General features: G+C 42.2%; 13 protein-coding genes, 1 long non-coding RNA gene and 1 other non-coding gene across 21 annotated transcripts; 8 read left to right on the forward strand and 7 right to left on the reverse strand.

Annotated features, from left to right (window-relative positions):
• Window positions 1–662: 662 nt before the first annotated feature.
• LOC144706300 (protein trichome birefringence-like 28) lies at window positions 663–3251 on the reverse strand. Of its 2 annotated transcripts, none has more exons than XM_078579188.1 (5): window positions 2589–3230; window positions 2001–2172; window positions 1716–1915; window positions 1189–1347; window positions 663–1114 (listed from the first exon to the last, which is right to left on the reverse strand). In XM_078579188.1, the coding sequence occupies exons 1-5, from the start codon at window positions 2999–3001 to the stop codon at window positions 730–732; spliced, it is 1329 nt and encodes a 442-aa protein (XP_078435314.1). In that variant the 5' UTR covers window positions 3002–3230; the 3' UTR covers window positions 663–729. The 2 variants fall into 2 exon arrangements, with proteins under 2 accessions (XP_078435314.1, XP_078435322.1); XM_078579196.1 differs by having other exon boundaries at window positions 978–1114; window positions 1448–1915; window positions 2589–3251.
• A 14365-nt stretch (window positions 3252–17616) lies between these two features.
• LOC144706319 (putative protein phosphatase 2C 53) lies at window positions 17617–19283 on the forward strand. The gene is made up of 4 exons (XM_078579221.1): window positions 17617–18055; window positions 18119–18472; window positions 18568–18747; window positions 18861–19283. Exons 1-4 carry the CDS (start codon window positions 17651–17653, stop codon window positions 19020–19022), a joined length of 1101 nt encoding a protein of 366 aa, XP_078435347.1. The 5' UTR covers window positions 17617–17650; the 3' UTR covers window positions 19023–19283.
• Window positions 19034–22423, reverse strand: G4 (UbiA prenyltransferase family protein). Its single transcript, XM_078579208.1, has 15 exons — window positions 22188–22423; window positions 22061–22108; window positions 21873–21958; window positions 21517–21604; window positions 21021–21106; window positions 20851–20937; window positions 20615–20680; window positions 20457–20540; window positions 20223–20284; window positions 20055–20130; window positions 19888–19950; window positions 19593–19674; window positions 19432–19508; window positions 19285–19332; window positions 19034–19212 (listed from the first exon to the last, which is right to left on the reverse strand). Exons 1-15 carry the CDS (start codon window positions 22288–22290, stop codon window positions 19150–19152), a joined length of 1119 nt encoding a protein of 372 aa, XP_078435334.1. The 5' UTR covers window positions 22291–22423; the 3' UTR covers window positions 19034–19149.
• A 7446-nt stretch (window positions 22424–29869) lies between these two features.
• On the forward strand, window positions 29870–34997 carry MSFC1 (Mitochondrial substrate carrier family protein). The gene is made up of 2 exons (XM_078579233.1): window positions 29870–30376; window positions 34383–34997. Exons 1-2 carry the CDS (start codon window positions 29933–29935, stop codon window positions 34917–34919), a joined length of 981 nt encoding a protein of 326 aa, XP_078435359.1. The 5' UTR covers window positions 29870–29932; the 3' UTR covers window positions 34920–34997.
• LOC144706336 (uncharacterized) lies at window positions 31349–33569 on the reverse strand. Its single transcript, XR_013582233.1, has 2 exons — window positions 31594–33569; window positions 31349–31501 (listed from the first exon to the last, which is right to left on the reverse strand). It is a non-coding gene; the product is annotated as an uncharacterized LOC144706336 (long non-coding RNA).
• Window positions 34998–35217: 220 nt separating the features above from the next.
• Window positions 35218–36480, forward strand: LOC144700237 (mitogen-activated protein kinase kinase kinase 17-like). Its single transcript, XM_078571739.1, has one exon. The coding sequence runs from the start codon at window positions 35218–35220 to the stop codon at window positions 36478–36480; it is 1263 nt and encodes a 420-aa protein (XP_078427865.1).
• Window positions 36481–36754: 274 nt separating this feature from the next.
• Window positions 36755–47271, forward strand: LOC144706341 (clathrin heavy chain 2). Its single transcript, XM_078579251.1, has 30 exons — window positions 36755–37002; window positions 37536–37740; window positions 38496–38584; window positions 38678–38756; window positions 38831–38958; window positions 39506–39604; window positions 39727–39835; window positions 39972–40051; window positions 40132–40359; window positions 40441–40506; window positions 41141–41257; window positions 41446–41643; window positions 41762–41878; window positions 41968–42027; window positions 42131–42217; window positions 42318–42401; window positions 42489–42623; window positions 42708–42770; window positions 42859–42963; window positions 43097–43209; window positions 43295–43547; window positions 43630–43766; window positions 43955–44233; window positions 44314–45316; window positions 45409–45894; window positions 45978–46148; window positions 46238–46423; window positions 46495–46617; window positions 46692–46802; window positions 46910–47271. Exons 1-30 carry the CDS (start codon window positions 36958–36960, stop codon window positions 47051–47053), a joined length of 5100 nt encoding a protein of 1699 aa, XP_078435377.1. The 5' UTR covers window positions 36755–36957; the 3' UTR covers window positions 47054–47271.
• Window positions 47272–47500: 229 nt separating this feature from the next.
• Window positions 47501–51696, forward strand: KT1 (potassium transporter 1). Of its 5 annotated transcripts, none has more exons than XM_078579263.1 (9): window positions 47501–47720; window positions 48491–48743; window positions 48873–49069; window positions 49174–49224; window positions 49302–49562; window positions 49879–49931; window positions 50030–50144; window positions 50222–50476; window positions 50762–51696. In XM_078579263.1, exons 1-9 carry the CDS (start codon window positions 47516–47518, stop codon window positions 51592–51594), a joined length of 2223 nt encoding a protein of 740 aa, XP_078435389.1. In that variant the 5' UTR covers window positions 47501–47515; the 3' UTR covers window positions 51595–51696. The 5 variants fall into 5 exon arrangements, with proteins under 5 accessions (XP_078435389.1, XP_078435395.1, XP_078435401.1 ...); XM_078579269.1 differs by having other exon boundaries at window positions 49900–49931; XM_078579275.1 differs by having other exon boundaries at window positions 49174–49193; window positions 49355–49562.
• Window positions 51697–53132: 1436 nt separating this feature from the next.
• LOC144706374 (putative calcium-binding protein CML31) lies at window positions 53133–53730 on the reverse strand. Its single transcript, XM_078579293.1, has one exon. The coding sequence runs from the start codon at window positions 53681–53683 to the stop codon at window positions 53213–53215; it is 471 nt and encodes a 156-aa protein (XP_078435419.1). The 5' UTR covers window positions 53684–53730; the 3' UTR covers window positions 53133–53212.
• A 9457-nt stretch (window positions 53731–63187) lies between these two features.
• Window positions 63188–63348, reverse strand: LOC144714148 (U1 spliceosomal RNA). The gene has a single exon (XR_013584265.1). It is a non-coding gene; the product is annotated as a U1 spliceosomal RNA (small nuclear RNA).
• A 13523-nt stretch (window positions 63349–76871) lies between these two features.
• On the forward strand, window positions 76872–77972 carry LOC144706392 (RING-H2 finger protein ATL66-like). The gene has a single exon (XM_078579317.1). It carries the CDS (start codon window positions 77335–77337, stop codon window positions 77821–77823), a length of 489 nt encoding a protein of 162 aa, XP_078435443.1. The 5' UTR covers window positions 76872–77334; the 3' UTR covers window positions 77824–77972.
• A 165-nt stretch (window positions 77973–78137) lies between these two features.
• On the reverse strand, window positions 78138–81608 carry LOC144706383 (uncharacterized). Its single transcript, XM_078579304.1, has one exon. It carries the CDS (start codon window positions 81446–81448, stop codon window positions 78278–78280), a length of 3171 nt encoding a protein of 1056 aa, XP_078435430.1. The 5' UTR covers window positions 81449–81608; the 3' UTR covers window positions 78138–78277.
• A 1771-nt stretch (window positions 81609–83379) lies between these two features.
• Window positions 83380–85694, reverse strand: LOC144706400 (vacuolar ATPase subunit F family protein). 2 transcript variants are annotated; one of them, XM_078579338.1, is made up of 5 exons: window positions 85546–85694; window positions 85262–85340; window positions 84500–84581; window positions 83971–84053; window positions 83380–83754 (listed from the first exon to the last, which is right to left on the reverse strand). In XM_078579338.1, exons 2-5 carry the CDS (start codon window positions 85322–85324, stop codon window positions 83590–83592), a joined length of 393 nt encoding a protein of 130 aa, XP_078435464.1. In that variant the 5' UTR covers window positions 85325–85340; window positions 85546–85694; the 3' UTR covers window positions 83380–83589. The 2 variants fall into 2 exon arrangements, with proteins under 2 accessions (XP_078435464.1, XP_078435455.1); XM_078579329.1 differs by having other exon boundaries at window positions 85542–85692.
• Window positions 85695–96538: 10844 nt separating this feature from the next.
• Window positions 96539–99920, forward strand: LOC144716397 (pyruvate decarboxylase 1-like). The gene is made up of 6 exons (XM_078591507.1): window positions 96539–97141; window positions 97293–97456; window positions 98211–98861; window positions 98938–99055; window positions 99143–99331; window positions 99425–99920. Exons 1-6 carry the CDS (start codon window positions 96626–96628, stop codon window positions 99593–99595), a joined length of 1809 nt encoding a protein of 602 aa, XP_078447633.1. The 5' UTR covers window positions 96539–96625; the 3' UTR covers window positions 99596–99920.
• An 11308-nt stretch (window positions 99921–111228) lies between these two features.
• On the forward strand, window positions 111229–112474 carry SOUL-1 (SOUL heme-binding family protein). The gene has a single exon (XM_078579350.1). The coding sequence runs from the start codon at window positions 111253–111255 to the stop codon at window positions 111835–111837; it is 585 nt and encodes a 194-aa protein (XP_078435476.1). The 5' UTR covers window positions 111229–111252; the 3' UTR covers window positions 111838–112474.
• Window positions 112475–125408: the final 12934 nt, after the last annotated feature.

The following is a 125408-nucleotide window of genomic DNA, read 5'->3' on the forward strand; positions in this document are numbered from 1 at the left end:
CTTAACCATGTCAGCTCTTTAATATTTTGAGGGATAATTTTTACTATTTATTTTTTCATTAAAGAGGATAATGTAACGATTATAAGTATTATGTTTATTATTTTCTTATAGTTCAAAAAAAATTTATTTTCTTTTTGAAAGTAAAGAGCATTGACTTTGATGCACACAATGGGTCTATAAATAACTCAACGTGTACATGTCTTAAACCACTGAATAAGATCTTTTTCTCTCCTATCCTCTTGTCTCTCCATCCTTCTATCTATCTATTTTCTTGTTTCTTTAAAGCGTCACCCCACTCGCCACCAACCTTCCCTTCACCACCTCACAAGAGGCCCTGCAAGCCCACAGCTTCACCCCCAAGGAAGCCCCCCCACAGCCACCCTCTCTGCAGTCATTTTTCTATGTACATTTGTTTATATGCGCTTAAATTTTCTAGGCCCTACTGATCTTTTTTATTGGTCAGCCAGCTCTGATCCCCCCCCGTTCATTTATGCCGATTGATCCACTGAAGGCCCCATCCACTTGATAATCTATGACCCCAAGCCCGAGATAAAGTGAGAGATATATAATAAGTTATTTTTTCCATTGAAAAATCCATGTGGACGCGATTGGACTCGCCTCACCTCTCTTTCCTTCTCTCCTCTCATGTCTCCACATATCAATTTACAGAGAGAGATGGCAAGAAAGAGTAATACAGAGAGAGAGAGAGAGAGAGTAAGAGAGATTTTGTCAAGGATAGAAAGAGAGAAAGAGTTCAAGGGTTTGAGGAGGGGGGTGAAGTATGAGGTTGTAAAGGAGCTCATTCCAGACATCAGGGAGGCCTGGCAGGCACCAATGAATACAGTCAGCGTAGTTCATCGGGTCCGCCTTCTGCCCCGGCGTCAGCAACTTCCCTTGCCGAATCGTATACACCGACGTGTGCGCGTCCTTTCTGTACTCGGACATGGTCGTTATGTTCACCATCGATATCGGCACCTTCGCTCTTCCGATCGCCGCCGCAGCCGCCGCCAGCAACCGCCGGTCCGTCCCCACGTACGGCGGCGCCGTCGCGTTCAGCACCGGCGCTGTCTCATTAGCGCACCTTATCCCTCCCGGGTTATTCCAGTCGGAACTCCTGCGACCAGTTGGTTTGGTTAGCCGCGACTCCGAAACGATGGGGAGCTCGAGAGATGGAAAGAAACGATGAACCTGATGTGGAGAAGGGACATGCTCATGAAGAAGACCCTCGTCCGGCTAGGATCGACGTTCTGGTCTACCCATTCGGCCCACGTCCTCAGCACTCTCTCGTACGCTGCCAAACGCTCGACCTCCTCCACCTCCGTCGAGCCCGCTTCGAAAGATCCACGTCTGGCCAAAACCCCACATGAGTAGAAGGAAAGATGAATGGATGGATAGACAGAAAAAAATAGACTGCCAGAGAGGTAGAAAGATAGGTAGATAGACGCACTGACTGACTGATAAAGAAATTAGAAAGATAAACAGAAAACAGGTCCGATAGGCAGATAGCAGAGGAATAGAGAGAGATAGAGACAGATTGATATACAAATGAAAGGATAGAGATATATGCAGACTGATAGAATAGATCGAGAAACGGGATAAACGAGACACGGATACACACAGAGACGACTGGTATATATATTGATAAATATCTACGGAAAAGAGATAGATTGAGAATTAGGGAATGAGATAGAGAGAGATAGAGAGAGAGAGCGCACAGGACTTTCATGTTGGGCGTGTTCATCCACCAGATGTAAGTGTTGAAGACGAGGAAATCGGCGTTGGACCAGTGGCGGGCGTGCTTAGAGATGGTGTTGGGCATGATGACGCGCTCCGCAATACTGTGCAGTCCGGGGTCGTCGGAGTTGGATTCAACGAGGAATGGCGCCCAGTAAAACTCCATTGTCGCCGCGTAATCCTGCACCGATTAGGGTTTAAAAGTTACCTTTACTGGTTTCTTTGTCAGAAGAAGCTGAGACAGCGAGGTTTGTCCACCACTTCACCTGGAGTCGGAAGACGGAGAGGGAGCCGTTGTGGGTGAGGGAGGTTCGGTCGGAGGACGTCGCAGCCAGGACGAGACAGATCATCGATTCCCACTGGTTCCGGTTAAGCGAATCTCCTACGAAGAGGAGCCGTTTTCCTCGCAGTTTTTCCAGGAACACCTTCGCGTTGAACCTTTGTCATCAACCCCACAGCTCCAAGCAATTAAGAGAGAGAGATTGAAAGGAAAAGAGAGAGAGAGAGAGAGAGAGACAGAGAGAGAGCGAGGGATAAAGGGAGAAAGGCGTGGAAATATGGAAAAACTTGGAGGGATGGTGAGTGGAGAGAGAGAGACACACAGAGAGACAGAGAGAGAGGACAAGAGGTACAGAGATATAGAGGAAGAGTGAAAGTAGGAAACTGAAATTGAGAGAAATGAAGACGGCGAGACAGATGTTAAGAACAACATCCTCCTTAAGAGGGAAAGAAGCGTCATTGCTATCGGCTATAGCTTTTACCCGCAATCAGATACAGTGGCAGAGAGAAAGAATGGGTTGTAGAGGGTGAGAGAGAACGAGAGATAAGAGAGACGGATAGAGCGAGATCAAAACCTGGGCAAGGAGCAGTCGCGAGGCTCCCACCTCCACTTCTGGTACTCGTCATCACGGCGCCCATTGCGCATGCAGGTGACTTGTTCCGTCATGTAGCCGCACTCTTCCTCCTTATACATTGGCCGAGTCTCCTCGTCAAAAACCCACCTCCCAGTGAACAAGTCGCACGACTCTGTCCCCACACTTTGCTTCTCCACCGCCGGCGGCAAGCTCTTATTCTCAAACAACTCCCCAACAACGGACCTGTACTTTGTGAACGACGATTTAGTGATCGAATTGAAGCACCCATAGTAAACGAGCGCCGCAGCGACGAGAAGCGAGACGACGACGGCAGCGACGGAGGACTCGCCCACCTTCCTTCGAGAAGGGCTCTCAGGCGCGAGAAAATCGCCCTTCCGACGAGCAGAATCCATGGCGGGGATTTCTCTTGAGATGGTAATTACAAGACTCTCGCTCGTTTCATGGACATGGACGAGGCATCTCGGAAGGCTGGAGATAATGGGCCATGGACCAGCCTGGAATCTCGCGGCAACGGCAGATTTCCTTTCTTCTTCACTGAGATTTTTCGTCTTCTCCGTTGTATGTTTGAGACATTAAAGCTTTCCTGATTGCGGTTGTCTCTCTCGCAACTGGGCGTCTCCAATGCGGGGTTCCGATATATCATTTGATGACAACGTGCGTAAAGGATAAAACTATCTTAATTTTTGAGCGGCAGCCGCCTGGTCGTGGGATGTGAGTTGGGTTATCTTCGCAATCGGGAGGTGGGTTGATTCGGTGGGCGGGGCCCCGCCTCCTCGTGGGCAGAAAGCGAAAGTGGAACCGCCGCCGGCAGCAGGACTGCTCTTAAGCGATAATCGTATGATTGTGTATCTTTGACTGAAGCGGAGATGAAGAGAGTGACGTTAGAGAGAGAGAGAGAGAGAGATCGGTATGGATACAGAGAAAGGAAGAAGGCAGTGGAGATGAAGGAAAGGACGAGGGGAAATGAGTGACGGTAGAATGAGGACGAAGTAGAGATATGGAGAGGGCGGGGGATAGATGAGAGAGAAGGAGAGAGTGACAAGTAAAAGAGAGAAACCAGAGAAAACCAGAGAGAAAGAGTCGACCAATAGAGGAAAAGAATAGTGTTGGGTCACTTGGGCATGTGAGTCGTTGAGTAACTTGCGCAGAGAAAGAATAGTTTTTCTAATTGTTTTTTTCTTATTTCCTTAAGTGGGTCCCTGTTCTATGTGGACCTTCATTTTTGTTTTCGCCTCTCCCCTTATTCTCATCTCCCTTATTCTCATCACCTTTTTTTAATTGTCCAAAATGAAAGGCTCCCTTGGTTGGAGGTTCATCTTCACGTGGGGATATTCTTGAAGCGGTGAGAACCTTCTCAACCCAGCTGAAATCCCCTGAGATTAAAGAAATGGTATTTCTTTCCTTATACTTTGTGGATGCTATTTGAGGTTGAAGGTTTGGTGGCGAGTCACTTATTTCCTTATATTTAAGGTTCAAGATTCGGCGGCGTGAAGATTTGAAGATTTTGTTGGAGAGAAGTGACGTCGTCAGCTGTATCCGAGTATATTATTTCTAAGTGGGTCAGAGCTTGGAGGAGAGTGCACATCTTTCTTGGACCTACTATGTCTTTGATTATGCATTTTGATGTCTAGAAGCAAAGACCAAACAAACTAGACATATAGTAACTTTACGTGTATGTCATCTTAATCCAGTAGGTTTAACGTTGAAACTAGATGGGTAAAACCTGAGATTTGTGATTACTGCTGAAATTAATACAAAGGCTCCAAGTATTAGTTGACATTGTTTATTAGAAAGTGATAAGCATTCGCTTTTGTTTATTCTGATGGAAATATATGTGCCGAGCAAGACAATCACATATTTTATACATGCTCATGATGAAGTCTATAAATAGATTATCTGACTTAGTGAATTATGACAAGATCCTAATCCAGATTTCACTAGTCTTTAAGTGTGTGTTCCAAATATTTATACTCTAAGGACACTCAATAAGGACACTTCAATATCCAGTTAGAATAGCACTATCTAGTCTCATTTATATTATGAGTATGGCGGATGATGTAGCCGTTATGTAGAGATAGTAATGATAGATGGTGGGTCCTCTTTTGGGAAAGAGTTCATTAAATTGGTTTGCTTGAATTATTGAATGGTAGTTTACCAAACACCCTATCAGATTTATTCTCACCACAGTTCTCTAAGTGTTTCTTTGACCGGGGACAACGAAGACATCTTAGGGATGGACAGTTTTATTTTGACTATGAACAACAAGTTGCTAATCATTAAGTTCTAAAAAGTTTAAGCTTGGTTGAGCATAAAGTCCTCAAAGATGAATGAGTGGTCAAAATGATATTATATGTTATCAATATAAGATGAGATAACTCCAGGAAGATGATACATGAAGTCATCGGCTAAGGTAGTAGAATATTTGAGAAGAGTTATTAGATGATTTTCAAATGCATCAGTACAAAATCAAATGACAAATGACAAGTGGATGAGGGCCTTTATGTACATGAGAACCATTGACAAAAAGGCCCCATGAGTAAACCAAGACATCCATTTGTATTTTAGAGCGTGAGGCGAAGCTTTGCACCCCACAAGATGGAAACTCAACCTATTAATTGGGTTAAATTTATAAGTGATTAATTTATTTAAATGATTATATTAATAATTAAAATATCAATAAAGTTTATTAGGCCATTAGGTTCATTAACAAGACGGATGCATAGGCCTAGAGGGTCATGTACAAATTTTCTTTTGGATGTCGAGATATAAACTTAAAGTTAAGGGGTTTTATGATTTTTCATCAAGTGTAAATAAGAGAAATCCCTGAACTAAATTCACCTAAGCCAGAATTTTTTAGGTTTCTAACCTTCTTCTCCCTTCGTCGCCTAACACCCTTCTACTCCCGATGCAATCAAATGATAACAGGGATCATCAAGATGAATAAGGAAATTTGACGTGGTGGTGGTTGTGTGAAAATACCTTAAGGCTAGGCTCATGAAAATCTCAACATCTCTCACTCGAGGAACTAAAAAATTATGATTTGATTCACACCAATGCACCTTAGTCATTGAATTTTAAAGAGTATTTCTGATTTTATTTTCAAACTTCTATTACATGAATCGTTTAAGTTTCATCTCAGTCATAGTCCCAAAACTCAACACAATCCAGAGCTTTCTAGGGGAAGTAGGGTAAACATTATGTGTTGAACTCAATGATAAGTAAGGTAGTGTTGAATAGGAAATTATTTAGCTTATATATGTCAAATTGTATTGATTTTGATGTATATTAATTATTTTGGAACTTATTGGGATGATATACGCGAAAAAAGGTCAATTAATGTTTTCCTTTGATTCATATTTGTGTATTCATCCTTATTCTCATTGATTAAGTGCACCTCACTTCTCTATTTGGATCAGATATGTTATAGTTTGGTGTGGGAACCCTTGTTGTGCTTAGAATCCCATTGGTTAACATTTTAACATATATATTGGGTTGAGCAATGGGCAAAGAATTATTATGGAGATCATCAAATACCCATCTTGACAAGAAATTAATAATTTATGATTAATTGATACATATTTTAGATAAACTTAATCAATTAGGTGATACATTAAAAGTTTATTAAGCTATTTGATTTATTCATTAGATTACTACGTGGGCCTAAAGGATCATATAAGAAAGGTTTATTAGATGTCAGAGGTTATACATAAAGTATATGGGTTTTAGTAAAAATTATCATTAAGCATATGTCAAAGAAGATCTCACAAAAAATGGTTCTAAATTAAGAAAAGGTGATTTTTAAAAATTTAGAATCATTTAATTCTACATTAAACGCCATGAGCAAGTGATTGAATTATACGTTGGTATTTTTAAGTTTTAAAGATCTGTTACAATTAGGTGTTAATTTCTGCCACTTGAGTCTTATTCCAATCATTGATCGTGGCCACCATAATCAAATAACACCAAATGCAATGTAAGTTATGTGCGTGATTCTCTAGTCTCATATACCAGTTTATTTAAAGCATCCGCTAGTGTAGTAACTCATCATTATTTATCCCATTTTTTTGTCTAACATACAGTTTAGTTAAGCTTTGTTGTAACACAATGGGCGTTGGGATCGAACGGTTCGTGTTATACCATAGGAAGAGCGATGCAGTCACGTCATGTAGTGGAGACGAGTAATGATGATGGCATGTTAATGATAATGCAACGATAAAATCACTGAGAAGTATAAATTCGGCGTCAACGTACACCAACGACCATTGAGCTACGGTAAACGTGACTTGGAAATGCCACTAGGCTCTCGATGATCCGGACATCGGGATGAAGGCCGACGGTGCGAGCTCAGCTACTGCCACCTTTGCACACACCTTCAACGGTCTGAACCAAGGACGTGCCAATTGAAGTCCTAATCCTTAGAATGTGGATCCTATCTATCAATAATCTAACGCCAGCGGTGGAGAAAAACGTTTGGAGGCACTGAAGGAAATAATATAACGCTGAGAGTGGAATAGATAAGTGTACTAGTAGCATTAAGCGTGAGCGTTGTCTGATTCAGCAACAGTGGCAGGCGAGCAACTCGTAGACGCGAGGACGACGCAAGTAGATGCGACGGCACAAAGTAGGCGGGCAGCACAATTCGGCTTGGTGGTGCAAATAAGTGTGGCGCCGCAAGTATGTGCGACGACGCAAGGAGGTATGACAGCACGAGGAGGGGCGGCAGCGCAAGTACACATGGCGGCGCAAGTACGCGTAGCGCCACAAGTTGATGGCTAGGCACGGTGAGGGCTGCGATGGCGAGGGACTGCGACGATGGACATGGTGGCGAGGCGCGGCGATGGTTGTAGCCACGAGCACAGTGGCGAAGTGTGGCTTCGGGTGCAGTGATGGGCGTGACGACAGCTGGGTGCGACGGCAATGGCAGGCCCCAACAGCGGGTTGCAGCAGTCTTCGATCGGCCGAGGGGCGCGACGGCCTGAGATCGGCTTTGAGGGCAGTGGCCTCAGATCGGCCGCAAGGTCAACGGCTTCGAGTCGGCGGCCATGGGTGCTTGCGGCAACCTCTGGTCAGCGGACGTGGGCGCCTGCGGCGGACGTAGGTGGCCTGGGCTGCCGCAGGCTGCCCGGGCGGCAGCGCGCAGCCTGGATGGCCGCATGCAGCCCTGGGCAGCTGCCAACGGCTCGGGGCGGCCGCTCATGGCCCTGGACGGCCGCCTACGGCTTCAGGCAACCGCTCGTGGCCCTGGGCAGCTGCCTACGGCTTCGGGCAGCTGCTCGCAGCCGTGGGCGACCGCTGGCAGCCTTGGGTGGTCGCTCGTTGCCTTGGGCGGCCGGTGGCGGCCCAAAGTGGCCGCTGGCGGCCCTGGGCGGCCGTTGGCGGCCCTAGGCGATTGCTGGTGGCCCAAGGCGGTCGCTGGTGGCCCTCAAAGGCCGTTGGCGGCCCTCAACGGCTGTTGGCAGCCACTGGCTGCTCTGGGCGGCCATTGGCAGCCCTAGGCGGTGCTGGACTGCCTCAAGAACTGCGGCCGGAGCTCCGGCAAAAACTGCGGTGGCGGCGGTTTTCGGTGATGGCGACGGCAGTTACCGGCGATGGCGGCCGCAATTTCCAGCGAATTCTAGGGTTTCTTTCTCTCTCACTATTTTTGCAGTGGCATTTTTATAAATATGATGAATACATTAAAAAACACAAAAAATAGTAAAAATACTAAAAATCACATTTTTCCAAACTTTTCTCTTCTCTCTTCCTATGGGTGGGGCCCACCTTTTAAGGTACAAATATGGGCCTCCCCCTAAAAATTAAGGGGAGAAGGCCCAATTAAGAATTTTTGGGGCCCCCTAATAGGAGAGAGAAAAACACAAACATGCCCATACATGTGATAACACACGCGCAAACGTGTAGGTCCATACAGCGGTCCAGACACGTGCGAATAAACAAAAACAAACAGAAAGGTGGCCGATATACGTGGCCTAATAAACAAGGAAATGCAAGGAAAGATAATGTCAAACCTTTATGGGCCGTTGAAGAAACCAGGTACTCCGAAGGCTGGGTCTCGCCCGTGAGCCTTTGCGCGACGAACTGGATTGACACGGTCTTCGAAGTTGGATGCTCCCCCATCAATCTTGGATAAATTAACAGAGAGCACCTACTCTAAACGTCATAAGCATTTTAATAAACCCTTTCATAGAACCTAATTTATAGTATTTTACAGTGTATAGTCAATAATTTAGAGATTGCTCAACTATCACGGTCAGGACTGATGCATTAGAAAATTATCAAAACTCCTTTTGGGTATTTTAACTACTTTTGACAACGAATTCATTGCATTCTCTTTTTAGATTTTTTATCTGGTACCAAATATATACGATCTCATGTTGACCATGTTGGGTTCTAGGGGCCTTGACTTGGATGAATAAATCTAAAACGATGCGCAGCGGAAGTCTTTTGCGAATCGAACGGCATCAACCCAAACATTGAAACGGCGTACCTTTGCACGAATCTCATTCGTGATTTCTTCGATCCCGGAGTGAGATGAGTCGAGCTGCTCAAGAGTGCAGCCTCTAGACGTATCCACGCGGTCCTCGGCGCGTCGGATCTCCTCCTTCTCATTGACGAGCCCCGTTCTTTCTCCGTCGGCGTCGTTACGTCGTCCCAATCACATCAGGTGTGGAGAAGGGGTGTGGGGAGAGTGGAGAAGAAGGGGAAAGGCCCTTGAACAATTCTGGCCTGGGTGAATTTCGTTCAGGGCCTTCCCCTATTTATACTAAGTGGGTATTTTTCATAAAAACCCCCAAAACTTAAGTATATCTTCCAACATCCAAAAGACCATTTTGCGTGTGACCTTCTAGGCGCATGTATAAGTCTAGTTAATGACTCCAACGGCCCAATAACCTTTATTGGTCTTCCAACTTAATTAACTATATCATCATATAGATTAATTAACATCGGATCGATTTAACCCAATCGATAGGTCGAGACTCCGACACGTGGGGTGCCAAGCTACACCTCGTGTCCTAGAAGATACAAAGGAGTGTGTATCGACTCACTCATGGAACCTGTTCATCATCGGTTACCGTGTATGTATAATCCCTCATCCACTTGATGCTCCTTGGACGACTTAGGGTATGGTCAACTGTCAAACCCTAATCGGTCATCCGAGTTAGTACCGATGCATTCAGAAATCATCGGAGAACTCTTCTCCGATATTTCACTGCCTTGGCCAAGGACTTCGTTGCATCATCTTCCTTGAGCTGTCACCTCTTATACCGAGGGTGGACGATCCCATCTTGACCACTCAATCGCCTTCATGTACTTCTTGATGCATCCGAACTAAGACCGTTTAGAATCCCATGATTAGAGACTCGTTGGCCATAGCCAAAGTACAACCGTCCGTCCACAAGACCTCTTTGGTGTCTCAAGTCTAAGGACCACTTACACAACCGTGACGTGAATCTACCTGATTGACAGTTCGGTATAATACCATTCAGGGATTCGTACGGATCAATTCAGTGAACTCTTTCACTAAAGAGCACCCACTATCTATCCTTAGTGTCGCCACACTAATGGCTACGGGACCGGCCATACTCATCATATGAGTGAGGCTAGATAATGTTATTCTATCCTGATACTTCAATGTCCTTCTCGTGTATCCTTTGAATAGGAATGTTTAGAACACATGCTTAAAGACGAGTGATCTCCGTATTATGATCTCATCATAATTCACTAAGTCTGATCATGTATTCATGGACTTCATTATACGCATCACACGTGCACTATAATGAATATGTTCTATTAATGAATATGGAACGAGATGTGGAATGTGTGATTGGCTTGCCGGCCACATATATCTCCATCAAACCACACCTTTGTGTACTTCTTACCATGTCTAGGCTAAGAGTGTTTGTAATCCCATTCAAAGGGACTCATAGGTCATATGCACAAGATGTTTGCTGTATTAGATCTAAGGACCACTTACACAATAGTAACATGAATCCACCTGCTTAACATTTTGGTATAATATCATCTTGGGATTCATAATGATAAGTTTAATAAATTGTTCCCCTAAGTAAAACCCATTATCCCTTAATGCCTCTACACAAATGGTTATGGCATCAATCATCCACATCACATCATAAGGAGTAGATAGTGTTAGTGTCCCTGGAAATTTTGATTGTCTTCTTGACTAGTAGATGAATATGAATGTTTTTGATGTTTTTTGTGAAGCAGAAGTAGTAATCTAGGAACTGTCAAAGAAAAAATGGGGCAACTAAATGAACCTAAGGCTGGATAAATCAAGACACACATCCACATGATAAATTTGAACAATTAAATCTGGAGACAATAATGATGGTTCAGTCATGTTCCTCAGTCATTAGAGGGAGTGCCATGCTAAAACCACAACAATAAAGAAATCTTACAATTAAAAGCCACAAAAAATCAGCCACATGAAGTCATGATTCAATTCAAACTAAATCCAACATCAGTATAAAAAGAAATGAGAATAAAACTCAATGAAATAATATGAAATATAAATGGAGGACATGACTTTTGATAATAGAGTATTGCAATAGGATAGTGCTTCGAGTCTTGAGTTACGAGTGGCAGTGTAGGTTGGATTCCCCTTCAATCAATGTTCAACTTTGAATCATAATCTAAGTAGGGATTTTTTTAAGAGAGAAGGATGGCATGCGAGGGGTTAAGTATGTGTGCAAGTGGTGATGTGTGTGGGGGAGAACACGTACTGACTAGTAGTGCACAAAGAATGGCATTTTACATAAGTGACAGTTCACAAAGGGTGGAAGAAGTGGTGAGCAACAACATACGTGACATAGTAGACATAGGGATTGAAAGCACATGAGGATTTTCAGTCAGCAAGAATGGTGATATGCAAGGGAACACAAAAGCAAACAAGCCTCATGCCCGCAAAAAGTAAGACACACATGAATTTTTCCCTCAGAGGTACAGAAGATGTGATGAGGAAGATGGTGGAGAATAGTAGTGGTAGAGAGGAGACCATAGGACAAACTCTAAGAAAAAACTCGAATCAAAATTCACCAAATGATCCATTATAGAATTGGCATAGTAGGGGATCAGGGAGAGACGATAACTGAAATTTCAATGAATAAATGTAAAATAATGAATCATTGGTTCTCTATTGCAGCATGGAATGACATGGGTGCCAGTTGTCTCCTCAGACGGGGTGATGTCCCTTTAAATAGTGGGCCTTATGCATTTAGCCCACCAAGTTGTCCTATTGTTGTCCCATTATAATTTGTACATTATTGTGCACATCCTTGGACTTCATTATTAAACTCGCACATGAATAATAATGAATATGACTTGTAGTATTGAATTACAAATGAGATTTAACACAAGGGATTGGCTTAAAATTCATATACTTTCATCGACCCCAATGTTACGTAGAATAATTCCTTAGGAGTACAAACAAATCTGTACAATAATTTAACAAATGCTACTGAATTATACTATATACAAATCATAATGTAGAAAACATACAGCACATGTGAACAGTCTTCTCATTGACCACTCAAATTTTCTTCTCAGTTATTGAAATCCACCTTGACTTCCTCATGTAAACTTCAACATAAGTCCTTACTTAGAAGACACTTCCCAGTTCAGAACGAGTCACTTCTTAAATTGTGAAAGTTAAATCCATAAGAATTTTTGGATCAGAAAAAACTCCTGTTGGGTCAAATCCCCAAGTCCTTTTGAGTCAATAAAAAATTCAATGGAATGTGATATTAATAACTCCTCATGATTATTCAAACATAAGTCACTCTCTCTGCATGAATCATTTTTTATCTAAGATAAAAAATATACTAACTGATAATATTTTACTTAAATTTATACTACTATAAAAATGAAAAACACTCGACTGAATCCATTTTATTAATCAATATATTTATAACTTCATTATCAGTAAGATAGTTCAATGCACCTTACTATATTATCAATATCTTATATGATTCTTACTTAGTAAGTAGATCCCAAATATGATCAAATTCTATATATATAAAGAAAATTAATTTTATACAATAATAAACCACTTATCCACCTTAATAAACTGATATTTAAATCTAAGTCAATGGAAGTGATCAATCTCAATTGATGCATAAAATTTTAGTGTTCCTGACATGATCTCTACAAATTGACAACTTGAATAATATGTATGATGTAATGTTATGAACTAATTCAATAATTAATGAATATAATCAAAAAAATTCAGATATAAAACTATAAGTCACATAAGGGTTTTAAAACCACAATATTATTCTTAAGAAGTAAATTTTATAAGACAATCATCGGAACACTAAATAGGATCGATTATTAGTTTTAGAGCCTAAAATTTTCATTCCTGATGTACTTAAGATACAAATAATGATACAGTAAATCACATGCAATTTAGAACATAGCAATCTTATTGAATACTATTTTGCTAAATATTACAAATAAAGTTCACTAAAATTTTTTAATATATCATCCAAAACTAAATATTTATTACTTTAGTTATTACATAAATTCAATATATAAAGTTTCCAATCACCAAATGAATGAGAGAGAAATTTATTTTTGTCACAACAGTTCAGCAATTAAAAAGTACTAGAATATAATACTTTATGTAGTGTGTAGGAATAAATATTTTACCAAAAATCACTCATTTCATAAGATAAATAATTGAAATTTTAAACTTAATCTGCAGTTTGAAAAGTTTAGAAAATTTTACATAAAATATTTATTAAAAATTGCTGACTTTATTTTCAAGATGCAGAACTTACTGAGATTAGTTCAATTTTATAATTTATTTCAAATTTTATAATCCATGATCAATAACACAAATAACATCTTAATGTAAAATGAACTTCAAAAGGGCATAAAACATTTTCATCTTCATTTTGAAAATATTGTTTTCATTCAATTGAGATCATATTATTTTATTAAAATTTGTCCATGCTAAAATGAATATCGTTGCGAAACATCATCACAAGTACATGTATCACATTCAACTTAATTTACATCAAAATAACCCTCCTATGATTTATTCATTTATAATTTTTTACCAAAATGTGTATTAAAAATCACTATAATCTCAATTTTATCAAAAAAATCTGATAAACAAGTACAAAAATATTAAAATGATATACTTTTAGGGGTGTGGTACCATGTGGAGATTGGAGACAGTGGATAGAGAATTTAGAGATAGAAAGGAGACACTAGATAGTGCCTGCAGTATGAGAGAAATAAAACGTGATATGGGGGAGATGGCCTATGCAGATTGATGGAGAGGGAGAGATACAGAAATAGTAGGGGAGGAGGAACGACGTTGCTGACAAAACTTACATAACAATGACAGATTGGACATGATGATAAACTCAAAATTGTGTAATTTAGATGTTTTAGATTTTGAATTTAATTATAAATTTATAAAAACATTTTCTCAAAAAAATATATCTAGATAGTGATGAGTGAGGATTGTCTCCATGAGGAATGTCCATTAGGAATTTAATGCTTTTAAAATGAGAAGAGATGAGTAGAGAAAACAAGGTAAGATAAAATAAATGGATAGGTGAAAAAGTGATAGAAAGAATGTACTATTTATAGATTTATTTGAATGATAGAAGACAGTAGACAGTGATATGATAGAGATAACTGAGCAGAGAGATGGGAGATGAAGGGAAGAGATTGGATGATCGGGCAAAGTGACAATGAGAGGTTAGAAGGGGACGATAAAAGTGGAATGTGATGTGAGGAAAGAAAAAATTAAATCTAACCAAATTACCTTGGAAAATGTTGGGAAAGGTACTTTCCCAAGGTCATTTAACTTTTCTAGGACAAAGGCAACATACAAATGCAGGTAAGTTCTTCCTCTTCTCTGTTCCTCTCCTCAAACACCCAAAACACCAAGGAATAGAAATTTATGGATTTATAAGCTCCCTCTCTTTCAATCATCCTAAAACTGTTGGAAGCAAGTTCGAAGATATTCTTAGTCAATTTAGAGATCCAAGGGGACCTCAATTTATAGATATAAGTGCAAGCGTGGAAAGAGAGGAGAAAGATGAAACTGTCATCTGTATCATGAGATATCAAGTTTCGAAGTTGGCGAAGTCATGGTCATCAATTTTATTTAAAGTATTATCGTTCCTCACCACTGTCGTCACCAAATCACATCTGGGGTTTAACATCCTTAATTTTTTAGCAAATATTGGCTCATGTTTTATCACTTTATATGGATCAGCTGATCCATGCTGACCATTTGTAACTAAAAGAATAAGAAAAATTATAAAATGAAAAAATGCATGAGATGGTGATGTGTCATCATGAACCACGATAAGCGCCGCATTTCTAGTTCTTCCAATGGCGGATTTACATGTGTGTGCCACATATAAGGGCCACATTTTTTGAATTTTCAAATTTGAGGTAAAGCATAAATTTATTTTTTAATTGATGACACATAGGTTTTTTCTCGTTTAATACAATATTGCTTATTGTGATTTTAATTCCTCCTTTTTATAATGGTCCACATCATCCTGCCAAATAAAAAGTAAAAGTGCATTAGTTACTAGGTAGTCATTTTGTGTTGTAATTTGTGATGCCATAATGGCATAGTTTTAAATGAGTACCCATGCTAACCATTGTGGAATTCAATTACTGATTACCAGAAACCACTTTAATTATTAGAAAATAACATTAAATTTCTAAAATTTTAATTTTTGCCTTTAATGTCATAGAATTATATAAAAATATATTCCAACCAGGAAAATTATTTTCTTTAAGACTGTGATTTCAAAATTTCCATGAAATTCCATAAATACCATAAATATCGAAATGTCATTTGATAACTCTGTTTAATCATTTTGGGCTTGATAACATGCATAGATAATCACTTTAATGTGAATAAGCATGTAAATGTAGTGATATTAGCCTTATAGCTAGTATGGTCTCATATGATAGCTTTGGTTCAATTTTTGAGTTACTTTTTTAACCTTAGAGTCAGTTCATGTTGTTCATGCACTTTTGGTTCATCCATATCGACCATAAGTGCACATGGCTTGAGTGTCCTGCATTGTACGCATCACATGAGCACTATGTCATATACTCATTTTTGTCATGGATTTATTGAGCTGTAAGGGCTCGGCATTCCATTGTGATGATGAATTCCCGGTTAGGGAAACTATTTTGGTCTCCATATCCATTTTTTGCATAAACATGTGGCTACAATTTGGGCCAGCGTAGCTTACCTTGGACTTGTTCTATCATTTTAGTATAAATATCAGAGATCTTGTTGCTTGGATCCAAGGCTGCTAATATCAGACAAGCAAAGTTTTATTGAGCTTGTACTTTGATAACGTAAAATGTGATTAAATGAAAGATAGACACCACATCATTATTACTCTCAGTCTCCATAAACTAATGACTTTAATGAATTTTTTATATGTTGATTTGGTGATCCGACGGGTATAAGGATAAATATGGTGAGATGAGAAGGAGATAAAGAATAATATGATATATGTGAAAATATGGGGAGTATAGTGGATGGAAGAGGAATAGATTATAGAAATATGAAGGGATGAGAATGATGATAAGTAGGGCTAGATAAATGTAATAATGGATATTTATATAGCGGATAAGGGGGTGTGGTGGATGATCACACATTAATTGGATATAGATACATGTGGATGGATGGGTATTGAGAAGAAGACAACAACATTAAGTGTAAGGAACTCAGCAAAGATCTTTAAATCATACAAGGATAAAGGAAAAATAATGGTGCAAAGGAACCCCACAGTTATCTTTTGCTTATCAAATTTATTCAACAATTTGCAGCAAGAAACTTGATGGATTTCCTACTCACTTTCTTTCACTCTGCCAACAAATGTAGGAGAAATTTAAATTTTATTTTAACATGAATATTGGATTATCAATCCAAGGACATGGATGGATGGAGGAGAGCAAGACAGAGAGACAAATTACCCCTCAAATTTTCAGCTCGAAAAATTACTAGATTGTCTAATATTTTGATCTACAGTTCATGATGCAGAGGCGATTTCTGAAGGGGGAAAAATACAGTGAGTCGTGAACTGACTGCATCAATTTGTTGTTGAATTTACGAAAGTCTGGTAAAAATTGAATCCTATTCATGTTGATTTTAAAAGTCTCTTCATCATTAAGGCTGGGGGATGTACAACGGAGTAGGAGGGACTACACAGGACGGAAACGTCATTTCAAATACCCATCCCTCACAGATTCTGCAGTTTCGTTCCGTGAACATCCTTGGCAAAGGACAGGACGGATGACTGGACGGGGGGGGCCGGTTGTAAACCTACAGTAACAACGGGACGGGACGGGACGGATGACAGTAGTCAACGATGGAATGTGAAGTCAGTTATTGACCATTAGTTATCCACCTGGTCAACGTCACTGCCATATTCAACAAGGTAGGATGGCGACGTTGACGCAGCCATTTACCGTGGGCAGCATCCTACTGTCGAGATTTGTGGACTCGCCAGTCCACAGTATTAACGCCGACTCTGACTCTTCTAGAAACTTTCGTCGTGCTTGATCAATACTCCCACGGTCAACGCCATCAAAGATCCCGAAATCAGTCTTTACGAATCGCTATCCGCCACGTGTCAAGCAAACTCGGTCCTCATCATCACTTTTTTTATTTATTAATCAACCAATTAATGATCTCAGAGCCGGCCGAGCGACCATCTTTGGCACGTGGAATATTATTCAATTTCCACGGGGGGAAAAATCCGAATAAATTATCTAATTAAAATTCGGGTCGGCGGTTGACGAACGACTTTTTCCACAGACCACGTTTGACCCGGAGATCTGCTGGTCCCTCGCGTCCAGCCTCGTTTAACGGAGGCAGCGCGCTGGAGGGATAGCAACACGCCGGAGAGGATTGCTTTGACCGTTGGTTACGTTCTTAACGGGATCCGGCGGAACAAGTGCAACGCTGGTTGAGGTATAAATATTTCCTGAAGCTTCGGACTCGAAGATCGGAAAGTTTTGAAAGGAAGATGGCTTGCTCGGTGGCTATGGCAGGGTTGTCCCCGGCGTTCTCTCCTTCTCAGCGCAAGATCTCTCTCGCCTGCAAAGCTCCTTCGGAAACCCTAACATTGCAGAACGATCTCCGCGATCCAGCGGAATCGCCATCTCCATCATCATCAGCATCATCATCATCATCATCATCATCATCATCAATAACAACATCGTCGAGGACGGGGTTGAAGAGGAAGAGGCCTCTCAGCATACGCGTTCCACCGGCGCAGGCTTTCGATCAGACGGATAGATCTTGCCGCGGCGAGGCAGAGGTGGAGCTCGAGTCGCGGCGATTCGCCGTTTTCTGCAAGAGAGGGAGGAAGAGGATGGAGCTAGAAGATCGGTTCAATGTTCCTTCGGACAGCCACGGAGATTCGGAAACGGTAGGTTGATTGAATTATGATCGGTTTGAACGTTCTCGAGTCTAATTTCTCTCGCTTTCTCAGGCGTTCTTCGGGATCTTTGATGGTCACGGCGGCGCGGCCGCGGCTGAATTCGCGGCTACGAACATGGACAAGCACGTACTGCTTGAAATTTCCGCGGGCGGGCGGAGAAAGAGCGAAGGATGCGCTTACGCGGAAGCCGTTCGAGCTGGATATCTGAAGACAGACGCGGAGTTCTTGAACAAGCAGGTGCCCGGCGGCGCCTCCTGCGTCACCGCTCTTATCGTCAACGGCGATGTCGTCATCTCCAACGCCGGCGATTGCCGCGCGGTTCTGAGCTCCGCCGGCGCGGCCGAAGCTCTCACCTCCGACCACCGCCCCTCGCGGGAAGACGAACGCGATCGGATCGAGAGCCTCGTGAGTTTCAATCGAACCCTAGATCGAAGACCGCCAAGAATTGGGGGAAAATCAAAGAGTAGAATCTAACCCATCCTCTTCCTTCTTCTCTGCAGGGCGGCTACGTGGATTTCTGCCATGGATCGGTGAGGGTGAACGGTTCCTTAGCCGTGTCTCGAGGGATCGGAGACGGGCATTTGAAGCAGTGGGTGATCGCCGAACCAGAGACCAGAGTCTTCGCCATCGGGCCTGAATCCGAGTTCTTGATTCTCGCCTCCGACGGGCTTTGGGACAAGGTTAGTTCTGATCAACCCATCAATCGTTCTTCCCACGATGGATTGCGGATGAACGAAGAACATCACTTTCGATCTCTTTCTCCTTCTCCATCTAACTTGATCTTGTTGATCAGGTTTCGAACCAGGAGGCCGTGGATTTGGCGAGGCCTTTGTGCATGAAATCCAACAAACAGTCGCTGCTCTCCGCCTGCAAGAAGCTTGTTCATCTGTCGCTCGATCGCGGCTCGGCCGACGACGTGAGCGTGATGATCATCCGGCTGGGAGAGATGATCTGATCGAGACAAAATTCGAAGCAAACTCCCGGAGAAATTTGGGGGCAGTTCAAACTGTTCATCCAAGCTACAGAGAGGAGGGCGCTCTTCTTCCTTCTTCAATTTACAAGGCGCGGGGAAGAGGGTCGTATCAGTGGCTCGTGGCCAGTGCGGTGACGAGAAGGCCAAGAACCAAGAAGGGTTGAGCGCTCGCCTGTTCAAGCCAGAGGTTTTGAATTGGTCTTTGAACAATCGTTAATTCAATTAAAATTATTCAATTTTTTACCTGGTATTTGACGTCATACTTGATTGGGTCCTTCAGCAAGTACTGGAACTGCATTTGACCCATTCATGGTTTTGCATTTAGACAGAAAAAGAGAAATTACAGATATATATATATATATATAGAGAGAGAGAGAGAGAGAGGGATTACCTGAAAAATAATCTGGGGAATGACCAGCCCAACCAAGGCCAAAGCATAGTAGGTCTTCCCAGATGCAGCAAGATAACCTTGAATGATCATATGATAAAATTATAAAACTTTGTTAAGTAGAGAAAGATATTATTAAGGGTTTTGGTCCCATTCAACCTTACCTGCGACGGAAAGTTGGGTTATATCGATGCTACCAACACAGATCCACTTGGCCGCATCCACACCGAATGCCACAGGTAGAGACTAGACGAAAAACACGACGACGTTAATAAGATTAATCTCAGTTGTATGACGACGTTAATAAGATTAATCTCTGCATGGTTTAAAGGGCTGCGGCCAGGACGCGGGCCGGCCCTTCAGGGATTATGTGTATTTAACAATCATATCTATTTATCACATCAGGAGGGTCACCGATATTTATCATAAAACATAAATAAATTTAGGAGAGACCAACACCTGAAGACCCATGGCTCTGTCCCCTTCTATACTCTTGAAGTCGTTAACGATGGCGATCCCCAGCTGAAACATCGCAAATGTCGAAGTGATTGAGAGAGAATGAGATTATTAAGGAGGCTTTTTTTAGGGAAATTGATATTGAGGGTTGAAGAGGATGATGTGCATACACCGGCGATGCTGTACAGAAGGGTGAGAACAACAACGTCTAATGTGAGAGTACCAAACAGAGCCTGACCAGCCCACCTAGAGAGAGAGAGAGAAAAAAAAAAAGAGAATAAAGATGAGTAGTGAGCACCCAAAAGAGAGGAGAGGAGAGGAGAGAGAGAGGAGCATACCAAGGCAGACTGATGTAACTAGATCCAAGGGCAAAGTTTCCAATCCATCCATTTTGCTTGAGCTGCAGAATTAGAAATGTTAGAATTAATGATCAAGGGCACAACCCTCTCAGCTAGAACTCTAGTTCAAGGAGAATAAATATGAGGCGGTGTAAAAGGACAAGTATAATCTTCAATTGGAAATGTAAAAAGGGAAAAAAAGGAGAAAACCAACGATGAATTAAATAGTCAAACCTTCAGAGGAGGGGCAGAATATATGTACGAGAGCAAAGATCCTCCACAAGCCAGATAGAATATAATGGGGAAGTCATGCCCCGCCTGAAATAGGGAAAAATTTTTGTGTTACGTGTTTTTAGAAAGATTATTTTTCTATTTAATGGAGAAAAACATACCCACACATCCAACAGACCACCGATCCCAAGGCCGCCCAAGAGTAGCACCCAAATCTGGGTTATTACCTAGAAAGGAAGAATGAGGAGACGAGTAAATTGGATAATTTTTTTAGCATTAATTAATTTCATCTCTCCTCTTAGTAATTAATCCACCCCAATAATATCAGCAAAACCTAAGTAAATATCCAAGGAAAAAATCGAAAAATTAATTGGAAAAATAGAATATCACTGAATACCTCATTCTCTGATATCGCTCCCGATGGAATCGGACGATACGGCTCATTAATGGCATCTATTTCTCGGTCATACCAATCATTAATCGTCTGTAAACGATGGAAAACGGTGAAATAAACTTCAGAGTTCAAATCCGGAACTCAGCCTAGATAACATTAGTAACAGAAGCTACCTGCGTGTAACCAGTCAGGCATGGTCCTGACATAACCATGCAGAGAATTGATTTTGCAACATCCTCTACGCTCCAATTAAAGTTGCCTAAAAAAGTCAGAAAGGATGTGATTAAAGTCTTTCCAGCTTGATTCTTACCTCCCAATTGGGGATTTCATCTAACAATAATTGCGATGAGAAAAGAAATAGGAAGAAGAATATCCATAATTAAGGCATAGAGTCAAGATTAGCAAAAACATTAGCCGAAGTCAAGAGAACGGAGAAATCTAGGGGCACATAAAACTTCCAACTTAGATAAAAAAATTCGAAATAAAAGAGATGGATTGCTTCAGGTATTGCTCACGAAAGGAAAATAAAAAGCAGACAATTTACCGATTCATTTTCTGTCATTAAACGATATTTTTACTCACTGTGGCAACTTGTTTAGCATTTTCAGAGAAATCTCTCAATTGTGGTTCAGTAGTCATCGCGTTCTAGACAAAAATAAGAATTTGTACCAGAGGCTGCGGCTCCGCAGACCACTCCCCAGACTAATGGCGCCCAAGTGACAGGCTTTGTGAGTTGAAGACGAATCTTCCATTTATCCTGCATAGATGATCACCTTAAGCGCTTAGACCCTGACGTCAAGGAAGATTCCAAATGCGAATCTTCCATTAATTCTGCATTTTCAGCCTTAAGTTAAATGCGACTGTTCTTAAGACGTTTATAAAAAAAAAAAGCTGACTTTCTGAAGATTGTTCTTAAGACATTACGTCATGAGCAGACCGTTTTTTTACTGAAGCAGTCTGATTCGGTTGTTCAAACGAAGATGAACGGATCATGATCAAATACCCTAAAAAAATAAAATCTCTACCGTCTCCTTGGACGCGCCCTTAATACCCAATAGCTGGTTGAAGCTTGACCCTCCTGCCGGAGCCTTTTCCGGGGCGGTTGGTTTTACTGCACAGAAACACTGATCTTGTGAATAAAGATGAGACGATCGAAGGGTAAACCCATAATCAACCAGAAATCTCTAGATCAAATATTTCGAGATGCCGAGACCTTCGTTGGTGTCAGTTTCCGCCGCCCGTACATAAAATCCCCTTCTCCCTGCAATCAAATCAACCGTAAGCAAAGAACATAAACCAAAAATCGGACGCAAAAACCAAAGAAAAATGGAGTCACCCACTTGGGAAAGTAACAGAAGAAGAGTAGGAGAGTCTGGGGGAGTGGCACGAGGAGAAATTCCGGCTTGAAACGGGGACAGAAGCGAGATTGAGCAAAGATGCCATCTTTCCAAATCCGAGAACTCTCTACTGCTGTTGGCCGACCCTTGGCGATGTGGGATTTTGGCGAGGAGACAGCGAAAGCTCGAGCGCTTCATGGGATAACCTGTTCATCTAGCATCCTCGCACTTCTGTTCAGATGTCCTCTCGGAGTACCGTCGCTTAATCTGTTCCCCTTCTTTTCTTCTGCTCCAATGGGATTTAGACTATGGGTCTTTAATTCTTTTGGCTCCCACGTTCAATGAATCCTAAGGTGGTTGTTGTGGCTTTTTTTCATGAAATTGGCCAACAGGTCCAATGTAAAGTCTATACATCTTTGCTTCCTTAACTGTCTCTGATTCTCCCTCTCTTGCTCTTTTTTACGATTTCATATCTGTAAACTATCAGTTCCTCTCTCTCTCTTCTCATTGGAAATAATATTTTCAAATGTTGTGTAAGATGTCACTTCTCTCGAGAGGATCTTGAGGCACTTAGAGCAATAGACCAGCCAAAGAAGTCTCAATCGACGTGGATAATTCACTGCAGAAGCTTCAACCAAAAATAGCATTCATCGTGTATAAGGCGATGGAAATATATGTAGTCAGCATGTCAATCACACATTCCACTTCTCGCTCCATGTTCATAAATAGAACATGCTCATTATAGTGCACGTGTGATGCTTATAATGAAGTCCATGAATATGTGATCGGACTTCATGAATTATGATGATATCTACGAAGATCAATAGTCTTCAAGGACGTGTTCTAAATATTCTTATTCGAATGATACTAGAGAAGGACACTGAAATATCTAGATAGAATAACACTATCTAGCCTCACTCATATAATAAGTAAGGCCGGTCCCGTATCCATTAATGTGGAGATAAAAAGCATCATAAAAAACATTGAATCGAAGTACCTTTCCACATATCACATCTATGATTTCTTAGATCTTAGAACAAGACTAGCTGACGTTGCTTGAGTGTGCAACCTCTAAACGTATCCACGTGATCCTCAGCACGTTGGATCTCCTCCTTACCGTTGATGAGTCTTGTTCAATCTCCATCATTGTTGTTACGTCTTCCCGATCGCGTCGGAATGTGGGACGAAGGGGGAAGAAATGGAAGGCCTTGAAAAATTCTAGATTGAGTGAATTTCATTCAGACCCTTCCCCTATTAATACTTATTGGGTATTTTTTATCAAACATCACAAAACTTAAGTATATCTTCTAACGTCCAAAAGACTATTTGCGTGTGACCTTCTAAGCCCATGTATCAGTCTAATTAATGACTCTAAAGGTCCAATAACATTTATTGGCCTTTCAAATTAATTACCTATATCATCATATAGATTAATTAACAGCAGATCGATTTAACACAATCGATAGATTGAGTTTCCACCATGTGGGTGCCAAGCTATACCTCGTGCTCTAGAAGATACAAAAAAGTATACATATCGACTCACTCTTGGAACATGTTCGTCATCGATTACAGTGGACGTATAATCTCTCATCCACTTGACACTCTTTGGATGACTTAGGGTATGACCAACTTCAAATCCTAATCGGTCTTCCAAGTTAGTACTAATGCATTTCAAAATCATCAAAGAAATCTTCTCTCGATATTTCATTGTCTTGGCCAAGGACTTCATCACATCGTCTTCCTTGAACATACACCTCTTATATTGAGGGCAGACAATCCCATCTTGACCACTCAATCATCTTCATTAACTTATTGATGTACCGAATAAAGACTATTTATAATCCCATGATTAGGGACATGTGGGTCATAGTCAAAGTACAATTGTTCATCCACGAAGCGTCTTTGGTGTCTCAGGTCTAAGGACTACTTAGACAACCATGACAACAACCAACTTGATTAACAATTTGAGATAATATCATTCAGGTATTGGTACGGATCAATTTTGTTAACTCTTTCCACTAAAAAGCACCCTGATGGAAATGTTCCTTAATTAATTCTTAATTTTTGTATATGGTTTCTCTTCCTTATGGTGAAGACTCCAAAATAAAGTAATATTTTACCTTAGTGGCAGATGAGTTTTGTGTTAGAACCTAAAGTCGGCAGAATGATAGGGATAGGTAATACTAAATCAAAAGCTCTAGTGGACATAAAAAATATGAAGACATTGGGAAAGATATCCTTATTTGGTTTGTAATAAAATCGCAAACTTGAATATTTTCAAAAATGAAAAAATTTGAGCATCAGTGGAATGGCGTGACCATGGAATAGAGTGAGAGCAAGTTCACATTCTTCATCATTTGTGCAAATAATGAAGATACTGGCATCATACTATGCATAGCAACATGCGAGTCTTCCTTGAGCAAGTATAGTAGTGCATAACACATTCTTCAGAATGTTCAAAGATGGAAAAGCAAAAATCCATAGAAAGCTGCAGTCTATATGCAAAATTTTTGCTTACAATTATTACTGAAACATCTACAAATCAAATTTATTTGTTATGGATAACTTCCCATTGGATCGATGATCAATGGACTATAAGTGAAGATGTTTTGAACTCAGAAGACTGTTTTGGTCAACATTCAAAGGAGATGATGAACAACATATAATGGATATTATGTGGCTGTCAAGCCAATCACACCGCCATGTTTATTCAAGTTCAATGAATAAAATATTACGTTCATTATTATTCCAGTGTGACGATTATAATAAAATCCATGAATATGTGCAATGACATAGTGAATTATGATGAGATCATAATATAATGATCAGTAGTCTATAAAAATGTATTCTAAATATTCATATTTGATGGATAGTTGAGATGGGCATTGAATTATCTAGATAGAATAACACTAACTGATCCTATTTATATAATAAGTACAATTGATACTTTTAGTGTAGCGACACTACCGACATATAGTGGGTGCTCTTTGGAGAAAGAGTTCACTAAATTGATCCGTATGAATCCCTAAATGATATTATACCTAAACATTAATCAGGTTGATTCATTTTACGGTTGTATAAGTGATCCACTGACCTAAGGCACTAAGGACATCTCACAAACAGGCGACTTCATTTTGACTACAACTTACGAGCATCTAATCATGGGATTTAAACAAGTCATGGCTCGGATGTAGAGAGAAACTCACTGAAGTGATTGAGTGATCAAGACGGGATTATTCGCCCTTGGTACTAGAGGAGATTGACTAAAGGAGATAATACAAAAAAATTCTGGCCAAGGTAGTGCAGAAAATGTTCTCTAATGATTCTCGTTATGCATCAATACTGATCAAATGACAGATTAGGGTTCGACTATAAACCATACCCTAAGTCATCCATGAGTCTCGCATAGATGATGGACTATGCATATATGGTAACTGATGGTGGTAAAGGTTTTATGAGAGAGTTCAAACACTAATCGGTATCTTCTAGAGCACAAGATGTAGCTTGGCACCTCATGGTTGAAAATTTAACTTATCGACTAGGTTAAATCGATCCATATGTTGATATAGTTGATAAATAAGGTTGTCTAATAATTTTTGTTGGGCGACTTAAGTTATTAACTATATGTTGGTACATGGGCCTACAGGGTCAGACACATAAGATCACAAGGGCATTGATGAATATATTTTACTTTGTAGTTTTTGAGAGAACTTAATTAAAATATAAATATGGAAGGGGTACTCATTTCAAGCACCCACTCTAGCCATAATTTAGAGCCCCCTTTCTCCACTCTCTTCTATGCTCGACCACGGAGAGTGTCTTCATTATGAAAAGATCTTCAAGATTTTCAAGGAGAGTTGAAGAAGATGAGGTGGAGATCTAAGTACCGCATGATCACGTGGATACTTCTAGAGGCCGAACATGTGAACGTCTCCAAAACGATCTCAACTAGAGCATGTCAAGGGTGGAACAAATTTCCCACGAGGTACATATGATGTATGCTTTCATAAATTGAATAAAAATCGATTCACATACTTTTGCATCATGGAAATAATGGTTGAACCAATGCACAAAACCCAACAATGGTACTAGGATGTTTTCCAGCCCCAGCGGTGTCCAACGCCAACGCCAGACGCATCGCTAGGCGGTAGCCTTGGCGACGGTCGCACACGTCTGCACATGGCCAGCGGCGTGCAAGCACAAGCAAAGACGCATTCGGAGCTTGAGCGGGCCCACACAAAGCCGTGTGCAAGCCCGGGCGCACCGCAGCTCTGCGCGACCGCTAGCGGAAAGCTGCTTGTGCATGTTGTGTAGGACCGGGGGAGCCGCGGGACACCGTCGACGTCTCCCAGTCATCCTCCGCACGAGACAAGGGCGCCTGCATGGGTGGACCACCACTTGGGGCTAGACCTGGTTGTATCCGATCCGACTTCGGTGGCAGTTCAAAGCCGCCAATGATCGGGTCGACCGAGTCAAAACCGTGTCACTCGGGTCGATCGGATTGGACCGAGGTCGCGTAGTCGGGTCGCTGGGTCGGATCCGGGTCAACCGGATCGGGTGGTCAATTGGATCCGGTTTTATTAACTAACTTGTGACACACCTATAATAATTTGTGGCAACATTACATCAAATTTAGGTTTCCTTTTTCATTGTCCTCTGCGGAGCGTCAAATACCAAACTGTTATTACTTTGGGATTTAATGACCAAATTTTTTCAATTTTCTTCGTTTCGAGTTTGTCGAATGATGATCACTGATTCTTTTTTACCCCTTTTATTATTTATAATAAGTGACATAAAATATTTATTACTTATTTTCATTTATCAAAGAAATCTGAACAAGAAATTCCTATTTTTTCATTAATTTGTGATCATTATTAACAAAGACAATTTGCTACTTATTCACTTCCATTTATAAAAAAACTCAATAAACACAATAATAACTATTAAATTTAGTAGTAAAAACTAAACTTACTCCTCATTTTCCTTCATATCACCAGGTGTCACACGGTCAAATCTCGAGCTAGGTCTCTTGCTCGAATCTAATGTGTGTCGTCCTTGGTGCTCGGAGCAAAACACTGAGGAGCCTTGATCTCTTGCAACAGAAGTCTTTACAATTGCTTAAGATCGCATAGAAGGGGTTAGAGGAGATGGTGGGGATGTAGCCCCATAAAGGAATATGGTCATTCCATTAATATCATAGAAAGGTTACATTGTAGTCGGGGCAATTGCATGGGGGAAGACAAGGGGTGATACAAAGGAACGAGATGAGGCGCCACACGCCAGGGTAGTGTCGCCTCTCCGCCTCAAGGCCGCTGCTCCGCGCGCGCGTGCTCGCTATGCCTATATGCCCGCGGGTCGGACGCCGCGCGCCTGCAGGCGTGGCGATCACACACGCTGCCCTGCCTTGGCGATCACACACGCCACCAACACCCACGCTGACACCTTCGCGCGCAGTCTGCGTGACGCCACTGCATTCAGCGCCTCAAGCTGGGCGCTGCGTGTCTAGCACTACCTGCGGGGACGCCGTGCGCCCCCATGCTGCCTCGGTGCTCTCGGTGCGCCACTTGCCTTAGTCTCCTAGCGAGACGTCTCCCAACCGCACGCCTCGCACGCACAATGCGTGCGCTGCCCGCGCGGTCGCTGTGCGGCACCCTGCACAACTGCGCATACTGCACTCGCGGCACGTTGCCTGCCTTGCGCCTCCAGCGCCCACAGCGGTACTTCTCCTACTGAGCGGCACTTGGGGCTGGCGCATAGCGCTTGGCGCGCTCGCTCATGCCTGTCGCCCTGCGCGCCCAACATGCGTGGACTTCACCTGATCCGTTGCGCCTTAGGCGCGAATGGGTACGCGCATCGTCCGCGGTGTATCACCAGATGTGGGGAGGATGGCCTGAAAGATCAGGTTGGGCATCGCTACCCTTAGTGCGTGTAGCACCAAAGTATGACTCAGTCCTTAAATGTTTTGAGTCTAACATAAACACGCCCTCCCAATAAGCACACATGCCTCTGGGCAGGGAATGCCGCCTAATTAGAGGCCTAACACCAGGTGCTATTATTACAAATATAAGAAATCATAATCTGATGTACCAACTATTTTCCCTCTCGAAACCAGCCCTAAAATGGATGAAATAACAGGCTATTGGGCCGGAGTAAGAAGACAACCAGGCCCAAAACAGGCCCATTAAGCGTATCCGCGCGAAGGTGGGGGTAGGTAAGGAGTAGGGTTTGACATTTTGGACTGGGGACTGGTCGGACCAAACCAAACGGGGATCGCCGGTCCACCATTTTAGGGCGGACCGGTTGGTCGGGCCAGATCCGGTCCGATGGTCAAACCGGACCAGGAAGAACTAAATATTTAATAAAAAATAATATATTTTTTGATCCCCCTTCCCCCACCCCCTGGTCGTGGTCCCCTCTCCCCCCTTCTCCAGTCGTGCTCTCTCTCACGCTCGTGTTCTCTCTCACGTGCTCTCTCTCTCATGCTCTCTCTCTCTCTCACTTGTTCTCTCTTGCAAGCTCTCTCTCTCCTGTTCTCTCTCTCTCTCACGCTCTCCTCTCCCGTTCCCTCTCTCTCTCACGCTCTCTTCTCTCTCCCCCATTCTCTCTCTCTGGAACGCTCTTCTCTCCCGTTCTCTCTCTCTCACTCTCTCTTCTCTCTCCTATGTTCTCTCTCTCTCTCTCACACACTTTCTTCTCTGCCGTTCTCTCTCTCTCTCTCTCGCACGCTCTCTTCTCTGCCGTTCTCTCTCTCACTCACTCTCCCTTCTCTCTCCCGTTCTTTCTATCTCTCACGCTCTCTTCTCTGCCGTTCTCTCTCTCTCTCACGCTCTCTTCTCTGCCGTTCACTCTCTCTCTCTGGCGCTCTCTTCTCTCTCTCCCGTTCTCTTTCTCTCTCTCACTTTCTCCTCTCTCTCCCGTTCTCTCTCTCTCTCTCTCACTTTATCCTCTCTCTCCCGTTCTCTCTCTCTCTCTCTCTCACTTTATCCTCTCTCTCCCGTTCTCTCTCTCTCTCTCTCACTTTATCCTCTCTCTCCCGTTCTCTCTCTCTCTCTCACTTTATCCTCTCTCTCCCGTTCTCTCTCTCTCTCTCACTTTATCCTCTCTCTCCCGTTCTCTTCTCTCTCTCGCTCTCTCCTCTCTCACTCCCGTTATCTGTATCTCGCACACTCTCTTCTCTCTCCCAATATCTCAGTCTACTTTTGTAGTATTCTTTTACTTTTTCTTCTTTATTACCTTTGTCCTACTATTTTCCCTCTTTCTCCCGATTTTCTTGTTACTCATTATGTTTCTTCGCCTTCTTCAGTTTCATCTTCCTGTCTTCCCATCTCCTTCTCTTTTTGATCTGTTTCTTTTATTCTTCTTTTCATTTTTCAAGATGGGTTTTACAAGTGACTTTGCAATAAATTTCCCAATTTGACGAGAAATAGATGAAAAATGAAAGAAGGGAGGGTAAGGAAGATGAAAAGATAATGAGTAAGGAGATTTTATCCTCTTTTATCCTCTTTCCCAATTTCATCTCCTCTGCCTTACCCTGTCTTCCCAATTTAACGGACCGGACAAGACCGGACCGGGACGGGACCGGGACGGGACCGGGACTGGGACCGGGACGGGACCGGGACTGGGACCGTCAAACCCTAGTGAGGAGGGTAAGGCAGCCGTTAAATCAGAGGCGATGACCTCATAGCAAGATTTTCTCTCTTCTTCGCAGCTTCCCCCCGGCCGGGGCGGCGCTCCTCGTCAGCTAGATAATGGCGGTGGCAGGGAGCTCCGCCGGCGACGGCGGCGGCGACGGCGGCCGCCGCCAGAATCTAGCGGCGCTGAGGGCGGCGGCGATTCCGCCCTATATGAAGGCCGTGTCGGGTTCTATGGGGGGTATCGTCGAAGCTTGCTGTTTGCAACCGATTGATGTAATCAAGACGAGATTACAGCTCGATCGATCGGGGAATTACAGGGGAATTCTTCACTGCGGGAATACTGTGTGCCAGACTGAAGGTGTTCGTGCGCTGTGGAAGGGGCTTACCCCTTTTGCTACTCACCTCACTCTCAAGTACGCGCTCCGTATGGGTTCGAATGCGCTGTTTCAGTCTGTGCTCAAGGACTCGGAAACTGGATTTATTAGCCATCGAGCGAGGATAATGTCCGGGTTTGGTGCTGGCGTCCTTGAAGCTCTTATCATTGTCACCCCTTTTGAGGTAAGATTCGTCATTCGGCTTCGTGGTTGGTCTTTTTTGATTCGTACTAAATGATAGTGTTTTTGTGCTTATGGTTCATTATCTCATAATTAATAGATCTCTTCGTTTGGAATTGCGCTCTGTGAGCTGTAATTGCTGTTCTCTGTTTGTTTGAATGTATACTCAGTTTTACTTGATTATATGTCAAAATGTAATTATGTATTACTCGCTGTTTTCGCATCATGATACCGTTTCCCATTCCTCAACAGTTCAAGTTGGCTGGTTCCTTCCAAGTTTTATTTCTTTATGACGCTGAGGTGACTTTCACGTAATAATTTGTGCTGAAGAATGACTTATTTCATTATACAACTTGTTGTTTTTTCATCGCCTGAATTCCGCATCCGAAAATATTGTAATTACACTCATTGGGTCAAAGTAATTGGTAAAAGTCTCTCCTCATCGCATCAGAATTGTGAACCGAATTTGATTATAGGAATGCCTTTAGACTTTTGGGTTCTGTGGATCGAGCTGGTTAATGCGGCTTCTTTGTAAATGAATTGAGAACGGTGCCATATTTCATCGTTTGCTTACCACACCTGCACATGGATCAAATGAATGGCATCCAGCTATCTGGTTGAGGATACGACCCCAGTTGTATCTAGCGGCATTTTAGTCATATGGGACCAGAAGAGGGCGTTTCTATAATTTTATCTGCCAGAGGTATTTGGGTATATTCCCTTTTAGTGTACAAGGCGAAGTCCATACTGCCTCTTTATGGGCGTCATCCATTCCCCCTTATTCCCTCTCCTTGCTTCATGACGATGATCTTTGTTCTGATCTTCTCCCTCTCTTCTCATTCTCTCCCAGATAATAGCCTTGTTTCTTACCGGACTAAAAGAGGTAGGAAGTAAAATATTGGTGTTGATTTCGACTGTCTAGAGAGGAATTATGGTAGAGTCCTCGCTCCCGCTAATGTAAAAAGATACTTCAGAATGAAACCTCAAACAAGTATGGCCTTCGGTCTAGTCAAAATATCCAGGAAATGAAACACAGGGAGAGATTTGGTGAGGGGAAGGAGGGACAAGAGGGTGCCGGCGCCTCAGGTGGAGTCACTCTGCGCAGCTAACCCCTCGAGCATTCCATTGCCTGGAGGAGAAGGGCAGGAGAGAGAGAGAGAGAATGAAGTAGGTTAGGGTTCGGGAAAGGTTCAAGGGGGGAAGGGAAGGAGAAGAGCGTACCACTTTGATGACTGCCGTCTTCCCCGTTGCTTCCCCCTTTTTCCACCGAGCGCGCCTCCGTAATCTCTGCCCTGATGGGCTCCGTTGAAGGTCGTGGGCCCTCTTGTGGCCCACGTCGTTTCCTCTGGTAGACCCGTAGTGGGGTCCTAACAAATTATTGGAGGATAACGTTGATACAAACCCCGCCCCTTCTGTGTAGGCTGGTATTTTGGTCCTTTCTTGCTTTCCTGCATTTCCCTGCTTAAATAGATGTAGCCCCCCTCAGGAGGCTAGCGGAGATTCATCACTAAGTGTTGTTTCCTTTCTCTGTCTCTCTCTGTGAAGTTCCATTCCTCTGCTTCTGCTCTCCAGGTGACGTTCTTCTCACCGTCCTCATCTTCCTCTCATCCTCTTGTCCTGATGAAGTTTTTACTGCGGGCCGTTCTCCCTCCCAACTCCGTCTCTCTCCCTCCGTTGTTCTTAAGTCGGGGATCAATCTTAATTCACCAATATTTCAAGGTACATTTAAGCAGGATCGAATGCCAATCCTGCTGGCACTACGTTTTCTCCAAAGTTTCAGCCTGCGAAGATTTGAACTCTTCTATAGCTAGATTTCTTGCGGATGGTAGGAGCAAGTGCGCAGATGATGGCAGGAGCTCATGACTGGACCATGGCTTGGCACAACCACAGCTGGATCATTCGCTGGGCGTAGTTGGATGGTGGCTAGACCAATGGTTTTTTTTTTTTTTTGAAGTAAATGGCTGGACCAATGGCTAGACCGCTGCTCAGCCACATGGTTGGACTGTGGTTCAATTGAGGCTGAACCTGGCAGGCCGAGCACCGATTTCACCACAATTGGGCAAGTGACATGTCCTGAATGAGCATCTTCTTCATGGGCCCAAGATGTTGCTCGATGATTTTGCGATGTTTGGTGGGCTGTGCAACGTTAACCAACATGACCACTTGGCCTTCAAGACATTTTAGCCTGTCCAGGCGATGGGGAGCTCGGATACTAATGATAAGACCTTGATTGGTGTGATATCAAAATATACGTTGAATTGATATAGTGAGGAACATGACCCATGATTTAGGATCAATCCAGAGGGGGGAAACAGAGAGAATAAAGAAACCATGTTCTGCATTAAGAACATTACAGAGGCAGAAGAGAGGGAGAGACTGGTTGCGAGTGCGTCACCATGGAGATAGAGGGGACAAACATAATGAATGTTGAGAGAGAGAGAGGATCACGAGAACTGAACTTCAATATCTTCTTGGCTGCCCTCCTAAAGGGATGCCTCCCTATTTAAAGTGAACATTCAGGGAAAGCAAGAATACCCCTAATTGGTGAAATTGCTTCAAATACACCCGAAGAAGGGTCAGGGATCATGTCATCCCAACGGTGGACGATGATGATTACAATAGGATGAATCTACTCCACTGGGGGCTCTGCGCTGTCTCCTCCACCTTGCCTTTCTCACACCATTGTCAACCTTGCTATGGCGATTTTCCTGATAGTGGTGACTGTATTTTTCCCAGAGACTTGAAGCTTTAGGGAGAACCGGTCAGGAAACACTAACCTCCTTTTAGATTCTATTCTTCTCCCACCACCTCCTACGGAAAGGTTTTCTTTATTAAAGTAAAACACGCTAGGTGAGAACTTTACCCAGGCCGGAGGACGATAGTTTCGGCAGGACTTTTGCAGTGGTGTGGCTGGAAACCTTGCTCTGATACCATTGATAGAATACTTCTAGTTTCTATCATGAAGGAACTAGAAGTGCTGGAAGGAAGCCTGTGGGTTCACCATGGTGGACGAAGGATCCCGCTTTTCCCTTGAAACTCCCTGTGAGTTTTTCAATTATCTCCCTTGATCTTGCCTGTGGCATGGAGAAAGAAGCGACGGAGGAAGAGATTTGCAAACATTTGATGGGTCATCTGTACAGAGGGCCAGTGGTGAGGATCAAAAGATGGAGGGACGGTGGTATTATCGCCTGGGAGAATGCCAGTTGGTTCTTAATTCCCACTTGCCAAAGCTTTGATCTTAACCTCACCTCTATCCGGTGGTGGGGCTCAGATGATGGTCATTCATATCATCATCTGGCATCCTTGTTCATATCTCTAGATGGAATTATTCTTTTACTTCTGGGGTTCATGACCTGGCGTTCGTTGCATTTTGATACTATACATTGATTCCGTCAACCAGTCTGTCATATCCTCACATCGTTGTCATACGGCATGATCATCCAAACATGCAGAAGAATCCTACCGTGGGCTTCGGCCTCCATAGGCTGTTTTCTTGTCGGCCCACTAGAGATGATGAGAGGATTATTTCAACTGACAAATAGTATCCTTGTACGAATTATTTAAAAATTTTAGATGCACCCATCATTACGCATAAACAAAAACCGGTTTCATGCTTCCTGTTTGAAACCACATCTGGGATACAAAACCAGGTTTGGGGGCGAATATCGTCGAATCACACCGACAAGATAATACGCAATATTTTCATCTTTATTACGGAACGTCGGCGTCGCTGAACCTCATTCCATTGGATGAGCTAGATTTGGCATCGATGAAGATCGTTAAGATCTTATCGAATTAATGAAGCATGTGATAGTCAACAAATTCCACTAACGAGGGTATTTCAATGGGTATCAAAGCGACGTTATTTCTATCCACATCTCTCGTCCTGATCCTGAGAAGCTTCGCATCTCGGAAAGCGGAAAAACCGACGAATCTTCCTAGAAGAATATTAACAATCCCGCCGACAAAATTTATTAAATTGAAAATAATTGCGCATTGTTTTTATGCAGGTGGTGAAGATCAGGCTGCAGCAGCAGAAAGGTCTCAGTCAGGAGCTGTTAAAGTACAAAGGACCGGTACATTGCGCGAGGACGATTCTACGGGAGGAGGGTGTACTCGGGCTGTGGGCCGGGGCGGCGCCGACGGTTATGCGCAACGGCACGAACCAGGCGGTTATGTTCACCGCGAAGCACGCCATCGACGTGGTGCTCTGGGACAAGCACGAGGGCGACGGGCGCGTGCTGCAGCCGTGGCAGTCCATGGTGTCGGGGTTCTTAGCCGGGACGGCCGGGCCGGTCTGCACCGGCCCGTTCGACGTGGTCAAGACCCGGCTCATGGCCCAGAACCGGTCCGACCCCGGCCCCACCAAGTACTCGGGCATGGTCCACGCCATCCGCACCATCCACGCCGAGGAGGGCCTGCGCGCTCTCTGGAAAGGCCTCCTCCCCCGGCTCATGCGCATCCCCCCCGGCCAGGCCATCATGTGGGCCGTCGCCGACCAAGTCACCGGCTTTTACGAGCGAACACACTTCCACGCCCCCCTCTGAACCGCCCCGGACGCCACTCATTCATTTTTTTTTCCTTTTCCCCTCCTTTTAATAAAATTTTAAAAATGGTCACCTTTCCGCGGCTTGCGTTTGCCGTGGCGACTGCCCCGCATACGGGCAACCGCTTTTGCGGCGGCCCGCCGCCATTTTCCCTTGGTGCATGTACCCACGAAAATACAAAACGGCGCGAGTCCCGCGACCGCCGCCGGCCTTCTCTGGTCGTGGGGCCGGCCACGTCGCCCCCCACCCCCAAGCAGTGTATAAATAAAGATTTCCCCCCGGCGGGAGAATCCAAGCCATGGGTGGCCTTCTTCTTCCTGTTCCTGATCCTAGCCCGAGCTGGGTCCGCCGGCGGTGCGTCGGGAGAGGCGCCTTCGGCACGGTCAGCCTCGCCGCCGACCGAGCCACCGGCGCCATCTTCGCCGTCAAGTCCGTGAAGATCGACGGCGGAGGCGCCGGGCTCCGCTCCCTCGAGAACGAGATCGAGATCCTACGGTCGGTACGGTCGCCCTGGATCGTCTCCTACCTCGGCGACAGCACCACCACCGAGCCCCCCTCCGGCGACACCTTCCGGAACCTCCACCTGGAGTACCTCCCGGGGGGCTCCGCCGCGGCGCTCCCCGAGCCCCGCCGCGCTGAGCCCGCGGTCCGCGGCTACGCGCGCTGCGTGGCCAGCGCGCTGCGCCACCTCCACGGCCGCGGGCTCGTCCACGGCGACGTCAAGGGGGGGAACGTGCTGGTCGGCCCCGGCTGGGGGGAGGCCAAGCTGGCCGACTTCGGCTCCGCCTGCCCGGTCGGCTCCGCGGACCGCTGGCTCGGGACGCCGCTCTGGATGGCCCCGGAGGTGGTCCGCGGCGGCGCGCCCTCCCCGGCCGCCGACGTCTGGTCCTTGGGGTGCACCGTCATCGAGCTGCTCACCGGGAAGCCCCCCTGGACCGTGGGCGAAGCCGAGGGTGCTGGCCACGTGTTGCTCCGGATCGGACTGGGGGACCAGGTCCCGAGTTGCCCCTCCGAGTTGTCCTCCCCGGGACGGGATTTTCTCGCCCAGTGCCTCAGACGGGACCCGGCGGAGCGGCCCTCTTCCGAGGACCTGCTCCGTCATCCGTTCCTCTCCGGGATGTCCCCCCGGAGCGTCAACGACTGGACGACGTTCGCCGTCGACTCGGAGGAAGAGGACGACGAGTCTGATGACGGCGCGGTCGGCCCCGCGGGGGAGGAGCTCAAGGGGAATTTAAGGGGCCTGGCTTCCTCCGACGGGGACGCCGCCTGGGATGACGATGACGATTGGGAGGAGGTCAGGGACGGCGCCGGCCCCGACGGAACGCGCGGCGGCGAGATCGCCGCCGCCGTCGAAGGCAGCTGCGGCGGAGAACGGCGTTGGAGTTACCGCCACGCAAGCAACTGCGGCGGGAATCTTGCCGGAGACGCGACGGCGCGGGCCCGCCTCCCCCGCCGGCGCCGCCCTCTTACTTATGCCGTAGCGCATTATTGCTACGGCCATTTGTTACTAATTCGTTCTCAATTTTTATTCGATTTTCAACCACAACGGTCTCCCAATTAATCACGAAACTAGGATATATATTAAGGAATTAATGAGAACAGTTTTAAAAGATGGGGAGATATATATATTTAATTTTCCGTCAAGCCTGCTATGTCGGCCCAGTAGGAATTGGCCCAGTACGCGTTGCGGGCCCGGGTAGAGGTCTTTCCATCGGACGGTGGAGGAAAGTCTGCAGAGAACGGAGGGCCGGATCGGGAGCCAATATTATGATTAGTTTTTTAAAAAAGGCGAATATGATTAGTTAAGAAGTTAAAAAAAGTGGGGGATGGAAGAAGGCCGGGTTGAAATGAATCGTCAGATCCGCTTTTAAGAGTCGTTCCTTCTGTGAAGAGGAGCGATTTTTTTTCCTCCGTTGCTGCCGTAGGGCTGAAAGGGGCTCGGCGGTGCTCGACGCCGCGAAGGGCCAGAAGCCGTAGAGGCCGTCTTCCTGCTGTTCAGGCGTTTTGAGGCTCCGCGTGGACCGCCGATCTGCTCGCCATGGCCGCCGCCAGCGCCCCGATCGCCATGAAAGAGGCTCTCACCGTGAGTCCTCGTTTTTCGCGCCTTCGCGTGGATCTTTCTCGGTTTAGTTCGCAATTCAGGCTGAAAAATTAGTTTTTCGACTGGTGAAAGCTCAGATCGTGGATTTTCGCGGTGCCTCTTCGATTCGTGATTTTTTTTTTTTTTTGGTCTTTGCTATGTCTTCGAGTTCGTTAGTGTAGAGATCTGAAGGATTTGGTTTGGTGAAAAATACCTTTGATGAGAGATCTGGAGGAGCGATGTCGTAGTTTGAAACATAGATCTGGAAGAGGATGACTTTTTGCGTCTCTGATTCTCGAGATCTACGCGGTTGTACTGATTGGGACGGGCGCGTGGAGGTTTTTGCTTTTGTTTTCGTCGCCGTTCCTTTTTCTTTTTTCTTGTTCCGTTTCTGAAAGTTGTGTTCTAGCGCGTGAAGTGGTTTCTTGTCGACCTGTAATGCGATGGTTACTGCTGATGCGATCGCTAAAATTCCATCTTTTCTGGTCGGTACTTCTTTTAAGAGTTTATATTTTTGTTTGATTTGTTCGTTGCAGCTCACAAGCCTCGGAATCAATCCACAATTTGTGACCTTCACGCACGTGACGATGGAATCGGACAAGTACATTTGTGTCAGGGAGACCTCGCCGCAAAATAGCGTGGTTATCATCGACATGCAGATGCCGATGCAACCGCTGAGGCGGCCTATCACTGCTGATTCCGCTTTGATGAATCCTACCGCGAGGATTCTTGCGCTCAAAGGTTATGATCCAAGATATTTTATCCCCGTCTTAGCTAGCTTGATTTCTATTTTTTTTGGCAACTTAACATTATTTTGAAAATCTTACTTTCACCAATCACAATGGATTATTGGCATTTCTGTCAGAATCACTTTTAACAACTACGTCGTTTCTGTATCCGGCCAAAATCTCCCCTCATTGTGCCTGAAACGCATTCTCTTGAATTAACAGAACTTTAATTCTTAAAGACTTTTTCGAATGCGTGCAACATCTTGCTCGATCCAGGAAGTACTCATTGGATCATAGTCACTGTATATTAGACGGAGGCGTCGACTTTACTTCAATAAACACACAAGCCATATCATGGAAAATGTTTTCCATAAAATGAATTTCATCGTTTCGCTCAGATTATAGTCACTGTATATTAGACGGAGCCGTCAAATTTACTCTCTCTTTTTGTGCTTGTTGTCTTTATTCCTATGTAATCCGGTAGTGGGCAATTTAGCCCTTCAGCTGATATTTAGGATAGTATCGAATGCGTGATAACTTGATGTTTTTCTTCCAAGCCCTATATGGTCTCACCAACGCCTTTAGACACTGCTGATGCAGGGCTAGCACGTATTTTATAATCATTTTAAAGCTTTTTTCTTTTCGATGATGATGGCCATCTTAATGCATTTTATTTCCACGTTTCCTTCAGATAGCGTTGTTTCTGTTATTAGCATATTTTCGAGGGATAAAGTTGCTGAAATTTATTATGGGCTTCTTTCCCTGCAGCTCAACTCCCTGGTACTACACAAGACCATCTTCAAATTTTCAATATTGAGCTGAAGACTAAGATGAAATCATATCAGATGCCCGAGCAGGTTAGCAGCATCTATATTTTCTTGTTCCACGTTCTCTTATGTTTTTAAAATATTTCAGATGATCAAGTTCTTGAAATTCATCAATTTCTTCAGGTTGTTTTTTGGAAGTGGATAACCCCGAAGATGTTGGGATTAGTAACGCAAACCTCTGTATATCATTGGTCGATAGAAGGTAAGAATCGTTGACTTAATCTCTTTTACTGACTTTTGTTCATCTGAGCTGGAATATTGTTTTTCCATCTGCAGGAGATTCTGAACCAGCAAAGATGTTTGAGAGAACCACAAACTTGGCGAATAATCAGGTCATCAACTATCGTTGCGATCCAACTGAAAAATGGCTGGTGTTGATTGGTATCGCCCCTGGTTCTCCTGAGGTAATCAGTCTATATCGATGAACCCTCTAGTTTATCTCTCATGATAGTTTTCTACTTTTTTAGCTTTTTTGTCTCCCTCTTTTTTTCTTGATGACCATTGTGCTGGATGGATTTTCTTCGAATAATCTGGTAACCGTAGGTCAGTAACTTGTGTGGTTCTAATTGTATAACTGCTGTAACTCATCTTATTGAAGACTTTCTCGACCCAGTAAAGCTTTCTGACATGAGGAGCTGGTATTATAAAAGCATCAACAACAGTTTTCGTTGGAGCAGTCACTTTCATTGATTTATTTGTAACAACCATGGTTATCCATCTGTTGGCTATCATTGTAGCTGACAGATATTCAATTTATTTCACCTGTCTTTTAGTTTATTTCGATGGAAATTCATTGGTTTCTTTGTTTTTTGTCTTTCGTACAAGGCGTTATCAATTAGTTTGTGCTCTTGTCCTATTTCATTTTGTGAAAACCTATTTTCTGGATTTTTAATACTCTACAATTATGCTATCGCGGTTTCCTCTCTTTTCCTGAACGTTGAACTTTTACAGAGGCCACAACTAGTGAAAGGGAATATGCAACTTTTCTCTGTTGAGCAACAACGTAGCCAAGCACTTGAAGCTCATGCTGCATCTTTTACTTCTTTTAGTGTAAGACTCTTTTGAAGCTTTAACATTGGGGTCTCTTTTGACGTAGTCATTTATTTTATTCGTCTTTCATATTTTTTTTGGAAAGAAAATTTATTCGTCATTGATACCTGCTTCATTACTAGGTTCCCGGAAACGAGAAACCTTCAATTCTTATTTCTTTTGCTTCAAAAACTCTGAATGCTGGGCAAATCATTTCGAAGTTGCATGTGATCGAACTGGGTGCTCAACCAGGTCTGTCTTATGTTCTTGTTTTGCTCTCCCTTTCATCTCGACTTTTTTCCTAAAGAAAATTGATTACAAAGGCTGCATCTATATTTTTAGTTTCACTTTTTTGGCTTAAACTTACACATTTCGTGGTCTCAATCAGGTAAACCAGGTTTTACTAAGAAGCAGGCAGATCTCTTCTTTCCCCCGGATTTTGCGGACGATTTCCCTGTGGCTATGCAGGTTTTCTTTGTGCTCCGTGACATAGTTTATTTGGTCTGCTATCCAGTCGTTGTTTTTAATTTTAAACTGGTTTGCTGCAGATCTCAAGCAAGTATAGTTTGATTTACGTGATTACAAAGCTTGGGCTACTGTTTGTGTACGATCTGGAGACAGCTACTGCTGTCTACCGGAATCGCATCAGTGCCGATCCAATATTCTTGACATCAGAGGCTTCATCAGCTGGGGGTTTTTATGCGGTGAATAGGAAAGGTCAGGTCTTATTAGCAACAGTGAATGAGGCAACAATCATACCCTTCGTCAGTGGTCAAGTATGACTCGATCTCCGCTTATTTTTAATGGTAACTGATAATAACTTGATATGGGTCCTTATTAACTTTGGAACATTGCAGTTGAACAACTTGGAGCTCGCCGTTAACCTTGCCAGGAGGGGGAATCTTCCTGGAGCAGAGAATTTGGTAACTATTATGCTTTAAATTGAAATATATATGTAAATGAAAACGTAATACTTATAATATTTAAAACGAATTTTTTTCAGAAAAGAATTGTATACGTGTTTATTTTCTTGAAAAAATGTAACGCATTTATAAATTTAAGTTGATATTACTTCAAATAAACAGTACATAAAATTCAAAATTTAGCATGAATTCTAATGAAATATTGAGAGGACTCTGCATGGCAGAGTCCTCTCAGGATACGGCTGTGCAGACTACCGTTGAGAGAATAGAAAACCGATCTATTAAGAAGAGCGGGTCTGGTACAAATACCAGTTTACATAGATGAGCGACTTATGACGGGTTTCTATCGTGGCCCATTTAAGGGATAAGATAGAGAGAAGAAATAAACGCTACTCGGTCCAGTCATTTATGGTCCAACACCAGTAACAGAGGATAATAGAGAGGACTCGAACATAGGGAGTAAGACGCCTGTGCTTAACAAATATTTAACATTTATGGTTAGAAGGTTAGCAAAACCTAGTGTTTCCTGCAATTATATCATCCTTTTCTACCTATATTATTGATTGAATATGTTCTTCTGGGCACAAATGTTTTTCGAACTCGAATCTAATTTTCTCATCTTCCTATTTCTCAGGTCGTACAACGCTTTCAGGAGTTGTTCTCTCAAACAAAATACAAAGAGGCTGCAGAACTTGCCGCTGATTCTCCTCAAGGCATTCTTCGCACTCCAGATACTGTGGCAAAATTTCAGGTTATTCCTGAGTGTTAACTGATGATCAACTGCATCGCATTTCTGATACCTCATTTACGTTTATTTTTCATCATTTACCTCATTTTTTCTTCCTGTTCATTTTCTTCTTTTGATTTTTTAAGTGATCCTTTACCGGTAATGCAATATGTGTTTTATTAGGTTTTACTTATTTAAATACCGTTTTGTAGAGTGTTCCGGTGCAAGCGGGCCAAACCCCGCCGCTGTTGCAGTATTTTGGCACATTGCTAACAAGGGGTAAACTCAACGCATTCGAATCTCTGGAGCTGTCCCGGCTTGTTGTTAATCAGAACAAGAAGAACCTTTTGGAGAATTGGCTAGCTGAGGACAAGCTCGAGTGTAGTGAAGAACTCGGTGATCTTGTGAAGGTGAAAGACTATACACGCCTACCTTTATGATTTTTTCTTAGAATTATTTTTGAAAGAACAGAGATTCTTTTATATTATGAATACTGTTTGATACTTTGGTGTTTTATCTTTATTTCAGACTGTGGATAATGATCTTGCGCTGAAAATATATATCAAAGCAAGGGCCACCCCAAAAGTGGTTGCAGCTTTTGCCGAAAGAAGGGAATTTGACAAGATTCTTATATATTCAAAGCAGGTATTTGTGTTATCCGTGATATCATGGATTTCATTGCGCTGTCTTATCTTCCAATGCAGTCATTTATTCTTTTGTCGTCTTGAATGCAGGTTGGGTACAGTCCGGACTATCTTTTCCTCTTGCAAACAATCCTACGGTCGGATCCCCAGGTGACTTTTTTCTATCACTTTTTTATTAAGATTGAAATTTTGGTCTTCGGAAATTTGAGTTTATTTCTATTTCTAATCGCTTTCAAATATGTCTTCGTTGCAGGGCGCTGTTAATTTTGCTCTTATGATGTCTCAAATGGAAGGTGGTTGCCCAATTGACTACAACACTATTACTGACCTTTTCCTTCAGGTCTGTCGGATTACATCTTCCATTTCGAAAGCTATTTCCATTTCTTCTTTTCTACGATTGTGTACTAAATTTTGGCTTCCTTTTTTCCTTCGTATTTTAGAGGAACATGATCAGAGAGGCAACGGCCTTCTTATTGGACGTCTTGAAACCAAACTTGCCGGAACATGCTTTTCTTCAGACGAAGGCGTGACCTCTCTCTATTGTATTTCTAGAGATGAAAAATTCGAGGCTGTTTCCCCTGATCTATCGTTCTCTATTTCCTTTATGTCAGGTATTGGAGATAAACCTTGTGACATATCCGAATGTGGCTGATGCTATCTTAGCAAATGGGATGTTTAGTCATTATGATCGTCCTCGCATAGCTCAGTTGTGTGAAAAGGCTGGCCTCTACATGAGAGCCCTTCAGGTATTATCTCTCTCTATCTCTAATCATTGAATCTCCCACTATCTTCCTTATCTTCAAGTTAACGCCAAAATTCTTTCCTGGCAGCATTACTCTGAGCTACCCGACATAAAGAGAGTTATAGTGAACACTCACGCCATTGAGCCCCAGGTGGGGTTTTATTATCTCTTGAGATAATCTATGTTTTCATCGCCAATTTTTTTACTGAAAATTTTTGTATCTGGTATCTAATTTTCAGGCCCTTGTTGAGTTCTTTGGAACTCTTTCGAAAGAATGGGCCCTAGAGTGTATGAAGGACCTTCTTATTGTGAATTTGAGGGGAAATCTGCAGATCATCGTTCAGGTATGTGTCATTCTCTTTTTTTGAAGAAAGATTAGGGAAGATCACACAAAATTGGTGACTCTCCTGGTCTCATCCATGATCGATCAAATTCTTTGATGTGTCTTTGAGGTTCTGATAATCATCTCTCCTTCAGGTGGCTAAAGAATATTCTGAGCAGATTGGTGTTGAGTCATGCATCAAGCTTTTCGAGCAATTTAAATCATACGAGGGTCTTTACTTCTTCTTGGGATCATACCTCAGCTCCAGGTATTTTTTTTGAACTGCTAGCGAGCTCTTTATGTCAATTGGTTGTTAACTTTCTAAAATCTGAAATGTCTTTCAAATTCTACAGTGAAGATCCCGTCATTCACTTTAAATACATAGAGGCTGCCGCTAAAACCGGTCAAATTAAGGAGGTTGAACGTGTCACCAGAGAATCAAACTTCTATGATCCCGAGAAAACTAAAAATTTTCTCATGGAAGCAAAATTACCCGATGCACGGCCGCTTATCAATGTCTGTGACCGTTTTGGTTTTGTTCCTGATCTTACGCACTACCTGTACACGAGTAACATGCTTCGCTACATTGAGGGTTACGTTCAGAAGGTACGATACAGTTTCAAGCAAGTCTTCCTTCTATTGTAACGCGTGGAATATATAAACCCTAAAGCAAGTGGTCAATGCTTAGGTCAACCCTGGAAACGCACCTCTTGTGGTTGGTCAACTCTTGGACGATGAGTGCCCTGAAGATTTCATCAAAGGCCTGATTCTTTCTGTACGTTCCCTTCTTCCGGTTGAGCCACTCGTCGAAGAATGTGAGAAAAGGTAATCACTCAAAAACTCTATTCCTGTTTGAGAAATACGTGTATTTTTTATATTTTTTTAATCCGCATCATTTCATTTTACAAAATCATGCTTAGGTTTCCTCCTAGTTGGTCAATCTAATATTGGGCCTGTGTCTTATTTATTCCATAGAAACAAATTTCATTCATATGATTTTGAGTGTATTCCAGGAATCGTTTGAGGCTGCTCACCCAGTTCTTGGAGCATCTTGTGAGCGAGGGCAGCCAAGATGTGCACGTGCACAATGCTCTGGGAAAAATCATCATTGACAGCAACAATAACCCTGAGCATTTCCTCACCACAAACCCGTACTATGATTCGCGTGTGGTGGGCAAGTACTGCGAGAAAAGGGACCCCACCCTCGCCGTTGTTGCCTACCGCAGAGGACAGTGTGATGAGGAACTCATCAACGTCACGAACAAGAACTCATTGTTTAAGCTGCAGGCCAGGTCAGCTTCTCATTCCTCTTTGTCTCCTCTGCTAACCCATTGATTGATCAACCCTAACCATAGTTAATCGTTGGTTTCAGATATGTTGTTGAAAGAATGGACGGTGATCTGTGGGAGAAAGTGCTTCTCCCTGATAATGAATATCGTCGCCAGCTTATCGATCAGGTGGTGTCCACTGCTCTGCCGGAAAGCAAGAGCCCGGAGCAGGTTTCTGCGGCAGTTAAGGCATTCATGACGGCGGATCTTCCTCACGAGCTTATCGAGCTTCTTGAGAAGATCGTCCTCCAGAATTCTGCCTTCAGTGGAAACTTCAATCTTCAGAATCTCCTGATCTTGACAGCTATCAAAGCCGACGCATCACGGGTCATGGATTACGTCAACCGATTGGACAACTTTGATGGGCCCGCAGTCGGCGAGGTGGCTGTTGAAGCCGGGCTTTATGAAGAAGCTTTTGCAATATTCAAGAAGTTTGACTTGAACGTACAGGCGGTCAACGTCCTCCTCGACAACATCAGAAGCATTGACCGAGCTGTGGAGTTTGCCTATCGGGTTGAGGAAGATGCAGTCTGGAGTCAGGTGGCCAAGGCTCAGCTCAGGGAAGGCCTAGTGAGCGATGCCATTGAGTCATTCATCCGTGCCGATGATGCAACACACTTCTTGGATGTAATCCTTGCTGCAGAGGAGGCAAATGTGTATCATGACTTGGTCAAATACCTGTTGATGGTCAGGCAGAAGGTCAAGGAGCCGAAGGTGGACAGCGAGCTCATTTATGCCTTTGCAAAGATTGATAGACTCGGTGACATAGAAGAATTCATTCTCATGCCCAACGTTGCGAACCTTCAAAACGTTGGCGACCGCCTCTACGATGAAGTCTTGTACGAGGCAGCAAAGATTATATTTGCGTTTGTGTCCAACTGGGCTAAGCTGGCGAGCACTCTGCTCAAGCTGAAGCAGTTCCAAGGCGCCGTTGACGCGGCGCGCAAAGCGAACAGTGCAAAGACATGGAAGGAGGTCTGCTTTGCTTGCGTGGATGCTGAGGAATTCCGGCTGGCCCAAATCGCTGGTCTCAATATCATTGTCCAGGTACTGATCGAAGCGTTTAATCCTGGGGTTCAATATTAAGATTTTTGGTGTTTTGATTTTTAATTTCTTGGCCGATTCTATCTTTGGTGTAGGTGGATGACATGGAAGAAGTGAGCGAGTACTACCAGAACCGAGGTTGCTTCAACGAGATAATCTCTCTAATGGAGAGCGGCCTGGGACTGGACCGCGCCCACATGGGCATCTTCACCGAGCTCGGCGTCCTCTACGCGAGATACCGCCACGAGAAGCTGATGGAACACATTAAACTATTCTCCACCCGCCTGAACATTCCCAAGCTCATCAGGGCCTGCGACGAGCAGCAGCACTGGAAGGAGCTAACCTATCTCTACATCCAATATGACGAGTTTGACAACGCAGCGAGCACCATCATGAACCACTCTCCGGAGGCCTGGGATCACATGCAGTTCAAGGATGTGGTCGTCAAAGTCGCTAACGTCGAGCTCTACTACAAAGCAGTGCACTTTTACCTGCAGGAACATCCTGACCTCATCAATGATGTCCTCAACGTGCTCGCCCTCCGCATCGATCATACCCGCGTGGTTGACATCATGAGAAAGGTTTATCTTCTACCCCATAAAATCTCGTTTTTTTAAAGTCGCATATTTGTCGACATTAACATAATTTCTTGTGTTATTTGCAGGCCGGCCATCTCCGCCTGGTTAAGCCTTACATGGTAGCAGTGCAGAGCAATAACGTGTCGGCTGTGAATGAAGCACTGAATGAAATTTACATGGAAGAGGAGGATTATGACAGGTTGAGGGAGTCGATTGATTTGCACGATAACTTTGACCAGATCGCCCTCGCCCAGAAGGTATGATAATATTACCCAAATAATCGTAAGTACATATTGTTTCTCCTGAATTCTTTCTCTAAATATGTTTTGTGCTCATTAATAACTAGACTGAGAAACACGAGCTACTGGAGATGCGGCGGATTGCCGCATATATTTACAAGAAAGCTGGCCGGTGGAAGCAGTCTATTGCGCTCTCGAAGAAGGACAAGCTGTACAAGGACGCCATGGAGACGTGCTCTCAGTCTGGTGACCGTGAGCTTGCCGAGGAACTGCTCGTGTACTTCATCGAACAGGTGCCCATTTTTTTATCAAATTCTCGTCTTTTTTGTTTCATGCGCTATTATTAACTCGGATGTTCATACAGGGAAAGAAGGAATGCTTCGCGGCGAGCTTGTTCATCTGCTACGACCTGATCCGACCAGACGTGGCCTTGGAGCTGGCCTGGATGAATAACATGATCGATTTCGCGTTCCCATATCTGCTCCAGGTAGGAGAATCCGTCGTAATTTCATCCAATATGAAATTTATATTGAAAATAATCAATAATGCTGTCATGCACAGTTCATCCGGGAGTACACGGGCAAAGTGGATGAGCTCATCAAGGACAAGATAGAGGCAGTGAAGGAGGTGAAGGCCAAGGAGCAGGAAGAGAAGGAGATGGTCGCCCAGCAGGTATAAATTTTAATAAATCCTTCATTAGGACGTTTTGAATGAATTTTAATAAATTTTAATTCTTTCTCCCAGATCAGGATTTGATAATATTCCTTCTTTCTTCTCAGAACATGTACGCGCAGCTTCTGCCACTGGCGTTGCCGGCGCCGCCGGGGATGGGCGGTGGGCCCTACGGGATGCCGCCGCCAATGCCGGGCATGGGGATGCCGCCGATGCCGGCCTTTGGCATGCCCCCCATGGGCAGCTACTGATCTTCCTCTTCCTCTTCTTCCTCTTCCATGGCCAAATAAAACCATCAACCGCACCTTCTTTCCTCTCTCCCGTCCCCCTCCTTTTTTTAAATTTTATTATTCCTTTTACCTTTCCATCTGTGATTTTTTTGTGTGTAGGCGAGTGATTGTTCCGGATATTTTCTCTTTAATTTTTGGTTCGAGGTCGTGACTAAATATTAAACGTGGTAGTTCTGTTCTTTTTGTGCGAATTGTTTCGGTTTTACGAACAGAATAAAAATGTATTCGAACAGAACATCGCAGACCCGTGTGCGGTTCTTTTGTTCCCTTTGTGCGAATTTTGTTCTAGTTTTGTGCGGATGTGCGAATATTGTTCTTTTTTTTAATAAAAGAACCATGTCTAAGTAAATATCTCTCTTTTCTCTGACCATTTACGAACGGTCAAGTATGTGTGGGCCCCACAGCTACCATATTAGCGGGAGAATGGGGGATAAAGTTGCCACCCTTCAACGCGGATCTCAACTCACTCTGGACGGACTCGCAACCAACGTACAGCACACTCTCCTCGTTGCCCTTCTTCTTCTTCCTCGTCTTCTTCTTCTTGCTCTCTTCTCTTGGCAAGAGCTCGTCTGGGGCAATGGAGCTTGGGAAGACGTCGACAGCGACAGCTCAAGAATCGAGCGGCCAAGTATTTTCTCCTCTTTTCACGATTCAATCTCTTTGCCTTCATCATTTCTGTGCCACATTGCCTTCTTTCGGTCCATCTTTTTTTTTCCGCAAGTTGAAAAACCATGAGAAACGCGCGCTGCCGTGTCCCGATGAGTTTGTTTTTGGTTTGGATTAACCTGCTGCCTTTTCGTCTGATGTTCGATCGATTAGTGTAGATAGTGTTGCTTTTTTTTATTTCTCTTTCACGGTTTTTTTTGTGTGATGCGGGTTTTCGCGGACGATTCTAGCTCAGTGGCTTGTTCTCCGGGGTTTCTTGGAGGGGCTTCGTCGCTGAATCCGTCTTTTTTGTGTTTAGGGAAAATGGTATTATATATGTATTTAAACTATTCATGCCGAATCTAATTATTAATATTATCGATATAATTTGATGCGGAGCGATGTTTTGATTCTAGTGATTTTATCATTTGTGAGGAATACAGACAGAATTGGTGATTTCAGCAACCAAGAGAAACCCGAGCTGGAGTCTCTCGATGAACTGACCTTCCTTTCGGGCTTAACTTGCCTCTACGCGATTTCCTGTAGTTTGTTTTTCTGATTTCCGTGATTTTTATCGTGTTTGGAGTCGATTCTGACCGAGTTTTTTAAAAGTTAGAAGCGCATTTTTTGGAGACCGCCAGTCTGCCAGCCACTCAGCAAAAAAAAAATGCTTATTTTATCGTTGGATTAGAAAAAAATCTTATTTTATTCAACAAAAAAGTGATCTTGTTTCTAAATTATCATATTTTCCAGTGCAATCAGCAGCGCGAGAAATCTCCGTGGAAGGACGTTCTCCTGCTCTCGTATCAGAGTCTCGGCGTCGTCTTCGGCGATCTGAGCACCTCCCCTCTTTACGTCTACAAGACGACCTTCTCCGGGAAGCTAAGTCTCCACGAGGACGACGAAGAAGTCTTCGGCGTTCTATCCTTCATCTTCTGGACCCTCACTCTCATCCCCCTCATCAAGTACGTTTTCATCGTCTTATCGGCCGACGACAGCGGCGAAGGTATTCAATTTACATCTTTTTTCTTCATATCAACATCATCGCTCGTCGTCGAGAGATAATCTCTGAGGAAAACTCTTAAGGGGGAACGTTTGCTCTGTACTCGCTGCTCTGTCGCCATGGAAAACTCAGCCTGCAACCGAATCAGCAAGAAGAAGATGAGAAGCTCTCTTCTTACAGAGTCGACAGCCGGGAAGAAACCAGGCTAAGCTCGACGATCAAAGAGCTCTTTAACAAGCATCCGTTCTTCCGACATGGGTTGCTTATCGTGGTCCTCTTCGGCACCTGCATGGCCATTGGCGACGCCGTTCTCACGCCGACCATCTCAGGTTTGTTCTACTCGTTTCTTTCTCTAGTTTTTCTCTTTCGGATGATGTGGTCGAAACTTTATTCAGTCTGGAATTAATCAATAGTTTGATCTCTTCTTTCCTAGTTCTCTCTGCGGTGTCCGGGGTGAGGGTGAAACTGACCCATCTCCACGAAAGTGGGTATAACTTGTCAAAAAATAAAACAAATTTAGTGAAATCCGTTTCTTGAAGTAATGATCTATGTTTGTTTCAGATTATGAAGTGGCGATCTCATGCATGATATTGGTGGGTCTCTTCTCACTTCAGCATTTTGGGACTCACCGGGTGGCCTTCGTCTTTGCGCCGATTGTGGCTGTCTGGTCGCTCGCTATTTGCTCCATCGGCGTGTACAACATTGCTCGCTGGAACCCCGGTGTCTTCCGCGCCATCTCTCCCTCTTACCTCGTCAGATTTCTCCGCGCCACTGGCGCCCAAGGATGGGCTTCCCTCGCGGGTGTCGTCCTCTGTATCACAGGTCTATCGAAGAGAGAGAGAGAGATAGATAGAATGTAGATGGATAGATAGAGAGAGAAAGAGATTGAGTATAGATAGATAGAGAGAGAAATATATCTTTCTTTCTCTTGTCTATCTATCAATCTAGATAGATATATACAGAGAGAGAGAGAGAAATAAATGGATAGAGAGAGAGATAGATGGATTGATAAATAGAGATAAATATATCTTTCCTTCTCTCTCTATCAACAGATTGACAGAGAGATATTTAGAGGGAGTGCAAAGGATGGATGAGGACGAAGGTGATAACTGATTGCACCATGCATCTGTCCGTGCAGGTGCTGAGACCATGTACACAGCTCTTGGGCACTTCACCCCGGCTTCTATAAAGGTGGTGTCTTTACCCATCTGGAGGGCTAGAGAGAGAAACCCAGTTTGGAGATTGCTGTTTTACTTCTCTCTAACGCGATTACCTTGGTTGAGCTGCAGATGACCTTCTCATTTCTGGTGTACCCATGTCTGGTGTTAGCTTATATGGGTGAAGCGGCCTTCTTGTCCAAGCACCACGACGACATCCAAAGGAGCTTCTACAAGGCCGTACCAGGCAAGGCCGTACCGACATTCAGATGAGCGCTTCTTTGTTTCTCGCTTGAAAGAAGACTCTGTTTTGCCCCGACCCAGAAGCTGTTTTCTGGCCTGTCTTCGTGGTGGCGACGTCGGTGGCGGTGGTCGGAAGCCAGGCAGCGATCTCGGCGGCCTTCTCCATTGTCAGCCAGTGCTGCGCCTTGAATTGCTTCCCCCGTGTGAAGATCATCCACACGTCTAACAAGATCTACGGTCAGGTGTACATCCCCGAGATCAACTGGCTTCTCCTCGCCCTCTCTCTTGCCGTCACCCTTGGCTTAAGGGACACCAACAAAATCGGCTACGCCTATGGTATCTCTCTCTCATCTCTTATATATATCCTTTCCAATCCTCCATTTATCTATCCATCAATCTATCTGTATATCTACCTACCTTCCTAATGTCTATATATTGATCAATCTATCAGTTTCTATATATATATTTATCTATCTTTCTCTGTCTTTCTATCTATCTATCTCTATAAATCTATGTATTCTATCTATCAGTTATCCTGTCTGCATGTCTGTCTATCCATCCATCCATCCATCCTATTCCATCTATCTATTTAAGTAATCCACTGTCATGATCTCCCTTCAGGGTTGGCGGTGTCGGTGGTGATGATAGTGACGACGGGGCTGATGTCTCTGGTCATGATAATGGTGTGGAAGCAGAAAGCAGCATGGGCGGTGCTCTTTGCGGCCACCTTTGGGTCGGCGGAACTGCTCTACGTCTCCGCCTGCGCCGCCAAGGTCCCTGCCGGCGGCTGGATCCCACTCACTCTCTGCTTAATCTTCATGGTGATCACCTTCGTATGGCACTACGGCACTCTCAAGAAGCACAAGTTTGACCACGAGAACAAGGTCTCAGCCCAGAGAATTCTGGCCATGGGCCCAGGCCTGGGCATGGTCCGAGTCCCGGGCATTGGTCTCGTCTACGCAGACCTCGTCACCGGCCTGCCAGCCATCTTTGGCCACTTAGCCGCCAACCTCCCTGCCTTCCACCAAGTCCTGGTCTTCGTCTGCGTCAAGTCTGCGCCCGTGCCGCGCGTCCGAGCTGAGGAGCGGTTCCTCCTGGCCCGGCTTGGCCCGCCTGAGTTCCACGTCTTCCGTTGCGTCGTCCGTTATGGCTACCGCGATGTGCACCACCAGGATAGCCATGACTTTGAGGCCCAGCTGGTGGCGAGGCTCCTGGCCTTTGTCGAGGATGGTGGCCGTGAAGAGGCAATTGAGATTGTAAAGGCCAGGGAGGCCGGCGTGGCGTACATTCTCGGCCGCTCCCATGCTGTGGCTACCAAGTCCTCCTCGTTGGCAAAGAAGATCGCCATAAATGTCATCTTCGCCTTCCTCTCTCGCAACTGCCGTGGCCCCGAGGTCGTCCTCAACGTTCCCTATTCCTCCGTCCTCGAAGTCGGCATGGTCTACTACATATGACTTTGTCTCTCTATCTGTCTACCTATCTATCTTTCATCTACTATCTATTGTTCATGCTGATAACCCATCTCTCTTTCCCAATATCTATTAACAAGCTGTAAATGAATCATTTACTCTCTGTCCATCCATCCATCCATCTACATATCTCTCTCTCAGCTCTCTTTAAGCCTTTTTCTCTATCTCATGTATCTCTCTCATTGCCTATCTATCCATTGTTTTCGCAATACTGCCTATCTATCCATCCTGCTCCATACGATTCCTCGAAGTGGTCAGTTTAAATGTACAACATAGTGAAAAAGGTAAAAAAATAAAATTATGACCCAATTGGATCCAATCCACCTGAAAAGGAAAAAAAAATATTTAAAAATTGCTATTTTGGCTTTGAGGCAGAACACCTTTGGAACCTCAAACTCTATAGGATAAAGTGCTAAAATAATGAAAAATATCGCTGATCTTTTCTTATAGGTTACTAAATGGAAGCCTGATTTTGAAGTACATTTGCCACCCGAGGAAGGTACAGTAGATCATGTCCAAGATCTAATTCCAATTTTTTATTATATTCATTTTTAAAATTATACACAAGTAGACATAGTTATTCTGTTCTGTTCATTTGAAACGAACAAAAAATTTGCACAAAAGAGCCGAATAGGGCCTTGTTCTTTGTTCTGTTCTTTTTTTGTACAAAAACGAACAAAATTCACACATTTGAACAAAATTAGAAGAAAATTCACACAAAGCGAACAATTGAAACACACAAGGGTCTGTGCGATGATCTGTTCGAATTCGACATTGTTCTGTTCGAAAAACCGAACAGAACAAACAGTTCGCACAAATTCGCACAAAAGGAACCGAACAACCATGTCTGTAACACAAGGGAAGAAATGTTCTTGGTGGATGGAGGACCAGATACTCCCAGAATTTGTATGCACGATGAGCTTACAAGAGTGCCTATCAACCTAACTGCCAGGTTGGAGAATAAGGTGGGATCCCTGAATGTAGTGGCTGGTGAAACACTGATCAAACAGGACAAAGTACATCAACAGCTGTTACAATTAATAGAAGCATTTTGGCTGGTACAACAATATTGTACAATTCTAATAAACACGATTGACTCAATTTTCTCTCTAATAAGCATGAGTAATCGGAACCGTTAAAGGATACTGATAAGATTAGGTCGAATCCCAGACTTGCAAGTTTCCCGCTAATAGTTCTCCACGCCTAACTCTTATAAACAGCACTATAACTATTTTTCTTTATCCGTCACCTCTGCCTATATATCTATAATCTATCTCCCATTCTCTCTATCCATCTCTCTCTCTGTCTCTAAGTATCTCTCACTCTGCCTGTCTATGTATCTATTGACCTCTCTGTCACTCTCCTACAGTCCATCTATCTCTCTCCATCTCTTTGCCTCTCTCTCTCTCTCTCTCCATTATACGTACGCGATAAAGTGTTGGTGCTAGTATTCTCGATCACGTTAAAGAATAACGAATAAATGACCTCTCTCTCTCTCTCTCCAATATACGTACAGGATGCACTAGTGGAAGTTTATAGTGGTGTAAGTATTCTCGACGACGTTAAAGAATAAGAAATAAACAAAAAAGAATAGGGAGAATAATCAGAAGGCCAGCATGGCCTTGAACTCGTCGAAGCTGATCACACCATCGCCGTCCAGATCAAACTTTCGAATCATGGCTGTACAATCTTCGATACAAGAACGATTACCCATCGCCCAAAGCGCAGACTTCAAGCTCGCGGCCGTGATAAACCCGCTGCCTTCGCATTCGTACACGCCGAACGCCGCTCTCATCTCCCTCTCTCTGTGCTCGTCCTCCTGCTCACCCTCCGCCATCAGATCGGCGAACTCGTCGAATCCCAGCAGTCCGTCTCCGTCGTGGTCCACCGAATCTACGGCGGAAGTGGCTTCCTCCACGGACAACGTCAGGCCGATTTTCTTCATCCTCGAGCAGAGCTCCGTGGGAGAGACTTTGCCGTCGCCGTCTTCGTCCAACTCGCGGAAAACCAGCTCGAGAGGACGTGGCGTGCTCTCGTGGGAGCTGTTTATTCTTCGCGTAGCGGGGGAAACCATTCTTCTTGGATTTTCTTTGGTTTTCTTTGATGGAAGTTGCTACGGCGAGGTGGGTTCGTGGAAGAGCTTTATAGAGATGGTGGAATCGACGGGTTTCTTTCCCTTTGGGGAGCGGCGGGAAGCAACGAGGAAGGGTTGCTGCCACGCGTAATCGGTCGTAGCTGCTGACGCAAAATCAACACGTAGATGGTCAGCAAGTTGCCGTCCATTACGACGCAAAAGATCTCCAAAGTTGCGCGTTGTTTGACGACCAGAGATCCTCACTTTTTTGTTTCTTCTCTCTCTCTCTCTCTCTCTCTGTCTATCCATATATGTCTCCCTCTATTTCTCTGTATATATATCAATCTCTCGCCATCCACCTCTATCTCTATCACTCTCAGTCTCTATCTCACTCGTGACATGACAGGGCGGTGTTCCTCCGTGGCGATAGATTCTTAAATCATGAAAAAATTTGCTATCACACGTATAAAATTTGATAAAAAACAAATTTTAAAGAAAGCTCCATCTCTCTCTCTCTCTTGTTGAATTAATAGTTGATTTTATTTTGAATATGGGACATTTTACAAGAAGCAGCAATTAATGAAGAGAAGCACTCGTTCCAGCAGTTCCGTAAGTCACTTCTTCTCTATCTAAAAAAATTATTTGAAAAGTTTCTTCATAAACTTTCTTTCAAAAGTTGAATCTGTGCACTTTAAATGTGCATGTCATGTACTTGATGGATGTAAGTTCAGTACTTCCCTTTCTCTAATCTCCATCACTCTCCTGTCTCTTGTTTTCCGAGTGTGGAAAAACAAGGAAAGAGCCTTATTTTTACAACAGTTGGTATTAGAGCAGGTTGAGAGCATGAAACGACTAGTGAGCGAGGAAGCCAAAGGAAGGCCGACCATACCTCGATGATATGTGGAGTTCAATGATGAGTATGGAGCGATGATTAAGGCGGTTGAACTAACAGTTCCATTTCCATTTTTTGTTCTCACCAAGACAAATTATCATTTTTGGGTAATGAGAATGGAGTGCTACTTGGAAACACACAACCTGTGGAATCCAATCAAAGGAGATGAGATTCCACAGAAGAAGGATTGACTAGCACTGCTGGCTATCGTGGGAGTCGTTTATGATAGCTCCTTGGGTCAACTCACGGACAATAAGTCTGCAATGGAGAACTGGGAGGCTCTCTGCAGCATGAACCTAGGAGTCTAACATGTTATTCAGTCTAGAGGTCGAGGACTGTAATATGAGTTTGAGAAATATCAATATGAAAAATGAGACGGTGGTTGATTTCATGATCAACTACACAGATGTAGTTTATGAGTTCCGAAACCTTTTTTAGGAGTTTACTAGGAAGGATGCTGTCTGCAAGTGTTTGTAGACTACACCACCAAACTTTGATTCCCTCACACTGTCTATGGTACATAATGGCGATATGGAAAAATGATCTTGGAAGAGGCAATATGGAAATCGAGCATCCCTAAAATCATACATCTTTTAAGGCTATTTTTGGCATTATTATGTTGATATTATCATCATTAGAATATGAATGCATTTCATTCTTGAAGTGGGCCATTTTGGTGAAAGTTCACTTTTTATAATGATTTTTACATGATTTACATGCCCAATAATTTTCTCATTCAAAATATGTTTTAATGTCGTGAATTTTAATGGAGGTAGAACAAGAGTTTGGGCTCGATTATTCACTCTAGTGCTTTGTTGTATATTTTTTAAATTTAAATTTAAATTTTTTTTAAAAGAGAGAAGAAGAAAAAATGTTTTCTACTACAACTCCCTGCGGCCAAACGATCTAGATGCAGTATCGGTCATGCCAGCCTACAATTGCGCGCGTAGAGTGCTCAAGCCAGCCAGAGGCCAGCAAGCACTGGTAGCAATCATGCAAATCTCAGCACCAAGGTAGCAGCACAACATGGAGGACCTAAGGGAAGCAAGACCAATAACACCCACATTAAGCCCAAAAAGAGAGGAATGTGCAGCTTGCACAGGCACGTAGGAGAGATGAGTAATTCATTTTGGTTTCCATTCCTGCTTGACATTTATATAGCAGCCCTGATTCTTAATAATTTCAATATGGGATATCTATTAAACAATTTTGTTTCAGCTCTGGCCCAACTGACAAGAGAAGAGAAAGACAATTTGCATTCTGATTTAGGGTTCTATTATATTTCTATAATGACATTCCCTTTTTTTGGTATTTAATGAAAAATTATGACATTATTTTTATATAAAATAAATATTCTAATATTTTTATTCTAAAATATAAATTTATTCTAATATTTTTAAGCATTTTGACATTTTCTGTCGTCCTTAAATTTTGTGTCATGCTGGCAATTAATGATAGAGATCTAGGAGGAGAGAGAAAATCACAGAAAATAGAAAATTAGAGGAGAGAAAAATCAGATGTTCAAATTACTCCAACTTCAATTGAAGATATCTAATGATTCAAAAATATTTTGGAGGTGAAAATTTTAATTAGCTCTATCTTTACCTCTTCTATCCATGCACTGTCTTGGATCTATAAATAAACCCCCCTTCCTATTAAAAGAGCAGCTTTGATTGTGTTCCTAACTATTAATTTGTGGGTAATTTGTTCATTAAAAAATTGACTTGTTTATTCTTGCATTCCTAGGGAAAAATATTGAAGGAGTAACATTCAGATTAAGACTTTTGAAGAGAAAGTACAACTCAAACAATTGGACATGAGGTGAAAATGTTTGGTTGATTTCCATCTTTTTTGGCTCACACCTTTGTCCTTTTTGCTAGGTTATTAGTGTCTATAGCCAAGTTTCATCATCACACACTCCATATTTGATATTCTAGGTCTTTGTCACATGTCCCCTTCCGTTAGTTTCCAGCGCAGATCCACATCCATCTCCGCCATAATTTGGAATGATTTAGAAATAACATATTTAATTATAATTTATTATTCTTTCGATTATAAAAATCTATTAAAATCCCAAAATTTTATATGAATAAATTAGGACAGTATTATTGTTTGAATTAATTATTATTAGTTTATTTTATCAAAATAGATTAAAATTTTAAAGCAATGAATAAAAATTATAAGATTAGAAGTTAAATTTAAAATTCACTTATTCAATACTTGCTCCATGCGGATTCTGTTGGGTTCTAGTGGCCTACATCTGGATGAAGAAATCAAAACGATACGCAGTGGAAGACGTTTATGAAATCGACGTCATCGATAAAACCATTGAAACGAAGTACCTGTGCACGGATTACGTTCGTGATTTCTTGGATCCCGGAGCGACATGAGTCAAGCTGCTCAAGTGTGCAGCCTTTAGACGTATCCACACAGTCCTCGGCAAGCCCGATTTCCTCCTTCTCATTGACGAGCCCCATTCAACCTCCGTCACCGTCGTCACACCGTCCCGATCACATCAAGAGTAGAGAGGACTCATGGGGAGAGGGGAGAAGAAGGGGAAGGCCCTCGAACAATTCTGGCCTGGGTGAATTTTTTTTCGGGCCTTCCCCTATTTATACTAGATGGGTATTTTTCACAAAACCCCCCAAAGCTTATGTATATCTTACGACGTCCAAAAGACCATTTGTGTGTGACCCTCTAGGCCCATGTATCAGTCTAGTTACCGACTCTAGCATCCCAATAACCTTTATTAGCCTTCCAAATTAATTAAATATATCATCATGTACATCAATTAATGTTGGTTCAATTTAATCCAATTGATAGGTTTAGTCTCCAACATTTAGGTGACAAGCTACATTCTCGTGCTCTAGAAGATACAAAGGAGTGTGTATCGACTTATTCATGGAACATGTTAGCCTTCGGTTATTGTTTACGTATAGTCCCTTATCCACTTGATGCTCCTAAGATAACCTAGGGTATGGTCAACTGTCAAACCCTAATCAGTCATCCGAGTTAGTACTGACACGTTCGAAAATCATCGGAGAACTCTTCTCCGATTGTTCAGTACCTTCGCCAAGGACTTCATCGCATCGTCTTCCTTGAGCTCTCACCTCTTATACCGAGGGTGGACGATCCCATATTGACCACTCAACCATCTTCGTGAAATTCTTGCTGTACCCGAACTAAGACTATTTAGAATCCCATGATTTGGGACACATAAGTCATAGTCAAAGTACAATTGTCCATCCACAAGACGTCTTTTGTGCCTCAGGTCTGAGAATCACTTCCACATGAATCAACCTAATTGATAGTTCGGCATAATACCATTCAGGGATTCGTACGGGCCAATTCAGTGAACTCTTTCCATTAAAGAGCACCCACTATCTATCCTTAGTGTCTCCACACAGATGGCTACAAGAATGACCATACTCATCATATGAGTGAGGCTAGATAGTGATATTCTATCCGGATACTTCAATGTCCTTCTCACATATCCTTCAAATAAGAATATTAAGAAGACATGCTATTATGTTAATGAACATGGAATGAGACATGGAATGTGTGATTGGCATGCCGATCACATATATTTCTATCAGACTGGATGTTTAAGATAATATCGTCACTTAAAATAAGCCCCATATGATGCATGTTTCAAATTTGGTGGGCTTGAAGCTTGGTCATTGTAGTCTTCCTAAAGTTCTCTATGGTGAGCTTGAAGCTGGGTGGGCCTATGGTGCTCCCTAGCATGTGGCTAGCTTGAGTATTGTTACGCTAATGATAATCACAAATAATATGTCAGCTTTGATAGTAATTTTAAGTATTTTACGAGTTTATTCTAGTTGCTTTATGAAATTTGTGTCAGAAAAGCCTTAATCCATGCTATGAAAGGCTAAAAATTATTTATTAAATTTTTATAATGAAGCTCAAAATTTTCTGTCATTAGGGTATTTAATAGAATTTTCTGATATAAATTTCATAAAGCAAAATTTTTATAAATCATAAGAAATAAATTGATATTTAATTGAATTTGCCTTAGGGTTTATCAAATTCTAAAATAATATTCTGAAATTTTCTTGATTTTGAAGTAGTTTAATGAATTTTTCTTACATTAAAGATAATAAACTTTTTAAATCATAAATTTATTTCAAATAATTTTTTTGACTTTTTCGACTCCTACAATTGTATGACATGTGGGCAATCTGGAGTACAAATTGGAGGAGAGAGACAATCAGATGGCTTAGATTGCTCCAAATTCTAAGGATCATAAGTAACGAACAAGGCATTTTGGGCTGAAGTTTTGAGGGTAGTTCCATCTTTCCCTCCTCTATCCATCCATCATTTTGATCTATATATTTATACCCCATCCTTATAAAAGAAGGCACCCTTGGATTTTTTTCTTAATTACAATTAGCAGAGTGATTTGCTTCTTCAAAAGCTCGTTTGGGTCCATTCTAGAACTTCAAGAGTGAAAGAACTGAAGGAGTGGCATTCATATCAAGATATAAGAAGAAAAGGCACCACTCAAGGCGTTGGCTATGCGATGACGAGGTTCCTATGATCTTCATCTTTTTTTGAGTCACATCTTTGTCTTTTTTCTAGGTTATTGTCACCAATAATCTAGGTTTTCACCATCATGCATGCAACCTGCTGCTCTATTGCTTGTTGGTGCATATTCACTACTTGTCAACACATATCCACCTCCCTCTATGTTGCACCAGGGACCGTAAAATTGTCATCATTTGCTTGTGCTACAGTGCTCGTTGTCACATCCACCATTATTTTTGTCACAATCAGTGGTGATATATCTTTTCATCCACTCCACTACACTCACAATCAGCATCGTCTAAGTTCTTCTAATTAGAAATAGTTTGTATTTTCAATTAGAAATTATATACAACTTCTAAAATTATTCTATAAAATTTGACTAAATTAGGTGAAAAGGGATTAATATTTTCTTAGCTTCCAAGAATGATTCTAAATTACTTTTCACTAGTTTGATTTCATTACATTAGATTTTATTCTTAAAATAAATATACAAATCTAAAACATTAGAACTAAAGTTAAGATTCACTTAATCAATACTTACTCTGTGTCAACTAGACCCTTAGTTGCCATATGCTCGTGAGGAAAATTCTAGATATTTCTTCACAAACCAGAAGCCCTAAATGACATTTCTAGCCGTAAGTGATGGTTTATCAACTAGCTAGTTTGGCAATTGGCTGCTGCACACCCCATTTTTACTTCGAATCTCTCTTTTATTTCAATTTACCCCATTTTTACTAGTAAACCTTTGAAGTCAGTATGTCAAAATACGTGATTCCATGATATGAACTATTGGGCATGTAATTCATAAATTTGAGAATAAAAAAATGTAGATTTAACACAATGGACCGATTATATATTGATGGAGGCAAATTGCGTGTTAATTTTTAGTGTTGTTGTAAATTTAATTTTTCTACAATCATATAAATTTGTTAAAGGTATAAATCTCACTCAAACTTATAGTTGGAGTAAGGTCCTCTCCACATGGACTGACCTTAGGAGATGTATTTATTAATTGAGTTCATTAGTAATTATACTAAATATAATGAGTATAAGAAGAAATGAGTAGTTAACAAGTAATAAAATATTGAGTAGATGAGAGAGTGAGATATGGAGAGAATATCAGATATGAATCTATACATATATGTAGTTACTAGAAATAGGAAAGAAGTAAGATATTAGATAGACTAGCTAAAGATGACATTAATATAAGTAGTGAGAATGAGGATCTAAGGTAGTATAATGTGAGAAGTAAGGAGTTACTTAAGAAGAGTAATTATTTTAATAAGAGTAAATAAGAAGAAATAGAATGGAAGTAGAAGTTGGATACATAGAAACATATTATTTAATAGGTGTAGAGAAGTAATATAGAGCTGTATTTATATGTACTATGAATTTAAGTTTAAGATAGTTAGGTATAGAATAAGTAATTATCTAATAATATAAGTTAGTAGCTAGATAGGTATAAAGAGATTAAGAGAAGATATAGGATTACCAGAGGTAATGAGGGAGTAAATATGTATAAATAACCTCATATAGTCGCAGAGAATACCTTACATAGTTATAATTATTCTATAGCTAATATATCTGCTGTAATAATTTTTTATATTTTTTTATAGTAAAAAATAGGGGGTTAAGGGGAACTTCTGTCGAATACCGTTGAGGTGTTCGACAGAATGCCCGAAAGGATATCAAAATAAGATAGATATATATTTCATATGCTTTTTATAAGTGAAAATAGTAAGAGATAGAGGTGATTCCGTCGACACCCTAGAGGTGATTCTGTCGATTGCCTCTTAGAGGTCGAGATAAGAGTTAGTATATGTTTATATATTTTTTTATAAAGTGAAGCAATCGGACTTAGGAAACTGGTGAAAATCATGCAATGAATACCGGGTGTTTGATAAAATGCCCCAAGGTGGCTGCAAAATCCAATCTCGACGAAAACTCAATCCATATCGAAGCTGAATAAAAATTAGTAAAACTAACTAAATTTCTAATGGTTTCTCATCAAAATGAAGCAAAAAGTTACCAAACTCGCCTTCGATCAAAGATGAGTGGGGGGTGGCGCCAATCGCCGTCGCCTAGCCTCGGTGTGTGGTTTCCCCCTCGCTTCTCTCACGTTATGTTGCAAGCCTTCATCTTCTTCAGCCTCCTCTGACACCGTCCTTAGCTCTAGGAGTCGTCAGAGGTTTGTCACACCCCTCCTCTTGCTTTGCCTGCCTCAGAAGGTTCCTCTGCAGTTTGGGAAATTGGTCGAAAGATGTAAAATTAGAGGCAGTCAGGCCCCCTTTAACAGCTTGGGATGGACTTCCCAGGCCGTCTGATGGAGGGAATAGCCCTGGGGTCTTCCTCCCCTCCCCTCCCCACAGTGGCAACGGCTAGGGGCAGGGATGGATGGAACTGCAGTTGGCTGTCCGATCCCCCTCATCTGGATCCGATGGCTGTGATGAAATTGTAGCCGTGGACCCAGATTAAGTTGGTGTACTGCATCGGCCACGTCAGCCTACCCCATCAGCCACCCCATTAACTAGCTCGTCACCGTTCCTCTGTCTGATTTGTCCGCCAAAGGGTCTTGCATCTACGTCATCCGCAACCACCAATAGGAGCCCTAGAAAATAAATTAAAAATATATTAAATAAGATGGGCTTATCTCACCGTCCGACCTTCTTTAAGAAGATCGAACAGCTGAGATCATATCCGACTATTAAAACAAAGCCCGAAATGACATGGGCTTCAAGCTGGGTTTGTGCAAAGCCCGGTCATGATTTCCTTCAGACAAATTCATTTGATCGCGGCCCATTGGGCCGTGATCACTTTTAGTATATCTGAGCCTTGCCTGGCATGAATCTGAGAATGACAGGCTATTACTAACCCCATATTAGGAACTTTTAAAAATTAATATTCCATAAAATCGTCGCACAAAGGTATAGATTGAAATTAAATCACTCCCCTCTCCATGTGAACTGAACTCCTTTGTGCATCTGCGGGCTTGCTATTGCGTCCATTGGAGGCCTCTCTGTTTGTTGTGGCCAATCATGGGCTGATGTACGTAGTGCTCTCCAGCTGTCGGTTGGCTCAAGTGCTCTGCGCTTTCCAGCTGGCTAGAGTGCTGTGAATATAGTTCAGGGATGTGGACGGGATGGGATGAGGACGGTTCGAGATGAATTTCATCCCATCATACGTCCTTTGTTAGCGTAAGGACGAAGGACGGGACGATTTTTCATCCGTCGACAAAAAAACCGTCCCGTCCAGTAATGTCGGGACAGTTTTTAATCCCGTCCAGGCCCAAAATTGTCTCGTCCTTCGTCCCGGAAAAAAAAAATAATTTAGGAAAGTATTTTAGTCGGAAGAAGTCTCCCGCACCAGATTTAGGGCTTTCCTCTAAAGTCTCCACTCTCCCGCACCGGCAGATTTAGGGCATCCGCCGGAACTCTGAAGTCTGAACTTGGGAACTCTCACGAGGCATCCTATTTTGAAACGTGAAGTCTCCCACCAGGCGCAGGGTGCTCCTCCGCTGCTTCTTTGACATCGAGGTATGTTCGCATCTCTTTCTCTTTCAATGGCTTTATTATAATGTCGCTGTGTTGCATCCCATTTTTTCTTAGTTCAATTGATGCCATTCCTTTGCGCCATTAAGTGCATTTGTGTCGTGATCATCGCCTTTGTGTCGTGCTTAAAGCCTTTCTGTTGTGTAATGCGTTCATTTACCAGAAGCCGGGCTCTCAGTTAGCAAATCCATTGCCAAATATGAGAAAGGACCTGAGGCCAGCCTTAAACACCGTCATGTGGGAAGAGACATCAGTCGAGAAAGACATCTCTTTATATATATGTTCGGGTAATAAAATATTATTCCCCCTACAAAAGAAGTATCAATACCTTCTATCTCTCCGATCGAACAGGGAAACTATATTTAGATTCCTAGTGGTAGAAGAAGTATCCAACAACTCTCTCCCTCCCAATCGCCTCTTCTATCCAAAGTATTAACTCTCCGTCATATGAATAGACCACAGTAAACCCATAAATTTTAAATTTCTGAATTACACTTCAACGATTTTGTTTTGAGTTGGGTGGGGGCCGCGCGCTCGTAGGCCCCCGCTACCACAAATTATGATGTCCACTCTCCCTCTTGGGGAGATGGTAGCCGAGCACCCCTCCCAAGTGCAATGGTGGTCACGCGGCTAGGCCACAGGCCTTCTTGATCACCCGTAGACCCCGTCCAGGTATGTATGGCGCTCAAAGCAGCCCGCTCTTTATTTTGAGCCGCTGGGCAGGCCATCATTTATGGCGGAATCGTTAGTGGAATGCATCCAGTCTCTCCACACCGTTTACGGCCGATGTTTTAATACTTGCTCCCCATTTGTGGGACTAGTACTTTGCAGGTACACGGGAGTCGCGGGCTACACCAACAGCTATGCCTCGATCATCATTGACACCCCAGCATCACGCCGAGTCATGCGAGGATACCCTGAGTCGTAGTCAACGCGTTCTGCACCGTAGTGTTTGTCTGCTCCTCCAATGCCTGGCCTATCATCACCCAAATGAAGACGTCATCGACATTACCACGGATTCAGACTTCGACACCCTGAAGCCTTCCTTAAAGCCACCGGCTGAAATTTTCCTTACGTCCCCAACAGTCCTGCTTCCACATTGCACGCCTTGGCAGCACGCCCTAATCATAGAAAGTGCACACCGCCTTCTCTCCCGCTTACGGCCCTTCCTTTTTGGAGTTCCAAATCCCCCTCAGAAGGTACCTGAAAATTATTTCAAGGATACAGCTTTTTGGGAAGCCCATAACTTTTCTCAGGAGATGATTGGCCAAGTACGAGCAATGGTAGCCCAACCTTTTCGCGACGACAACGTCATCATGGGTTCACGTACAACTACAGCCCCATTGGCGGATAGCGGTGGCAATGGGTGGCTAGTCGAGTGATGACCATGAAATGTTCAGAACCAAGCTGCGCTGAAGCCACTCTATTCTTTAACGGAGTTGAATCTTCTGAACCCCGTGGGAGTTGACGTATTGCGTGTGATGCATACGTCGCATATGGCGAGAGTTACGACTCTCCATGGGGACCTTACCGGTTGGTAAGCCCCCATGCTTAGTTGGTTAAAACATTTAAGACTCCTGTTTCTTTAAATATCTCCAGTAACGGGAAAGAACACAGTTGTTGTTGAAGTGAATGAGCTTTCTTCTGTCTATCGTATCTCCTCTCCTTCTCTAGCTTTCTCTCTTCTCTCTATCTTTATCTCTTTCCCTCTCTATCTACATCTCTCTCTCTCTCCTCTTTCTGTGGGTGGAATGTTGGACACACTAGCGGCCTGGGATTTTATCCTCTATGGATTTTTCCTGATTAATAATGTAGTTTACTAAACTGATCAAATTTGCTCTGTCTAACTGCGTCTAAAATGTGGTTGGGACGTGATGTTTCTCTCTCTCTCTCATTCATTAATAGTTACATATATTACGTTTGTCTCACTACCCATTTTGTATCTTTGAAATGTTTTTAAAATGTTCCATTGAGAGAGACACTGACTCGATCGATCAACCTTCTTACTACATCCCAAGTTTCTGTTAGTGGTGACCTCTCTATCTACATATGGTTTATCTTTCCATTTCTTCTTTTGGTGAATGGAGAATTGAAGGTGAGGACATCCCAGATTTTGATCCTCTGGAGACCTATTCAATTGAGATCAAACTTCACGTGGCGTGGCAATTCAATATATCAATTCACTTTGTCTCATGCAGTCTTACCCCCCTGCGGGTACGGCCGGGGCTTGGTCACGTTCTTCAGCAAGCTGAGTCTCATTGCCCCCACATCCTTGGGGCCTCTATAGGATTGCCATTAATTTGTAATCAGGTATACACATTCTTCTTTGCGTTCTTTGTTGGTCCGCATGGTCTATGGTGGTTTGTATGTGGGGCGAGTTTTGTTTGTTTTAAATTAAGTTACCTCTTGGGATAATGATATAATGAATAATTTTTTCAAATATTTTGTGTCCTTTACTGCCTTTGATGGATTGCGATTGTATGAATTTTTTACTTGAATGTTGATGAAGCAGCCATGGTAATGGCAAATGTATTTCTGTATGAGGAAAATATCTGCAAGATTTCATGTGATTGCAATTATTTACTGAATTTCCTGATCGACTGAATGTAATCGTTAGTGTAACTAACACGTATTTTATAAATGATTGCATCTTGTTAACTGCCCAGGTAGAGTAATGGAATCCACTTCTGCTACTACCCCAAAAGCGATGGCTAAGGCTACATCGTCGATGTCCGCAGATTGCATCGCAATCGAGGTTGATGACAACCTATCAACTCGTAACGGAAGACGTAATCGGTCAAAAGTTTTAGATCATTTTGTTGAAGTTGGCCCGGACGAGTATCAGTGCACGCTATGTCAAGCAGAGAATCCCATCGGTAAGGTCGTCATCAGGAGGAATAAAGACAAAAGCACAAATGTATTTTGGAGACATCTGGAGAAGGTGCACCGCAAATTTCACGATGAAATTAGGGGACGCAAGCTGAAGTAGAGAACCATTCTCCACTACGAACTACTCTCCCGTAAGTTATATATACGCGTCATCACCATGGAGCAGACAAAAGAAGAGTTCGTTAGGTTCATCTGCGACAACGATCTTCCTTGGCGTCTTGTGAAGAAGAAGTCTTTCCGAAGACTAGTTCTATGGGACACAGTTGGTGGGGGACATCCCTGGTCCGGATGCAGTCAAGGCGACAGTTGAAAGGATGTACATTGATGTCTAAGGGAAGCTGGTGGAGATGTTTGCAGATGTCTCCAGAGTATCACTTACCGTGGATGCTTGGACATCCCAAAACAACATCGCCCTTTAAGGAATCACAGCCCACTGGATCGACAACGATTGGAAGCTATGTGAGCTTCTTCTAGGATTACGATAGATCAAGGGACCCCATAGCGGCTTGAACTTAGCGATGATCATCATGGAAGTTGGATATCATTACGGCATTGAGTCGAAGATATGTACCATCACCACGGACAATGCGTCCAACAACAGAACAATGATTGCTTCCATTGCGGATCAATTAAAGACAGTGAACCCCCAATTCACCATGGACCGACATGTACCATGCTTTGCCCATGTACTGAACCTCGTAGTCCAGGCCGGACTCAAAGTCATTTGTAATCTAGAACCCCATACAACTAATTTGCTACGTGTCCGAGATCTTCGCCCAGTAACATCGTTGGACACGGAAGACCCAACTGATTCAAATGTCGAGGAAGATATTGGGGCACTAGTTGCACCTTTGGGGGAAGCCGTTTTCTTGCGTGAGAGCCATTGTAAATGCCATTCAGGGATCCACATAGCGTATGGAAAAATATGTTGATATGTGCAAGATGTTTGATTTACCGGATTCGAACAAGATAAAGATCGACTGCCCAATGCGCTGGCACTCCACTTTCACGATGTTAGAGCGTGCTCTTGGTAAGAAAGATGTCGTGGACCACATGGCGATGCGGTTCCTTTCCACGACCACCAAAGATTACGGCCTATGTCAGGAGGACTAGGAGTTGATAGATGAATACTTGGGCATCCTTGGGCCACTATGCCAGGGAACTGACTTTGTGTGCTCGGCGAAGAAATTGCCAATAACTGAGGTAATGTAATTAGTCGCGGAGCTGACGAATCACCTTGAGCATGCTATGAACAATGCATGGGCAGCATTGGATGCCGATCGACGGAATGCCCTGCGCTCAGCATGTGGTGCTATGCATAGCAAATTGATGTAGTATGCAACGGTACTTTGAGGCAATAATACTGTCGCTACAGCGGCGACATTAGATCCGTTCTCAAAATTAGATGTGGTTGATCCTTCATGTAGACAGAGTGTGATTTCCTATCTTGGCAGTCTATTGGATTCTGCAGCTACGATGAAAGCAGATGAATGTGACTCAGAGCGGGAAATGTTGTCGGTAAGTCACCGTCCAAAGCAATATTTATCCAAGTGGCAATATACACATCCGTGTACTGGTCAATGACCACGTTCAACGCTGAGGCAAGAGCTGGATACGTATCTTAACATCCCATGCAGTGAGGAGGAGGACAACCCTCTAGGTTGGTGGAAGGATGTCGGGATGCGATACTTGCCGAATTTGACAGTAATTGCTCGCCAATTCCCTGCCGTGAGTCCGACCAGCGCACCGGTGGAGCGGCTTTTTTCAGTCGGCTGAGGCATCACAACGTACCGAAGATCATGGCTTGATGCGGATAGCATTGAGATGTTGATGATGCTTCGCGCATGGTTCCGTCGTGTAGAGCGGGACTCCGACGACTCCGATGATGACTCCAACGATGATGACAGCTCGGGTGCTGGTGGGTTACGCTCTATTGCTTTCCATTTTTCAGAAACATGTTTCTCTTTTACTGACTCTCTCTACATTTCATGTTACAAAGTAACGAGGGAGACAATATGATCGCACTGTCCCATTCACTCATCCACTCATACGTTCATTGTAAGTCCTGTTTCCTCTTTACCCTCTCTCTCTCTACTCCAATTATTATTTCAATTTTGGTTAAAAACAAATACTAAGATAAACTTGCCTCAGCTTTTGCTCTGCAAATTTTGCCGTTGACATGTTCCGATTATTCTTGAGCTCTTACGGTGTATAGCAGTGGAATTGGCTTCCAGTAATTTATTGATCATGATAAATGTCGTATTTCTTGGCAGAATCAAGAGACTAAGAAAAACTTGAAATCAGGTATCGTCTAATTTTTTTTCGAACAATTAGTTGAGATATGTTGATGTGTCTTATTTCTCAAAGTTGATATTTTTCGGCATGACTCCATGACCTGTGAGTTTTCGTTGAGATATTCCAGCATGAATTTATCACTCAAATAAATTACCCTGTTTTCCTTGCAATGAACAACCTCCAATACAAATACAGAAAATCTATAGAAACAACACATCATCATGTAGTATTCATATAAATATAACGAGAACAAGATACTGTTCTTGTTTCCCCAAGCTGGTGGACTGATAAGGGTGCCAGATTCAATCAAGAAGGGCACAAGCTTCCCCCCACCGTGTATGGCGGTCAAAGCTACAAACAAGTCAAAGGCAATGCAATAAGACGAGCCAAAGTCAACGATCCGAGCACGTAAGAACATGGGGGGCCAATGGTGCTTACTGTCGCATCCACCGATGCGCTTCCCTCCGATGAACACATTTCGAACCGTTGAGATATATTTTGGTTCAGAATTATTTTGTCATATATTTTGGTTCTCATTGAACAGTCAATTATAACTCACATCGATCGCTCTATTTACCTTCAGGAAGTGGATGGCCTTTGGTGGTGGGGAGGCGGCTATGGTGTGGCTACGGTGTGGCTCTGGTGCTTACTGGCCTTCTGCGTCGTATTGTTCTGTTCCCTTCAGCGTCGTATTGTTTGTCTACTTCCTTCATACTGAAAATACTTTAAATACTTTAAATACTTTTTGAACATTTAAGTTGATGTCTACAACTTATTTGAATTTGAAAAATTAAAATTTTGCCATTTTTATTTTTTTACATACCCAGATCGAGTGATTAACCTCAAGAAAGAGCAATATAAAAATGATTAGGGAACCGCCCTTTTAGGTATCGGTTTTCAATATTAGTTGATTTAAGTAATCAAAATTGAACCCATGAACATAATATTTTAATAGGTCGAGAATAATAAGTAATAGTGCAATTTCTTAATTTTTTCAGCAATGCTACACTTAATTTCACCGTATATATAGTGAAGCAATTAAAACTGAACCCATACACATAATATTTCTCCATATCTATAATTAATGTTTATTTAGTAAATTACCCAAATAAATTTTATTGAATAAAATGGAAATGAACTCAATTCTAATAAAAAATTAGTTACCCCGAGGCTAGGAATTTTAGTTTAATTCATAAACCTTATATTTCGTAGGGGATTAAATAATCATTTTTTCAATTTTTTACCGTCCAAATTCGTCTGTCAACCGTCCAAGCCTATCGGACGGACGAAATTTTCATCCCATAGGACGAATATCGTCGCGTCCCAACGTCCAGCGGATGATTTTTCGTCCTAAAAATCATCTGACCCTCAGGGACGGGACGATTTTCATCCTACGGGACGAAAAATTCGTCCGTCCGCGTCCCCGCACTATAGCTGCCGGCTTGTCCTTGGCCTGGGCACTCCTAAATTTTTGAAATTTTTTTATTTTCAAGGCCATAAAGATTTCAAATCATTTTTCAAACAAGATATAAAATTGGCTTTTAACTACTAACTAGGATTTCAATGAGAAAAATGATCGTGTTGAGGATTTTCATAAAATAATGCATAGAGGGCAAATCTAAAGTAAAATACAGATAAAATTAATAAAATAATGCTTAAACTAACTATAGAATGGGTAGATTTTTATTACTAAAAATCCCTTCATGATTTATGAAATTTAATTTCACATTAAAATGTAAATAATATGATCACAATAATGCCAAAATATTTTGAAAAGGTGTATGATTGCATGCATCATATTGGATTGATCAATATAGGGTCAACAGTAAGAATGGTAGAGAAGAAAAAGAGAGATGAAGATACATTCACACTTTCAGCCCCAAAACCCTTCTAAACTGATATTGCGTTAGAAAATCGGATCATTTTGAGCCATTTAATTTTTTCTCTCTTTATCACTACACATACCAGATTTCCCAAGTGTCGCAAAATCCTGGGATTTGCTGAAGATTATGCCACTAATTAACACATTTAATTTCCAATCTCAATTGGGGGCGTGATTATGAAAAGCAACATGCATTTGTGGACATAATTTCCACATTCAATGTGATTTTAATAGTAAAATTTTCTGTATCATACGCATGTACCACATTATTGTCACATTTATAAGAAACATTAATCTTATATGGTACCACTTGTCTTACACATCAATATAAAATTAATGTGGATTAAGTCCACAAATCTTCTTGTTGTCATTCATTAGTCCATCATTTATGAATAATGGCATCATATATTGTGATGAAATTATGGCACATCCCGCAATTTATAATGTAACCAAGTATTGTGATTAGCAATGCCAATCATTGTGATTAGTGAAGCTAATCATAGACAAAAAAATTGCTCATGGATTAAATGAATTGGATGAATATATATGGAATAAAAATTCATTTAAAACAAAACAAATGCTTTAATAAATTACAGGGAAATATATTCTAAATTTAAATTTTAATATATCCTTAATACAATGTCCGAAGAAATTTTAAAATATAAAATCCAAGACATGCAGGACATCATTCAAAAAATAAATTTTATATTTTCAAGCTTTATAAATCATACAAATAACCAATGTACTGAGTTTATACATATAAATTAATGTGACCAGTTTTATACATAATAAGGTATACACCATCTTATTGAATATCGATCCATTAATCACTACTTTTATGTTTCAAAATTATATGCCACTTTGTATATTCACTATTTTTTTAATAATATTAATAATGGTTAACTTATTGGTTCCTATGGCACACTTGCTCAATTTACTTAAATACCTACATATCCATGGATAACACAATGCTTAGTGTTTGAAGAAAATAATAAGTCATGTTTCATTCAATAAAAAAATTCTACCAATTTAAGAAATGCACAAGTCTCTGTTAATATCATTAAATTTTATTTTTTATAGAAGATGTTCCTATGCCACGCTTACTCCAATAACTTAAATCCTTTAATGCCATTTTTATTTATTATACTCTATTTACGAAATGTGATATTTCACCAGAAATTTTAATAGAGAAGCAATTTTAGTTATTTAATAATATTTAATGATCTTGAAAATCTGGTATTATTGAAGCTCTATCAACGGATCCATTCAAGAGAGAGTCCATAATGTTTTGGACAATATGGTTGGGATCTAGTGACTCAAGTAAGGCAGAAAATGATTGCATCAGAGGTTTGCACCATGTTTATCATATCCTACTCAATGCTAAAAAGTTAATGAAACATAAAAGTAAAATTGGTAACCAGGGGGACATTTCGATCAGAGACACCTGCCGATTTGAATCACAATTAGATGATATTAGAATGTGATATTTTGATCGTACATCCAATGATATTAGAATGTGATATTTATTATAGATCCAATCCTCATCAGAGTCAAAGGATGATCAGATGTGGCGTTCACATCCTTGGCCTGATTCAAACCCATATTTGATCCTGATCAAAATTGTGATTCTGAATTTGAACATATGTGGATCTAGGATCAGAATTTTAATCTATTCATTTTCTTATTTTGATAAATTTTTGAACCTAATCAGAATCACCCTAATATCAGATTCAATATCTGAGAAGAATTATATTATGATCAGAGTCAATATCTGAGACGAATCAGATTCTGATCTATGCCATATCATGTCAACATATGATCCTTGACCAGATACCAAACTTCAAGTTGGATCTGTTTGGATCTCCAATCACAATTTGACTCTGATCATATGATGAGTTTCCTTAGATTTGAAACCTGGTGAGATTCAATGTATGATCAGAATCATACTATGATCAGATTAGGACCTGAGAAGAACCAGATTTTGATAAGAGAGCCAAATCTAAAGAGCAAAAGATCTTGAACAAATATCTTATTTTTTTTCCTGATCAGATTTGAATGTCATATCGGAATTTGGTTCTGTTAATATACCCAAAAATGTTTCCAATAAAATTAATAATGATAATCCAAAGTAAAAATAAACTACGATAAAGTGATAAAAGATTTAATTATCCAAATTACAGTGTATGTGATGGCTTGTAGGGAGGATCATTTTTTAGATGGAATCAAAGACAATTTAAAATGATTGCACACCCTTCACTAGGACAAAACAAATGGTTCTTTTCCTTTTATGATTTTTATGAAATTTCTAGACATAATGATTAATCAATAAAAACATTTGTTAATATATAATTAATCCAACAAAAATTTCTCTACATGGACTTTTTATGCTTTCTATACTAATACTTCCACCGAATGTTAATTGTATTGATCAGAATTAGATTTTTATTGGAGCTAAACCTTTAAGTATTATACCCAATAAAAATTAGAATTTTATCTGTATCAGGACCTGGTCAAAATCTCATTAATTTCAAGGTTAGGTAAAAGGATTGATTGGTTTTTTATTGCCCAACATCAGATTTTGATGCTGATCAAAGGAAAGCTGATGGTTCTGTCATCGTGATTCTGATCAGACTCATATTTCAAACATAATCATTTATACAATTTTAGAAAAAAAGATAAGAGAGAAAGACATGAGTTGTGCATATGTGTTCAAATATGCACTCTTGTTGTGAGGCTCACCTTGCCTAGCAATTTTTCCTTTATAGATTTAATGAGGCCCCAAGCCAATTTTATTTCTATATCATATTTAAGTGTGTTAAATGAAGGTTTATTCGTCAATATTATAATATGATTTTTATAATGAAGTATGTGAATATATGAAATTAGTAAGTGAATTATGATGATATTATTATAAAAAATGATCACCAGTCTTCAAACATGTACTCTAAATTTTTATATTCAAAGAATACTTGAGAGGAACATTCAAATATCCTAAGACAATAAAACTATCTTATCATACTTATGTGATTTGTATGATTCAGCTTGTGGCCATTACTGTAGATACACTAAGGAAGCATGATGGGTGTTCTTTATGAAAATAGTTAACTAAATTGATCAATATGATTTCCTGAATGGCATTATACTGAATTGTCAATAAGATTGATTCATGTCAGAGTCATGTAAGTGTTATGAAGATCTAATTTTGGGGTTTTAGGGCCTTGATTAAGACAAACATGAAAGATCCATGCAGTTGAAGACTGAAAAAATATTTACATCTAATAAAACATGATGATCAAATCACTTTGGCATGGCTTGAATCCAAAGTTTCTTAGTTTCTAGAGTGAAACATGTTGAGCTATTCATGTGTCTAGCCTCTAGACATATCCACATGATCCCCAACATATCAAATAACCTCCTTCATCTAGATAATGTTTGTTATTGCTCTAGTATTTCCGTTACACCATTCTGATCATATTGGGAGTGGAGAGAAGCCAAGGGGAGAAGGAATAAGAAGGGTGGGAACTTGAAATTTTATGTCCTATTTGAGTTTATTTCATGGATTTCACCCATTAATACTTACATTAATTTTTTTCACAAAACCCCTAAGGCTTAAGTCTATCTTTCAACATCCAAAAGACAATTTGTGTGTGACCCTCTAGCCCCATCCATAAGTCTAGTTGTACTCCCATGGTCCATTGACCTTTACTGGCCATCCAAATTAATTATTTATATCATCATACAGATTAATTAATTATGGGTCAATTTAAACCAATATTTTGATTAAGTTTCTTGCATGAGGAGTGTCAAGCTACACCTTGTGCTTGTGAACATACAAAGGTGTGTATTTACTAGCTTGTGGAACATTTATGGCATTGGTTATTGTGTACTTATACTCATCCTCTTGGATCTCTTGAGAAAATTTAGGGTACAGTCAACTATAAAACCCTTATATATCATCTTAGTATTGATGTATTTCAAAATCATCATAGAACTCTTCTTTGATATTCCATTCCCTTTCCAATGACCTCATCATGTCATCTTCCTTGAACTATCGCCTCTTATATCAAGGGTAAAAAATCTCATCTTTATAACTCAATCATCTTGTTGTTGCACCCGAGCTAAGACCATTTGGAATTCCAAGATTAGGAACTCGTAAGTCATAATCAATGTAGAATCATCTTTCCTCAAGACATATTTGGTGTCTCCGGTCTAAAAATCACAAATATGACATGAATCAACCTAATTAAGAATTTAGTGTAATATCATTCAAAGATTCATATGAATCAATTCAGCAAACTTTTTATGCCAAAGAGCATCCACTTTATGGCCTTAATCTCTCCACACAAATGGCTACCAGATCAGCCATAATCATCATTTTGATGAAATTAGATAGTTTTATTCTATCTGAAATTGAATGAGGAGACAGCCAATTAGATATTAAAAAAGAGTTAAAGAGATTGAGGGGGATATCCATATTCCAAGTGATTCCATGGATACATCCAGAGGTCAGACACATGAACGTTTTCTAGACACTTTCCATACAAGATGATTTCAAGTACAAATTTGTAATTTCTTGGACATTTAAAACCTAAGCCCTGTATTTCAAATAAAACTTTATGAACATTGGAGAAATCCACTTCACTCTGAGCAGTCAAATGGGGTTTAGTCTTAAAAATCCAATATAATGTAGAAAAATAAATTAGTAATTTCTCATTTTTATCCTTAAATGATGAATAATACATTAAGTATAAACAAAACCCAAAAATAAGTGGCAAAATGAAGTATAGAGCATACTTTTATTGATATAATTTGATGTTAGATATACTTAAGCTATAATGACTTTTTTGTAAATTTCAAAAATATTATAAATAAAGGAGACACCAATATGAAGTGCCCACGGAAGCCACATTAGGTGGCCCCCTCCCTCCGTTCTTGTCTCCCGCTCAGAATCTATCTCTTTATAGGGGATTAAAAGGGTGGAATATCAACAAAGATCTTAAAACATAGATGAAGAGACTGAGAGGGGATCCATCCTCCAAGTGACTGGGCGGGTATATCTAGAGGCAGTGATGTATCCTAGAAGGGCATTTTCTGAGGCCCATTAACAACTGGAGGCCCAAGCAGGAGATCATTCTAGAAGCTGACAGAATCTGTAGAAAACTACCTAACGCCTACAAAAAATTCTCTGACAGATTTTCTCTTACAAAATTATCTGACATATTATTCTTGTGTCACAATCTGTAGAATATATCTGCTCCAGCTCGTTAAAGCTGTAGATATTCTGTTTTGTCTTATCAGGATCTTCTCGAGACACACAAATATGTTCTGACAGATTCTATATGCCCCATATATTGATTAATATCTTAGTTCAGGCCTATTAGGCAGCTGCTCCTTTGTTTTAGCTTGTCAGAGTTGTTTGTCTCAATGTTTTGAGTCCTCTTTTCATGGGTACTATCATTATGGACGACCATGCACTTGTTGTGGCCTATATAAAGACCCCATGTACCTTTGAGAGATCATTATTGAAGTGTATTATTTTGTTGAAACTCATGTTTCTCCCCTGTAAATGTTCTCTTCGTTAGAGAGAGCTTCAGTGCTTGTGGATTCAAGTATAACCCTTTGTGGACTCAAGGGTTGGAGAAGTTAGGTTCTGTGGATTCCGGAATTGGCTGCTTCAAGTAAAACAAGACTTGTGGATTCAAGTCATGCCTTTAAAATGTTTGTGTACTAAGGCTGCGTCGGCAAGACACATGAATGGGTTGAAGGTTGCTTATATGCAACCAAATGACAGTGGAATCTGTTCCACACAAGTTGATTTGATCTTCCTCTTTTTATAGTTTACATCTGACTATATGTTAATTAAACTATAAAAATAATCATTTCAGATAGTTCATCAAGCTCAAAGAACCCAATACCTTCACATGGCTGCCCTACCCATCATGTTGTCCTTGTTCCCCGTGGCTCTGTCTCCTAGACTGTTGTCCACTGTAGTGTTCTATGACCTCTTGCTTAGGCAATGTCCACATGGAGGACCTACTTGATACTTGAGAAATAGATTGTTAATTAGGCCTAATCATAGATCAACATATCTTTTAAAAGTTTATTTTATAAATTTATATATTTATAAACATTAAAGTAATTTGTTTACATTTATTAATGTATATATATATAAGTTTTCATAATGTGATATAAAAATCTGATATCTCATAAACACACATTACATCCAATAATGACACACAATTAGCAAGAGGCTGGAAGATGTTGATATAGGCCTGGATGCCAATATCGGATATCAATTGATACAACATTGATGTCCCTAATTCAACGTCGATACATATATTAGATTAAACTGACATCATTTTTTTGTTTGTCAATAGCCAATACTTGTCTCCATACCAGGATTCAATAATGGTTCAAGACATCCAAATGCTAATGCAAATCTCAGAGAAAGTAGACTTGTGGGCCTTTAAATGCATATGGGGTCCATTCTTTAAAACCTACGGGATCCACTTGGTAGAAAAATAACTGAATGCATAGTGAGGCGGTTGAGACACATCACACGTATGATTTACAAAATATAAGTTGATACGGCTCTTTTTAATCTCTAATTCTTAAAACTAATATAATCATTTCATATATTTCTAAACACCAAATGCAAATCTGATCGTTATCTCCTTACCTATAAAATACTAAATTTTATTTCCAAAGAACTGCAATAAAAGCATCTCAAACAAGACCTGAATATATATATATATATATATATGTACGTTCTTAAATTTATCTGCAAAATGAATCCATCACGAGTCTTACTATGAAATAGAGATTGGGTGAAGATATACATTTATTGAATTAAAGTATAATAAAACTACTTAAATTGGATTTTTTTTTACCACCCTATATATCAGATTTTGTCTGGACGGCTTGGGAGCAGACGTAGGAGGAGTGACCCTTTGCCGATCTATGGAAGACTTGGTTATCAAAGATGTTTAAAATTTGATGAGGGAGGGTAGTTGTTGAATTTTCGGTTATCTCCCCTCTATGACTCGTTAAGAAAGAGCTCAAATTGGACTCACAGTCATGTGGGTCTCAAAGTGGAGGCCAAAAGATCTCATCCATCAAAAACATTAAATGAACTGCTCATTTTCTTCTATTCCGGATTTCTGGGTTCATCTCCATCCCCAATCCCCATCACCAAAAGAAGAAAGGAGACCTGCCGTTCCACAAGCGGCCGTTGAAGAGAGGAGAAAAGGGCCACCGAAAGAAGGCTTCCTCGCTCTACTGGGGAATCCCAACTTGCAGCGTTGCCGGTGGCGCAAACCGACGGCTGTGATCGCTGCTACAGGCCGAAGAGCCCAACGTCCGTCTGCTCGCCGACAGCGCCGCCGGAACGGGCTGAGAGCTCTTCTCGCTGACGGCAACGGAACGGACAGCGTCACCTTGTTGTCTCATTGTTGGCCTGATATTTTAAGAAACCCGGACATTTGGCAACGTCCAACGTTTCTGCGCCTTTCGTAGTAAAGCCGAAGTCTTTCTTCAATGGGCAGCGGTTTCTTTCTTTCTTTCTCGGGGAAGAGGAGGGCCGGATGACTGGTTCTCGTCCATGGCGACGCAAGAGCCGAGCCATCGATTCCACTGGCATTACAACGAGCTCGACGATAAGAACTTCCAGTTACGTGGGAAGGGCAACGTTCTAGTGGCTGTCGTGGTGTTCGCCGTGCTCCTTATCTTCGTTCTCTTGTGCGTTTACGTGCGGTGGACGTGCCGTTATCGCCGGCAAGAGGCGGTGGTCGTGGCGTCGGAGCTCGGGTCCGGGCCCGGTTCGATACGGTCGACGCTGGCGAGCGGCGGTCTGGACCGGGCGACCATCGACGCGCTTCCTGTTTTGGTGGTGAGCTCGCCGGAGGAGGCGGCCCAGTGCTCGATATGCCTCTCGAGCATGGCGACGGGGCAGAAGATGAAGTTGCTGCCCGGCTGCAACCATAGATTTCATCCCGATTGCGTAGACGAGTGGCTGAAGAGTCAGTCGAGCTGCCCTCTTTGCCGGGCTTCTCCTATTTCTTGCTCTGACCCTTCCCCGTCTCCGGTCTGAGGGTGAAGACGAAGAGGCAGAAGACGATAATGATAAATGAATTCCATGGCCCACTTTCTCCGGACCCCATTAAAGATGGTAAACTCCTGTTTTCTAGAGAGAGAGAGAGAGAGAAACTGGGTAATGGGTAATTGGGTATCCAATTTTTTTCTCTGCATTTGTGTCCTTTGATCATCATCGTATCATCATTATCTCTCTCACTTTACTGAGTCACGAGGCACAGATTAGAGGAAAAGGTGTCGGAATGTGAGGTACAAGCTTTCTTGGGAAAGTGCAAAGAGTGGCCCATGCACAGACCCAGATGGGATGTCTCAGCGAGCAAGAAAGATTGCATTTTTGTTTTCACTGCGGGAGTCTGGGCGTAACGAATCGCTATATCTTTTTACAAGTTACAAATCGAGGGACCCAAGGGGGATTGCACTCTGAACCACGAAAGGACGAGTCCGAGGTTCTTCTAAATCTCCTCTACGGCAGCGCAGGAGCAAGGGTCATGGTGAACGACGACCTTCTCTCCGCTGAACTCCAGGCGGGTGCAGAACAAGCAGAAGCGCCGCGGAATAGGAATCTCCGCAGACTCTTTCTTCCTCTTCCGAGACCACGCGGCGAAGGCCAATAGCTTCCTATCGAGACGCTGGTTATACCACCGCCGGCCTTCTCCCCACGCCACTAAAGGGAAGAAGACCAGAGCCAAGCCTCCTCCATAGCCAATGCCACCGAGAATGTACGCCCAGTAGTATCCCGCCGAGGAGTCGCGACCCCCGCCGCTGCCACTGCCGCCGCCGGCAGCGGAGCACGAGACCAGCAGCGGCTTCCCGCAGAGCCCCGGGTTGCCGAGGTACGAATCCTCGGTGAAAGTGTTAAACTGTCCTCCCAGCGGGATCGGCCCGACGAGCCTGTTATAAGAAAAGTTGAGAACGGAGAGGGAGAGGAGTGACCCGAGGCGAGGAGGTATCTCCCCCGAGAGCTGGTTCTGCGAGAGATCAAGCGACTCGAGCATCGTCAGACCGCTGATAGACGGCGGGATAGGACCGCTGAGATTATTCCTCGACATGTTCAAAACGTGAAGCGCCTTCAGCGCGGTTATCTCCTGCGGAATGCTCCCTTCGAAGGCGTTGTGAGAGAGGTCGAGGGAGGCGAAGATGGTGAGGATCTTCAGCAGCTTCAAATCCAGGCCTTTGCTGGTAACGGTGACGGAGTCCGCGTAGTACAAGCCGGAGAGGAAGCCGAAGGAGACGATCTTCTTCACGGCGGAGAGATCGTCGGTGGCGGCCATGCCCGCCAAGCTCCGGAAGAACTCCCCCGGCAGAACGCCATTAAAGCGGTTGGAGGAGAGGTCCATTATCCGAAGCATGGAGAAGTTGAAGTTGGAGCCGATAGTCGTCGGTAAGGGCCCGCCGAGCTTGTTGGAGCGGAGAACGAGGACGCGGAGCTGGGAGAGGTCCCCCAGCCAGAAGGGGAAGCCGTCCTCGATCTCGTTGTTCCCCAGGTCGAGAACTTCGAGCAGGTCGCATTTTTTCAAGGACTTGGGCAGAACTCCGGCTAGCTTGTTCCCGTTGAGATTCAGGCTGCGGAGGTCGCAGTCAGAGCGGAAGTCGGAGGGAATTACCCCCGTGAGGTTGTTGTTTCGTAGATTCAGCACTATCAGAGCATTTTCCCGGGAGACGAGGCAGCTGGGTATGTCTCCGATGAGACTATTGCTTGATAGATCGAGGACTTGGAGATAACTCCCCATGCACAAGGACTCTGGGATTTCACCGGTGAGCAGGTTCCCCGCGACGGAGAAGAAGATGGTGAAGTTGAGCCGCGCGCCGAGCTCCTGAGTAATGGAGGAGTCGAAGCGGTTGCTAGAGTAGTCGACGACGAGGTTGCCAGGCGGAGGTAGAGGGATCTCCCCGCTGAGCTTATTGGAGTGGAGATCGAGCACGCTCAACGAGCTAAGGGACAAGTCCGGCGGGCCCTCGAAGCCCGTCAAGGAGTTGTCGGAGAGATTGAGATGGGTGAGAACGGGCAAGCTCCATAGCCAAGCGGGGATGAAGCCATCGATCTTGTTCCCGGAGAGATCGAGCCTCGTCAACGTCTGCAGGTTTTGAAGCTGAGAGGGAAACCCGTCGAGCCCGCAGGACGCCATGTTGAGCGTTCTCACTCCCGGCAAGGCGGCGGAGCTCTGGTTTCTGAGTACGGTGAGCCTGTTGTAGGAGAGGTCCAGGATGGAGAGATTCTTGAGGTTGGCGAAGATACCCAGATCTACCGTCCCGTTCAGAGCGTTATCAGCGACGCGGAGGACCTTGAGGCTCCGTAACCGGACAACGGACGATGGGAAGGCCCACTGAAGACTGTTGCTAGAGAGATCGAGCGTCTCCAATGAGGAATCCGTTGCCAAGGGAACCTCGCCGAGAGTCCCCGAAACCCGGTTGGAGTTGAGTTGCAGAGACCGGAGCGCGCGGAGGCGGAAGACCCATGAAGGGAAAGCCCCGGAGAAGGAATTATTCTGGAGATCGAGCATGGCGACGTTGGCAAGCCTCTCCAGCGACGGTATCTCCCCGGAGAAGTTATTGTTGGAGAGGTCGATGGAGACGAGCTGCGTGAGATTCTGCAGAGAAGAAGGAATCCCGCCGGAGAAGCGGCAATCGGCGAGTATCAACCTCTTGAGCCGGCGAAGGTTGCCGATGGACGGCGGCAGCTCGCCGGAGAAGCTCGTCCCGGAGATTATCAAGTCTTGAAGCGCCATGCCGGAGGGGAAGGAAGGCAAGTGCCCCGACAGCAGAGGATTCATTGACAAGTCCAGCGTTTCGAGGGCGGGGAGTTGGAATATCCTCGGAGGCAGGTTTCCTCGTAGCCCAGAAGAACCCAAGCGGAGCTGTCTCAGAGAGGAGAAGTCGGCGAAGAATTCCGGAACTTGAGCGTTTAGCTTGTTCTCGTTGAGTCTAAGTACGACGAGGGAGGTGAGCTTCGAGAGGGATTCGTCCAAGGGGCCGGAGAGAGAGCAACCGAACATGCTGAGGTCGTGGAGCTTGGGCAAGGAGGAAGAGATCGCCGGCCCCCACACGCGGCCCCCGGCGGAGACGTTGACGCCGTCGAGATACAAAGACCGGAGCTCGGAGAGATTGCCGATAAGGCTCGGGAGATTAGGAAGAGACAGAGAAGACTCAGAGCAGAGCCCCGGGGTGGAGAGGTCGAGAGAAACGAGCCTCCTCAGAGAGGAAATCCCGGCTGGGACTTGGCCGGAGAAGCCGGAATCGGAGAGATTGAGGTAAGCAAGGCTGGTTAGCCTCTTAAACGCCGCAACGAAGCCGGAACTGAGATTATTGCAGGCGAGGTTGAGAGAGACGAGATGGGTGAGGTTGAACAGCGCCGGGTCGACGTCGCCGGAGAGAGATAACTCGCTGAGGTCGAGAGAGACGACCTTATCCGATCCCGCGTCGCAAGCGACTCCGGCCCAGCCGCGGCAGCAGTCCGAGCCGGCCCGCCACGACCGGAGCGGCGCGGCCGGGCGCAGCCGCTGCTTCAGCCGCAGCAGCGAGTCGCTCTGGTCGGGGAGGCATCTGGCGTTCGACAAGGAGAAGAGATAGAAGAGAGAGAAGAGAGAGAAGAAGAGGAAGAGTCGGAGAAGGAGGAGACTCCTCATTAGAGAAGCTTCTCCCGGAGGAGAGAGGAAGTGGACGTCTGCTGAGATGGGTTCTCGAGAGGAGGTTCGTCCATGGCGGTGAGACGGAGGCGGGTCGTGGAGTTGACGTTGGGAATTAAAAAAAACGGTGTCTATCACGCCACCGCGTGAGACGAAGAAGAAAGAAGAAGATGGAGTTTCGGTGTTGAGAAGAGATTTTCCGATTTTCGGCGGTACGCGGTCTGTGGGGAATAGAGGATGACGTAGGGAGTGGCGTTCTCTTTGTTCTGTCAACGTCGGTGCTCTTCCGATCCACGTTTAGCAGAGGTTTAGTTAGTCATTGACGGCTGCCCTATCGCCGGTTAACCTTCCCTGTCCTTTTCATGACAGCAGGCGTGGGGCACGGTCCTCTTCTTTTGTCTCGTCTCCCAAGAAGGGTAAACTCTTAAAAGTATAGTGCAGGGACACAGACGGATTTTTTTGTCCGGGGACGAAACAGTCAAATTTCGGGACAAAAATTCGTGACGAAACCGGCCCCCCAGGATACAGACGAATTTGGGGACTAAAATTCGTGACGAAACCGGCCCAGGATACAGACGAATGGTTTTCGTACCATGGGACGTAAAAACCATCCGTCCGGAGGTCACATCAGAGGGTTGAGATGTAGCCATGTGGCCTCGCAATGACAATTTGCATCAAAGTCCCTGCAAATGGACGCCACTCAGAAATAATTGTACATATGTCACTTTGTGTTCTATCTCCTCAGTAATTCCCAAGAAAACTATAAAAAAAAATCTATATTAATATATTAAAAATATGAAATGGGTTTTTTTGTCCGGGACGAATTTAGGGACGAAAATCTGTCCTGGGAGGACTGGACGGGACGAAAAACCGTCCCGGTTTGACTGGACAGGATGATTTTTTTATCGTTGGATGAAAAACCGTCCTGTCCTTCGTCCCTGAACTTTGGACGTTGGACAGGACGAAATTCATCTCATCCCGTCCATCGTCCACGTCCAGGACGATCCGGAACTATACTCTCTAGGGACTTACTGTATATATGATTTTATTTGAAGTTGATCACTCCGGCTTATTCCCTTTTGAAAATTGGGTTGATTGCCCCCTTGGTAGGCAGTCACTTTCATTTTCTTTTGCATTGGGCTCAAAAGGATATGAAGGTAATGAAATCTGGGCACTTCATAATTAGGCTATTTTAAGAGAATAAGAGGGAAATCCTCGCAGAAAAGGAAGGTCCTGAAAGAAAACTAAGGGAACTCCTTTTTTACCTTTTTAGTATCATATTTAGGGGTATAGTTAACTTATTTTCTTTGGACTCTGAGAAAATAGCTCACCTCATCTGATTTAATGAGCGAGGGATCACTGATAACGTGCCAAGAATATGTTTGTCTAACAAATAGTTTTTACAGTAAATTCACTTAATCGCATTTTATTCACTTAATTCGTCTAATTTCCCTGGTTACTGATAATGTGACATTTTTTTCCTGATGCAAACAAACAATTCTAAGGTTTGATAAGTCCATCGTCATTTATGAAAGTTTTGCAAGGATTGGGGTCTAGAAATCTCTTTCTGGGTTTTTCTACATGGAACTAGCATCTGCAATGACTGGATGGTACGTACATGATCATAAATTGATGCAAACAATCGACGAATGACATAAGGCATGCAAAACATTGGATTGCAGAGCACTGATCAAATGGCCATGACAACAAGCTGTCTCTAAGCTAAACTGTCAAATCCTATTGGCCAGGTTTGAAGATCGACGCTTAATAATGAAATGCAAATTGGCATTGACGATCATCAAATATAGTGTGATGGATAGTAACCCTCAGGAATCATGTCACAAATGATGCAAAAATGACTCAATTATTTCAAGATCATGTACTTCATGGGTGGCCACACAACCCTAACACCTGAACCTGCACTCCATGAATTGACTCAAGCCTCATTTTTATAACAGTGCTTGCCACTAGTGATCTTCTCCGAAGAGAAGCAACAGTGGCTTATTGGCCACATGCCTGGTGACAAAGAATCAAAGAGCAAGAAGAGAAGATGGTTTATAATCTACCTTGTAAATCACAACGGTCAGACCAAACGACCTGCCTTTTTATTGGCCAGAAAGGGAATGGAGAAGGTCGATTGCTTAACGCCGGTCCGATGAAACTGATTCCGCAGAAAAGAGGTACTTCACTCGCGACAGGACCGAGTCATGGGCCGGGTCGTATGGATGATCCTTTGAGGGGATCTCTAAGATGGCTGGAACTGGTTTGTTGTAGCTGTCCACCAGAAACCTGATCATGTTTGCCACCTGAATTGAGGTTTTTAAACTTCATAAGTCCCATTCTAATGCATAATTGCTGAAAAATATGATTGCCCCTGACTTGGCATTCTTGAGTATTAAGGCAGAGGATATAAAGATGATTGGTTTTCAAGAAAATAAAAAAACTGAATTGGATGATTTTTTTTGAAAGAATGAATTGAATGATAACATATAGATGATTCATTTTCATCCTGCTGAACTTACATATTGACTGATGAGCACAATGGCAATGTCCTCCCTTGTAGTAAACTCTTTGAAAGCATCCTCTATGGCTTTCACCGTAGTTTCTAGGTGGTCGAAAATGAGCAAACAAAAGTCAGAATATACTGATTAAGATGACGCACTAATTAAAAATTCACGTAAAAAACCAGACGTGATCTTCTTCGTCTTCTTCTTCAAAAAAGACGCGATTGATCATTTGGAAAATTAACGGATGAATTACATATGAGAGCAATCAGAATAAAAAAAGACAAGGAATGCTGAAAAGGATAGAAAACAAAGAAATTCATGAGAGCACCATGAGGAAATGATTGAAGTTTCTGTGGACGAAAAAATTACTTTTTTACCGCGTAGTTAATAAATATAGGTATATATTTGAATTTAAAATCGACTAAAAAAATTCAGCATGGAAATGCACGAATAAGAGAGCATAATGAACGAGCTGACTTGGGCTTTTTACTCAATCGCAATTTTAAGATGATAGAAAATAACACGTGCTGTTGGAGAGGCATACTCGAGTCAACAACGAGATAATTTGTATTTCTTCTTAAATCAACATTCCCAACTCCGGCCAGTAGGAAGCCAGTTACAGTGTCCTGCACGCACGCAAAGGAAGAAAAAACATAAGCTCACCTAGTTCAGTGCAACTGTTCCATGAAAATATATCCATAGAGCCACTAAAGACATGCATTTGGTCCGCATGCACTCATACTCAAACTCGTGAAATATTAAAAATAGGCAAGAAAACATGGAAGTTTATATTTTTCACAGGTGCACAAACTCCATATTAAAAGCAACTCCCTCACATGATATTGAATGCTTGCACACGAGCCAAATTTAATAATTTTACTGAATTTCATGAAGCTTAAATGAACAGTGGCTAGTATCAGGGCAACAGTTTATAATCATATCTTCAATCTAATTTTCTTTAATGGTTTCTAGTTCACGCAGTCCTCGACATCGCTCAATAAGTCTCCCCACAGGATAATCCACGCTAAAGTATTATACTTTCAGATCAGAAAATATTCTGTCTGGATATTAATAACGAAAGTTTCAAAGAAAATGAGACGACGAAGAACGACAAAAAGTGGAGGATCTCTACCCAGAAGCTATCTTTAATTTGGGTTAAGATATCCAATCATCCACGTAACGAGGCAGAAAAGGAACTCTATAACGGATGAGAATAACAATTATAGCGTAACATCCACGGCCAAAATCATATGATTTTCCTCTGGATCACATCTGAGGCGCCAATCAACCAATCTGTTGTTCCTACCTCATCGGCGATCATAGCTATGAGCGCCGAGTTGGAGGTAGGTATCTGCGCTCGGTTCGCCATTACAGATCACAACCAGCTGAAAATACAAATGAAAAACATTTCAATCAGTTCAGCAAAAAATCAGCGATCTATAAAGGAGATCAGCGTCAATGCCTAAAATAACCTTCGCCCTTAGAAAAAATCACAAAACCCACAAACAGTTGGACACGATCTTCTTTCCCCCGAGAGAAACATCAAATTGAAAATCAAAGGTTAAGAATTATCGAGGGAAAACTACCTACAAGGAACTTCACGACAAGCTGGTGCCGTCCTCTCCGCCGCCCGCCGCCGTGCGCTTCCGTCGTCGCCCTAGATTCCGGCGATCACCCCTTCCATTGGAGAGCCACCTCGTCGATATAAGAACAACGCCAACTGAACGCTGGCCAAGACAGCATGGGCCCAAAATAAATGGGCCAGCCCAAGAAAGGGAAGGATAGTTGTAGGACTAATTATTAAAAACCTTCAAGTTAGCCTGGATTACCATTGATATGCTTCTGGGTTTCTTCTGGAAGAAAAAAATGGCTGCCAATTAGGGATCGGCACGTCCGGGACGTGATGGCCCAGACGTGACGGGATGGATGACGATCCTTGACGGACAGTGACATGACAAAAGTTTCGTCATGTCACTGTCCTATCACACATCCGAGGATTTCGGAAAAATCTGTCACGTTCGCGTCACCGTCACGGGTTGTGGCGTCCCCGTCACGTCCCCATCACTGGATGGTGTCACCATCATGTCTGACAGGAAAAACAACCATGTGGAGGAGAAAGAATTGGAGGGGCATGTCTCCAATTATCTTTGGACTGCATCCTTTTGTGCACGTGAATTAATGCATGGACTTTTTCTGCAAAATGCCAAGAAACCGAGTTCTCGAGGCCGCATGGTGAAATCTCAGCCATCGAAAAGCTTAAATCTACCCGTTTATGGTTCCCTTAACTTGAAAATTAGGCATGCTCTCACAGTGTGGCCCCTGTTAGCCTATTTTTATTTGTATATTTATGAGTGTTTGAATAGCCAGAGGACATAAAGAGGATTATACAGATACCTTAGCCAATGATGGTCAATGTTTAAAATATACATATTATCTTCTAGAGCTTGAGGTGTAGCTTAGGACCATACATACGGAAAACTTAACCTGTCAATTAAGTTAAATCGATCATTGGTTTTTTCTCCTTTTATGTTGAGAGTGAACAATCTTATACTGACCACTTAATCATCTTCGCATGCTTGTTGATGCATTCAAGTAAAAGCCTATTTTTTAATTTTTTTATAAGGCACACATGGATCATAGTTGTAATACAACAGTCTATATACAAGATTATTGTATTGTATGTAAAGATCACTAATGTGTCAAATAAAAGAAGATTTGTTAGACCTGATTATGAGTCCAAATATGGATTTCTCAATTATTGAACACCCAATTTTTCCTAAATCTGGTGACTTGATGACTATTTCAAGTGCAAATATGTTACAATGTGATGGATCCAAGTTTTTAATAGGAAGAGTATATGATGAATTTCTCAGCCTTGTTGAAAAAGTGTCACTTATGGAAACTGTGGACAACCTCAAACAATGTCGCTACACTTGGAAGTATTGCTCATTAGTTTAATGATGCATGCCACCGAGATGAATGAATTATCATTGTTCAGTGATTATTTGGATCTCATCAAGGCACATTGTTAGGAAATGTATTGAAACTTTGTGGTGAAGGATTCTAACCGCGCTCAACAGGTAAGTAATGATTTATGAATTCTTGCCTAAATTCCTAATTAATTGAGATTCTATATCTCCTTTTATAGGTTCTCTATCATAACTGACAATATTGGCAATAATAAAACAATGGTTGATGCTTTGGAGAGGTCATTGAAGAATAGTAGCTTGAAGTTCACCAATTAATATCACTCAAGAGCTTGAAGTTCTTCATCTTGATAGCAAAAAACTTAAATTAGCTATGTGTTCAAATTTTTATACTTTACATTTAATTTCATTTTTCATAATTAACTGACGTACACTTTGATGTATTTACAGGACCTTTAAGCTTAAATGAGAAGATGATGATGAACATAAGAACGCTGTGGATAGGATATAACTTTCATTTAGAGAATTCTTTTTAGATTTAAAAAATCTCTTCGCTGCTTCAACTACACCACCAAGAGTTGATCACTATCAGGATACATTTCATGAGTTGGGCATGGAAGATATGAACTTTCTTATTGAAGACATGCCCATCTGGTGGAATACTATGTACAATATGATCAAATTAGCTTTGTCGGAGGGGAAAGTATTGACAAGATGGTGATTGATTATCTAAATACAAAAATGAATAAATTATTCCATCATGGATCAAGAGTGGGATATCTTAAAAGCATGTAAAATGAACTTGTTATTTTTTGTAATTTATTAACATCATTTTACAGATAGAGGACATTACAACATCTGTATAAATAGATCAGTAAGCATCTGTAATTGACTCATTGGATGATCCTCTATAAGGTGTCCCAAGAGTGAAGATTAGTGAATGAAAAAAAGGTTGCATAAGTGTTACATATGCCACAATGAGGGCAAAGTTGGTGTATATAAACACCACTCGATGATGAATCCTCTTTTTCACATTACAACAATGTCAAATACAAAAGGAAATTTGAATTTATCCTCGAGATGAGAAATACTTCATTATCCACTCACCTGTGTTGTTTCGACTTCAAATTTTGGTCTGGGTTTATGCAATATGAATTCAATCTCATGGCCAAATAGTTGAATTGAAGACTGATCAGGAAACCAAATATATTCAAAAGGAAAAAAAATAATTATATTCACACGGATCAAATCCATTATCTATTGGTTTCTAGAGTGATCATATATAAGCTGCTGAGATGTTCAGAATCCAAATGTATCTACACGATGTTCAAAGTGCTGGATGTCCACTTCTTTCAATAAACAAGGCTGCAGTAAATCTGATTTTCCCTCCATCTTGTCTCCATTAGAAGCAAGACTCAGGGAAGAGGAAAAGAAGAAAGAGAGATGGACAATCAAACTGACTCGCATTGTCATCAAATGAGGGTGCCCCCCATTATTTATATTTTAAGGGGAAATTTTATTGAAGTCCATCGGAAAATTTCATTACAGTCTTCGTGATAATACATATTATGAATAGGTTAATATCATGCTATTGAAAATTTTATTCACATTAAATTGGTTACACATGTTTGTTGTTATGCCTAAAATGATTAAACCCATTTTTAGAAATATGATTTGAGTTTTCTGAAATTGAATTTTTTTTTGGAATTTTTATGACATATTTTGAGAGAAAATAACTTTTTGAGTCCTAACATGATTTTACTAAATATTTTGAGACTTTATTCATAAATATATTATTTTTACTAAGTCTAATGTATATTTATTTATGTTTTTGAGCTTTATATATATATGTTATATGAATTATTAATGAAATTTTGGATTTTATTTTTGTTGTGCCATATGTCTATGTTCGACTCTTCAACTGTAACCAACAAGTAATTACAACTAATAATCGATGACAGCCAATCATTAAAACTCATTAATGATAGGCGATGGCCAAAACAAACTGTTATGGCATCACAATTACAAAAACAATGATGGCATTCAATGCCAATGACTTTATTTGCCCTTTTTTAAGAGACTTCCTTCTTCACAATAAATGTGCTCATGGACTGAGGCCCCCTTATCGTAAAAAAAATATTTAAATGCTGTGGATAGTAAAAAATAGCCACGCGATGATGTATCATGAGACACATGGCACACACATCTACACTTGACGTGCACATGTTGTTATTTCATTGGATGTATTTCATTGGCACGTGTTGACTCGTCGCCGCATCACACATCCTCTTTTTATTTAAAGTGATTATTACTTATACCATTATTATTATTACCTTTCTGTCTTTTCAAGACATGCCACTTGGCATGATGGAAGCCATCAATTGAGGATGATGTGGGTCAATCCTAATCAATACTTGCATTTAATTCTCTAATGAAGACAAAACCATGAAAATAACGTGAAGATGCTGATGAGAATGAGGAAAGGAAAATTTTGGATTAAATCAAGGGTCAGGAATTAGCCAACTTCAAGGCTTGATATCCGATGATCTAGAACTGGGATCAAACTAAAAATTTGAAGGTAATTTTGAATTTATGTCATCTATCCTCAATAAATTGAGACTATAAATTTATTGTTGCATCTATAAATTGAGTCCCTGATCTTGTTAGAAAACATCTATTAAGCTCACTTCGTACTAGAGAGGCAGATTAAAAGGTGTAATTTTGAAGGTCAATAGAAAGTGGGGAGGCTAATTGGCATGAGGTAATTGCCTTGATCCCAGCGTAACATAGGGATCTAAGGTTACTTTCTTGCCTTAGATTGATCATTATTCAACACACTCGATTAGGTAGATCACATCCACTTCGCCATCACTGTCCACCATCATCTATTATCATTTATTGTCATCTACCACCCACGTCATGTATCATCTTCCACCTAATTCATATATCATCCACACCATCTGTTATCTCCATCATGTTTTGTCTTCAAACCCTCATGTCCTATATTAAACCATAATTTAAATATTAAACCCTAAATTATATGTTTCTGATTATCTCTTCTACTTAGTTCTCATCCCGAACTATCGTCACCTCTTTGCATCTTCCTCCATCCTACTGTCTTGTTTCACTATGTCTTATGCTATATGTATCCCTTCTCGTTCTCTTAAAATCACTTATCAAGAGAGTTATTGCCCTCTCCATACTCATGCACTATCTAGAGAATTCAAGTGAGTATTGGATTAAAAAAATGATTTATTAAACTCAAATCCAATAAAGATGTAATTTTACCCTGATCTTGAGTTTATCACTCTGTCCTCTAGAAAAATAAGAAAAGTCCCCCAACTTAGAGTATAGTCACAAACATCAAAAAACCTTGTGTTTGTTGTCATCTTGGCCTATCAATCAATTAACTTCTATGTCATCTATGTTTATATTGGATGAACCTGATTAATTAATTATATCATTTATTGATTAATTTATTGATTAATTTATTGAGGATTGCTTAACCCAATTGATTAGTTATGTTGCTGGCTTGTGAAGTGGTAAGCTACACATCGTGCCTTAAAAGGTACAAAGAAGTATGTCAACTCTGTCATAGAACCTTTGTTAGGTTATGTGTCTTGGTTCAACCATGGAAACCATGGTTTCCATGATGCAGAAGCGTGAATCGATTATCAATCAATCTATAAAATCAAACATCACATGTACCTTATGGGGAACTTGTTCCACCCTTGAACTGCTCTCGTTGAGATTGTTTTGAAGCCATTCACATGTCTGGCCTCCAAAAGTATCCACGCGATCACATTGACCTTGGATCTTCTCTTCTTCTTCTTCTCCAACTCTCCTTGAAGATACTCTCCTCGGTTGAGTAAAGAAGAGATCAGAGTGGAGAAAAGGGAGGCTCTTAATTCTGGCTGGAATGCGAGCTTGAAATGAGTGCCCCTTCTCTATTTATATTTTTCTTCAAAATTTTCTCCAAAAACCCCCACAAAGTAAATATATTCACTGATGCCCCTATGATCTTATGTGTGTGACCCTCTAGGCCCATATATCCTTCTAGTTAATAACTTGAGTGGCCCCATAACCATTATTGATCAAACTTATTAATTAACTATATCAACATATTGATTAATTAACCAATGATCGATTTAACTCAATCGATAGGTTAAGATTCCAATCTGTGGGTTTCCAAGCTACACCTTGTGCTCTAGAAGACACCGAATAGTGTTGGAAATCTCTCATAAAACCTTTGCCATCATCGTTTACTGCATATGAATAATCCTTCATCTACGCAGGACTTAGGGTATGGTTGATTAATACTAATGCGTAACGGGGATCGTTGGAGAACACCTTCTTTAATATCATCACTACCCTGACCAATGGATCTAGCTGAATCATCTTCCTTGAGTCAATCTCCTCTTATACCGATGACAAATGATCCCATTTTGACCACTTAATCATCTTCGTGGGCTTCTTCCTCTATCAGAGCTATGACTTATTTGAATCCCATGATTAGAGAATCATAAGTCATAGTCAAAACATAGTTCTCCATCCACGAGATGTCCTTGGTGTCTCAGGTCAGTGGATGACTTATACAACCGTTACACGAGTCAACTTGATTGACGTTTTTGTATAAAACCATTCAGGCTTTGTACGGATCAATTTAGTTAACTCTTTCTCTCTAGAGTACCCACTATATGTCCTTGATGTCGCCACACGAATAGCAAATGATCAGCTATACTAATACTATAAGTAGGATCATAAAAATATTTGATGTCCTCCTGGACTATCCATCGAATAAGAATATTTAGAATACATGTTTAAAGACTATTGATCATTGTATTATGCTTTCATCATAGTTCACTAGGCCATTGCAATTATTCATAGATTTCATTATAAACATCACACTGGAAAAATAATGAAGTAATATTGAATCAAATGAACTTAAATAAAAATATAGTGGTGTGATTTGACTTGATGGTCATATAATATACATCAACATTTATAGTCATCCATTACTACGTATGTATAATCTTTCATCTGCATGATAATCCCAAATGACTTGAGGTATGGTTAATCATCAAATCCAAATTGACTATTCTCAATAGTATTGATGTGTGGGGAAATCATTGGAGAGCACCTGTTCTGATATTTCTATAGCCTTGACAAGGGACGTAACTAAACCATCTTCCTTGAGTCAATATCCTCTAAAACCAATGGTGAATGATCCCATCTTGACAGCACAATAATCATTTTGGACTGTTTCTATATCCAAGCTAATACTGTTTGGATTCCGTTGTTACAGAATCATACATCATAATTAAATCACATCCTTCCATTTACACAACCATTACATAAATCAATCAAATTGATGATAGGTCTAGTACCCTTCAGGGAGCACTCACTATTTGTCCTTAATGTCTTCACGCCAATGGTGAATGATCCCATCTTGACAGCACAATAATCATTTTGGACTGTTTCTATATCCAAGCTAATACTGTTTGGATTCCGTTGTTACAGAATCATACATCATAATTAAATCACATCCTTCCATTTACACAACCATTACATAAATCAATCAAATTGATGATAGGTCTAGTACCCTTCAGGGAGCACTCACTATTTGTCCTTAATGTCTTCACGCTAATGGTTACGATATCGTCCAAACTCATCGTATGAGTTTGGTCAGACATCCCTATTCTATTTGGATATTTAAACGTCCTTCTCGAGTATCCTATCAATAGGAATAGTTTGAACACATGTTTAAATGTTAGTGATCTTTGTATTATCATATCATCATATAATTCACTTAGTCATTGCATGTATTGATGGACTTCAATTATGAGCATCTCAGATGCCTTAAAATAAGTATATATTGTACTTATGAATATGGAATGACATGAGAAATGTGAGATTGGCTTGCAGGCCAAATACATTTTAAAAATTTCCTTGACATATTAACCATCTCATTAATCTCAGGACATCAAAAAAAAATTAAGATATGCCTCTTATGAATGTTACACTTTGAAAAGTGATGATTTTATTAACAGAACCAAAGAAAACAAACATAAATACAATGCCAATATGTCAAGAATCTATTAGAGATAAATTGGATGATCACTTAAAGAAACATTACATTGATTTTGAAGAGTCCCTACTCCAATGGGGTGTAGTTGGGCCAACAACATATCCATGTATTTTATAGCTTGCAAAGGAATTATTGCATATAAGTCAAGGAATCAAAGAGTGAATTAGTGTGATAATTTTTGTACTAGTATATATTTTTAATGTGATTTAATTTTTATTTTATATAGTATTATTTACAATTTTAATCACGATAGATTTGAATGATCCTATTAGGTTCACAAGACTGAACACTATCTGGCACCTGAGGCAACTTGGAAGCGACGTCTAGTTGGATGGCGGTGCCATGACCAAGTGGGAGAAGAAAAACCAGAGATCAAATTGAGTGGAACCCCTCAAATGAAAACATTTTCTAAGATTGACTTGATACGTTTTATAACTCTTTATTACTCTTAATGGGAATTCAATTCAAGATTTGACTTGATCTACTGCATTAGTTTTAGAAGCAAAACTGCATGTTTATCTTTTAATATTAAATTTTAGCTCGTGGAAAGTTTCTCCTTGAACAACATCTAACAGTGTATCTCAGGATGAAAGTTGCAAGGGGTGGAAGAACACTACAGAGACTAGAAGTGATGGGAAATGCTTAACTGCACCTTTCTCTTTCCTGTCTAATTTTCTTTCTTTCTCTCTTCTCCTATAACTTCCAAGTTGACTTTTCTCATAACCTCTCTCCCCTCACCTTTCCCCACAACTTTCTCTACGTGAACCACCACTCTCTCTACTACTTTATCTTAAACCATCATCTCCAATCGACAGTTTAAACCATCTTTTTCTTTGTAACTGTATGTTTCTTTTCCTTTGAAAGGGTCATCAGCCTGATTGTATGAACACTTTTGCATCAGAATTATTGTGAAGTTGTTTGTGAGAAAAGAGTGATTCCTTGATATTTTCTGGCGATAACGGCAACAGAGCATCAACAGAACAACTACGGCGGCTTCTCTTCTTCAACTATCAACTCCTCTTGGGTTCCTCCTTTCCCTTTCTCCATACTTTGTCATCTCCATTATTTTCCTATCATCTTATCCCCATCATCCCCATTATGAATCAACCCTTCATCTCATCTCATCATCCCCATCTAGTTATCATTGTCTCCTTTCTTCTTAACTTTATTAATTCCCACACCTTGTCCCATCCAATTGTAAATCATTTTCCACACTTCATCTCCACCCCTTTTACATTACACAGCAGCGTCCTCTCGTGCTCCTCTTGTGTCGATCAAATCTCACACTTCCTTTTATCCGCTTTCCCACACCTTCCCCTCTCTTTATTCGCACCTGCTCGTGGAACTGCAAATCAACGTCAATCAAGGCCATTCAACATCAGAACATTCAAGCTATTGGCTCCTATCTATAAGGTACCTTGTGTAACTTTAACTTTGAGAAAATAGTTAACTTTGAGATAATTGTGATAAGCTTTGATAGTTCATTTCAAATCTCCTATTCCCATTAAGTTAAGAATATCTTAAGTATTACCAAATTTTATTTGTTAAAGCCTTGCCCCATTGTCTTTCTTAAATTCTTCTATAGAGGATTAAACTGAATTTGGATCTATCTCACGGAAGACATGATTAAATATATATATTTGTGTTAATTTATCAATTTCAAAAAGCCCATTTTCCTGTCCCACATCAGAAAGAAGAGAAATGTTAAAATGAATTTCACCGACTATCGCAACTCCCCATGTCCAGGACGCCAAGCAGAAGCGGCGGGGCCGCCGACGGAGAGGTGGCGATTCTGAACAAGACCCTCGCCGGGTACCTGCGCGCGGGCGACTTGACCGCCGCCGAGGCCTTGTTCGAGCGGCGGCTCCCCATCGCCGACGCCGTCTCCTGGAACACCCTCCTCTCCGCGCGCCACCGCGCCGGCGACTTCACCGGCGCCCTCTCCCTCTTCCTCCGCATGCGCCGCGCCGGCCTCCGCGCCACCCCCCGCACCTTCTCCACCGCCGCCGCCGCCGCCTCCCGCGCCGCCGCCCACCTCCTCCCGCAGCTCCACGCCGCCGCTCTCCGCGCGGCGGCGCCGCCCGCCGGCCCTTTCCTCGGCACAGCCCTCCTCGCCGGCTACGCCAAGGCCGGCGACCTCCTCGCCGCGCGCCAACTCTTCTCCGAATTGCCCGCCAAGAGCCCCTCCTCCTGGACGACTCTCATCGCCGCGATGATGGCCGCGGGCCGCACCCGCGAGGCCCGTCGGGCCTTCTCCGCCATGCCGGTCCGCACCGCGGCGGCCTGGACGGGCCTCATCCATGGCCACGCCCGCGCCGGCCGGTTCGCCGGCGCGGTGGCTCTGTTCGCCGCGATGCGGGCCGATCCAGCCGCGCCGCCTCCCAACGAATACGCCTTCTCGGCGGCGCTCGCGGCCTGCGCCGGCGCGGCGGATCTCCGCGCGGGCGAGTGCGTGCACTCGGCCCTGATCAAGTCCGGCGTGGCGGCGGACGGGGTCCTGGCGAGCGCGCTGGTGAGCATGTACGCGCGCTGCGGGGACGCCGCCGGCGGGCTGCGCGCGTTCGAGGTGATGGGCGGCGGCGGCGGCGGCGGCGCGGAGAGCTGGAACGCGGTGATAAGCTGCTGCGCGCGGCACGGGCTTGGCCGGCGGGCGGTGGCGGAGCTGGAGAAGATGGTGGCGGCGGGGGCGGCGCCGGACGGGGCGACCATGGCGGCGGTGCTGGCGGGCTGCGCGAGGGAGGGGATGGTGGAGGAAGGGGGGCGGCGGTTCGGGGCCATGGCGGCGGAGTACGGGGTGGAGGCGGCGGCGGCGCACTACGGGTGCGTAGCGGACATGCTGGGGAGGGCGGGGTACGTGGCGGAGGCGCTGGCGGTGGCGGCGGCGGGGGGGTTGGACGCGGCGGCGGTGGCGGCGCTGGCGTGGGCGGCGGGGGAGGGAGGGAATGGGCTCGAGGAGGTGGCAGCCGCGGCTCGGCGAGTGGGCTTGGGGGAGCACCCCGCCGTCGTCGTGGCGCTGAAGAAGGCGCGTGCCGGGGCCGGAGACTGGGCCGCCGTCGCCAGTCTCCGGCGCCGCTGCCGCCGTCTCCAGATAGCCGCTAGCACTGTATCTTCCTCAGTGTAGACTATCTATCTTGTATCATAAGTCGAAGCCACGGTATTATGTAATTTTATAGGATTCGTGTATTTCATGAAAACGTGTAGGTTTGGTCACAGGCAAAAACGAAGTTGAACAAGAAGGAAAGAACGAGGGAAGCTGAGTGATAGGCTTCTGCTTTATCTTCCTCAAGCTTATCTAATTCTTCGTATCTTCATCAAGATTATCCCGTTTCTGCTATATCTTCCTCAAGATTATCTGTTTCTGCTTTATCTTCCTCAAGATTATCCGTTTCTGCCATATCTCCCTGAAGATTATTTCCGTACCTGGCTTCATAGAACAATGCCGCGCGCTCTGCCGCGTGTCCACTTTCAATGTTGTCATTAAAGAGTGAACTATCCTGCTCCGTTTGTTGCCCGTCTATAAGAGGGTCCATGGTTCTTGTTCTTAGAACGACACTTAGCAAGACGCGTATGCAGTATCTTCAGTTGCTAGTTCTCCCTTCTTTTCTTAGAGAAAGAGAGAGAGGTCTTCTTCTACAGTGACAGCAAAGTTGCTGCGATGGAGACCCGAGTCGGGGCCTTAGACGCAGTAAGGGTAACGTCCAACGGCGTGGGAGCTCTCCCCACAGTGAAGAACAACGTGACTTACCCATCTCTGGGAACGGTCCGTTCAGAGGCCACGCTGGGCAGGCACATCGCGAGGCGCCTACTCCAGATCGGCGTGGGGGACATCTTTGGCGTGGCCGGCGACTTCAACCTCACTCTTCTGGACCAGCTTATCGCCGAGCCCGAGCTCAACCTCGTCGGCTGCTGCGGCGAGCTCAACGCCGGCTACGCGGCCGAAGGCTACGCGCGGGCGCGCGGCGTCGGCGCCTGCGTGGTCACCTTCACCGTCGGCGGCCTCAGCGTGCTCAACGCCATAGCCGGAGCTTACAGCGAGAACTTGCCGGTGATATGCATCGTCGGAGGCCCAAATTCCAACGACTACGGAACGAACAGGATACTTCACCACACGATAGGCCTCCCCGACTTTAGCCAGGAGCTTCGTTGCTTCCAGACCGTCACTTGCCACCAGGTAAGCTCCGGAAAAGAATGACGAATGAAACAGATGGAACGACTGTTCGTTCTGTCGATCACTTGTAGAATCTGAAGTTTCGTTCCGTTCTGTTTGTGTAATGTGGAAAAGGAGTGAGAAAATAACTGGGTTGTCTTTCGACTTGGTGCAGGCTGTGGTGAATAATCTAGAAGATGCGCACGAGGAGATCGACAGGGCCATCTCCACGGCGCTGAAGAAGAGCAAGCCCGTGTATCTCAGCGTCAGCTGCAACTTGTGCACCATCCCTCACCCCACCTTCAACTGCGAGCCTGTCCCCTACGTCCTCAGCCCCGAGTATTTACTATCTACAATTACTAATCTTCACTTTATTCTGTTGGTATATTAATGTCTTGCGAAAAGAGTATAAACTTAGGTCAATGTTTTACCATGCTATAAAAAAGAATAATATACTTTGTTCTGGTGTTTCCTTATTTTACTATAACAAGTTCTTTCTGTTTCTGCTGATTGCTTCAACTACGACCTTGGCGATTTTGACTGTCGAACGAAGTAGGTCTTATTTGAAGTTAACTTTTTTCCTCCACAGAAACCAAGGCTGTTCCTCCACAATCCTTTCCTTTATTCTGTTGGGCTTTTTTAAATGTATCTTGAGAAGAATAGAAACTTAGGCAAATGTTTTATCAGTATTTGTTGAAAAAGAAGACGCCTTGCTTGTGCGTTTCAATTCTTACTAATACTAGTTATGTGGGTTGTTTTCTTCTGAATGCATCAATTACAACATCGCCGGTTTACATTGGCTTGAACAAAATAAGTCTTAGTCGAAGTTAAACTTTCGTTCTCCACAGAAACCAATGCTATTCTTCCACAATTGTTCAAAAGAAAAAAGACAGAAACTTAGGCAAGTTTTTTATCAGTATATTTATCAAAACAAGACATTTTGTTTTGGTGTTTCCTGCTTACTACAACTAGTTATTTCGGTTTTCCGCTTGATGCCTCAACAAAACATGTCTCATTTCGAGTGAAGAACAAAAAAAATCAAATACTCGGACGAGATTCCAAGTGTTCTAAAGTTGTTCTCCACATTCCGTAGGCTGAGCAACAAGCTGGGGCTGGAGGCGGCAGTGGACGCGGCGGCGGCGTTCCTGAATAAGGTGGTGAAGCCGGTGCTCGTGGCAGGGCCCAATATCCGAGTGGCCAGAGCGGGGAAAGCCTTCGTAGATCTTGCCGACTCCTGCGGCTACGCCGTCGCGGTCATGCCGTCAGCCAAAGGGATGTTTCCAGAGCACCACCTGAGATTCATCGGCACTTACTGGGGCGCCGTAAGCACCGCCTTCTGCGCCGAGATCGTCGAGTCGGCGGACGCGTATCTCTTCGCAGGCCCCATCTTCAACGATTACAGCTCGGTTGGATACTCGCTACTTCTCAAGAAGGACAAATCCATCATCGTGCAGCCGGACCGCGTGACTATCACCAATGGCCCTTCCTTTGGCTGCGTTCTCATGAAGGATTTTCTAAGAGCGCTGGCCAAGAAACTCAACAGGAACACGACTGCCTTTGAGAATTACCAGCGCATCTACGTGCCGGAGGGCGTGCCCCCGTCGGACGATCCAATGGTACCGCTAAGGGTCAACGTGCTGTTCCGCCATATCCAGGGGATGCTCTCTCACGATACCGCCGTTATCGCTGAGACGGGAGATTCCTGGTTCAACTGCCAGAAGCTCAGGCTCCCAGAAGGATGCGGGTAATATATGTCTAGTTTTATGTTCGAGTGGGATCTCGTTCTCTGAATTATGGAGCTTCCGTCGTATCTTTGGTAGGTACGAGTTTCAGATGCAGTATGGGTCTATAGGGTGGTCGGTGGGCGCGACTTTGGGCTACGCGCAGGCCGCGAAGGACAAGCGTGTCATCGCATGCATCGGCGACGGGAGCTTTCAGGTATTTGTAGAGTTTTTTCGTTTGATCTTCTTCGTCTTGGAGGTTTTTAAGTTTCGATTTGCGTGTACGTGATTTTGGGGTTGCCAGGTAACTTGCCAGGACATATCAACGATGATCCGGAGTCGGCAGAGGAGCATCATCTTCCTCATCAACAATGGTGGGTATACGATCGAGGAGGAGATACACGGGGGGCCTTATAATGTCATCAAGAACTGGAACTATACGGCATTTGTCGACGCTATCCATAACCAGGAAGGCAAGTGCTGGACGTATAAGGTGAGCTTATTATCTTCCAATAGGGAGGGTGATATTGGAAGTGTAAAGGCGAGCCCTTTGGTGAGCTGAGCCTGATTTCTTTGGCCGATGTAGGTGCACTGCGAGGATGAGCTCCGGCAAGCGATCGCGATGGCGACTGGGGAGAAGAAAGAGTTCCTGTGTTTCATAGAGGTGATTCTGAATAAGAACGATACCAGCAAGGAACTGCTGGAGTGGGGGGCTCGAGTTTCTGCTGCCAACAGCCGTCCTCCCAATCCCCAGTAGTTGCTTCGACCAGGTGTTGTCACAGAGTGTCGAAGCACGAGACAAGTAAATATTAGCTTTAGTTTCTGTATGGAAATATATAAAAACTTAGCTATCAGGTTTTTGTTAACATTCAGCTGCCCTTCCCGGAATGGTGAACAGGCCCGCCCACCGCGTAGAGCAAAGGGCGGGATGCAATTTTTACGGGGGTAAAGTTTTAATAAAATTTATAATCACTGGACAGCGAAATGTGCATGTGGGGACTGGCTTCCAAGAAAATATTATTCGGTGCAAAGTTTGAACTACCTAATCATCATACATACTCATAATTGGGGGGCCCCCGAATGGAGCGCGGCCCACTACAATTCCAGACAAGCGCAAATTTGGGCGATGGGCGGTTTGGATAATTTTTTTTGCTCATTTAGTTCAATTGTTTGATCCAAACCGTCCAACCTACAAACTGTGTGCGCCAAAGATGCACTGCAGACCAAAATACTTTGAAACTAGTGTGTGGAGGAATACTTTGAAATGAGGATACTTTTTTACATTTATGGAGGAATCTATTTATATATCTGAGACTGAGGATGGAAAGAGGAAAGAAATTGGAGAAGAGTGGACAGTTGATTATTTCCCTCTCCTCAACCTATGTCATGGATAGTCAGCATGGCAGCAGAAACCTTGGATTCCTCAAAAATTTAATATCAAAATATGTGTTGTGGGCTCAGTCAATGTGGGTCCCACATAGTGGAAAACCCTACTTATGTTCACGACAGAACATTTGTTGTGTTAGAATGAAAAAATAAAGATTCTTCTGCCGCCTCGCTTTCTCCTCTTCCTTCTAACTCTTCCTGGTTCTTCCTCCTTTCCCTTCTCTCCAGAATCTCAAGGTGCTGTCTTCTTTTTCCTTCTCCTACATTCTTCTTCATACGTTATCACCTCTCTTCCTCTCCTCTCAACATGGTATCAGAGCTAGATCGACTCCAGCAGCCAACAATACAGTCTCTTCCGGTGGATCTTGTCAACTGCACGAAAATGGTTTGCAGCTCCTTATTTGTCTGCTATTAAAAAATACGAATAGCAGATTTTGCGTTGCTGTTGTCTTTGTTGGTGATGTGTTTCGAAGCCCATACTTGGGTATGTTGAAGAGTTGCTCGACTGTTGCTGTAATGTCGTGTTGAAGTTGGATATATCTTTCTTGCTGTTGACGTATCTCAGAGCCCTTATTTGATCATAATGAAGTGATGATCGATTGTTGATGCTATTTCTTCCTGGTTTTTTGCACCATCTATTTCTGGTTATTATTGTTCCCCAAGATGACAGAATCTTCTAACATGATCATTACACTTGAGAAGTTGATGACACGCTTGCTAGAGCAGTGCTCTTCCAGTGACGAGGAGCCTAAAGAAGTTGTACTTGAAGCTAATCCAATCAAACTGGATGGTCCAGACACATATCTAAGCTGGATGAGACAGGTACATCTTATATTGAATACACATAAATTATTGGCCTATATCTCCGGCGATGAAGAACCTCCGAAAGGGGATGATAAGGCTTTAAAGAAATGGCAGGCGTATAACTCTCGTATTACTGGTTGATTGCTTGGGTCGATGATCCCACATGTAGCTTGTAACCTTGATTTATTCACTATAGCATCTGAGTTGTGGAAGGCAGTCTCCAAATTGTACTCTCATGAGCATAACAGTTTACATGCTCATAGGTTGCAACGTGAACTCCGAACTCTTGTCCAAGGCACCAAGTCAGTCACCGAATATGTTGGAGAACTTCGTCGTTTATGGAATGACTTTGATTATCACTTTCCTTTTATTCCCACTGAACCTTGATTCATTCACTATAGCATGTGAGTTGTGGAAGGTGGTCTCTTAATTGTACTCTCATGAGCATAACAGTTTACATGCTCATAGGGTGCAACGTGAACTCCGAACTCTTGTCCAAGGCACCAAGTCAGTCACCGAATATGTTGGAGAACTTCATCATTTATGGAATGACTTTGATTATTACTTTCCTTTTATTCCCACTGATCCTAATGATTTCATCAAATTCAGGTAGTCGATTGAACGTCTACAATTGGTTGATTTTCTATATGGTTTAAACAGTGAATTTGAGCATTGTCGTTCAGGAATACTCAGCTCGACAGTGTGGCCTACTCTTGATGAAGCTATTTCGAAGATTACTACTGAAGAGACACATCTGAAGTTGGCATCTATTTCTCCTCAACAGCCTAGCTCACAATCCCCTCTCACTGCCCAACCTCTAAGCTCTTCTGGTATTACTTTTGGGTTGAGCCGGGTTGAGGGTTCTACTCCAGGACGTGTCTTGAAGATCTGCAATTATTGCCACAAGCCTGGTCATATTCGAGCATATTGCTATGACCTACATGGTCGCCCTGAGTCTTCCAATTTTCCTTCTAGTCATCGAGGTAGAGGTCAAGCACGAGCTGGTAATAGTGGGCGATCTATCCGAGGCCGTGGCAGAGGGGGAGCACCCAACTATGCTCATTTCTCTTCTGCTTCCACTCGTGAAGACCTCACTACATCAGAGATCCAACTCCTCCAATGTTTTAGGGAGAACATGCAATCCTCCACTCGTGGTTCAGAAGCAAGGTCATCAAGTACAAATGCAGATTGACCCAGCTCAACCACGGAGAATTATTTTGCACAATTGAACAATGGAAGTCAGCTATTTGCTCTAAATTGTCATGATTGATCTACGTGGATTGTTGACTCTAGTGCATCTAATCATATGACTAGAAGCTCAAAGAGCTTTATTTCTTATTTTAAATGTTCTGGCCTCGATAAAGTACGACTAGTAGATGGTTCATTTGCCTCTATTTCTGGAAATGGCACTGTGAAGTGTACTAACACTATGACTCTCCCGTCTGTTATATATGTACCAAAGTTTCCTATAAATTTACTCTCTATTAGTGCTCCTACCCGTGAATCTCCATTGTGTTTCAAGTTTTTATGAAGATCGGTGTATCCTTCAGGAACTCAAAACCGGACGAACATTTAAGACTGGCACAATGCGTAATGGAATCTACTATCTGGATGTCGGGGACCATCACGGCGGCACCAACCATGGGTTATCAGTACTTTCTTCTCCTGAACATGAACTAATTTTGCATCATTGACAGCTTGGGCATGTACCATTTGATATTTTGAAAGGCATTTATCCATTGTTGTTTGATAATTGTGCACAATCAAAATTAGTATGTGATGCTTGTGAACGAGCAAACATACGAGAAGGTCTTACCCAAAATCTACGCACATTTCTAGTTCATCCTTGTTTGAAATTATTCATTCTGATATATGGGGCCATGTACAACACCCTCTGTTTCTGGCCATCGATGGTTTATTACATTTGTTGATGGGTTTAGTCGTTGCACTTGGGTGTATCTCATGAAGCATAAAAATGAAGCCTTTACTTGCTTGTAGTCATTTTATAATATGATATCTACACAATACTCAGCCACAGTCAAGATTCTTCGCTTAGACAATGACACAGAATATATGTCACGGGAATTCCAAGACTATATTTCATCTCTTGGCATCATTCACCAAACATCGTGCGTAAATACCCCCGCTCAAAATGGAACAGCTGAACGAAAGAAAGACACTTGTTGGAAGTGGCTCATTGCTTGATGTTTTTAATGAATGTTCCAAAGTTTTTTTGGAATGAGGCGTTAATCACAGTGGCCTATCTTATTAATCGTACGCCTCTCTGAGTGCTTGGGTTCAAAACTCCCATTCAATATTTGCAAGGTACCAATTCATTTATTGTACCCCCCAAAGTATTTGGTTGTGTATGTTTTGTGCAGGATCATCGACCCTCTGTGAGTAAGCTTGACCATCGATCCATCAAATGTATAATTGTGGGATATTCGCCCATGCAAAAAGGATACAAATGTTGGTTGCCCTCAGAACGAAAAATGTATGTGAGTATGGATGTGTCATTTCGAGAGAATGAACCATTTTATAGGAATTCTCCAAGTGACAGCAACATTACAATTTGGGAGTCATCACCAGCATCTAAAGATCAATCTCAAACAATATGTCAAAATCTCCAATGTGACACTCCGACTACCTCAAGTGATAAACAGGGGGAGCAACTTTTGCAAGAAACTCATGCTCCTAATGAAGAGCTTCTTGCAGTATCTGAGGTAACTCCACAACTTCTTCCACATAATGATGAACACGTTGAGGAACATCCTAATGAGCCAGAAAGAGACTTAGATGTGCCAATTGCTTTACGCAAAGGGGCATGTCGCAAGGTACTCCCTTCAAGATTTTGTGATGACCTTGGATACACGCATGATATAGCAAATTTTGTGTCTTATGAATCCCTTACACCATCCCATAGAAGCTTTATTGCAGCTCTATCTTCTATACGTATTCCAAATAACTGAAAACTTGCATGGGAAGAGCCGAAGTGGAAACAAGCAATGTTTGAGGAAATGGTTTCTCTTGAGAAAAATAGAACGTGGGAACTTACTACATTACCAGAAGGGAAGAAGTCGGTGGGCTGTAAGTGGGTATTCACTATAAAGCAAACTCCACAAGGAACTGTAGATCGATACAAGGCGAGAGTGGTGGCAAAATGATATGCTCATCACTTCCTTGCGTACTAAAATGAAGATGCACGATATCTTCACCAACAATGGAGCTCTATGATTCCTTGATGAACCATGATGTTATTACTTTGTTATTTATTTTCTGCTTATGTTTGAGTCAGGTTGGATGTTAGTTAACATCACATCCTGAAGGGGGAGTGTTGTGGACTCAGTCAATGTGGGTCCCACTAATAATCCCAAATTTTGGTGTTTTAAATAATGATTTTTAGATTTTTTTTTATCTTATCAATGTGTGAGGATCTGAGATTATTCAACAAATAAAATTACCTCACTAACCTAAGGTAAGTAAGGGTCGAACCACAAGGAGCAGGTATTTCAGTTTAATTTATATTTCAATTCAATCAATAATTGTTTTAAGATTTAATAGATTTAAGATTTCAATTTTTGGAGAAGAATAAAGATTTTATTATTTTAAATTGGAGTTTAAAGATTTAATAATTCAAAATTTGAATTATTATCTCAGATAGATCTGGACTTAGTCTAAGTCCAGATCTATCTGAGGCACGCGCCGTGCGCTGCGCGTAGCGGCGTGCGCTGCGTGCGTAACAGCGCCCGGCGCTGCGCGTGTCGCGACACGCTGTGCGCTGTGCGCTGCGCAGAGTAGCACCAGCGCCACGCGTGTCACGGCGCAGCGTCGTGGCGCTGCGTGTAGCGGTGCACGACTGTGCGCTGCGCGTGTCGCGGCGCGCAGCTGTGCGCTGCGTGCGTCGCGGCGTTGCTGTGCGCTGCGCGCGTAGCGGCGCTGCTGTGCGGTGCAATACAAAAATCTAATGCTTTTTCGAAATTTCGACAAAGTCTTAGATCTGCTTGTCTCACAATGATATTGAAATGATAATATTGAACATATTTGGTTGGATAAGTTAGAAAGTTACAATCCTGTACTTTCCAACCCAATTAAATCTGTCTTAAAAAAAAGAATGATTAAGCAATTACTGAATTCTAAGAAATCACATTTACCTTGTGTCACACCCCTGATCGGCTTGGAAATGGTCCTCCTCCTTAGAATCTTCTCAGCTTTGCTCCTTCACTCAACTCAATTGTTCATCAACAATAGAGGGTCTATATAACTTTGAGAACAAACAACACTCCACTCTCCCAACGAAATTTCTAGACAGCCTACACATTGTTTTTGAGATAGTATTTATAATATTTCTTCTCTCTAACTGCTTGGAGCTTTGAATGGTCCATATTGATCTCCATAACTGCCACTTGACTTAGTGTATGTTGCTCCATAACCGCCATTTTGACTTGGTTCAAGCACCCTTCCTTGATTCATTTTTTTCCCATGTATACTATCTCCAAATCGATTTCTGTACTCATTTAAACCAAGATGAGATCTAATCCACTTGATTCATAGAATCAAGTGGGGTTAGTCAAAAGAAACTTGTAATGAGCAATAAAACATAAACTCTTGTCATTTCATGATAATATATATGCGTAAATGATGGCATAATTTATGATAAAACTATGTTCATCACCCACATAGTGGAAAACCCTACTTATGTTCACGACAGAACAGTTGTTGTGTTAGAATGAAAAAACCAAGATTCTTCCGCCGCCTCCCTTTCTCCTCTTCCTTCTACCTCTTCCTGGTTCTTCCTCCTTTCCCTTCTCTCTAGAATCTCAAGGTGCTGTTGTCTTCTTTTTCCTTCTCCTACATTCTTCTTCATACGTTATCTCCTCTCTCTTCCTCTCCTCTCAACAATATGCAATTCAAAAGCCACTTTAATCTGACGTTGATGCATGATAACAATGTCACCAAAATATTCAATGATTGGCATAAAATTTCTTGTCTATCTTTTCCTCCAATCATATTTTTCCATGTGCACCTAAAAAAGGAAAAACGGAATGGTAATGTACGCCACATTTAATGCATTATCTGCCTTCGTTGATAGCTCTGTGACAGTAACATTCAGTGGGGTTGGCTCAGTTATTACAGATTAAATCATCATTTTAATCCTTCCAGCGTAGGTCGTGTGCATCAGGTGGCAGTCGTTTTGATTAAAATCCAGCCTTTCTTATAAGTCGCATGTTTTTTTTAAAGTTAAAAAGTTGATGGGTGCAATGACTCGCATAACCAATGTTTGGCCGCCATCTAAAGAATTCAGATTGTGACAAATGGAAGAGTAGATTGGATCATAATAAAATGCATTTAAACACATAAAAGTATTTAAATAAATCCAAAATTATATTCTGACTTGTAAAATTAATTTCTTTATGAATTTGATGCAGTAAAATTCTGTAAAAATACCAAAAATGAAAAAATGTCAAACTATAGATCTGAAAATATAACTTATTTTTTGAAACCCTGATAACATGCTTGTATTATCTGTATTGTGAAAACACATGTAAAATGTATGATACTACAAAAAATCCAGCATGCTATTGGTGATTATCATGGAGAAAAAATAACGCCATGGCTAAGTGGAACAGCTCTCAAAATATATTGTTTACTTATTCTTCTATTCCTTTTATGATTGAGTGGATATCATTTTATGATTTTAAGATATATCTTTTATTGAAGCGGATCAGTTCTATTAAAAATGGGAAGATGCAGAGTCTAAAAATATCAATATGAACCTGAGTTTTGTGAATTCGAGTTAATAACAAACAAAAATATAAAAAATTAAACTGGACCATAGCTGGGTGGATGCAATTCAAAAGGTATTGAATCCAGCTATCAATAAGCTATTAGTCATTAACATACATATTCAATCTCCATGGGGACGAGTCTTCCTTGACATTGTCACCTACTGTGCCATGAGAGAGATTAGTTACATTCTACGATTATGATTTATAAAATAAGAAACCTGATGATGGCCATGGATAAAGAGGTTTCCAATGGCATGAATGATATATATAGTCTACCAGGAGAGTTGTCAATATTTAAGGAAAAAAGGTGATGCTATAGCCAAATAAACAATGTGGCACAAGCATCGATGACTCATTTCTTGTATCCTACTGTACCAATCAATTCGATAAGTTTGAATTGTTCAAATAACTTGTGGGGTGAGTTTTATGTGGGTATTAGATAAATTTCCAAGCACATAGCTTGATTAATATTAGATAAGTTTTGTTACATCTTATCATTTTGATAATTTTAGTAGAAACAATAAGGGTATTTTTTTTCAATTGGTGACTTGTAATATAAAAGTTGACTTTGATACACTAAAACTTCACTTGGGAAAATTAATTGGGGTATCTTATTGAAATGATCCTCTGGGAAAGTAAAGTAACTGTTTGATTAAAAAACATACAGGTATATAATATACCTTACGTGGTCCATTCTATCTTTTTAGCTTAGATGCTATATAATTATCACTCTCTAAATATGTTTATATAAAATGAAGCATTTTAAAAACTCTAATTCATAAAACATTGTTGTGACCACTTAATTCCCCCTAATAATGATGAAACCTTTGCACAAATAATTACATTTATGTTATTCTGATGGTTCAAATAAGCTGATAAATAATGTAGATTTCTTGGAAAAACGACCCCTGCAAAAATAATAATACATCAATCAAAGAGAAGTTTTTAAATTATATTTCTACTTTACATATAAATTATTGTTGTTTCCTAAAAGGTAGAATATACTAGATTTTACAAAATGTCAATAACTGAAGTTGTATTATAATTGTACAATAGTATAAATGTATTCTACTTTTAAAATTTTGAAATTAAAAAAGAGTGGATAATCGACATGAATCTTGCAATAAAGGCCTCTGTCAAATGTTTTCAAGTATAGAAAAATTTAGACAGAGCCCTCAAAATGCAAAATTGCTGTTTTGGTAAATACTTAGCTTCGTGCATGAGTGCTTAAAATCTTAAATTAGACTAGTTGACACTTGATTAGTAAAATATTTCCAGGACTTCCTCTTTCTAAGACTTGGGAACATGTCAATACTAGTTTCTCTATGGTTATGTGATACTTAAATTTTCAAACCATGTTCAGTTTATGAAAAAAATCCATTGTAGACCTCAGTAATTCAATATCAATGTAACTTTTTTATCAGCCTAACTGATTTTTACATTCAAATAAAAAAGAAATCATCATTTGTATGAATTATCCCATATAAAATGGATTAACCACCAGTTTGTCTTTCCATTTTTTTCAACTAACATATTTTTTTCTGAATTCCTATTCTGCAATTTGGCTTATTAATGACTATGAGATGAGCATTTTAAAATTATAATTTACATTAAAAAATAGTTATCTAAAATAAAGAATTAATTTATATTAAAAATATGAATAAAGTTTATATTAAAAATATATATTTTTAAATTCGGGGGTTAAGGCCAATAAAATTTCAGTAATAAAATTATTCCACTATATCCTTGTAATTTTTCCCTATGATAAAATTTCAATAAACAAATATTTTAAGAAATATATCATTCTCTAGACAAATATTCAAATGATTAAACAAGAAAAACGTTACAAGATAATATGACCAGGAATAACCCCACTTATCTGATCAGACAGCTGAAATTCATTAAGGTTCTTTGCTTTCTGTGGTGCATCATGCTCTTATTAGTTCAAAAGCCAAATACATAAACAAATAAAAATCAGCTTTTCTATATTTATCACTATTTTATGTATTTATTTTATTCCAAAAATGATTCTCTTTGACCAATAATTTAATTTCAAAAAACATGATTTAAAACATTTCAAGAAAATAAAAAAATCATGCACAATTTTCAAGTACACATAATCTTGATGAAGCAAGAGACCCCACTCCATCAAAGATGTCGCCGAAGCCCACACCATCGTCATCGACAACCGCCGGTTCGCACCCAACCATATCGACACGCCAACGTGGAGGCGAAGGCACACCCGCTCTCTTAAGTTTGGGCCATATCCACGCGCGCCCCTTTTATTTTCGAACCTCTGTTTTCATCTTGTTATTTGTTCCTTGTTTTAGGGGGGGAGCCCTCTCTAATGGATCCCCCCAAGTGGACCCTGTTATATGAGCCCATTACCATTCCTATATAGGGAATGCAGTGGGTGCCCTAAAGTCTTAGGTCAAGTTGAATTTTTGGAAAGAGATTCTTCATGATCATGTGAGAGAAAGAAGAGGGAGAAGAAGGAGAATGAGGAGGAGGAGATGGAAGAAAAAGAGGAGAGAGAATGAGCGCTGCCGCCGCCACTGCTGTCGGTTCACTGCCACCTTCGCCGCCCGTGCTGCACGTGCTGTCACCGAGTGCCGCCGCACTGTCTGTGCCGTCAATCTGCACCGTGCGTCGCCCGCACCCTGCGCCGCATCCTGCACAATGTCCAGCGCTTCCCGCATCCGTGCCGCTCGCGTTGCGCCACACCTTGTGGCATCGCATGTCGCAGCCGCTCGCGTCCCGCACCGCTCCAGCGTTGCTCGTGCCCGCGCATCTGCACCACACCGCTTTGCTCCCCCGATTCCTTCGCTCTTGCATCACAATTCCTGAGACCCCTTAACGCCGCCAGTCGATTGACGTCATGCCCGTCTCCGGCACAGCTCCACTGACTCCGCCCACCGGTTCCTGCATCAACAAGTACAACGACTTCGAGACAACGACACCATAGAGGAACCGCACTCCCCTCGCCTACTAGTTAAATTATCTTTTATCGTATATCTTTTGATTGCACTCCATTGCGCTTGGGTTAGAATAGGTGAGAGGATAAATGGACTTGAGAGAACCTACCTATCGTTTTTCCTAGCTACGGGCCGAGCCCGTCCGTTACATGAGAGAGCCCACATACTCAGTCCGTTTGGCATCGTAGACACCGTCGTCGCTCCGACAAGAGTTAGGAGGTCACCGTCACCGTCATCAGTCACCCGTCTCGGAGCACGGAGCTTGGCGAACCCCACGAGTCAGGGCCTACACGTACATCCGCCTAGGAGTTTTCACATCACGTAGTCGCATCTTTGTAGATCCGTACCCGACGGAAGATGTCTCCGATGACATACGCTATCACCATGGTATTTGAGGATCGCCTTGATACCCAACCAGACGAGGCCCAGCATCAAACCGGTATCCAAGCATCATCTTAAAAAATTGGTGCCCTTGGGACGACATCACCAACATTGTCTTCCATCAAATCTGGTATTTCACTTTTGTGGACACGGCTGATGGATGTACGGTCAAGATAATTGTAGTCATCCCTGGAACGTTAGAAAACTCTGATTCATGATACTTGATTATCCAAATGTTCAAAATTCTGGTATATATCTATCTCTTCTGAAAATTCTAGATAGCTTGTTTCTTATTAAATTTAACATTCATGAAAAAATTCATCAGGTAATATAAAAAAATAAGGAAAGTAATAAATTATTATGTTTGTATAATTTTTATCTTTTTACTTGATAAAATAGGAAATTATGATGAGTGTTTGTGTTATTCAATTACATATTATTTAAGCTGCAATCACCCAGAAAAATGTAAATAAATATCAAAGAGACAAATAAAATGATTCAACGGATAAAAATGAATGTGAATGAAATGAGGTTATAATATAAAGACATAATATTTATAGTGTGATTTATATATTGTTATCATTTAATCTTCAGAATTTCTTTATTATTTGAAATTTCTTGAATCGAGAAGATTGGGTTATGGGGGAATACTTCAATAAAAGATCGTGGGAGATGGTGATGAATAGCGTAAGGTACGTTGAAAAAAATATATAAATACGAGATATTTGGATGAAGACTGAATTGAGATATTATGGACTAAAAATGAGGTTAAGAGAGACTGATACAATTTATGAATAAAAAATAACTGGCATCTCAACCTAGTTTAAGAAAGGATAGTAAAAATTAAAACCCCGTTTAGGGTAAAGATAAGTCATCATAAAAAACAAATGAGGTCCAACGTTATATCACAATACAAGTATCCAGAAAACTCTAGACCAGCACCGTCAGTCAAGATACAAGCTGTAAAAGTGGCCCCCAAGAGAAAAGAACAAGGGGCCAGGACGGAGCCACGTTGGGCGACCAGGGCAACCCATCTGGTGAATAAAAGGCGGAAGAGCCGCGACGTGGAGAAGGAAGAGAAGATGGGGCAGGTGCTGGGGAAGATCGACGTGGAGACGGCCCGGTTCGAGGTGGCTCAGAGCTGCGAGGACTACGAGATCCGGCGGTACGCGCCGGCGGTCGTGGCGGAGGTGACCTACGACCCGTCGGCGATGCGGGGCGGCCGAGACGGCGGGTTCAGCGTTTTGGCCGACTACATCGGCGCGCTGGGCAAGCCCAAGAACGCCGGCACGGAGAAGATAGCCATGACAGCGCCGGTGATCACGGCGGAGGCAGCGGCGGGAGCGACGGTGATCACGACCGGGGCCGGCGGGGCGGTGACCATGCGGTTCGTGCTGCCGAGCAAGTATGGGAAGGCAGAGGACGCGCCGGCGCCGGGGGACGAGAGGGTTGTGGTGAGGGATGAGGCGGGCGGGGCGTTTGCGGTGGTGAAGTTTGGAGGAGTGGCGACGGAGGAGGTGACTGCGGAGAAGGTGGAGAAGCTGCGGCGCGCGCTTGAGAGGGATGGCTGCCGAGTCACCGGCCCCCACTTGCTTGCTCGCTACAACCCGCCTTGGACTCTGCCCCCCTTCCGCACCAACGAGATCCTCATCCCCGTTGACTTTTGATTCTCTCTCTCTCTTGCTCTCTTTCTCTTTCTTTCTCTTTCCTATCTGTCTCTTCTCTCCCTCTGTCTCTCCGATCTCTGTCTATGTCTCTCTCTTGCTCTATCTCTCTCTCCTATCTCTCTCTGTCCTCTCTCTCTCTTGCTCTATCTCTCTGTGCTATCTCTCTCTCTTGCTCTATCTCTCTGTCCTATCTCTCTCTCTCTTGCTCTATCTCTCTGTGCTATCTCTCTCTGTTGCTCTATCTCTCTGTCCTATCTCTCTCTCTCTTGCTCTATCTCTCTGTCCTATCTCTCTCTCACTTGCTCTATCTCTCTGTCTTCTCTCTCTCTCTTGCTCTATCTCTCTGTCCTATCTCTCTCTGTCTTCTCTCTCTCTTGCTCTATTTCTCTGTCCTATCTCTCTCTGTCCTCTCTCTCTCTTGCTCTATTTCTCTGTCCTATCTCTCTCTGTCCTCTCTCTCTCTTGCTCTATCTCTCTTTCCTATCTCCCACTGTCCTCTCTCTCTCTTGCTCTATCTCTCTTTCCTATCTCTCACTTTCCTCTCTCCTTTCTCGCTCTCTCCTGCTCTTGGTAGGGATGTTGAATCACAAACTTACTAGTGTATGTTTATATTTTATTAGAGAGGTTGTGTTTTATATGTTCGAGCTAGATCCTCTCGATCTCATGGGGAACTCCACAAGACCTTCACAACCCTCGCGTATTTTGGCTAAAAATGAGATCAGAATGCAAGAAGATGAGGCGGTAGAACGGAACAAGATGAGACCATGGACTGATGATGGAAACAATGAAGAAAATTAAAGAAGTGAGCAGCTCCAAAGAACATGAAGAGATTAAAGGCGAGAATTCTGCATCAACGGGGAGATTGTTGGAGATGCTGAATCACAAACTCAATAGTGCTGGTTGTTGGCTGAGATTCGATGTGAATCGCACAGATAGATCTCAGTGCTTCCTCAGAAATCAATGAACGAACAAACACTCCGCTGAACAAGAACGAACAGAAAAAATGAATCTTGGATTGCCAATTGAATGTAATAACAATTGGGGCTTTTATACCCTCCAAAGTTTCTATTACGGGAAAGGAAAAAAAACTTCAGAGTAACCGTTACCATTCCACATGGACCAAATAGCGACCAAATAACTCCTCCGTCTAAAAACTTGTCACAGCTCCTCAGTGAACCGCGAAGGAATCTGAGACCATGCGGGATCATACGCCTTCAATCTCCTCCTCAGTCCTGGATGCCAGTGTCAATCTTCTGCAGCCCCATTCTGTCTCTAAATTCTTTGAACTTGATCTTTCCAAGTGATTTGGTGAGGACATCTGCAATCTGTTCACCATTCCTCACAAATTTCACCTCGATCTGTCCTACTTCCACACAGTCTCTAATAAAATGTAATCTTGTATCGATATGCTTTCTCCGACTATGATGCACAAGATTCCTGCTTAAGTATATTGCTGAGTTGTTGTCTACAATGATCTTGATAGCATTCTGTGATTCCCCTCTCAGCTCTCCTAGCAGTCTGCTCAACCAGATTTCTTGGCAGGTTGCAGTTGAGAGAGCTATGGATTTAGCTTCACATGAATATAGAGCTACCACTTTCTACTTCGAGCTACTCCAACTCACTGCCATCGAATACAAGAAGAATATTTGACCAGAGGTGCTCTTCTGGTCAAATTTATCTCCAGCAAAATCATTGTCGCTGTAGACTGTCAACGCAACAGCTCCTTGGCTTCATTTATATAGAAGCCCATAGTTTTGAGGCCCTTTAACATACCTAAGAGTTCTTTTTGCTGCCAACATATGAACTGTAGTGGGTTTATGCATGAATATGAACAGAACGCCCATGCTGTACACAAGATATGGTCGAGTGTGAGTGAGATACCTCATACTTCCCATCAATTTTTTGAAGTGAGTTGCATCTGATGGAAATATATGTGGCCAACAAGCCAATCACACATTCCACATCTCGTTTTATGTTCATTAATACAACATATTCATTATAGTGCACGTGTGATGCTTAGAATGAAGTCTACATACATGATCGGACTTAGTGAATAATGATGAGATCATAACAAGGAGATCACTGGTCTTTAAGCATGTGTTCTAAACATTTCTATTCGAAGGATACACAAGAAGGACGTCAAAGTATCCGGATAGAATATCACTATCTAGCCTCACTCATATGATGAGTATGGTCGGTCCTGTAGCCATTAGTGTGGAGATACTAAGTATAGATAGTGGGTGCTCTTTAGTGGAAAGCGTTCACTGAATTGATCCATACGAATCCTTGAATGGTATTATACCAAAATGTAAATCAGGTTGATTCACATTACGGTTGTGTAAGTTGTCCTTAGACTTGAGACACCAAAGACGTCTTGTGGATGGACGGTTGTACTTTGACTTTTGCCAACGAGTCTCTAATCATGGGATTGTAAATGGTCGTAGTTCTGATTCATCAAGAAGTTCATGAAGACGATTGAGTGGTCAAAATGGGATCGTCCACCCTCAGTAGAAGAGGTGACAGCTCAAGGAAGACAATGCAATGAAGTCCTTTTCCAAGGTAGTGAAATATCAGAGAAGAGTTCTCTGATGATTTACGAATACATCAGTACTAACTCGGATGATCGATTAGGGGTTGACAGTTGACCATACCCTAAGTCGTCCAAGGAGTGTCAAGCGGATGAGGGATTATACATACATAGTAATAGATGATGAATAGGTTCCATTAGTGAGTCGATACATACTCCTTTGTATCTTCTAGAATACGAGGTGTAGCTTGGTACCCCACAGGTTAGAGACTTTACCTATCAATTGGGTTAAATCGATCCGACATTAATTAGTCTATATGTTGATATAGTTAATTTATTTGGAAAGCCAATAAATGTTATTGGACCGCTGGAGTTGTTAACTAGAATGATACATGGGTCTAGAGGGTCACACGCAAATGGTCTTCTAGACGTCAGAAGATATACTTAAGTTTTGGGGTTTTTTATGAAAATAACCCACTTAGTATAAATAGGGGAAGACATTGAACAAAATTCACCCATGCCAGAATTTTTCAGGGGCCTTTCCCCTTCTTCTCCATTCTCCCCACAACCCATCTCCATCCCCGATGCAATTGGATGATGTAACGACGACGGTGGAGGCTGAACGGGGCTCGTCAATAAGAAGGAGAAGATCTGACGTGACGAGGATCACGTAAATACATCTAGAGGCTGCACATTTGAGTAGCTGGACTCGGCTCGCTCGAGAATCCAAGAATCACGAATGTGATCCGTGTAAAGGTACTTAGTTTAATAATTTTAATGATGTCGTTCGAGTCTGTTACGTGTCTTCCGCTGCGTAGAATCCTTGTCTTCGTCCATGTCAAGGCCTCAAGAACCCGACAGCATCATCCTTGAAGTTTGGTCGAACTTCCGTAGGAGTCAAGGAGGGATTGCATTCCTCCATCTTGAAAAAATTCAGCAGTTTAGCAACATACCTGCTTTACATCAGGGTAAATGTGGTTGATGATTGCTTTACCTCAATTCTAAGGTAAGATGAGAGCATACCAAGATCAGACATTTCAAATACTTTTTTCAACTACTGCTTGAAAATCTGCACTTGTTCTTCCTTAGACTTTGTGGCAATCAGATCATGAACATATACACCCACAATCAAGTTATTTCTAGCCTTCTGCTTCACGTACAAAGCATGTTCAAGCTTGCTACTGCTGAAACCAAAAGAGGTCAAAACAACATCCAACCAAATGCCAGGCTCTTGGAGCTTGCTTTAGCCCATCTGAAGAAGTTGGTTGACTCCTGTCTTCTAGTTTCTTCAGATGTCCAATGACTTTTTTAACATAAATCAGTGATCCAAAAATTCTCTGATGATCTATTCTTGGCTTTTGACCAGACCATACCTCGTATAGTATCTTCCTAGCAAGACTCTTTGTAGATGACCTGTTATGCACATAGATGACAATATTCACTGCGTCTGCCCATAGCTGCATTGACATATTTTTCTTTGAGCATCACCCTCACCAAGGACATCACTGTCCTATTATGCCTCTCTACCACTCCATTTTGTTGATGAGTGTAGGGCGCCGTTAATTGCTGTTTGATTCCATGTGAATTACAAAAGGCACTGAACTCCTCTGACCGAAATTCACCACCTCTATCGGTTCGGAAACACTTAATCGTTTCACCATTCTCTGTTTCTGCGAGTACTTTAAATCTCTTCAAGGCTGCTAAAGTATCAGACTTTTGCTTCAGCATGGCCACCCACATTAATCTCGAATGATCATCCACGATCAAGAGAAAATAGTGGCTGCCAACAAGCAATGTCGGTGAGATGGGTCCACAGATATAAGCATAAACCAAATCTAGAAGCGACAACGACAATTTATCCTTCCCCTATCGGGCATGCTTGCCAATGATGCAAGATGCACATCGATCTTCCAGAACTTCAATTTCTGACAGACCTTTGACTGCTGCATCTCTTGCCATCTGATGCAAAGTGTGCAAACTCTGATGACAGAATCTGTGAGCCTTGATTTTTCTGCTGCTTTCCTCAAAGAGATAACATGACTCCACAATAACCAACTATAGCTTGTAGAGACCACTTGATTTCATCGCCTTTGCCAGCAATCTCTCATCAGTGTCGTAGATGAATAAAGTACCCTTCCAGAGATTCGTTGGGTACTCTAAATCATCAAAAACACCCAAACTGAGAATGTGGAACTTCAGCGTTGGTGTATACAACACCTTCTCGAGTTTCAGCACACTTCCATCTTTATTTCTTGAATTGACTCTCCCCTTTCCGACATAGCTGATTTGCGATCCATCGCCAAATCTGAATGTGCTTGTCAATGACAAATCCAGGTAACTGAAATAATTTTGAATACATGTCATGTGCGATGTGGCAACGGTGTCAAGAAACCAGACATTTGAGGCTGGAGAATCTCCACTGGAGCTGTGAAGTAGCATATATGGGGCTTACTTCAACTACCATTAACAACGCTCAGACCTCGTCTCCACCACCTTCAATCAGGTTTGATTTTTCTATTTTCTTCTTGCCTGATCTGCATTCAGACTTGTGATGACCAAGTCTCTGGCACTTTAAGCACCGTATCTTTGACTTCTCGAAGACACACTTCCCATTCTCATTTGAAGATCCTTCAAAAAACTTTCCAGGACCTTTGCCTCTTGTGCCCTTCGATTTTCCTTTGCCTACGGAATTCTGTACAGATTTTTCTTTATTGAAATCAGACTGAGCTTGCATCAACAGAGCTTGTTCTTCCTCTCTCTGCTCGCATTCATTCAGCCGCAACTCATGAATCTTCAGAGAACCAATAACCTCCTCCCTCGTCATCGAGCTCATGTCACTAAACTGCTCGAGTGATAGTGTCAGCAAATCATACTTTGACGGCATTGACTTGAGAAGTTTGCCAACAACTTCTCGCTCCGAGAGTCTCTCACCAAGGCTCCTCAATTCACCAATGATATGTGTAAAATTGCTGCGTGAATTCACTTATAGCTTTGTCCTTCTTCATCATCAAGAGGCTTGCGTGAATTCACTTACTACGTGAATTCACTTACAGCTTTCCAAGTCCCAACAGCTCTCTCCTCTCTCTCTCTTGCTCTCTGCTCTCTCCCCTTTGTGTCCTCTCTCTCTCTCTCTTGTTCTCTGATCCCTCTTTCCCCTCTCTCTCTCTTGTTCTCTGATCCCTCTTTCCTCTCTCTCTCTCATTCTCTACTCTATCTCTTGCTCTCTGATCTCTCTTTCCTCTCTCTTTCTCTGCTCTCTTTCCCCTCTCTCTCTTGTTCTCTGATCCCTCTTTCCTCTCTCTCTCTCATTCTCTACTCTCTCTCTCTTGCTCTCTGATCTCTCTTTCCTCTCTCTCTTTCTCTGCTCTCTCTTTCCTCTCTCTCTCTCTTGCTCTCTGCTTTATCTTTCCTCTCTCTCTCTCTCCCTTGCTCTTTGTTCTCTCTCTCTCTCTCTCTTTCTCGCTCTGCTCTCTCTTTCCTCTCTCTCTCTCTCTCTCTTTCTCGCTCTGCTCTCTCTTTCCTCTCTCTCTCTCTCCCTTGCTCTCTGCTCTCTCTCTCTCTCTCTCTCTCTCTCTCCCGCTTTGGCGCACTACTCTCTGCTCGCTCTCATTCCTTTCTCTCCTCTTCCTCTCTGCTCTCCATCCTGTCTTGCTCTCTCCTCTTGATAACATGCAAATAAGCATGATAATTCATGTTTATCTCATGCATTTTATAACATAATTAAGCTAATTTTATGCATGTTATCATAAATTTTATTTAATTTTCACCAAAAATACAAATGTCCACTAAATAATTATTATTGCATTAAAGACAGTACATTTTGATGTTTATAACGATTTAAATGGATAGTATATTTAAAAAGAATTAATTTGGTGAAAGTTCATCCAAAAAGGAGTTTTAGATAAAGAGATATTTAATTTTGAATTTTAGAGAATTTTCTGGATTATATTTGATATTTTTCAAATTTTTTATGGCTAAATAATTGCAAAATCAAGGCCCACTAAGGAGTCATGTTGTGGAAAAACCGGTGGCTCTCGTTTCTTGTGGAACAAGTCAGTTTAGTGCCCAACAAAGAGGGAGGATGTGGAACAACTGGTGGCTCTGTTTTCTTGAGGAACAAGTCAAATTCGTGTCCTACAAGGATGAATGATATGGCATGCTCTGGTGGCTCCCTATTTTGGTGGAACTACTCAAAAAAATGAAGTGCTAGAAATGCTCAAAATTCAAATGGCCATAACTACACTACTGATCCCATGGGTAGTTTTGGCTGACATTTTGTGGGGAGATCCACCCCTTATTTCTCTTTATACAACCTATGGCTGATCCTATAAATAGATCCCAAAACTAGGTTCATCTGGTAGTTCATTTTGCCTTTCTCCATGTGGCAGACATTGTGAAAAAAAGGTGTATTAGTGCCAATTTAGGAATTTTCCTCTTTGCAAAAGTGAGTTTCTTCCCTCTCTTGATCTATCTTTGCGTCTATTGTAACACACCAAGGTACCAGGGTGCAATATACAGGTCCATGAAGGGAGCTTAATGCTTTGGAGGATCACCAAAGGAAGAGGTAAGTCCTGAACACTTAGTTAGGTTTTTTATTCAATTTCCCTCATCTTTCTATCCATTCCACATTCTCATATCACTTGACGCTCTGTTATAAGTTATTAAACCCTATGAATAGGGATTAATAGCTTATATCACCCATTCCAAATTAGGGTTTTCATGGAAACCCCTAATTATGATTTCTTCATCACATCCATTCATTCCTCTCATCCTATCCTCATTCCACGATTTTAATACCATCCTAATCTTTGTTATAAGTTGATAATTCTTATGAGTAAGAATTAAGAATTTATATATACATACATTTTTTAATTTAAATGATAAAATAAGATTAATTATCTCTTCCTACACACTCTTTACACCTAATCCACTTTCTCAACTATTAATTTGCTTTCAATTCAATCTTAATCAGTCAGCCTTCTTTGTGGTTCGACCCCTTACTCCCCAATTTACATCAGTAATAAGTGAATTATAAATTTTAGGGTTAATTATAAATTTTATTGCATGTCTTCAAATTACACATCGACTAGGTTAACCACCTAATTTTTGACTTATCACCTCTCCTTTCTATCGTCTGTCTCTCTCTGTGTCTCCTCTCTGTCCTTTCATGCTCTCTCCTCTCTAGCTTTCTGCTCTTTGTTTTCTCTCTTTTGCTCTCTCTCTCTCTGTGTCACATTCTCTCCTCTCCATCCTCTCTCTCTCTCTTGCTCTCTGCTCTCTCTCTCTCTCTCGGCTCTCTCTCTCTTTCTCTCTCTTGCTCTCTACTCTCTGTCCTATCTCTCTTGCTCTCTACTCTCTGTCCTCTATCTTACTCTCGAATCTCTCTTTTCTCTCTCTTGCTCTCTCCTCTCGGTCCTCTCTCTCCTTCTCTCTCTCTCTCTTGATCTCTCCTCTGTGATTTTTCTCTCTCTTTCTCTTGGCTCTCTCTCTCTCTCTCTTGATCTCTCCTCTGTGATTTTTCTCTCTCTTTCTCTTGGCTCTCTCTCTCTCTCTTGCTCTCTCCTCTCTGTTCTCTCGCTCTTGCTCTTAGCTATCTATCCTTTCTCTCTCTCATGCTCTCTCCTCTCTGTCCTCTCGCTCTTGCTCTTAGCTATCTCTCCTTTCTCTCCCTCTCTTGCTCTCTCCTCTCTGTCCTCTCTCTCTCCTCTCTCACTCTATATCACCGTGCGCGGAAAAGTTACTTTACTTACATAAGAGACTTGTCTCAAAAATATCAGGAAAGCACCATCAAACAGTTGTATATAAGAATGATCCAATCCATCTTAAAAACTTGGGACCAATAGATTTTTGTCTATGCTATGGTAGGGGCATTCTTTATTTCATTCTTTAAGGTTATCCATGCTTGATGAATGTTTCTGTCTGGTCTCCAATGAAATTGCAGATAGTTTTTCTAATAGTTCTGTTGTAACCCCTAGGATAAACTCGAGTTATGACATCTTAAAGGCATAACATTCATAGAGTACCAATTGTTATATTTATTTTCAACGATAATTAAAACTTGTAAAATCATCAGTTTCTTTGAAACTTTATTACATTTTATAATTTTCCCTAATATGAGTATACATATCTTTGTGTTGTTTTCCATAGAATGCTAAAAGCATTCAATGAACACTAAATCTTTTAAGCAAAACTAGGATTACAAAACAAGGATTCACATGATAAATAGTTACCGCTAACTTATACAAGAGTATTCTAATATTTTGACCAATCTTTATGGCAGATAATTGGGCTGAACACGAGGTCGAAACATTCATTCCAGTTTAGTAATAAAATGATCTTCTTAACAAATTAAACAAACAGATCTGTGAGAAACAAAAATTTGAAGTTATCTTGAAGTAGATCTATTTCTTATTCACAATCACTTATGACATAGAAATAAATTTATTTCACATATCATTCAAAACTTTTGACATAATTTAATTCAATTGAAATCAGCCAAACCTACTTTTAATTATTATATTAATGGGGATTCATATGGGTCTATGACAGGGGGCTCAGATAACTTGGCGCCGAAGAAGGGAATGACTCCCGGGGGGATGTATCTTCATCCTTGCCACTTTCATCTCAAATTGTGCTCTAGATGCATGCGTTCAATATGTTTAGATACAGAATTCCAATATTATAATGATTTTATCATAAAATCATTTGGGGGTTAAAAAACGGTTTTTCAAACATACTTAGAGGTGTCTTTTAGCTGTTTATTCATGTTAATGGAGTAAACAGACTAGGAAAAAAAGAGATTATAAGTGTAAAATATCAAATGAAGCCATTTGTAGAATTGAGACCTGATTCAAGGCACCTGTCCCATGAATAAACAGAATGTGCCTAACCTCCACGTCCCCCCACAAATAAGTGGTGAATCACAACATTCACATTAGTCCTTGATCGAAACTTGGTTTTGATGGAATGAACTTTAAGCCCATGTGACAGTACACAAGTATAGGATTTGCCCGTCCCGATGCCGGTATCGGATGCCGGTATCGGATGCCGGTATCGGGATGGATGCTGAACCGGATACCGGAAATGAATTTTCTGGTATCCTTTTTTTTCGATATCCGGATACCGGATATCGGTATCGGATATCGGTTGCTACAGTGCTGATATCCGATACCGGTATCCGTTTGATACCGGCATCCGTCTCCGTCTTAGGGGGACAGATGACAGTACCGGATATCAGATGCGGATATCAGTTTTCGATATCCGCATCGAATTATTTATCACTCTCTCTCTCTCACTCGTTTGCACTGGTTTGCTCTCTCTTCCTTTCGTTCTCGCTCTATCTCTCTCGCTCTCGTTCACACTCATTCTCTCTCATTCTCGCTCTCTCTCTCTCTCTCGTTGGCTCTAGTTCTCGCTCTTTCTCTCTCTCTCTCTCTCTCTCTCTCTTTTGCACTCGTTCTCTCTATCTCATTTGCTCTATCTCTCTCTCTTCTCTCTCCCTCCCCCTCCCTCTCTCCCTGACTCCCTCTCGCTCTAGCTGGTCATGCCTCTCTCTCTAAAGATATGAGAAGCTCTTAAAACCACGTTTCTCTCTTTTAAATTTTTGGTCAGCTGGCATTTCACATTTCACGGAGGTAACGTGGGCAATGGGGTACCACAAGTTATTTTTACTTGGTCATACAACTTAGTTATTATATACATGAGACTATTTTTTATTTCTTCCATATGGGATAGAGAGATTCTGGTTTTCTGTTAAACTCGGAATCCCTTCATCCCATATGGAAAGATAAAGAAATTTTTGTTTCTATTTATTTGAAGGCATACTGATGAATTAATAAATTAACATACATATATAACGCTCTTAAAAATAGTGATAATAAACATAGCTATTATTTTGATATTTAGTAATATATCAACCTCATTTAATATATACTAATAAAAGTTTCTATAATCTCCTATGTGGGATAACTGGATTCAGAGTTTATGTTAACTTTGAATCCTGTTATCCCATATGGAAGAAAAAAAATTTGCACACTATATAATAACAGGCGTTGAATACATATCAAAATCGAATAATGCGATTTAAACTAACATGTGTAATGTGAAAAGGTTGAATATTTTATCGGTTGATTCCGGATATCGGAACCGATATCCGGATATCGTAAAACCGATATCTGGTATCCGATACCGATATCCATCCTCACCCCCCGATATCCGATACCGATATCCGTCTAACCCCTTCTAGATGGATATCGACCGATATCCGATATCTGATATCCGACACCTTCTCATTTTTTCTCGGATATCGGATATCGGTTGTCCGATACCGGATGACGGACGGATATTGGTTGGGCAAACCCTACTTATCTATATCAGCATATAGATTAATTAATCAAACAGTGTGGTAGTTTATTTGGCTAATGTATGATCTTAGAGGAAGGGGTGAATTAGGTTGTGTAAAATTTATTTGCTTTAATTTCGTTATGTATGTGAAATACAACATCAGGATAAGGATGTGGTAGGCTCAGTTATTTTTTGATGCAACTTAGGTTAGTCCTTAATGTTGTTTGTCGTTATCCTGCCTGAGGTGATGATGAGCCCTAATTAAGATTGTTAGAATTCCCTCAAGAAGAACACTAAAATTTAAGGCACAAGAAGAATAACAAGAAAGACATCAAAAAATCATTCATGGAGAGATTATGCTTGATCTCCTTTGACCTGACTTCCAAAGCCTTCCCTTCTTCAGCCCTTAAAGCCGTTGCCTAGTTAGCCCCCAAAGTCTACTAAAATCCACCCAAAGTTAGGGATGAGAAATTCCCTGTTTGGCGTCGACGAACGGCTTAGGAATGGGAAATTCCCTGTTTGATGTCGAATGAACGTTGTTCGTTGATGAGTGAACAGGGAAAAATTCTTGTTGGTGTTCGTGTTCGGTTCTATCGGGATAATTCACAAACGAAGACGAACACTATATTTTAAAAAAATGATCAAAAAATGTACTATCAGGCAGATAGAGAGAGATAGGGAAATTAGAGTGGGAGCAAGGGGGAAGGGAGCACGAGAGAGGGGGTGGGGAGAGAGAGAGATAGCCTAGGGGCAGGGAAGAAGGGGCGGAGAGAGAGAGAGAGGGGGGGGAGGGGAGAGAGAGAGGGAGAGGGAGAGAGGGGAGAGAGAGAGAGAGAGAGAGAGAGATAGACAGATAGACAGACAGAGAGAGAGACAAAGAGACAGAAAGAGAGAGAGAGAGAGAGAGAGAGAGAGAGAGAGAGAGAGAGAGAGAGAGAGAGAGAGAGAGAGAGAGATGGAGTGGACAGGGAGAGGGGGGGCAACGCCACGCAGGAGGGGAGGTTGGAAAGAGAGAAAGGGGAGAGGGCACGAGAGAGAGGGGTTTGGGGAGAGAGAGAGGGGGCACAGTAAAGGGAGTGGGGAGAGTGAGTGAGAGAAAGGAGGGAGCGAGGGAGCGGAGAGGTGCGGGGCGAGAGGGGAGGGGGGCACGGGAGGTGGAAGAGGAGGGTGAGGAGAGAGAGTTCGCCGTTCTCCCTCTCTCCCTATCTCTTTCTGATAGAGTAAAAACATAATAATTTATATTGAAAACAACATTACCTCGGGAATGGCACCTGTTTGCGAATGGCTCGTCTGTTCGCGAACCATTCACAAACATGTTCGTGTCCAATTTTGAATGTTTGTGTTTGTGTAGAACTGGAGGACGAAAACGAATGACGCTTTTGAACAAACAAAACGGACCAGACTTCCGTTCTGTTATCCGTCCCACAAATTTTTTCTTGTCATTTTTGTCATTCGTCACCATTTTGTCATCTTCGCAATTCCATCACTTGTCCATTCCGTCAATCGTCCATTGAAGTAAATGGAACGGAACAGATGTCTCGGTGACGGAACGGACGTCCTTAACTCTCCTCTTCCCCTCTTTTTCTATCGCTACTCTACCCCTCTTTGGTTGCCTCCTCTCTCCCTCTTGCCATCTCTCGCCTCTCTCCCTCCCTCCCTCTCTCGCCTCTCTTCCTCCCTCTGTCTCTTGCCTCTCCCCCCCTCTTCATATGTCACCTCTCCCCCTCTTCGGTTGTCGCCTCTCTCCCCCTCTTCGGCTGTTGCCTCTCTCCCTCTATCGCCTCTCTCCCTCCCTCAGTTATCTGCTCCCCTTTTTGGTGTAGTAGAATGAGGCTACGTAAGGCGTTATCTTTGATATCTTCGGCAATCCTGATGCAGTCGTTGAGTTTTTGTGTTGTCTCCTTGGATTTGTAGTTGAAGCAACGCAACTCTCAAGTTCTTGCACGCTTCGGTTGTCGAATCCTCCTTCATCGCGGAAACCATTCTCGCAGTGGTTTCTCAATGCTGAAGATGCAGAAGCCGCATGAGAGGATGACGATACGTCTCTAACTTCTCCGCTGTGATTGAGCAGCTGGGCCTTGCGGGTGACTCTGTCTGGCGCATGATTCTTTACAAGCTTGATATTTTGTTAAATACATTAAAATTTTCATCACCGCTAAAAGTCATCCGTCATTACTGTCATTTTGTTTGTCATTTTCGTCATCTGTCATTTATCATGAATGACAGATGACTAATGATGAATGACGAATATCCAACCGTTCAGTCATCCGTACATCACTACAGACGATGACAGATGAAAAGATTTAAACGACGATCGTGTTCGTTCGTTCGTGGTTGTTCTCATGTTCGCGAAAGAAAAAAACCTTTTTTCACATCCCTGGTCAAAGTATATGTATTTGTCTGATCCAAATAATCACAGTTATTTACATAATTTAGAGAAAATATATTTTGAAGGATAGACAATCAGAAATAATCAATAATGTATCTTAATGAAAATACATTGAATATTCATTTAAGTATCACAAGATGGTACAATATTCCATGTTGATTTGCCTGATTCTCTTCTTCTCTTATTTTTATCTCTATATCCTCTTGGTTTTTATCATCGTCGAATTCATAACCCTTTGAAGATGTGTGTAAATCAATACTCTTCATGTAGAATCTTTCACAAGCTCATCTGGATGTTTCCTCCGCTTACACA

Source organism: Wolffia australiana, chromosome 1, assembly GCF_029677425.1.
Source record: "Wolffia australiana isolate 7733 chromosome 1, ASM2967742v1".
Classification (NCBI taxonomy): domain Eukaryota; kingdom Viridiplantae; phylum Streptophyta; class Magnoliopsida; order Alismatales; family Araceae; genus Wolffia; species Wolffia australiana.

What these genes read in the sequence shown, in the direction of transcription:
- LOC144706300 (XM_078579188.1), bottom strand. Translation starts at nt 3,001, where the DNA reads ATGGATTCTGCTCGTCGGAAGGGCGATTTTCTCGCGCCTGAGAGCCCT. An exon ending in TCTCCGTCTTCCGACTCCAG is followed by an intron (nt 1,916 to 2,000) that starts GTGAAGTGGTGG and finishes TAATCGGTGCAG; the next exon opens with GATTACGCGGCGACAATGGA. An exon ending in ACGCCCAACATGAAAGTCCT is followed by an intron (nt 1,348 to 1,715) that starts GTGCGCTCTCTC and finishes GGTTTTGGCCAG; the next exon opens with ACGTGGATCTTTCGAAGCGG.
- LOC144706319 (XM_078579221.1), top strand. Translation starts at nt 17,651, where the DNA reads ATGGCTTGCTCGGTGGCTATGGCAGGGTTGTCCCCGGCGTTCTCTCCT. An exon ending in GCGATCGGATCGAGAGCCTC is followed by an intron (nt 18,473 to 18,567) that starts GTGAGTTTCAAT and finishes TCTTCTCTGCAG; the next exon opens with GGCGGCTACGTGGATTTCTG. An exon ending in CCGACGGGCTTTGGGACAAG is followed by an intron (nt 18,748 to 18,860) that starts GTTAGTTCTGAT and finishes CTTGTTGATCAG; the next exon opens with GTTTCGAACCAGGAGGCCGT.
- G4 (XM_078579208.1), bottom strand. Translation starts at nt 22,290, where the DNA reads ATGGCATCTTTGCTCAATCTCGCTTCTGTCCCCGTTTCAAGCCGGAAT. An exon ending in GCCTGACTGGTTACACGCAG is followed by an intron (nt 20,938 to 21,020) that starts GTAGCTTCTGTT and finishes CATCGTTTACAG; the next exon opens with ACGATTAATGATTGGTATGA. An exon ending in TTCTGTACAGCATCGCCGGT is followed by an intron (nt 19,951 to 20,054) that starts GTATGCACATCA and finishes GCGATGTTTCAG; the next exon opens with CTGGGGATCGCCATCGTTAA.
- MSFC1 (XM_078579233.1), top strand. Translation starts at nt 29,933, where the DNA reads ATGGCGGTGGCAGGGAGCTCCGCCGGCGACGGCGGCGGCGACGGCGGC. An exon ending in TCATTGTCACCCCTTTTGAG is followed by an intron (nt 30,377 to 34,382) that starts GTAAGATTCGTC and finishes GTTTTTATGCAG; the next exon opens with GTGGTGAAGATCAGGCTGCA.
- LOC144700237 (XM_078571739.1), top strand. Translation starts at nt 35,218, where the DNA reads ATGGGTGGCCTTCTTCTTCCTGTTCCTGATCCTAGCCCGAGCTGGGTC.
- LOC144706341 (XM_078579251.1), top strand. Translation starts at nt 36,958, where the DNA reads ATGGCCGCCGCCAGCGCCCCGATCGCCATGAAAGAGGCTCTCACC. An exon ending in GAGGATTCTTGCGCTCAAAG is followed by an intron (nt 37,741 to 38,495) that starts GTTATGATCCAA and finishes CTTTCCCTGCAG; the next exon opens with CTCAACTCCCTGGTACTACA. An exon ending in TCGTGTACTTCATCGAACAG is followed by an intron (nt 46,424 to 46,494) that starts GTGCCCATTTTT and finishes ATGTTCATACAG; the next exon opens with GGAAAGAAGGAATGCTTCGC.
- KT1 (XM_078579263.1), top strand. Translation starts at nt 47,516, where the DNA reads ATGGGGGATAAAGTTGCCACCCTTCAACGCGGATCTCAACTCACTCTG. An exon ending in CTCAAGAATCGAGCGGCCAA is followed by an intron (nt 47,721 to 48,490) that starts GTATTTTCTCCT and finishes CATATTTTCCAG; the next exon opens with TGCAATCAGCAGCGCGAGAA. An exon ending in TCACCCCGGCTTCTATAAAG is followed by an intron (nt 49,932 to 50,029) that starts GTGGTGTCTTTA and finishes GTTGAGCTGCAG; the next exon opens with ATGACCTTCTCATTTCTGGT.
- LOC144706374 (XM_078579293.1), bottom strand. Translation starts at nt 53,683, where the DNA reads ATGGTTTCCCCCGCTACGCGAAGAATAAACAGCTCCCACGAGAGCACG.
- LOC144706392 (XM_078579317.1), top strand. Translation starts at nt 77,335, where the DNA reads ATGGCGACGCAAGAGCCGAGCCATCGATTCCACTGGCATTACAACGAG.
- LOC144706383 (XM_078579304.1), bottom strand. Translation starts at nt 81,448, where the DNA reads ATGAGGAGTCTCCTCCTTCTCCGACTCTTCCTCTTCTTCTCTCTCTTC.
- LOC144706400 (XM_078579338.1), bottom strand. Translation starts at nt 85,324, where the DNA reads ATGGCGAACCGAGCGCAGATACCTACCTCCAACTCGGCGCTCATAGCT. An exon ending in TAGCTATGATCGCCGATGAG is followed by an intron (nt 84,582 to 85,261) that starts GTAGGAACAACA and finishes GCGTGCGTGCAG; the next exon opens with GACACTGTAACTGGCTTCCT. An exon ending in TTGTGCTCATCAGTCAATAT is followed by an intron (nt 83,755 to 83,970) that starts GTAAGTTCAGCA and finishes ACCTCAATTCAG; the next exon opens with GTGGCAAACATGATCAGGTT.
- LOC144716397 (XM_078591507.1), top strand. Translation starts at nt 96,626, where the DNA reads ATGGAGACCCGAGTCGGGGCCTTAGACGCAGTAAGGGTAACGTCCAAC. An exon ending in AGACCGTCACTTGCCACCAG is followed by an intron (nt 97,142 to 97,292) that starts GTAAGCTCCGGA and finishes GACTTGGTGCAG; the next exon opens with GCTGTGGTGAATAATCTAGA. An exon ending in AGGCTCCCAGAAGGATGCGG is followed by an intron (nt 98,862 to 98,937) that starts GTAATATATGTC and finishes TATCTTTGGTAG; the next exon opens with GTACGAGTTTCAGATGCAGT.
- SOUL-1 (XM_078579350.1), top strand. Translation starts at nt 111,253, where the DNA reads ATGGGGCAGGTGCTGGGGAAGATCGACGTGGAGACGGCCCGGTTCGAG.